The sequence below is a fragment of the Elaeis guineensis genome, chromosome 12 (genome assembly GCF_000442705.2).
Source record: "Elaeis guineensis isolate ETL-2024a chromosome 12, EG11, whole genome shotgun sequence".
Taxonomy (NCBI): Eukaryota; Viridiplantae; Streptophyta; class Magnoliopsida; order Arecales; family Arecaceae; genus Elaeis; species Elaeis guineensis.
Genome location: NC_026004.2, coordinates 90009953 through 90154131, shown reverse-complemented (window position 1 = coordinate 90154131; position 144179 = coordinate 90009953). Strand labels below are relative to the sequence as shown.

General features: G+C 39.2%; 2 protein-coding genes across 17 annotated transcripts; one reads left to right on the top strand and one right to left on the bottom strand.

The window, feature by feature from the left end:
* The first annotated feature begins 25749 nt into the window (after nucleotides 1–25749).
* Nucleotides 25750–69785, top strand: LOC105061326 (protein DESIGUAL 2). Of its 3 annotated transcripts, none has more exons than XM_010945334.4 (3): nucleotides 25750–25959; nucleotides 57054–57256; nucleotides 68966–69785. In XM_010945334.4, exons 1-3 carry the CDS (start codon nucleotides 25864–25866, stop codon nucleotides 69282–69284), a joined length of 618 nt encoding a protein of 205 aa, XP_010943636.1. In that variant the 5' UTR covers nucleotides 25750–25863; the 3' UTR covers nucleotides 69285–69785. The 3 variants fall into 3 exon arrangements, with proteins under 3 accessions (XP_010943636.1, XP_073102791.1, XP_073102792.1); XM_073246690.1 differs by lacking the exon at nucleotides 25750–25959 and adding an exon at nucleotides 38762–38785; XM_073246691.1 differs by lacking the exon at nucleotides 25750–25959 and adding an exon at nucleotides 54134–54529.
* Nucleotides 37743–94489, bottom strand: LOC105061328 (cell division cycle 20.2, cofactor of APC complex). 14 transcript variants are annotated; one of them, XM_073246681.1, is made up of 10 exons: nucleotides 93901–94489; nucleotides 93547–93810; nucleotides 93187–93456; nucleotides 92298–92879; nucleotides 91958–92172; nucleotides 91481–91775; nucleotides 91293–91380; nucleotides 89665–89835; nucleotides 81656–83124; nucleotides 37743–38637 (listed from the first exon to the last, which is right to left on the bottom strand). In XM_073246681.1, exons 1-5 carry the CDS (start codon nucleotides 94027–94029, stop codon nucleotides 92059–92061), a joined length of 1359 nt encoding a protein of 452 aa, XP_073102782.1. In that variant the 5' UTR covers nucleotides 94030–94489; the 3' UTR covers nucleotides 37743–38637; nucleotides 81656–83124; nucleotides 89665–89835; nucleotides 91293–91380; nucleotides 91481–91775; nucleotides 91958–92058. The 14 variants fall into 14 exon arrangements, with proteins under 14 accessions (XP_073102782.1, XP_073102785.1, XP_073102779.1 ...); XM_073246678.1 differs by lacking the exon at nucleotides 37743–38637 and adding an exon at nucleotides 69934–70643; XM_073246680.1 differs by lacking the exon at nucleotides 37743–38637 and adding an exon at nucleotides 69934–70590.
* Between the last annotated feature and the right edge of the window lie 49690 nt (nucleotides 94490–144179).

Here is a 144179-nt window from a genome sequence, read left to right as displayed (position 1 = left end):
GATTGCTTCATCTGATTTTGCATCAAATTTACCAAGTTTTTCTTTGCCATTATTTAATACAAAACATCGGCAACCAAAAACATGAAAATATGCAATATTTGGTTTTCTTCCTTTCCAAAGTTCATAGGGGGTTTTCTTTAAAAATTGTCTAATTAAAGCACGATTTAAAATATAACATGCTGTGTTAATAGCTTCTGCCCAAAAATATCTTGGAAGGTTGCTTTCACAAAGCATGGTATGGGCCATTTCTTCTAATGTTCTATTTTTCCTTTCTACTACCCCATTCTGTTGGGGTGTCCTAGGAGCAGAGAAGTTATGGCCAATTCCATTTTCATCACAAAAATTTTCAAAGTCATGATTTTCAAATTCAGTTCCATGATCACTTCTAATATTTTGAATTGAAAACCCTTTTTCATTAGTGACTTTTCGATAAAATTTAGTGAAAATATGAAAAGTTTCATTTTTGTGAGCTAAAAAGAAAACCCAAGTAAAACGAGAGTAATCATCTATTATTACAAAGCCATATCGTTTTCCTCCTAGACTAGTGGTTCTTGTTGGTCCAAATAAGTCCATATGTAAGAGCTCTAAAGGTCTAGAAGTTGAAACAGTGTTTTTGGAATTAAATGATACTCTAGTTTGTTTACCTAATTGGCATGCATCACAAATTCTATCCTTTTCAAAATTCAGTTTTGGCAAACCAAGAACTAAATCTTTCTTAAATAATTTTGAAAGAGAATGCATGCTAATGTGTGCAAGTCTACGATGCCACAGCCAACTAGTCTCATTTATTTTAGCACTTAAGGAAACTAGGCATTGCATGTCTAATTTAGTTAAATCATTCAAGTCTACCATATAAACATTGCCATGCCTATGTCCTATAAATTTAATGCCATCGTTAATAGGACTCGTCACAATGCAAACAGATGATTCAAAACTTACTTTATATCCTTTATCACAGAATTGACTAATGCTAAGTAAGTTATGCTTTAAACCTTTAACTAATAAAACATTCTCAATGTATTTGGAGGGAGTGATACCAATGTTACCTATCCCGATGATCTTTCCTTTGCCATTATCTCCAAAGGTGACCATCCCTCCATCCTTAGCATCAAGCATGATGAATTGTGATTCATCACCAGTCATGTGTCTCGAGCATCCGCTGTCAAGATACCATTTCCTGTTTCCTTCTTGGGATGCTAGACACACCTGCAAGCAAAGGTCACGTTTCTGTCTTAGGTACCCAAGCTTTCTTGGGTCCTTTCAGGTTAGTCAGAATGGTTCCTTTTGGAACCCATATTTTTTTTGTGTTTGCATATTTGTTAATAAGACATGTGTATGATTTATGTCCTATTTTTCCACATTTAAAATAAGTAATATTTATAGACTTGTTACTTGAATAATTTACATAAATATCCTTCAGAAATTTTTGTTTCTTCAGGGGTTTATAACCAAGTCCAGCCTTATCATATATAGCTTTCTGATTTTCAAGGATCATATTTAGTTTGTTTGAACTTAAGGTGAACTTATATACTATAGATTTCAGCTTGTTCATTTCATCCTTTAAGTTTTGATTTTCTTGAATCAAGGTGAATTTTTCAATTGAAAGATTTTCAGCTTGTTTCACTAAGGACTGATTTTCCAATTTCAGCTCTTTGTTTTTCTTCCCTAGTTTCTTTAATTCATCAATTGAATCATAGAATGCTTCATGCAATTCTTCAAAAGTAAATTCACTAGTGGATTTAGAAGTTACCTCATTTTCATGTGCCATCAGGCATAGGTTGGCTTGTTCTGTTGAGGTTTCCTCGTCGGAGCTTGAGTCATCACTCGCACTCCAGGTCGCCATCATTGCCTTCTTTTTGAACTTCTTTGGACCTTTCTTCAATTGTGGACATTCGGATCTGAAATGTCTTGGCTTCTTGCACTCGTAGCATATAGGGGGTTGATCTTTCTCCTTTTCTTTGCTTTGATCCCCTTTTGTGAATTTCTTTCTCATCCCCTGTTTCCTTTTTCTTAGAAACTTCTTAAATTTTCGGGTGATGAGAGCCATCTCTTCATCCTGATCTTCATCCTGATCTTCATCTTCAGAGTCATCCGTTTCATAATCAGGCGAAGTTGTGGATTTGAGGGCAATGGTTCTTTTCTTTTTGACTTCATCCTCTTGATGTTGCTTCATGCTAAGTTCATGAGTCATCAAGGATCCAAGAAGCTCTTCTAGAGGTAGAGTGTTCAAGTCCTTTGCTTCTTGGATGGCAGTCACCTTGGCTTCCCAAGTTCTTGGCAGTGACCTGAGAATCTTCCTTACAAGTTCACTGTTAGTATAAGATTTGCCAAGACTCTTTAAACCATTGATTATATCAGTAAAACGAGTAAACATAGTAGTTATGGACTCATCATGCTCTATTTTGAACAATTCATATTTATGTACAAGCATGTTTATTTTAGACTCTTTTACTTGATTTGTTCCCTCATGGGTGACTTCTAACCTATTCCATATTTCTTTAGCAGATGCACAAGTAGAAATGCGATTAAATTCACTTGCATCTAGTGCACAATAAAGAACATTCATGGCTTTGGCATTTAATTGTGCCAATTTCTTGTCAACCTCATCCCATTCTTTCTCGGGTTTGGTTGACTCCTCACCATCTATAATCTTGGTGGGTGTGTGAGGACCATTCACTATGATACTCCACATATCATAGTCGAGTGCTTGTATGAAAATCTTCATCCGAGCTTTCCAATAGGTGTAATTAGACCCATTGAAAAATGGAGGTCGGTTTGTTGATTGCCCCTCGGCTAGAGAAGTTCCAACATGGGTTGCCATAGATCTTTGGCTCTTTGATTGTTAGATCAAAGAAGGGCTAGAGCACCGGCTCTGATACCACTTGTTGCCCAGCTATGCAACCCAAGAGGGGGGGTGAATTGGGTTTCTAAAAAATTTTAAGCCCAACAGATTACTTATGAAGAACAAAACAAAGACTTTAATTCAATGTTAATTTTTTAAGGCAGGAATGCAAGAATATAGTAAAGAAATAAAGTGAAGAGATAAAGCACACCACAAACACAAAGATTTATAGTGGTTCGGTGCTAACCTTGCACCTACATCCACTCCCCAAGATTCTACTTGGGAATTTCAATCCACTATCCTTTGTATTCAACCCGAATACAAAACGTCGGAAACTCCGACACTAGCTATCCCAAGCTAGATCACTTGTTTTCCGGGTACAAGTAAACCCAAAACACTCCGATTTCAGGTTCGGATCAACCTTTCCTTATTTTGGAAATCCTCCAAAAATAAGAACAAAAACTCACAAAGAGTTAGAAAATTTAGAGCACAAATTAATACAATAACAGCTCCTTTAAATGAGCGAATATAACAATAAAAGCTTTACTCAAATGAAGAATCCCTTTTTGGATTTTCTCAAAGTGGATGAACGCTTGAATGCTTGAGAAGAGGTTGATTGTTGATTGAAGATCTCTTGAAAGCTTTGAACGATCTCTAGATCAAGGTTGAAACAATAGGCGTGAAGAATTCTCTCCTTGAAAGATCTTGCTTTTCTCTTTCACAATCTCTCTGGTATATTGTGGATCCTCTCTCTTTTTTTTTTTGAATTTTTCGTTGATCTCAGGCTTTTTCTTGCAAATTTTGGATCCTTTCTTCTATTCTTCTCATCTTTTGATTTCACGTTTGATCCGCTATTTAATCTGCAATTTCTTTCACCATTTAAAGCATTTTGTAGCATTAGAAGCAAGAGAAAACAATTTAGGTAGATAAAGAGCCGTTAGAGGATTTTTAGGAAGCATAAATGGCAATTAAAATGGGCAAAAAAATAGCCGTTGCTGACATTTCCCATCGCAGGGGTCGACTCATGAGTCGACTCATGCTTCAGGGGTCGACTCATGAGTCGACCTCTGTTGCAAAAACCAGAGAATGCGTTTCTGAAAATTCTTGGCTTAAATTAGCAGGGGTCGACTCATGAGTCGACTCATGCCTTGTGGGTCGACTCATGAGTCGACTCACAGGTCGTGCCAAGCCAGAAAACTAGCGTGCCAAGGAGAATTTTTGCGTGCCAATCAGCTCACAGTGCCATGAGTTGACTCATGAGTCGACTCATGCACTTCAAACCTTCATAACTTCAAAAATATTAGTCCAAACACAATGAAATTTTCACCAATAGATTTCAAATCATTTGTTCTACCAAATGATACTATCAAATCAGGATTTTAGTGAAATTATGATTTTGCCCTTGAAGAGCATAAGGACTTTTTCATTTTACAATTATTTGTATCCCTTCAATCTGTTTTGTAATCATCAAAATCAATCTAGGAGCAACAAAATTGAAAATTATAATTTTTGTTTTTGAATTAGAATTACAATTCCTATTTTTTTTCAATTCTATTCTTTTCCTTTTTTTCTTTTTTATGATATTTTTTATTTTTTTATAATATTTTTTTTTCTTTTCTTCAGATATTTTTTTAAAAAAATAATTTGAAATGGAGAAAGTAATTTGAAATGATATTTTTTATTTGAATTAAAGTTAAAATTCATATTTTTTAAAATTTTAAATTTATAAATTTCTTTTTTTCACATTTTTTCCTCTTTTTTTCACTTTTTTATGGCATTTATTTTTCTTTTATCAAAATTGAATTCAAATTAAAAATTTATATTTTTTTAATTGAAAATTATAATTATATAATTTTTCTATTTTTTTCATTTTTTTTTATTGGTTTGAAATATTTTTTAAATAAATTAATTTGAAATGGGGAAAGTAATTTGAAATGATATTTTTTATTTTAATTAAATTTAAAAATTTTATTTCTTTTAAATTTCAAATTATAATTCTTATTTTTTTCAATCATTTTAAATTTTTGACTTTTTAATGCCATTTTTTGTTTTTTTAATTTTAATTTTTTTGAATATTTTTTTTAAAATTAATTTGAAATAGGGAAAGAATTTGAAATGATGTTTTTGAATTAAATTTAAAATTTTTATTTTTTTTAAATTCAAAATTATAATTTTTATTTTTTTCATATTTCTTTCTCATTTTTTCTTTTTCTATGATATTTTAAATTTTTAAATTTTTTAAGATTTTTGTTTAGATATTTTTTTTAAAAAAATTAATTTGAAAAGAAAAAATAATTTAAAATTATCTTTTTTATTTGAATTAAAAATTCAAATTTTTATATTTTAAATTTTATTCTAAATTAAAATTTTTATTTATTTATAAATTTAAATTTATAAATTTTATAATTTTTTTATTTTCTTCTATTTTTTTTTCTTTTTTTGGAAGGAAAAATTAGAAAATACCATTTTGAATGGCGTTTTTAAAAACGCCGTTCAAAATGGCATTTTTTATTTATTTATTTATTTTTGGACGATGCCTACGTGAAAAATATAGGTGACGTGGTTTAGAGAAAACATCATTCAAAATGACGTTTTATCTCTTTTGTATTAATTTTATAAATAAATTAAAATTTATTTTATTTATGTAAATAATTTTTTTTGTGTATTATTTAGGAAAAGGACTCTTGGTTTGTCTAAGAACGCGGTTTATTTTACATAGACCTGCAAATGCCTTACAAAAATGAAATAGAGAGTACCCGACAACACTATCTCTTGCTGGTCCATCATCCCTGTCCACCAGATCGGCCACAAGATCAAGTATTTGGTAGGAAATTGCTGCCGACTGCTTCCTGAAGGGTGACAAACAGGCATCGTTCACTGATCTGATCGTGATCACAAGGTAGTACAATCACGGACGGTCTTTGATCGTTCAATGGTTTATTCCATAATTTTAATAACAAGTGAGGGTGCTTTGGAGAAGACCTGACATTTAGCCGGAGAATTTTGCGTGGATGATTTGGCCAGGGACAACAAACCACCCGTCCCTTTCTTTTCTCGTCTGCTTGACTTTTGGTTGGAAGAAATTAGCGGCACAGAGGAGTCCAATAACGCGGCGCTTGCAAAACGAACAACTCCATGCTTAATATTTACAAGCAACCCCATAAATTTCTCTTGTTGCAACTGATTCTTTGACACGTTCTTAGTATTGACATGGCTTACCCTTCTAGCCAGTGGAGACCAACCACATGTGACCTCAGGGCTCTACATCTCCATGCGAATGAAGTTGTTTTTTTTTTTTTTTTTTTTTTTTGGTAAGAATGCGAATGAAGTAGGTTGAACTAGAAATCACTGCAATATCCGACACAAAAGGTGATTAGATGATCATTTCATCATGTTCCTTGGGTTGATCATTCATTGGTTGCCTACTCTTAAGTTTTCATTTTTCTTTCTTTTCTATCTTTTTTATTTTTCTGGGTGTAAAATTATGTTCTAGTATGATTCTTTGGCCAATATATTAATACTAAAGTAATTCCATAGACCAGCAACACCATTCTTCATTTTCATCTAAATTGTATATAGTCTTCCAACCTTCATTTCCATCAAAATATAGTCTTTTGATATTTTTGACTATTTATGTATTAGGGTATTTTGTTCTCATATATAATGCAGTTGGTAAATTTCTTGGCGATTTATAGTAGGGTCAACCGGAAACACAGGATATTCAAGGACGCCACACTTAGTGAAGTGAGATATATACATTATACAGAAGTGTTTACAAGAGATTAGTTACACAGTTATAGGTCAATTACAGAATATGATAAAGATATATAATAATTATAGAAATTAGTCAACTAAGAACATCATAAAGATTTATTTTTTTATATACCATGATCTGTTTTCTTGTATACCATTACTTATTTCCTTGAAATATATACTATGATTTGTTCTTTGTATGCCATTATTTGTTTTCTTCATCATAAGGAGATACATGCCTTGATTCGTTGGGAGATATATGCAATAATTATTTCTTTGTATGTTATTATTTACGTCCTTTGTCATAAGGAAATAAATGCTATAATTTATTTCCTTTAAAATAGGAGTAAATCTTAATGGGACCAGCACATTTGTTGACGAAATAGATTTGGTTGTGTTAGCGAGTGATGTATTATCATGCCCCCTTCAAGTGAAATAGCACTTGAGATGTTGACTTGGATCGAAGCTCAGTGAACCATGGTAAAATTATTGACGAATATATCAATCAATTGATCAACCGTACCAACAAAACAAACTTGAATATCACCATATAAAACTCGCTCACGAATAAAGTAATAGTCCACTTCAACGTAATTAATTCAAGCATAATAAACTTGATTAAAAGCAAGAGATATAGCACTAATATTGTCACAATAAAGAGTTGGTGGTGAAGAAAGGAAGACATTAAGATATTTCAATAACATACAAATTCATTACAATTTAGTTGTGATGTGAGCCAAGGAGCACTATTCTATTTTAGAACTAAATTATGCAAGAGTAGCCTATTTCTTGGCACTCTAGGAGATTAAGTTGGAACTAAAGGATATATAATAACCACTAGTGGATCGATGATTATTTGGATCATCAGCCCAATCAATATCCAAATAAGCTCTTAATTAAGTGAAATGACCAGAAAAGTATAACTATATTGTTGATCCTATAATTAATTTTGATGATTTCAAAATTTTGAGTGATTATGTTACTAATCATATGTTTATGAGTAAATGTAGAATTTTTCAAGTGCTGAAAATGAAGAAGTTATCCATAGAAATAAATCTCCTCAAAAGAAACTAAGTCATGAAAAAGAATAATTTTAAATAGTTAAATAAATCTCAAGCAAGAAGTTTTTGGAAGTCTTCGTGATGGAGAAGATCATAAAAATTAAAATGGAAGAAGCTCTCAAAAGTTAAAATCAAAAAGTCATTCATGCAGAAATTTATTCAGCATGTTTCAATTGGTTGTCATCCGAGTCAACTCTAATTTTATTCGAATCAACTCAAGCTAAAAAATAGAAGAAAAGAGAATTTTGGCATGCTAGAATTTCAGCCGGTATACACTCAAGTCGACTCAAATATCATCCGAGTCAACTTAAAAAAAAAAAGATAGAAAATCTGAGTAGACTCATAGAAATTCGAGTGGACTCACAAAAATTCAAGTGAATCTTCGAATCAACTTGAATATCCGAGCTGAAGTTCTCAGAAAAAGATAAAAAGTTAGATTTTTAGGAAAAAAATTCGAGTAGACTTGCAGACAGCTCGAGTCGACTCGAATCCTATTCGAGTCGACTCGAATCCTATTCGAGTCGACTCGAATCCTATTCGAGTCGACTCGAAGTCTAACGATTAGTTCTGTAGAATTTTCAGAAGTATGCAGAATTATTTCTAACAGCTAGTTTTTCATTCCAACAACTATTCTAAGCTTTCCAACTCCCCAAACTTATTCTCCAGCCACTTCCAAGCTTATTAAGAGCTAGAAAATCATTTGGGAAGATGTGGAAGTAGATTAGAAAGAAAAAATTTTCAAATTTTGTGAGGGCTCCACTGCACATCATTAGAAAAGAGAAAAAGAGAGGAATCAAGCATTGAATTCGGAAGGCATTCAAAAGCTATCTTCCACAATATCTCCTTCATCCTCTCAAGCATCAACTGAAGAGGAGTGAAGCTTCAAAAGAGCAATTCTAAAGTTACTTATTCCTGCATTAAAGAGTTTATATTTTTTTTTATTGTGCTGAAAATCATATCTTATATTTTATTTTCTTTATAAGTTTCTTTGAGAAAAAGAAACATGGGGATTAGGCTCGTCCAAGCCCAAAATTGGATTTGTTAGTTTTTGGTTGATGAGCCCATAAAACTAACTAGATTGATTATGAGCCTGAAAAATAATTGATGTAAGATTTTTGTTGGTGATCTTGAAAAATCAACTAAATTTATTTATGAGTCCGAATAAAAACAAACACGCTATAATCAAGAGAATTATAGTGAAATTTTTAATAAGCTCTTAGAGAGTAGAAGTAGGTGCGGGATTACACTGAATCACTATAAATTACTGTGTGTTTGAGTTGTGTCCTTTCATATCTGCCTTACTTATTTTTAATTCTTGCTTTACATTCTTATTTGCTTTTATTATTTTAATTTCACTGCAATACAATTGCATATACTCCACAATCACTTAAGATAGCTTAAATTGAAGTACATCATTATTTAGATTGTTGATTTAGTTAAAATTTTTAAAGAATCCAATTCAACCCCCCCCCCCACCCCTCTCTTAAGTTGCTACCTTTCTGGGCAACACATGTGTAATGGAGCTCTTGAGACAGCACAAAATGCACTTTAATTATATCTCCCTAATGAGCTACATGCAGAGCATGCATATATTAACTACCTTGGTTGACTACAAATATGATGCCAGATCTTATGAAGGTTAAGTATCTAAGAGCCCTAACAGTACATCTATATTCAGTAGGATTACGTATGGGGATCATCTTCATAAAATAAAGAGTTTAGAGCCTGAAGTTATTGGAGAACTCAGTGGTTTAGCTCCAACCACTTTTGAAAAAAGGTTAATAACATATTTGGATTGGCTCAAATAAAAGACTATAGAAGTTTGGACAACTTCAATGCCAAGAAAATAATATCATCAACGTAAAACAGAAAAATGAGAGTATAACTATTTATGCAAAGAATAAACAATGAATTATCTATAAATGAGGACATGAAACCTAAATTATGAAGATGAGATGTGAGCCAAATAAACTATAGGCCCAATAAATTTGTTTGAGGCCATAGATGGCCTTGTGAAATTTGCAAACATGATTATAGGAGGGATCTACAAAGTTTGATGGTTGGGTCACGTTGATTTCTTCATCGAGGATTCCATGTAAGAATACATTGTTAACATCCATTTGATGAATGGGCTAACTGTTAGAGATGGCAAGTGCAATAACCAATGAATGGTATTAGGTTTGATAATTAGGTTGAATCTACAAATGCTGAAGTAAACCTTTGGCCATCAAACAAACCTTATAGCATTCAATTATAATATTTGTTTATTATTTAATTTGATACACTGAGCAACACCCTACAACATTCTGATTAGATTATGGGAGAACCAATGTCTATTTATCCCTTTTTTGCAAAGCATCAAACTCCAATATCATAGCTTCTCTCCACTCAAGCTAATGAGCTACTTGAGTGTAACAAGTGGGTTTAGTTATATAGAGGAAAGGCACAACTACCGTTGGAAGAGAATATTTGGTGCTAGTGAAGATCTTTGGCTTAAAAATACCCAAATTAGAATAGAATGGATGTTTTTGGGCAGTGGTGAGCTTAAATGTAATAGATGTGGAGAGAACTAGAGGAGCATTTAGATGAGTGATTTGCAGTTTCATGTGGGGTAGAAAGTGGTTAGATGTTATATTATTAGGCTCAGAAATAGATTATTAGCAATAGTAATAAGGGAGGGAGAATGTGATGGAGTCTGATGGGATTTTGATATATCATGTTGGATTTCAATGGGGAGGGGAGGACAAAGGGACCAAGAGGAATGTGCAATTGACAATCAATGGGTTAGCTTGCATTTCAGTAAATAAAAATTTGCTCTCATCAAACACCACATGTCTAGATAGACAAACTTAGCCAGTACTTGGATCAAGACACCTACAACCTTAATAATTTAAATTATAGTTTAGATAGGTAAGCAAAGTTGTGCAAAAAGAGAGTTTGTAAGAAGCATAAGAACAAAGATATGGATAACTTGCACATCCAAAACTGTGAAGGACACTATAGTTAGGCTTATAGAAAAATATTTTATATATGATAACACATTACCCAGTATTCGAGTTGGCATTCTATTTATGAGGAAAATAGCTATAGCCAGGGCATCAATCCAGAATTATTGGGTACATGAGAGTGAGCTAAAAGGGAGGCCCATGTAAACAATGTGCCAATGTTTACACTCAGCCAAGGTGTTTGTTCTGGTATATATGGTAGAAAATTCTGTGAAAAATGCCATTAAGAGAAAGATTGTTAGAGAATTTAGTTTTATTATGCTCAATCATCATCCGTTTGAATTTATTTAATTTTTCTATCAAACATAGTTTCAACCAAAGCTTTATATTAGCAGAAAATTTCAAATATTTCAAACTTGAGAGGAAAATTCAAGTAATAGCTCCTATAATCATTTAGGAGGAGCTGGCTCCTGAATGTCACTATAAATGAATTCCAATGGAAACCTAGTTGTAGAGTCCGCATGAGAAAATGGCAATCTAGTACTCCTGCCTATTTGACAAGGAGAATATACATTCATAAATTTATTGGAATCAAATATTGGATTTAAAGGTAAAATGGATTAAAAGGTTGATGACTTAGATGTCCTAAGTGATGATGCTAAGTATTGTGAGAGACACACTAAGTGATAAAGCAAAAAAGAGCCATCAGGTTCCTACTGATGTTCTAATGGAAGCTGAAGAGAGTACAGACCGTTAGTGCTTGTCCCATGGAAGAGGATCCTGGCAATCACAAAAAAAATCAGCATCACTAAAGATGAAGAAACAATTATTTCCTTTTGGACGAGCAAACAATTTTTTTGTTATTTGTCGAACATGAAGAACATCTTTTAGAATAAGCTAATTTATATAAATAAAAGATGTCGAACCAATGTGATGTATTGGAAAGGTATTACCATTGTCAATAGTAACTATATTGGGACCTAAATATTCTAAATAAAGAAACATGAGGTTGGTAACAATGTGGCCGGAGGCATCGGTGTTGGAGTTCCAAGTATCGTCATGTCCTTTGGCAGCAACTATAACTTGGAGTTTTCGAGAGGATTCTTTTCTCTGATACAACAAATACAATTGGTGAAAAAATCAATAGTAATGTGATTTGTCTTGCTGCAAATCTGGCAGACAAGCACATCTTGACAAGAAAATTAAGAATCTAAAACATCATAATTTGATGTAATTTGCCGACTGTTATTAAATGATTGGAGCTAATTGTCTTGATAATTCTTTGGAGAACAATGCTGACATGGTTTGCCATCCTGATCAATATCATATTCTATCGAGCATACCATACCATATTGATACCAAATTAGTATGCAATTTTGTATCATACTAATATTCAATAGTCTTACTGTCTTATGCCATACCACGTACCAATACTATAATAAGATGGTACTTGTATGTGATTCGGTTTCCAGATGGCTAAGCTTGAATGCTAAGTTTGATTAGAACTTCCATAGATATTGCTGTAATTTGAGGAAAACCAAGAAGGATTGCGTCATGCAATAAAGGTTATAGAGCGATGTTGTTGATTGTAGGTTTTAGTATGAGATTGTAACCCAAGTTCAAAAGAAAGAAGCTACCTAAAAATTTCATCAAAAGTGATGGGTGAATCTCTATTAGTGATGGAAGTGACAATAGGATCATACTCCTATCCTAAGACTCCAAGATTAAGTGAGCATAAATCAATCTCTAAAACGGAATGATTGATAGCTTCAAGTGCATTAGTTGTAACCTTCATCTTGTCTAAGTAGTTGGTCTGCTTAAGTTGTAATAATCCAAGACCTCACCTAAAAAGATGAGTCAAAAGGTATTATTCAAATTTCTTAGCCCTGTATAAGTATCTAAGATCTTTTCAATGAATAACTAAAGTAAAACTAAATATATACTAGTGCAAGTCCTTACATACTCTCCTTATTTGAGTCCTCATGTCCCTACTAAGCTAAGGGTTCAATTGATACAAATCTATTCATAATCACTATGATTAGCCCGTAGTCAACCCCAATGAACTAATGCTATAGTGTCTTCTAGTCTGTATATACTATCGGTCGGGTCGATTCGAATATTATTTGTTACAATTTAGAATCTCATCCAAAAAGTATAGTATGAAGCTTAAGAGCAAAGTTATATGGCATGAACCCTTTCAAGGCATTACCATACTTGAAGTTGTTGCTCCAAGAACAGGGTGTAAGCATAGCCTTGACGAAGTAGTGTAGATCTAGCTTAAGAGATGAGAGTCCTATGTCATCTAAATTGTGTATTCTAGATTGATTGTGGTAGTTGGGTACTTCTCTGCATACAAAGTAAATTTGGCTAGAAAAGTGAATGAACCATCAATATAACTTAAGTTGTTGCCATATAAAATAGAAAAATATTGACTTCCTCTGAGTAATTAGTTGTGAAGCGAAAATTTAGTGCAGGGGCAAAATGATAATTTTAAATCTCTTTCAAAATTACTATTTTACAGCGGAATTATTAATTAATCTTATTAATTAATATTAATTAACCCTACACTAGGATCTAAATATGATACAACAGCATGCATTTAAATTTGAAATTCAAATTTGAATCAGTAAACCTTTTACAGTACTGTGTTCAGAATACATCACCTTTTGCAGGTAGTCGATCACCACAATTTGATCACCGTCGGAGGGCTTTGATCGTCACGTCGCAGCCACACAAATGTCTGACCTCTGCGGATCGTCCACACGAAGCTCCCATCTGATCAGCTCCTCACGAATGCTAGTTCGTGATTTCACCCTTTTGATGGCAGATGTTGATCGAACTCCTTCGATCGATGTGTGCCGACTTCTCGGATGCTCCGAATCATCTGCACAGTTGCTTGAGAGGCTGATGGATCTCTTCCTGAAATTTGGTGGACTCACGACACTCGTGGCACACCAATCTCACTTCCCAAACCCTAGGTAGAAACCCTAGGGTACACACTAGAAACCCTGCGCCCAATTTTCTCTCTTTTCTTTCTTTTTCTTTCGGAAGGTTTTGGACCTTCACCTCGCACACAAGCCTTCCTCACGCCCCACTTTCTTTCTCTTAATTTTTTTTGCACACGCCCCACCTTTCTGCCATTTTTAAAACAACGTCGAACGTGTCTTATCCGCGTGAGAGGATAAAGACAAGTGATTACACATTTGAATTCAAATCAAATTTGAATTCAAACGAAAACCAACTTATTCCTATCCTTTTGGGCGTGAGAAGAGAAGGGGCGTGGCTCTTTGTGCATGGAAAATTGAGTCCAAATCCGATGGGCAATCAGGCAGCAGAGACCATCGATATGAAACTCTGATCAAAGAATTCAAATTTCAAATTCAAAATTTGAAATTCAAAATTTTGACCTCGGTACCCAAAATGTGTGGAACTCATGATCAGAGAATCTTAATTCTCAATCATAGAGTTCCAGACAGATAAGACTCATAATCAGCCATCAGATCAGAAAGGAATCTCTAATGTGTGTGACTCCGCAGGTTCGAACCTAAGCCGGTAGCACAGGAACCAATTCCTGTACTAATCGAAGTGACCATCTAGCAATGGTACCCGACGACCGGATAGGTCGAATAATCGCAATCACAATATTCAGAACCTACGTGAATATGGTTACCGTATAATTCATCCCTTTTGACCCCTGTGTTTAGGATGACTCAGGGTTAAACTGTCAACCCTGATGAGATCATCCGAATCGTGCTCAACTCAATTAGTCCTGTGACTCCTCACTAGGACTACCCTGGCCAAGGTTTTGCTAAATTGAAATACGACTGTACACAGCTCCTAAACTGGAGTGATCAATCTCATCTTGACACACGCACCGATAAGTCAAGTACTTGACTACACCCAGCAGCCTTGAAATTCAGGTAGTCCAGTGCCTAAGTGCAGTGAGTTGCTTGCAAGTCACCGTGGCGGTCTCAGGTCGGAGGGACATTTATACCCATATCCCATCGGAGCAAATCTTGACAGCAAAAATAGCTCCGGAGTTGGTCACGTTCAGTGCAGATGTACCATTACATCTCACCTGTATGCCATAGGAGTGTCTCCACACTCTTTGGTTATGAGGACAACTAACCCATATGGCACACAACGACCTATGCTCGATAAACGTTGTCGTCTTTGGTAACAACGTATCATTTGGTCGCGAACATGTTTAAGGACTAAGCGACAAATCTCCTTTGTCGAGTCTAAATAGTCCTAAGGACTTCACCACAACACAGGAGTTCATTAGAAGATGAAACATTTGTGATGAAAAAATACCAAAATAACTTTTATTTATTTATAATTTATGTACTAATACAAAAGGAGCACAACCGTCAACAGGCTGACGATTGGCTTTGGGACACTATTCCCAACAATCTCCCACTTGGCTTAAAGCCTATCGGTGCAGTATCTAATACCCATCTTCGACTTGTAGTCATTGAACTCCTTCACCGTAATGGCTTTAGTGAATGGGTCGGCCAGGTTCTCCTTCCCGTCGATCTTTTGAAGGTCGACGTCACCTCGATCCACGATCTCCCGGATGAGATGGTAGCGGCGCAGAATATGCTTCGTCCACTGGTGTGCCTTTGGTTCCTTCGCCTGAGCAATGGCTCCAGAGCTGTCGTAGTAGAGCAGAACTGGACCAACAAGGGAGGGTGCTACTCCGAGCTCGGTGATGAATTTTCTCAGCCACACCGCTTCTTTGGCAGCATCTGATGCAGCAATATACTCTGCCTCGCATACTGAATCAGCCACAGTGTGCTGCTTGGAACTCTTCCAGCAGACAGCCCCACCATTAAGGGTAAAAATAAATCCTGACACACTCTTGCTATCATCGCGATCAGACTGGAAACTATAGTCTGTAAACCCTATAAGTCTCAAGTCCGATTCACCATATATAAGCCACTGGTCCTTAGTATTTCTTAAATACTTCAGGATGGTTTTAACAACCTTCCAGTGATTCTCTCCTGGATCAGATTGGTATCTACTCACTACCCCTAGTGAGTATGCCACATCTGGTCGTGTACATGTCATGGCGTACATGATAGATCCCACTACCGAAGCATATAGAATCCTACCCATACGCTCTCTCTCTTGAGGTGTTGTCGGACAATCCCTTTTCGAGAGAGAAATTCTATGGCCTATCGGTAGATAGCCTTTCTTGAAATTTTCCATGCTGAACCTTTTCAGCATAGTATCAATGTACATGGACTGGGATAAGCCAAGCAACTTTTTGGATCTATCCCTATAGATCCTCATCCCTAGGATGTAGGAAGCTTCTCCCAGATCCTTCATGGAGAACTGTGATGATAGCCAAATCTTTATTCCCTGTAATGCAGGGATATCATTCCCGATTAAGAGAATGTCATCCACATACAATACAAGAAATACTACTACTGGACCATTAGCCCACTTATAAATGCAGGGCTCTTCTCCGTTCTTAACGAAGCCATACGTTTTGATCGTCCTATCAAAACGTATGTTCCAACTCCAAGATGCCTGCTTAAGTCCATAAATGGACCTCTGTAGCTTGCACACCTTAGACTCATCTGTGGATGTGAATCCTTCATGTTGTATCATATACACCTCTTCGTCCAGCTCTCCGTTTAGGAAAGCTGTCTTCACATCCATCTGCCAGATTTCATAGTCCAGATGGGCAGCTATCGCAAGCATAATCCGAATGGATTTGAGCATTGCCACAGGAGAAAATGTCTCGTCATAGTCTATACCATAACGTTGACGATATCCCTTGACAACCAGACGAGCTTTATAGGTCTCCACCTTTCCGTCTGTGCCCCTCTTCCTTTTGAAGACCTACTTACACCCTATGGGTTTTACTCCTTCGGGTGGGTCAACCAATGTCTACACATCGTTGACCTTCATGGACTCTATTTCGGATTTCATGGCCTCTAGTCATTTCTCAGAGTCAGGTCTCTGCATTGCATCCATGTAGGTGATCGGATCCTCATCATTTTTATCAAGTTCGACAGGATCACCATCCCGGACCAAGAAACCATAGTATCTGTCCAGTTGATGTGGTACTCTACCAGACCGCCTTAAGGGTGCATAATCAATGGGCTCCGGATCTGATCTAATCAAATCCGGTTCAGGTTCAGTAACATGTGTCGGTTTTTTCACCTGTCGAACTTCGTCAAGTTCGACCTTAGAGGCAACATTTTTTTCACTAAGGAACTCCTTTTCTAAAAAAATTGCCTTAAGGCTGACAAACACCTTTTGCTCATCAGCAAGGTAGAAATAATATCCTTTGGTCTCTTTTGGGTACCCTATAAAATTACACTTGTCAGACCTAGGTCCAAGCTTGTCTGTAATTAAACGTTTAACATAAGCCGGACACCCCCAAACCCTAAGGTGCGAGAGTACTGGCTTACGTCCTATCCATATCTCATATGGCGTTTTGGCTACAGACTTACTCGAAACTCTATTTAAAAGGTAACAAGCCGATTCGAGCGCATATCCCCAGAGGAAGATCGACAGACCAGCAAACCCCATCATGGATCGAACCATGTCAACAGGGTCCGATTCCTCCTTTCAGACACACCATTATGCTGTGGTATTCCAGGAGGAGTCCACTGAGAGAGAATCCCATTCTCCCCTAGATACGTCAGAAACTCATTGGAAAGGTATTCACCTCCTCGATCAGATCGAAGAGTTTTAATACACTTCCCAGTTTGTTTTTCTACCTTATTTCGGAATAGTTTGAACATTTCAAATGATTCCGACTTATGCTTCATTAAATAGACATACCCATACCTAGATAGGTCGTCTGTGAAGGTTATGAAGTAGAAAAATCCACCTCTTGCACTTGAGCTCATGGGTCCACATGCATCAGAATGTACCAGACCTAAGAGTTCACTGGCTCGCTCACCTTTTCCAGTAAAAGGTGACTTGGTCATCTTCCCAAGAAGACAGGACTCACAGGTTGGAAGTGATTCAGAATCACTAACTTCAAGAATTCCTTCTTGAGCCAACCTGTTTATCATGTTCTTATTGATATGACCTAGCCTACAGTGCCAAAGGTAGACTTCTGACACATTATCTATTCTAGAGCGTTTACCGAAGTTTTGAACTACATTAACAGGCTGTGATAGTAAGTAAATTTTATTATTTAATTATCCAACAAATATTGTAACACCATTCAAAATGATATTGCAAATATTTTTTTTTATTAAAAAATCATAACCGTACATGGCCAAAAGGCCTACAGAAATAATGTTTAATAAAAAAATTGGATAATAGTGATATTCACTCAGAATTACATTACGAGAATTGATTACAAGACTCATGATTCCTAAAGCTAGAACTGAAACTTTGCTTCCATCTCCAACGTTCAAGAACCTCTCGCCTTCATCAAATCTCCTACTGACCTGCAGACCCTGCATCAAATTACAAATATGATAAGGGCTTCCGATATCCAATACCCAGGCAGTAGTATCACAAATCGAAAAGTTGCAAGGAGTTATCATATAATTACCTTGCTTCTTCTTTGGCCTGTTCGGGTCCAGGGAGGCAATGTATTGAGGACAGTTCCTCTTCCAATGCCCCTGCTTCTTGCAAAAGAAGCACTCCGCCTGGCTCTGGTCGTGCTTGCGCTTCTTGGTCTGACCCTGTGCTACTGTCCCAGCATGAGATTGCACCTTCTTATTTTTCTTCTTCTTGTTCTTCTTCCCCTTCCCAAAGGGTTGACGACGAGAAGAAGACCCTTCCACTACATTCACCGACTCCTTATAGAATTGGTGATCCTTCTCAAAGTTCTACAGCAACCCCAACAATCCGTGGTAGTTTACTGCAGGCTTTGTCATTCGAAAATAAGTAAGGAATGGGAGGAAGGACTTGGGCAAGGAATTAAGGATCGCATCCTTACCGAGCTGCTCATGCAGAGGAAAGCCCAATTTGCTTAGGCGCTTAATCATCTCGATCATGTACAGTACATGATCAGTGACTGAGGCTCCATCCCTCATCCGAGCATTGAAAATGGCACAACTAGTTTTGTGCCTTTCAACATCGTCAGGCATGCCAAAAGAGTCGTTCAACATTTGAAGCATCTCCTATGGCTGGGCGTTCTCAAACCTTCAGCTGAACTCGTCATTCATTGCTGCCAGCATAATACATCGAACGGTGGTGCGGTCATTAAGCCACTTCAAGTAAGTATCTCGGATCGCCTTACTAGCATTCGGAGCTGGCTCCTCAGGTGGTGGATCCGTTACTACATAAAGGATCCGCTCATGCTCAAGGATGATTTTCAATTTTCGATACCAGCTATCGAAATTGGATCCCATGAGCTTGTCATTATCTAATAATGACCGGAGCGACAGGGTAGTGGCCATAGCTACTTAAAGAAAAACGAGACCTCTATTAGTACATAAATTAATACTAAAGACTTGGACTTTAGTCTAAAATTTTTCCTAATATTTTTACGAACTGGTAGCCTCATCCTCCAATTCGAGGAATTACTTTAATTCCTTAATGGGTACTAGAATCCACACAGACTACACACGAGCCCAACTTTGGTTGGTCAACCCATGTGCATCTATGGGTAGGTTCTTAACCAGTTGTTTCTCTAAACAACTTCTAGTAATTAATTTTGCCCCAGAACCTAATCAGTAGGCTTTGGCCTCCACTGAAAAGATCTGGTTAGGTCCAACCATTAACATGACTTAATTTAGTGAATCGGACCAATAAATGATCAGGCCTGACTTTGGCCGGTCAACCTAACCACCATCAGAAAGACTCAATCAAATTATCATATTATGAATAATAATTTCATTAACCAATGAGCACCAGGCCTTTGGGCCTCCAATGATCATTGAACTAATGGACTCATTATCATTCACTTAATGGGAGGCTATGACTTAGTTATCATTATAACTTAATCATTTTAGGGACCTAATAATTTTGAGGATTTTATTAAAGAATAGTAGAGAAGAAATCATCCAGCCAATTTCAATCCTCCCACTGACTTCACCAAGTCAGATTAAAAAAGGATTTAATTAAAGCTGGCATTAGGAGCACCTAAATCAGTCACACTGATTTATCTAATGACATGGGTGAGCTCTAATCACCAAGTGATCTAATCAAAATCTAACTTACCAGATTGGCCAGGTAAGTGAGATCAGTGGTGGGGATTTGCCATTAACTCGTCAATGATCGAATCAATGCGAGTAGCTTCCGCTTAAGAACCACTGATCAAAACTGCCGAACTTATCTTAGACACCAACCGGCTTATTAGTTTTAATTTTGATCAACTTAGTAAATAGGGCTCCACCGCATAGCCATGAATTAAGTCCATCTTGGTCTAGTTAAAGACATAGACCCATTCAACTACAACTATTGAAGTTGAGTCTAGAGTATTCTTGACCTAATCTAATTCAACTTTTGATTAGATTTGACCAATTACTACATTTAGTCCATTTTTTAAGCTAACCTTAGGTCTAACCCAATTATGGACCTAATTCATCTAACCCATTGATCCACAAGTTTATGCAATTGTCTTAGGTCTTAATTCATAATTCTAGACCTACTAGACAACACTTAATTCTTTTAATTAAGTACTTGGGCTGATGGGTCAGGGTTTGGCATTTCGAAAATAATTTTCAAATTTTGAAAGATTTTATTTTCTGTTCACCAAATGTGTTGACTCATTTCACAAACAGATCAGCACATTTCATAAACAACAATCTCATTGCTCACTTCATAACAGAAAATAACTCAAAATAAATCATAAATTTTCTTTTAGATCTAATCTAACACATTCATGATAAATTTTATAATTAAGTCCTTTCGCTGCTTCATCGGCATGGGATATAATTGCATCGGCACCCCTATCGCCATAGGAGACCCCATCGAATGGGAAGAGAGGGCCTTTAAACCCTATTTTTCTCCTATGATCGGACGGCCATGGCAACCAACCCAATTAGATTACTTGCTACTTGGATCAAGTATATCTAAATATATCAATTTCAAAATTTAAATTTTGAATTTCAAATTTTAAATTTCAAATTTTAAATTTCAAATTTGAGATTTCAATCAAATTTTGAATTTTGAATTTTCAATCTTTGAATTTTAAATTTTAAATTTTGAATTTCAAATTTTAAATTTCGAATTTCAAATTTCAAATTTCAAATTTGATATTTCAACCAAATTTCAAATTTCAAAATTTGAATTTCAAATTTGAAACTTCTAACAAATTTCAAATTTCAAATTTTAAATTTCAAATTTTTTTGAATTTTGAATTTCAAATTTAAACTTATAGATTACACCTTAATCTACGCATGCATATGTATATCATATTCTAGAACCATGCTCTGATACCATTTGAAGCGAAAATTTAGTGCAGGGGCAAAATGGTAATTTTAAATCTCTTTCAAAATTACTATTTTACAGTAGAATTATTAATTAATCTCATTAATTAATATTAATTAACCCTACACTAGAATCTAAATATGATACAACAGCATGCATTTAAATTTGAAATTCAAATTTGAATCAGTAAACTTTTTACAGTACTGTGTTCAGAACACATCACCTTTTGCGGGTAGTCGATCACCGCAATCTGATCACCGTCGAGAGATTTTGATCGTCATGTCGCAGCCACACAAATATCTGGCCTCTGCGGATCATCCACATGAAGCTTCCGTCTGATCAGCTCCTCACGAATGCTAGTTCGTGATTTCACCCTTTTGATGGCAGATGTTGATCGAACTCCTTTGATCGATGTGTGCCAACTTCTTGGATGCTCTGGATCATCTACACAGTTGCTTGAGAGGTTGATGGATCTCTCTCTGAAATTTGGTAGACTCACGACACTCGTGGCACACCAATCTCACTTCCCAAACCCTAGGTAGAAACCCTAAGGTACACACTAGAAACCCTGCGCCCAATTTTCTCTCTTTTCTTTCTTTTTCTTTTGGAAGGTTTTAGACCTTCACCTTGCACACAAGCCTTCCTCACGCCCCACTTTCTTTCTCTTAATTTTTTTTGCACACGCCCCACCTTTCTGCCATTTTTAAAACAATGTCGAACGTGTCTTATCCGCGTGAGAGGATAAAGACAAGTGGTTACACATTTGAATTCAAATCAAATTTGAATTCAAACGAAAATCAACTTATTCCTATCCTTTTGGGCGTGAAAAGAGAAGGGGCGTGGCTCTTTGTGCGTGAAAAATGTTTCACGAGAAACCTTTTCTCGTGTAAGTAATGTGGCACACAAAATGATAAGGATGAAGGGGCAAGTGATAAGTTATCCATTCAAATTCAAACATGCTTTGAATTTGAATGGCTAACTAATTATTTTATCCATCCATATGGCACACAAATGAGGGCGTGGGGAAGGGTTTTGCGTGAGAAAAATTTCATGAGAAGTTTCATCTCGTGAATTCAAATGGGTGCAAGAAAGTTGGGTGTCGCAGGGAATTTAAAACAAGGTGGTTTGATTCAAATTGAGCCAACCTAGTTTAAAATAGGTTAAGCACAATTAGATCAGATTAAATCCAACATAATTAAGCTTAATTAAGCTCAATAAAATCTTAATTAAATCAGAAATTAACTAAGCCTAACCCCTGATCAAATCAGGGACTAAACCACCTTAGCGATTAGGTCAACATTTAACCTAATCGGATCAATCCAAACTGAATCCAATTCAATTGGACTTGATCCAAAAATAATTACTCAATCAAATTGAGTTAATTAGTGATCAAATCACTAATTAAACCTCTCATAAATATTGAGTCCAAATCTGATGGGCAATCAGGCATCAGAGACCATCGATATGAAACCCTGATCAAAGAATTCAAATTTCAAATTCAAAATTTGAAATTCAAAATTTTGACCCCGGTACCCAAAATGTGTGGAACTCATGATCAGAGAATCCTAATTCTCAATCATAGAGTCTCAGACAGATAAGACTCATAATCAGCCATCAGATCAGAAAGGAACCTCTAATGTGTGTGACCCCGCAGGTTCGAACCTAAGCCGGTAGCACAGGAACCAATTCCTGTACTAATCGAAATGACCATCTAGCAATGGTACCCGATGATCGGATAGATCGAATAATCGCAATCGCAACATTCAGAACCTACGTGAATATGGTTACCGTATAATTCATCCCTTTTGACCCTTGTGTTTAGGACGACTCAGGGTTAAACTGTCAACCCTAATGAGATCATCCGAATCGTGCTCAACTCAATTAGTTCTGTGACTCCTCACTAGGACTACCCTGGCCAAGGTTTTGCTAAATTGAAACACGACTGTACACAGCTCCTAAACTGGAGTGGTCAATCCCATCTTGACACACGCACCGACAAGTCAAGTACTTGACTACACCCAGCAGCCTTCCGTCATTGAATTAGAAATTCAGATAGTCCAGTGCCTAAGTGAAGTGAGTTGCTTGCAAGTCACCGTGGCGGTCTCAGATCGGAGGGACATTTATACCCATATCCCATCGGAGCAAATCTTGATAGCAGAAATAGCTCCGAAGTTGGTCACGTTCAGTGTAGATATACCATTACATCTCACCTGTATGCCATAGGAGTGTCTCCACACTCTTTGGTTATGAGGACAACCAACCCATATGGCACACAACGACCTATGCTCGATAAACGTTGTCGTCCTTGGTAACAACGTATTATTTGATCGCGAACATGTTTAAGGACTAAGCGACAAATCCTCCTTTGTCGAGTCTAAATAGTCCTAAGGACTTCACCACAACACAGGAGTTCATTAGAAGATGAAACATTTGTGATGAAAAAATACCAAAATAACTTTTATTTATTTATAATTCATGTTTTAATACAAAAGGAGCACAACCGTCAACAGGCTGACGATTGGCTTTGGAACACTATTCCCAACAAGTTGGTGGGGTCAAATTTGATGGACACATAGGATGTAATATTTAGAAGAAAAAGATAAGATGATATTGATGAAGTGCTTGTCAAAACAAAGATCGATGGTGAAGCTTGAGGATGCCATTGGCTCCGATATCATGAAAACCAATAACACTAGGTTGAGAAAAATTAAGAGTACAGTAAAAAAAGGACAAAGATAATATATAATATATCAAGAGCACCACATTCGATAGGATGAGAAATGTACATTAGAAGTTTTGCAAGAGTCTGGTTACACAATTATAAGCATAATTATGGTGATATGACCAAAAAATACCATAATTACAAATATTAATGAATTATATAATATTACAAGAAAATATATGCTATGATTTTTTTTAATGCTATTGCCTATTTCCTTCGTCACAAAGAGATACATGTCATGATTTGTTTCCTTGTATGCCATTTATTTGTTTCCTTTAGAGTAGAAGTAAATTTCAGTGAGATTAGCAAGTGTGATTAGTGAAGATTTGGCGGTGTTAACGAGAGATGTGCTATCAAGGTTATAAGTGAACTATATATATTTAATTAGATAATGTTTTGTTAATTGGATGAAAATAATTATAGAAACCAATAGTGAGGAGGTCATGAAAAAATAATTGATAGTTTTTCTTATTATTCCTCTATTTGGTATGAAGGGTTGATAGAGAAAAAAGGATGTATAAGAGAGAGGATGGATGGATCTTCCATTGATTCATCTTATGTGTTTGGTAAAATATGGAAGGATGAATGAAAATAATTTTCTTCTTTATTTGTTATTGAAGAATGAAAGAAAGAATGAATGATATTTGTATAATATTTTTTACTAAACTATCTTTTGATAAAAAAATATTATAATTATTGATTTATAACACTTATTTATCTTGAAGAAGTGAGCAATATATAAACTTATAATCTTTATAATTTATAATTATATAAAAATTATATAAATTTTTAATTTTTAATTTAATTTAATAAATAATTTAATAAATTGATTATTTATCAATTAATATATATATATTAATTATATAAATAACTACTTAATTTATAATTTTATTTAAATAGTTAATTAATTTTATACAAGCAATTAACGAAAAATAATAAATATAAATAAAAAAATAGAAGACAATTCTAATTATTTAATTATAATTATGAAAATTATGTAATAAAGTTAAAATAATTAATAATAAAAATTTATAATATAGGATTAATAGTATAGATAAAAAAATCTATAAATAATGTGAATGAAAATGAAGAAGTATTATAGTTTTGTCAAAAAAAATTAATAAATAATAATTTTGTTAATGCAGAAATCCATTCTCACATGCTCCATCCATCTTTTCTTGTATCTTTCTAATTCAAAATGATGTAAATTAGTGGGTAGGGATGGATGGACAATATCCTTTTTTTTCATCTATTATTTTTAAAATTTTTTAAATCAAATAATGGATGGAGGCCATCCATCTTTTCAACCCAAAAGATCCTGTCTCTCATGAATCCAACGAAATATAGGATAAACATCATAGCGATGGGGTGAATCAAGGAGTCATCTTTTCTTCCTCTCTTAATTCTTTTAAAAAATTATCTTTTTGTAAATTTAATAAAGCTAGATTAGAATCAGATCGATCAGATTTGAACTAGATCAAGTCAGGTCAAAACTTTATAATAGGAGTTTTACATCAATGATCCAAGTCATTGAATATAATCTACTACATCAAAACTACTTGTACATAAAAAAATTTATATGATTTGGAGATTTCCAACCTATACATCAAGTAGTTAAATATTAGACAGCATAAATAAAATTAAATTAGATATATTTTTTGATCATTTAATATAGAATCTTTAAATTATTTAATTTTTAATATATAAATAATTTTAAAATAGTAGATCATATTAAATAATTTAAATTATTAATATAAATTTTTTTATTATCTAATTTTGATATAATCGAATTTAAGTTTAAATTCGATTAATGTTATCCAAGTCTGTCCCAATTTAATGTATATGACAAGGGTAAACGAAGTCTCCATTATATATACGGGTTATTATGCATATGGGTTCGGGTGGTAGCTTTCGCGTGAGAGGATGATCGATCGTTATCTCGCGTTGGATCGTGCCTCGCACAGCTTTCAAAAGCACTCCGAAGGTCTTTATTTATTTATTTATTTATGTTTGATCCATCTGCACAGATCTCCGGTGGAAAAGGGTCAATCATTCTTTGGACCCTTGCTCTGGACCCTTGCTCAAAACAAAGGAGGCACTTGACAAAGTGCCTTTCCCACCACAGCAAGACCCGTGTTGGCAGGAGCTAAAGAAAGGGGTGGTTGGGTTGAGAGGGAGAGGGCGATGGAGAGGAAAGTGGTGGTGGTTTGCGTCGCGGTGGGTCTTCTGGGGCTTCTCTCCGCTGCGCTGGGCTTTGCTGCGGAGGGGACAAGGATCAAGGTGAGCCAAATCTCTTCTTTTTAAGACCAAAAAGAGTCAGGTGATCGACGTTTGATGTTTCTTATGTAACAATAAGTTCCTTCTTGAATAGTTCATTTGGATGGTTACTTTTGGCTGCTCCAGAAGCTTAAAATTATTGGATTTCACGCTGTCTTTTTGGACTTCTAAATGGCTCTCTCTTGGAAGGTGGTTTTGTTCCTACACTCGTTTGAAAGTTGTTATTTCTGGATATGGTTTGAATCTGTGATGAGGTTTAGCTGATTGCTATGGTGTTTGAGTTGCTGATTAAGTTTAGATGGCTAGGTTTTTAACGAAAATGGATTAATTTCCTTGGGGACATCCATTTGTTCCTCGTGGGTTTTAGACTCTAGATATGGACATTCATTCGGGTTTTGATGGGCTTGGGAACCTGTTGCAGATGTTCCTTTTCATTTTTTTACCCTATCAAATCCCTCCTCTTATGTCTGATTACTACTTTACATGTCAAAGGTCAAGCTGTTCCATTCGAAGGTTGGCAAAATTTGGCTACAAATATGGGTTCTAATCACCAAGAAAAATCTCTGATGGTCATGTTAGTTTTGCTATTCAGTTAGCTCAGTTTTTAAAATTTTTGAGAAATCAAGGAATCTTTTTGGAGCATTAATCCGTTTTTCCTTCTGTTTAGCCTTCTTCAATAAGGGGTATCTAATCCTTTTATTGGTATACTTGATTCCGTGGTAATTTTTCTGCTATTATCAAAAACTTCTTTTTCTGTTCTGGTTAGCACTTTCTATGCTAAAGTCCTGGTTCTTTTTCCAGATTTTTTTTTCTTGATCATAAACATGAATTCTAGTCATGATAATAGTTAGTTCCGTTCCATAATGGTTATTCTATCTTTTTCATTCTGAAAGTTTTTTTTTTTTTTTTCCGAACATTTTTGGGCATCTTTATGGGAGATGAATTTAAATATCTTTCTTAAAAACTGATCAAGGGACTCATCTTGCCAAGATAAGAAACTGTGGTAGATATGGTTGCAAGATCTCGAAGAAACTTCTTAGTTGAATCCAGAGGTGTGTGTCATGAAAATGGATGTTCAGAGTGAGCAGAGGCTAATGCTGGCTTGAAGAGGTGCCTATGCTGGTTGATGGAAGAAAACAGAAAAAAGTTTGGGAGTGCATATTGGCTTTCATTAAGGTAGGCATTAGAAGGAACTAAGATACCCAAGGTTTTCATTCAAACAAAGAGGGAAGCATCGTGAAATAGCACAACTTTAAAATGAATAATGTTAGAAGGTCTTACCCATTGCCAAGGAGTTGTGAATTGTTGGCATGCCCCATGGTAGGTGGGGACTGGTGCAAACCATGAGATTTTTGTGATTTGCAATAGGATTTATATAAAGCAATGATTCTCTTGTACCACATTGGATGCCAATGGGGTAGAGAGATTTTTGGTAATAAGTTTGGGCCTTGTAGCATTTTGCAAATTAAAATTCTTATCAAGGTGAAGGAATTAAGGGCCTGAGAAAATAATAACGTTGTGTTTACCCTCAGAAATAACCAAAGTGCTAGCCAAAACATGTGGCAAGGAACATGGGCCATTCTTGACTGTAATGAACATGCTTATGGGATCTTTAAGCAACAATTTGAATGTCTGACACACACTCATGAGATATGGTGAAGGTGGTAACCTTTGCATGAGGAGACATGGCCACTAAATACAGGTAGCGACATGGCCACTAAATACAGGTAGTGTGGCTAGGGAAGCCATGTCGCAGTTGGTTTTGGGGCAAACCATGTTATGAAATAGAAGGCCCTAGGCCCTTGATGCCTTAGACCAAAGAATGACCAACCAAGGAATGATGGGTGGTAGTCATTTGAGTATTAGAGCAACATAGGAAATGACCTTAGGGATCAAAGAGTTTCTTTGTCTGTGAAGACATGGATATTTGGGTGCATCTCTTTAGTCTCTGGTATATCTTGACTTGATATCAAATGGGCCAACTATGGAATGATATGATGGATGCGCAATGAAGGAGAAAGATGTCAAATGAATTAAAGCCCCTATCACTAAGATCATTGTGTTTATGCAAGAGATGCCATGGTTTATCTATCAAAAGCACAAAAGACATAGTGATGCGGGATCATGTCTTTCAAAAATAGAACACTTATCAATGCTTGTTTGTTGACTTGACACCACATCATCCAGATTTATCTGAACCCCCTAAAGCGAACGTTCAACTTGCTTTTTGGTCTATGAATGGTGACCAGTTCAGCATTGTTCCTTAGGAGTGGAGATCCAACTTGCTTCCATTTGTCACCACCTCTTGTAAGCAATCCCTTGTAGTGGATGTCCAGCTTACTCCAGTGTTCATCTTTCAGTACCCTCTCTTGCTGAAAGCATTTACGGCAATGGAGGTTTACCTTTGTATCTTTTCATTTTTCCCATAACTAGAAATAATAAAAAGAAAAATATTATCTCTTTACCCTTTTTTTTTTTAAGATTTGATCTCTTTTTTTTTTTTTTTTAAGATTTGAGACCAGTTGCTTGACGAAAAATTGTGAAATTCCCTTTCAAGGAAAAATAACATGCAAAGCTTGGTCAATCAATGAACCAGTTGATGACTGATGCTGTAAGTGATTGGGGGGAGCTGACTTGACATGCCACACACTCAATCACAGCCAACATGCATGTTAAACTGTCCTCTTAATGGGAGAAACTATATGTTAAGCTTTTTGGATAAAGACGAAAAAAGGGTAAGGGAGAATACAAATGATCATTTAAGATCATTTCTTTGAATAACAAAACTTGGAAATTGCTAAAGAAGCATAGAGAATAAGTTGGCTGATAGTACCATCTTGAAGATACTAATTTGAATGAAGTGAATTAGCATGAGCTTATTTCTGCCTTCTACCTTAAATATGCTTATGAAGTTCTTAATTTGGGTTTATGTTTTGGTTTTGCCCTAGAAATGGCTGCCAGGTTTATTATATGATTTTTTTTTTCTATATATATGGCATGAACTCAGATGCCAGGGGAAATGAAAGTGTGGATACTAGGATAAAGAAATGCTAGATTGGTTAATGAAAGTCTGTTCAAGGTATGCAGGGTTGCCATTGAAAATGCACAGAAGAACAAAACAAGAGAGTTTCGTTATGGAGAAAGTAGAATATGGAAAGATCAGAAGTCAGAACCCTAACTAGCTATAGTAAAGTTGGGGGAGGGAAAGCATTGGCTTTGGAAGGACTAAATCGAACATTCAGCCTTCGCTGGATGATAAAACAAGAGAATGGTAAGGGAGATTTTTCCATACTATTAGTAGTATGAAATTATTAATAGTTAATGTTTTTAAAAATAATTTAAGTGTAGATACCCGGTAAAAAAGGAACTATAATAAATTGGTCAAAAACTACATGTCTACTGTCTTCCAAAAATTTGGCAAGTTATGGTAGATAATTATGTTCATATCTCATAAAATAAGAATTCAGAAAGAAGAACCTGCTATAATGTGGTTCAGGAAACTGCTAGGGACAGTAGAGAGGCATATGTAGATAATTTTGATTATTCTCCTGATTTGAAGAGATGCTTTAGGCCTTTCGAGGCTATCCAAGGCCCTAATGATCACAAATCTGGAGTCTGACAGAGAAAAGTTGGCATAGTCATTGATGGAGTGGTGACATGTGGGTTGATATTTGGGGATAATGGTACTAGGGCAAGGTGCAAGTTTAAGGTTTACAAAACTAGTACCGTGACCTGTACTTGTCTAGTACTGGGTTAGTATGGTACAGTAATGTGTCGATATACGGTATGCACACCAGTGTTGATCATGTGCTGCTTCACCTAATCTAGGTTATGCTCTAGATTTAGAGAGAGAGGTTGAGAAGGAGAGAGGAAGGGAGAAGGGGTCCGGCTTCGTACCAGAGGCTATTGGTCCTGAAGATGATGGTAGTGGTGGCTTTGATGGAGGAGCTTGTGGCCGCCATAGGTGTTGGTGAGGTCTTGCATGGCGGCGAGTGAGAGAGAGAGAGAGAGAGAGAGGCATGGAGATTCATAGAGTAGAGGTCATTGGCAAGGTCCACCCATGGTGGTGAGAGCGAGTGACTGAGAGAGAGAAGTTAGGAATTATGGACTAAATGGAGAATTGAAAGGGTTTTTTATAAACCCGAATTTGTTCGACCAGCCGAATGGTTGAACTTCTTGGAATCGAGTGGAATTGGCAGTTCTGCTTGATTCGAAGTGGTTCAGGCTGGTTCGCATTGAGTCTCGAATCAAACCTGCAAGCTGACTTGATTCTACACTAGTTCAGTTCCATATGCCCTAAACCAAGTGGCTTGGCTTGGTCCAGAAACATTGGCATGGTGGATTAGTTGCTAGGGTAGGAGGACAAAGAGGGAGATAAGTAGATGGGAAAGGGGAGAGGAGGCAGATGAGAAGGCAGGTTGTGGAGAGGATTGGAGGAAAGGAGAAAGAGGAGGATGAGACAAGGAGAATGGAATTCAAAAAGATGGGAACTTGGATTAACAAGAGCTTTTTCTATAATATAGCCCAGGATATATGCTTCTTTTTTAATTATTTTTAGATTATTTATCAATATTTTTTCATTGATGTACCAAGATTCATGCCATGCCACATTTTTGGATTTGTATGTCTCATGCCTTATAGAAGATACTACCTTAGAGATACTAGTCTTCATACACATTGATACAATAACTTCATTAACTGTATTACCAAATCCACCTATTATATTTTTGTCTTTTTTGTGCATAAGTTAAATTTGTAAGTGGTCATGACATAGTATATTTTGCATCATTTAAGATTCGCCATCTTAGTACCGGACTCTGTATCAGTACCATCCTATTATATTGTCGGTACATGGTTCTATGTGATATAGTGGTGTCGGTACACGGTGGTACTTTGTATCAATATGGTAAGGTATTGGGGCGGTATGGCAAACCTTGGCCTTAGCCGACATATTGAGTTGTCAGCAAGTTATGCTTGCTGGACCCATACATGAACAATGGAGCCAAAAAATCAGGTTCAGGTGGGTTGAAAGGTGGCTGGATTGAAATTTGCTGGATGTAGCACCTGGTGGGTGTGATGTCATTCTTATTTCTTAGAGAAAGGGAGGGGGTATGGAAAATTATATATAAATCCTGCTTTTTGGGGCCTGTATTTTTTCATCACCCAGGTTTAGACAAAGCATAATGGTCTTCTTAGTTACCCAAATTAGCCTTCCTAGAATAGTAGGAGTTTATTTTATTTTAATGGATTGAGGATCTGAGTGACATGTTCCTTGACCTTTCAGGTTTAATGAAATTGGCTCCAAGCCTACAACATTAAACTCTAAGTGAATTAGATTTAGTGGAGCTGGTGTCAGCTAGAAGGAAATATTGTTCTAATTACATAGACTAGAAAATGAAATTATGGCCAGAAGCTTGGATATGGAGAATGTTCGTATCCTTCATATTCTTGATAAACATAGTTAGGAGAGGTTAATATCACCAGGGAAGAATAGTCAAAAAGATGCTGGGAAAAGAATTATAGGACTGAGTAATTTGTTGGTGGTAAAATGAGGGTGCGATGATTTGTCTAATCCCAAACTCCTTTGGTGGTAGGCTTTTGTGTGTACAAGGATTATATAGAAAAATTGTTCAAACTATCACAAACAGTGCTGCGCCTATGAAAAGAAAAACCGCACAAATTTATTTGATTCATCTCCCAAATTGCTGGTTACAAATGACAAAGTAGCCTTCTTTTATAAGCCAAGTAAATGGGTTGGTAACAACTACATTAAGGGGCTGTTAATAAATTAATATTTCAAAATTCAAAAGCTAAAACTCCAATATGGTAACTTCTAACTTGTTCCAACTTTAAGAAATCTAAAGCATCTTCTCCTTTATTTCTCTAACCTCAGCTTTAAACATCATAAATACTTCATCTCCAAAGAAGATCAAACACTCATATAAAGCTCTAGGTTGGAAGATATTAATGCCAGTTAAGCTTCAGGTTTTAATCTTAACAACAACAATCTCTTCTCAAACCTGAAGCATCATCATTGCAAGTACTAAATCTCTTGAGTGTGTCAACAAGAGCACCTTGATGAATGTATCTGCTACCTGCTCCTTCGTATTTATAGTACTCCAAATGAGGAACTGGAACGTAGTGTCAATGTGCTTGCATATCCAATGCTGCAACAGTTCTTTGCAAGTTGAATTTGTGACTTGTCCACATATGTGATAGTTAATATTTCTTGTGGTGATATACCTCTTGTAGGTACAGATGGCAATGCTTCAACCGTTTAATCCATTTAACTTGATTCAACTTGCTATAGGTCAGGTTAGGAGTTACCTGTTTAATAAAATGATCAGGTTTGGGTCTGGAATTTTGATCTGTGGAATAAATAGGTTGGATTTGGGTTGATAGATCTTTGACCTGACCTATATTCGTGCCAACCTCTAGCTAGTCCAACCCGACCCAACTGCCAACTCTTCTGGCAGGAGATTCCTGAGTCATATTGCTTCCTGCTATTGCCACATGCTTTGGTTTGCTTGTAAACAAAGCCATAATACCCTGCTTTTTGGAGGTCCATTGCAAGGCTATGGATATCATATATACAATATAACTAGTGGTGCGTTCGCTTTCATCGTCTTTCATCTGGATCACCTCCCTAATCATTCCTAAGCGTAATGTTTAGATTCTTCGTTATGGTAATAAAATAGGTCAAGATAAAGATTGCTTTTATGTGCCTTAAAGATCTTCTCTACCTAGAGCAAATATGATGCTTTCATGGATTGGGGGACACACTTTAAAGTTTGGTTTTTTGCCTTGTGTAGATGCTTGGGTACTTGAACTCTTCATGATAGATGACACTCTTTGACACTTCAAATTGAAGAAAACAATGTCATCATGGATACATGTCAACTTATGGCATTTTCACCTAGTAGTTTTCAAGTGTAAGGAACATCAGGAAAACAATTTGTTGATTCTTTCAAATTACAAATCAATTGGTTCACTATACTATTAAATATTGATTATGTGCACAAATTTGCACATATTTATAGGCACATTACGTAATATAGGTGTGCCCCTATATTTGATTTTTTGAAGGTTCCCATCTCCAACTCTTCTGAACACTTCGACACTTGATGCCCTAATCATCTATTCTGGTGGCATTGCTTACAAGCCCAAAGCCATGAAGTGTATCAACCTTGTGATAGTGAAGTACCTTTAACTCCTCACTAGACTCTTAAGTAGAGTTGGATCCAAGGACGGTGGAACTATCCCGAACCATCAGATTTGGGATGTATTGAGCCATACGAGCGGCGGATTGGGATAGTTCTACGGTTCCTGCCTTCAAATGAGAAATTGATGAATGAGGGGGAGAAGGTGAAGGAAAGAGAGGAAAAGAGAGAGATGGAGGGAGAGGAAGGGAAGGTGGTAGTGGCTGCCAACTTCACTTAAAAGTTTGGGAAAAAATAAATAAATGAAATCCGTAGTGGCTGCCAATTTCACTTAAAAAAAATTCAAACAAAAAGGGGCCAAAGTCCTTGTTTCCTTTCGAAACAGTGGCTCACACCTGTTCTAACGCATGTAAGAGGGAGGGCTTTGAAAGCCCTCTCCCCTCCCTCCCCTAGCCTTGTTCTGGCAGCCCTTGCTCACCGCCGCCTCGAAGCCCTCTCTCCTCCCTCCCCTAGCCTTGCTCTGGCAGCCCTTGCTCACCACCGCCCTCGCCCTCTATCTCACTCCCTTCCTCTCTCTCTCCGTCTCCATCTCCCTCTCCCTCCTGCTCTTTCTCTCTTTTCCTCTCTTTCCTTCTCCCCCTCCCTCCACCTCTCTCTCTGCTGTCCTCTCCTACTCCCTCCCTCTCTTTTTCTCTTTTCCTCTTTCCTCTCTCTCTCCCTTCCTTGCTAGTTTTCCTATCGGTTCATGCCGGAATGGTATGGCATGGGTCATATTGTACCATACCACTAGCCTACCAGTAGGGGTGCCGGTTTTGGTGCTGTGGGCCTTGGTTGGATGATCTATAGATTTGTGGCTTTGCTTTATCTACATAGCTTTATGCTTAGTGATGAAGTTGTGCTCATTGCATTACAGTCTTGCATCCTAAACTTTTCCAAGATCTTTGTATATTTTTCGATCTATAAAACATATCTAAATATCATTTTACCTTAATGTTGAGGAAGTAGGACACCAATCCATAGTCACTCATCTTGAAATCCTTGAACAAGACTTGTTTAAATTCATCAAGCATCTTTTCGTCATGAACAATTGTCAACATAGAGACGTGGTTAATAATTCTTCATCTTGGTTCTTTATGTTGATTGCATGAACCTGTTTGCTTTGAGGTAGCTGTAGATGAATTCATATAGGGTTTGCTTGAGCCGTTACATCATGCTTCAGCCACCAGCCATTTCTCTTCATATTATTCACAACTACAAAAAATTGTGAAAAGTAATTAGAATATACTTTCTTCCTACTCCAAACTTAGGTTGTAAGGTCTACGAGGTGCTGTCTTGACATGATCCACTCCGTTGTAGATGGTGCCCAGAATTTCTCAGACTCACTAGATGTTGCTTTAGTGACCTTCTTGGATGCTGCTTTATTCAACCCTTGATGGAGTTGGTATAAGGCTTCCTATGGCACTTTGTTTCTCTGCTATGTATGCAGCCTCCTGCTTAGCAGTAGGGTCAGTGTGGCTAATACTTACAATCTCCTGAAGATCTTGACTCCCTAATAATGCTCTGATCTGGATTGCTGATTTGCTATTGTTGAGCTTTGCAACTTTGCGAGTTGGGGCTGGATAAGGTTTGAGTTTGTCTCTTCAAAATGTAGGGGTACAAGTGGATTTGGGTGATGTAGAAAAAGTAAGTAATGGCTGTATATGGAAATTTTATTTTCTCAAAATGTATCCTAATTTTTGGTCTAATTCTTCTTTTGATGATCGATTCAACCTTTGATAAAAAAGATAGACCTTGGTTCTATTTCATCTCTTCAACAAATTTAGTAATAAGCATAACGGCCCTATTGTTCCGATGTAGAGAAGAACCTATCATTAGCTTTTTTGGAAAATTTCTAAATGAACAATTTCAAAGAAATCTTTCAATTTCTTATGTTACTATATTCAACTCTATGTATTTCTCTATCCATAGAATACATTGAATATACAGAAATGGCTATAACAGAGTTCCTGTTGTTCGTATTAACAGCTGCTCTAGGAGGAATGTTTTTATGTGGTGCTAACAATTTAATAACCATCTTTGTAGCTCCATAATGTTTTAGTTTATGTTCCTACCTATTATCTAGATATACCAAGAGAGGTGTATGGTCTAATGAGGCTACTACGAAATATTTACTTATAGGTGGGGCAAGCTCTTCAATTCTGGTCCCGCCCCAATAGGGAAATCTCAATTTAGTGGGTCTTTTGATACAATCAAATAGATTGCCATAAGGGCGCCATATTCTAGGAGCCCAAACTATATGATTGAATAAATCCTCTTGAATAATTTTTCTAAATTAGAAGTTTAAATTAATTGAATAATTAAAGAAGTTCTATTTGTTCAATGAATTTCTCCTCCCCTAACCCTTTCATTTTGTTTGTCTGCTACTTCTTATGAATCTAAACAAAGGAGTTCCAATAGATCCAGAAAGCAAGGAATAGTAATCTTTGACGAACAAGAGAAAAAATCATTATTATTTCGATACAAGATGACACATGAAAAAGGCCAAAAGTAATGAGGTTTCCAATGGTCCTAAGAGTTTCAGGGCTTGCTGTCTTGATTTGGGAAACCGAGCAGTTCTGAATTGGATCCTATTTAAAGAGGAAAAAGAAAGTTTGTGCATTAGCCTAGGGTTTCTGGGAAGTTTCAAAACAATGGCAAAAAGTTTTAGGGTTTTAAGGATGTCAAATCAGGTGAACTTGCAGGAACTGATCAATTTTCAAGTTCAAGGAGATTATAAGAAGTGAAAAGAAGGTGCTTTGCATCAAATCAAGCTTTGATTACAGCAGAAATCTGATTCTACTCTGCAAAAGTCTAGCAGTCAAGTGAAAAAACAGTAGGAAAACTAAGAAATGAAACTGAGAAGGATGAGACTTTACTATATCTGATTCTAGTATTATGTGGAAATTAATCTATAGTGCATATAATTCAGTGAAGAAGAAGAAGAATAAAAGCTGAAATATATCAGGAAGGATAAAGCTAGCACAAAAAGAATAAATAAAGAGAAATAAGAGAAAAATACAAAAAACAATAAGAGAAGAGAAGGAATCGAAACCCTACCAGAACTTTTCTTATTTCTAGATCATATCTCATGTACAATGTTTGGATGCATAAAGCGGACAACAAATAAAGTGAATTACTGTCCTATTTTTAGAGTCTGACTTCTATAATCTGTGGACCCTATTGGACTTTACTAATTAGATGAAGCAAACTAATAACAAAAATTAAGTTGGTCCTACTGATGATAGAAGTTACTCTGCTAATTCATGGATAAACAACGCTGTTTCATAAATAATCACAATATAGAGGCAGAACAAGTCCAAAAGAGTGCAAACTTTAGGGTGCACAAGATCAGGTATTTTTTAGTTCAAATGGTACATTTTATCTAGTGTCTCATAGCTTAGAAAAGGAAAGGAAAACAACAATAGAATGCTCACCTCTTGCATGTGACTCAGTGATAGAGGGATTGGAAGGTGCCACGGGGTTGACTCCTCAAAACCTCACTTTTTTTGATGCTTGAAACCCGAGCTGGGGAACAATGACTTTGGAGACAGAACAACAAAAGAAGAACCTTGAAAGATCCTTAAGTCTCAAAAGTCAAACCTCTTGCCTAACCCTACCTAACACTTCATGTCTCTTTTCCAATAACCTTGCAGAACCAAACTACCATTACAAATAAGACTAGGAGATAGAAATGACACAAAATCTATACCAAAGAAGTCTTGACAAAATTGGGAGACCAAAATGACGGATACACCATGATTGAATAGACCGTTAGGACATATTCTACTTTGACTCTGACTCTCACGATAGTATTAACAACTATACATCTATTTATAATTATTATTTTGCTTCGTAAGGAGAAAAAAAGTGAGGGGCTTTAGCTGTGCATCACTATTTATGTTGCAGTGTTAACTGTGCTAAAAATATATATTTCCCTTGGGCCATTAAAAAAAGATCTTCGGAACTATCTATAAAGTCAATAAATACAGAAGACAGGATACTAGTTTAAATCTAAAGCATTGAAGCAGCTGCTAGGCTTCTAGTTGCTCCTTCAAAGCATCGATTGGATGGATGTGGTCGAGCACACCTTTATAAACCGGTGATCATATGATTTTAGCCCTCTACTTGGTTCAATGATCAAAAAATCATCTGGATTGGTTCTTCCATTCATTGCATCCCCTCCATTAGTCCATAAAAACCTCTGTTCAGCAACAATTTCAGCACTAGGCTTGGTTTTGCTGCCTACTAGATTTATTGGTGGTAGAATGATGGTGTGGTGATATGCCTCCCAAACACCTCTAATGGGGGGTTTTGATGAGTACAAGGTGGCTATTATAATAGATAAATTACAATCCTCATTTGAGAATTACATACAAAAGTAGCTCAACTAGACAAGGTTTGTTGTACCAACTCATACCATCTTATATTACCAACATGTTGTATCAATGGTGTACCAATATAATACTGAGGTTTGGTTCAATATATGAGTTTAACTAATCCATACTAGTTTGAACATTGTGGAACTACCTTGTACAACACAATTTTGGGTGGTACCATGGTTAGGAGTGAGAAAAAGGTGTTAGGAGCTTGTCTTAATATGGGTTGCATACTGTATTATACTGACTATACTGTACCAAAGTGGCAACATATTAGTACAGTTTCTGGTATTGATTTTGTGAACCTTGCAAGTCAGCCTATCACTCCAACCCACAAATATAGTACCTGAACCTGGAGTTGACCTGACACTGACCTGAACTCAACAATGAATGGGTTGGTTATGGAATCAAAATCAAACTTCTTGAAATTTTTGAGATGGGTTTGAGTTTGAGGTTTTCATACTTGATCCCAAGGATGGTCAAACCATCTCGAAGTGGTTGATTATTAGTATGAAACAGCCCTTCATTTTGGTTGAGGATGGTTTATTTATTGGTTTGATTCATCTCCCCATTGGCTCATTGTATTTCTCGCTCTCTCTTGAAGCTTCTGGCTTGACTCCATTCTCTCTCAAAGCTTTCGGCTCATCTTCTCATGCTCTCCACTCTCACCCTGTCATCCTCTCTTCTAGCACCTCGGGATTGGGCCTCATTAATGGTGATGTTCCTTCCTTCTAGGGTTTGCTTGATTATCCTCTTAATGGCATCCATTGTCGGCTGCTTATTCCTGAAGGTCAGGGATGTGAAGCCCCTTGTCCTCTCCATCTCCCGATTGAAGATGATCTGCACCAAACAAACCACAATGCATTAGATCTGAGATTAGGAACATTGGATTCGAGGATCTTTTGGGCTGGATCAAGGGATCATGGCCTCGGGTTCGAGGTAGGCATTGTTTATAGCTAGGTGAGCTGATCTCTTTCTATCCTCTCTTCTTTCTTGCCCTCTTCCTCTCCCTCTTGTTTCTGATAAGTGCTCTTCATCGACTGCTTGTTCTTGAAGGTCACGTATTCGAAGCCCCTCAACTTTTCCTGTCCCTTGATGATGATGATCTGCACTAAAAAATAACCAAGTCAAATATGAGATCAAGACACACAAAAAGCATGGCTTCAAGGATCTTTCTGGGTTGGATCAAGGGACCAGGACCTTGGGTTCGAGAGTCTCACGACCCTCTTGAGGGAGAAAGCATCCATGGCCCAAGTGAGCTAATCTCTCTCTCTCTACCCTTTCCTTCCTCTCCCCCTCTCCCTCTCCCTCTTTCTCCCCTATGCATTAGGTTAGTTTCGTAAGTGCTAGTATATCAAATCAGTCATTGGTCAATATGGTCTCTGGCACCCGTTGTGTATCTTGATTGACCTAACTGGAATCAACCGAAACCTGTAAAAATTACCCAATTTATTACATATGTTAAAACATACATACATATGCATGTACATACATTGTACATACTTGCATACACATGTATACTCACATAAATATATTCATACATATATAATATTAGTTTTATTTATGTTTTAAATAAGAAGTAAAAAGCAACGATATTTTAGAACTTGTTTGGGAATTTACACTTGATGTCAAGTAAAGTGTATCTTTTCAATTGTTAGCCCATTATTGTAAATAGTTAACCATTAGGTGCTTGTTGATCATGATTTAACTTTTGTGGTATGTATTGGATGTTTATGAACTTCTCAAAGTATAGATTATTTAGCTTGATTAACTCTTCAAGATATAATACTTGATACCTGATATGTGCCTAGACCCGGCTTCCATCTAACTAAACTTGATGCACATTTATTACTCGAACCCGAACTGATCTTTCAATGGATTGGGCATTGAACAAAACTTAGGCCCAAATCTCGATGCGTATGTGTCTAGGTTTGGTAAAACTTGGACCCAACCCGACCTGATAACACCTCTAAGATCAACCAAACACAAAAAAGGCTGGTCCCTTTAAAGAGAAAAAATCATCCAAGCCTTCTATATTTCTCTTAGAATTCACTCTGCAGATGGTGAAGTACCTCTCCTTTTATATAGGCCAAGGAAATTAGTTATTCATATCTATATTGAGGGGATATTACTAAAGTATTTTATGTTTGATGAGCTAAAACTCAGATGCAGTAACCTCTAACTTGTTTTGGCTGTGTGAAAGCTTAGATTGCATGGGTTCAGATAGGGTGTCGGGCGTGGAGATCTGTCTAAGAGTGTCATGAAGTGTCCCCTAGGACCCCTATCCATATTCCTAACAAATCAAAAGATCCAAAAATTGGAGTATAAATTTAGCTCTTCATATCCGTATTCAAAGAAGGTCAAGTGCCCTTGCTACCATATATATTCAGGTTTCAAGCTATTAACTCCATTGAAGCTTAGGTTTGAAGCTTTGGCCCCTGCATGATTAACATAAAGGCAAGCAACAACAATAAAAAAAGGCCACAAAAGAGGGACAATGTGGGAGGATTATATTTTTAGGTGGAAAATATATTCTTCATGCTCTTAATCAATCGGTGATATAAACACCAAGGAAGTAGAGGTTGAGATTAGGATTTTCTAGAGAGGAATATTCATTAGAGATACTAAGCATGAAGCATGGAAGTGGAGTAATTAACTTGGAGACAAGTTCCCAAGAAAATGTTTTAACTTAAAATTTTAGTAGGAAAGTTGAAAGAAGGAAAACTTGGAGAAAAATAGTTCTATAGAAGTATGATAAAAGAATTTCCTTAATTTCTTTTAGTAGATTGTAGAACTCGAGATTGAATCCGAAAGGTATTTCAAGTTGATTTTATTTGGTGACGAGTTAAGAAGTTGGACAAGATCTAACTCTTTACCATTTGCAAGGTAAATGATGAGATGTCTTCGAGGTCAATTCTTGTACCTTTTTTTTTTGAATGTAGATGTAATAAGGATTTTAGTGATGCTTTTTCACAACCAAGTGACATGACATTTCTAATGGTGGTATACAATATACTTCATTGATGTTTTTGAATCGAAAATGCATGTCCCTCAACAATGCTTAACTAATAAAGTTTTGTAAATCTCGGTATCCAGTTTCATATAACTGTGGTGTTTTCTTCTTGGGAGATCTATTATGGATGATTTGTTAAATGACATGCTAATAATTGTCTCCTTATGAGAAAACATGAAGATGACTTCAAGGCGATGAGATTTTTTGATAAATTGACCTTATGGATGATCGCTTACAATCATTACATATGGCTAGATTTGTGAATGTTGTGAATAATTGTCTTCTTATATTCCTTTTCCTTGAAATACCCAGGTATCAAGGCTGTGAAAAAAAGGTCTTGTTGAGAAGAAAGAAAAATAGAGAAAATAATTTCAATTACAGAAGTTTTTCTTCCAATGTATGGGTCAAAATTTAAATACAATGAGCTACAAAAAAAGATAAGTATGGATATACAAAAGTAGTAAACAACTATACAATAAAAGATGAAAAATCATAGAAAAAATATTCAAAGATAGTACTGCTGATTGTGATAAATTTTTTTAATAGATTTTCTTATTTAGATTTTTTTATTTGCTGATATCATAGTTGACATTTGATTGTCGAGATCTTGACTTGATTCTATTCTTCTTTGGCTTGATTCTATGAGATCATTATGATTTTTGTCTTATTCTGTCAGATTTGCTTGATATTCGTGGGATTCTAACAATTTTCCAACACTTCCCCTCAAGTTGGTGCGTGGATGTCAAGTAAGCTCAACTTGCTAATAAGAAAATTGAAAAAACGAGAGGATAGTCCTTTGGTAAGTAAGTCGGCCGTTTGTTGCGAAGTGCAGATAAACGGCATGCAAATAACTCCAGTTTCAAGCTTCTCCTTGATAAAGTATCAATCAACCTCCACACGTTTGGTGTGGTCATGCTGAACTGGATTATGGGCAATACTTATTGCAGCCTTATTATCGCAGTACAGCTTCATAGGCAGATTTACAGGAAGATGTAATTCACCTAGAATTTACTACAACCAAAGTAGCTCACAAACACTTTGCCATGGTTCTGTATTCGGCTTCAGCACTGCTCCTAGATACAATATTTTGCTTTTTGCTCCTCCAAGTAATCAGATTCCCTCAAACATAAGTACAATAGCTAGTGGTGAATTTTCGATCAGTAGAAAAACCTGCCCAATCAGCATCCGTAAAAGCCTTTATATTCCTCTGAGAATGTTTTTGAAAAAACAAACCCTTCCCAAGGAAACTTTTCAAGTATCGCCAGATCTTATAAACTGCATCAAGATGTGCTTTCTAAGGAGAATGCATAAACTGACTTACTCTATTCACAGCAAATGCAATGTTAGGTCTTGTGTGAGATAAGTAAATCAGCTTCCCCACTAGTCTTTGATATCTGAAAGTGTCAACCGCCTCGTCTTTTTCACTGTCCCCCAATTTGAAATTAGAATCAATGGGAGTATCTGCAGGTCTACACCCACTCATTTCAGTTTTTTTGAGGAGATCAAGAATGTACTTCCTCTGATTCACAATTAACTCCTTTTGAGAGCGAGCAACTTCCATTCCAAAAAAATATTTGATCGGTCTCAAGTTTTTGATTTCAAACTCCTTAGCCAAGCTACTCTTCGATCATTCTATCTCAGCAACATCATCACCGGTTAGGATGATATCATGCACATACACAATGAGAACAGTAATTTTTTTGCTCTCTCCATGCTTATAGAGCATAGTATGGTCTGATTGTGCTTGGCAATATCCTTGATTTTTCACCGATCTAGTGAATTTGTCGAACCAGGCCTGTGGAGATTGTTTAAAGCCATATAAAAACTTCTTGAGTGTACAAACTCGAGACCCAAACTCTGTAGCAAAGTCAGGAGGTGCAGCCATATAAACTTTCTCATCCAAATCTCCATTCAAGAATACATTTTTAATGTCCAACTGCTGTAATGGCCTATCGAGGTTAATGGCTAATGAGGACAACACCCTAACAGTGTTTAGTTTGGCCACAAGTGCAAAGGTCTCTATGTAGTCAGTACCATAGGTTTGTGTAAACCCCTTTGCCACTAATCTCACTTTATATCTTTTAAGAGAGCCATCAGATTTTTATTTAATAGTGAACACCCACTTATAACCTATTGTCTTCTTTTCTCTAGGAAGATCTACTACTTCCCAAGTCCTATTCTTCTCAAGTGCCGGTATCTCTTTTAACATGGCTTTCCTCCACTCTGAAACTCGTACAGCATTCTGCACAGTTGTTGGAATCTCCACAAGAGAAAGGTGAGAGAAAAAAGCTGAAAAAGATGGTGATAGATTAGTATAGGACACATATTTGGATATTGAGTAGTTAGTACATGTTCTAATACCCTTACGAACAGCAATGGGAAGATTTAATTCATTGGGTATAATTGGAGAATTGGTATTGGAATCAGAATTAGAATTAGAATTACCTAAAGAATCTCGGTCTAGCTTTGGTTTAGACTCATGACTATGAAGAGAAGCCTCGGACTCCTTTCTTTGAAGACATCCTTTCTAGAGTGAACTTTTCCAAAGCGCCTATCTATGTTTACTTCTCTTTCATTCTGATCATGAACATGTGTTGGGACTACAAGTGAACCTTCAAGTTCTTCATTATTTAAAACATTTGAAGGGTTTTTATCAATGTGTTGTAGAATTTTCACTTTTAGCTTCATTTTGCTGATTTGGATTTTTGTTTTCAACAATAATTTCATTCTCGGATGTAAGTGTAGGGACATCCATACGATGGAGAACAAAGAAAAAAATGAATTCATTTTCAAATATATTAGAATTTCTCACATGTTCTTTCTCTCTTCTGCTGAAGATGAGAATTAAAATATGGAGTTTGTTCAAAAAAGAAGACATCCATTGTTACAAAATTTTTTTTTGAAATGGGGTCATGGCACTTATACCCTTTTTGGTTAGGTGCATATCCCACAAATACACACTTAATGACCCTCGGATCAAGTTTTCCATGATTTTGATCATGATTATGGATATAAACCGTGTAACCGATCAGTTGAATAGGCAGACCAGAGGGTATTCGAGAGGTAGAAAATTTTTTTGTGAAAACATACAAGGGAGTTTTAAAATTCAGAATCTTTAAGGGCATGTGATTAATAAGATGTGTGGCTGTAAGAATTGCTTCACCCCAAAGAAGTTAGGAACATCAGTTGCAAAAAGAAGGGCTCTAGCAATTTTTAAAAGGTGTCTATTTTTTCTTTCCACAATCTCATTTTGTTGTGGGGTATTAGTACAAGAACTTTGGTGAACAATATCCTTTTCCAAGAAAAACTATCCTAAAGTTGAATTAAAAAATTTTCTACCATTGTCACTTAGAAAAATCTGAATTTTTTTGTTAAATTGAGTATGAATCATAGAGAAAATTTTTAAAAATTTTAGCAACTTCAGATTTTTTTTTTTTAATAAGTATACCCAACTAATTCTAGTATGGTTATCAATGAAAGATCCAAATCATTTTTTTCTGAAACTATAGGAATCCTTGAGGGTCCCCACACGTCATTGTGAATAATGAAAAAAGTTGTGTTGGCCTACATGGTTGGGGGAAAAATAGCCCTATATAATTTTGCCAAAATGCAAATTTCACATTTAAATGAAGATGGATTTTTATTCAAAAATAAATTTGGATACAAATATTTTAAATGGTGAAAACTCGGGTGGCCTAATTTATAGTGCCACAACATTATTTCATGATCAGTAGAAAAAACAACACTCTAAACAGGTACCCTGAACAAGTTTATCAGATCGTGATCCATCTTCAAGGAAATAAAGTTCTTTTTCTCTAGCAATACCAATCGTCCTCTCTGTTGTCAGATCTTGAAATTCACAGTGAGAATGATGAAAATTAGCACGACAATTCAGATCATAGGTAAGTTTACTGATGGACAATAAATTACAGGATAATTTGAGAACATGAAGGACATTATGGAGGGTCAGTGTAGGTGAGATCATGACCGAAATCTTCCAGGCAATTGTCAAAAAAGATCCATCAACAACCTTGATTTTTTGATTGCCTGCATAGGGACTATAAGATGAAAACAATTGAGAGCAACTAGTCATATGATCTGTTGTCCAAGATCAATAATTCAAGGACTCTGAAAATCAAGAGAGGTATTGAATGACATAATTGAGTTACCTTGGCGGGCTAGAGAATAAGGAGTGGTGGAGAATTGTGAAGATTTAAACAACCGATATAGTTGCTCCAGTTGTTCTTTCGTGAAGTTGGCCGAGTCAGATTCGATCGATTGCTCTCGAATATTATCAGTGGTGGTTTGAAGAGCTCTCCCATTGGGCTTCTTCTGGTTAGGAGGCTTGCCGTGAAGGTGCCTGCAAGTCTCCCGAGTATGCCCTAGCTTCCTGCAATGGTCACACCATGGCCGTTTTTTTTCTCCTTCTGCCTTTGGGTTTCGGATTGCAAGGGCTGAACTTTCAGCTCCAGGAGTAACACGAGTTGAGGATGAATGAAGCATAATCTTCCTTCGGCTCTCTTCTACTCGGATCTCAGAGAACACTTTCCTAATAGAGGGCAGTGGCTCTCGACTGAAGATTCTCTCCTTTGACTCATCAAATTTCTCATTCACACCAAGTCAAGAACATATACATCCTATCAGCATCTTCACCCTTTTTGTATCTTGCACATTCTTCGGGATCCTTTAACTCAACTGTGCGATATAGATCCAACTCCTGCCACAGTGTTACCATTTCATTGTAGTAGGTGGTAACATCTCGATCTCCTTGTATCGATCACCATAGTTTGAACTTCAACTCGAAGATTTGGAAATAATTTTTTCGATCAGAATATCTCCTTAACAGTATCCAGATTTCTTTCGTTGTTGAGAGAAATAGATAGGTCTTTGCAATGGTCGGCTCCATGGAATTGAGAAGCCATGTCATAACCATTGCATTCTCCATCGTCCAAGTCTGAAAATTGAGATCAGTTTCAGTGGGCTCTTTGACACTATCTGTCAGATATCCAAACTTGGCCCGATCTTTTGACGGCCAACTTGACCGATTGCGATCATTCCAAGTAATTTGTACCATTTAGTTTTGTGTGAATGGTAAGTGGAAGAGTAGATCCAACAGAATAATCTACCTTGGAAGGTGTGCCGGTGATAGTATTACTCTCTGTTGTGGCTCCGAATGTGGAGTCTCCTTTTTCTCCGATTGATCCCATCATCGCTATTTTCACCATCTTAGATCAAGAAATATTGCTGAACCAAGATCTGATTGCAATAGAGAAAATAGATCGGAGATGATCAGTAGCAGATCAGAAATTGACAAAGGCTGGACAATGGCTGGCCTGCGGCAAGGGAGCCCCTTTCAGGGCTTGTCAGTAGTGGTAGGATGTTTTTGAGAGTGGTTGGCAGCTATGGTGTACGGCTAGGGTTGGTCGGCTCTGATACCGTGTAAAAAAAAGGTCTTGTTGAGAAGAAAAAAAAATGGAGGAAATAATTTAAATTACAGAAGTTATTTTTCTTCCAATGTATGGGTCAAAATTTAAATACAATGAGCCATAAAAAAAAGATAAGTATGGATATATAAAAAATAGTAAATAACTATACAATAAAAGGTGAGAAATCATAGAAAAAATATTTAAATATAGTACTGCTGATTGTGATAAATTTTTTTGATAGATTTTCTTGTTTAGATTTTTTTATTTGCTGAGATCATAGTTGATCTTTGATTGTCGAGATCTTGGCTTGATTCTCTCCTTTTTTGGCTTGATTCTTGAGATCATTATGATTTGTCTTATTCTGTCAGATTTGCTTGATATTTGTGGGATTCTAACAATCTTCCAACAAAGGCAATCGATCCTCTTTCTCCATGGTTATATACATTTATTATTGGAGATCTGTTTGAATTGATAAATCAAATTAAATGTCTTGTTATTAGCAATGATCTTTAGTATTTTTATAAAAAAATTTACTTAGAATTTCTCTACACGTATAAAACCAAAGTGTTACTTATTAATATGGCTCTAGTATTTTGTATAGAAGGTAGTTGAAGGATTGTAAAATCCTTTATATAAAGGGATGTACTTGAGTCATTTTGGATCAAGAGGATTGAAGGAATTTGAAACAAAATTAAAGTTCTCTTCTTCTAATAGGTCTACTCTCTTTATATCTTGAGAGAAATACTACAAATTCTCCTCTTTATCCACGTTGACAAAGTGGTATCAGAGCCCTTTTGAGAGAGATGGCAAGTAGGTTGCAACTTCAAGTACCTCACCTCATCAATGACAAAATATGAGAATTGGAGCCTTCAGATGAAGGCGCTGTTCAGCTTCCATGACATTCGAGAAGTGGTGGAGAGAGGTTATGAGGAGCCTTAAGATGAAACAAATGCCACCGCAGACCAAGCTTTCAGGAAGTTGAGGAAGGATAAGAAGGTGCTCTTCTTCATATATTAAGCCTTAGATGAAGCAAACTTCAAGAAGATTGCAGGCGCCACTACCTCCAAACAAGCTTGGGAGATCCTTGAGAGTGCCTATAAAGGCATAGAAAAAGTGAAGAAGGTTCGGTTCAAAACACTGAGCCAAATTTGAAGCCTTGCAGATAAAAAAGTCTGAAACCATTGTGGACTATTTCACCTGAGTTCTTTCTGTGGTGAACCAATTAAGGAGGAATGGCGAGAAATTGGAGGATGTTCGTGTAGTCAAAAAAATTCTATGCTCGATGAATGACAAGTTCGAGCATGTTGTTGTGGCCATCGAAGAATCAAAAGACCCAGAATCTATGTCTATAATTGAGCTTATGGGCTCATTGACAGTATATGAGCAATGGAAAAATAAGAAGCAAGATACTATTGATCAAGTCCTCCGGTCAAAATTGTTTTTGAATAACAGAAAAGAAGCTTCTAAAAGCGATGAGAGTCCAAGTGACCGAGGTCGAGGTTGTGGATGTGGCCGTGGCTGTGGAGGATGAAGAAGATATGAAAGAAAGAAGTCAAAGCCCAAATGGTGGACAAGGGAGAGGAGAAACAACAGGCTGAAGGTACAATAAATTTAAAGTTCATTGTTATGTTTGCAAAAAATATGGCCATTATGCTTTTGAATGTTATTATAACAAAGATAATCAAATAAAGAGAAAGCCAACTTTGTTGAAAAGAAAGAAGAACAAGATTTTCTCTTGTTGATAGCTTACACAGAAGATAAAGCCAGCAAGTATGATAGTTGGTACTTGGACACGGGAGCAAATAACCATATGTGCGGCCATAAAAGCATATTTGTGGAGCTAGACGAGTCGATTGAAACTCAAATCTATTTTGGTGACTCTTCAAAATTTCTGATGAAAGGCAAAGGTAAAATCCTTATTCGTCTTAAAGATGGAAGCCACCAATTTATTATTGATATTTATTGTGTCGGACATGAAAATAAATATATTAAGCCTGGGTCAATTATTAGAGAAAGGTCAATCTGTCTCGAGGTCAGACTTAGCTGGAGTTGGGCGGTGACTGCAAGTCGAGGACGACCAAGTGACGGCAGCAGGACCTGCAAAAAAGTTTTCGAGCGGAAGTGATTCTGGTGGGGATCCTCCGACGCTCAAGTTAAAATCCTGATAACAGAGAGAGGGCGATTGGGTATTATTAGTGTTTTCGTATCTCCGGAGGTCTTCTGTTTTTCGCCTTTTACTGTCGATGGCCATAACTGTTTGGGGGTGATAATTGGGGTTAATTCTGATTGGTTCGGCTGCATCATGGCGAGATTTGGGACTGAGAATGTCGGGGCGTGGTGGATACTCCTTATCTATTTCATGGCTAGTCAGTGAAGGTGATGCAAATTTGCTATTTGTCGTTCGTCTTCTTTATAAGGACCACATTCGCAATCTAGTCCAGGTATGACACTTTTCGGATGAAGCCGGCCTTGAGTAGTTTGTCTACTTCTGCAATTGCCTTTTGGCCTTCAGGGGCGAAGCTCCTTTTCTGCTTGACTGGTTGACACGTCGGCTTAGCATTCAGTTGATGTATCATCACCTCCGGATCGATTCCTGGCATGTCGGTCAGGGTCCAAGCAAACATGTCCACGTTCGCCTACAAGAAAGAGATTAGACTTTTCCTCGTTACTTGGTCTAGGTTTGAGCCGATCTGCATCGTATGTTTCTCATTCCCATCATTTAATGGGATCATCATGAGTTCTTCCACCGGCTCCCTGCATTCTTCGATCAATTCGTCATGGGTATCGAGCCCGTCGAGTGGTAACTTTCTGAAGCGCCTGCTCCATGGAGGGCAATGTTATAGCATTGCTGTGCCAAACCCTGGTCACCTTGGACTTCACCTACCCCATTCTCCATGGGAAATTTCATCTTTAAGTAATAGGTTGAAACTACAGCTCGTAGGGAGTTAAGGCTCGGTCACCCCAAAATGGCGTTATAAGCCGATGGAACTCGAACAACAAGAAAATCAACTAGGGCTGACGATCTCCTTGGGGCTTGTCCCACTATCAACTTTTGGATAATCACTCCCTCCAATGGCACAGTAGTCTCGATAAAACCCCCCGAGGGTGCATCTAATTTTTCGAGGTGATTTGGATCAATTCCCATTTGGAAAAAGGTATCGTAAAATAAAATATCAACCGAGCTTCCATTATCAATTAGTATGCGGCGTACATCATAATTTGCGATATTAACAGATACAACTACTGCGTCACTATGTGGGAATTGGAGCCCCTTGGCATCTTCTTCAGTGAAGGTAATTGGCTCTTCAACTCTCCGCTTGGATGATTCAGCCACTTCAGTTCCCTCTCCATTATGGTATCCCCTAGTTATAGCGTTGATGATGCCCGCCACCGGTGGATTTTTATTTTTCGTAGGCTGATCTTGTCGAGGTCTTTCTTTATGACGAGGTGGCTTAGGTGGGTTCGGAAGACCGTCCCTGATTCTGCGGATGAATCAATCCAGCCTTCTCCTTTGAACAAGTTCTTCAATCTCATCTTGGAGCTGGATGCAGTCTTCGGTATCATGACCGTGATCGCGATGGTAGAGGCAATATTTGCACCGATCATGATTTTTAGACTTCATCATCGGTGGTTTGGGCAGATGTTCCCAGATCTCCATTAAAACTTGAGTCTTTGAGGTGTTTAGAGGAGTATAGTTTGCGAATCTCTTCGGTGGGGACCGAGGTCGTGGTGGAGAGCGGTGCTGCCGAGGTGGGCTCCCAGGCCTTTGGTTTCGGGGTGGGGTTCGAGAGCGGCAACGGGGAGGAGTCCTCGACTTCCGGAGACCTCTCTGATGTCCTGGGATAGGTAGTGGGGTAGTGCTCATGTTATCTCCAATTGGAGGTCCGAACGAGCCCCTATGCTTCTCAAAAGCTTCGTCTGCATTGGCATACTTTGCCCGCTCCAGCATCTCTGCGAAGTCATGCGGATACCTCTTTTCTAAGGAGTAGAGGAGGGAGTTTTTTTGGAGCCCTCCCTGAAAAGCTATCATCATGATGGATTGATCCAAGTTGTGAACTTCAAGAACAGCTGCATTGAAGCAAGCTGTATACTCTCGGATCGACTCATTCTCCCTCTGTTTGATATAGACCAAAGAGGAGGACAGCCGACATTGCCTCTTGCTTGTGACGAAATGGGTGACAAATGATTGACTCATCTGGTTGAAGGAATGGATGGAACTGGGCTTCAAACTGGAGTATCAATCTTTAGCCGCCTTCTTTAGAGTGGGAGGGAATGCCCGACATAGGATGGCATCATTAGCGCCCCTGTAGCAACATGAGAGCTTTAAAACCCTCCAGATGATCAATTGGGTCCGATGACCCGTCGTAAGCCTCTACCTGAGGTATTTTGAAACCCGCAGGTAAGGGTTCCCGCAAGATTTCCATGGTGAAGGGCGGATCAACATGGAGACCGGAGTTGTCGGCTTGCTCGATGGTCTGATGCTGCAGGCCTTCAATCCTGCGGTTCATCTCCTGAAACCTGCGGTCCACATCATCATTGAGAACTGTAGGTGCCTCTACACGGCGGATTGGTGATCTTTTCAATGTCGAATCTCTCTCGAAGTGGGGGGTAGGTGAATGCCTCCTGTGCTCTGGGCTCTGAGGTCGACTTAATTGAGTTTGCCTCCCCGGATCTGGGCTCCATGGTGAAGATTCGGGGGAATGTTGTAAAGATGCGGGTTGTGCTGGTCCCTGTTGTCGTATAGCATCGACCGCTGCTGTCAACACCCAAACTTGGTTGACCAATAAAGCAAACTGGTCCTGGGTAACCGCTTGGGTTGGTTGAAAAGGTGGCAGTGGGATCGGCGACTGCGACGTCGGTGCATGATTTTCTCCGACATCCCCCACCGCTTGAGAAGCGGCGGCAGTAGATCGTGCCAATTGTCTGGAAGTGGTTCTCTTTGGTGGCATAGTGTGAAAAAATATTCTCTCAAAAATGGGCAGGGCTCTTCCTCTAGCGCTAATCTGTTGACACGTAAATCTATCTTGAGGTTAGACTTAGTTGGAGTTGGGTGGTGACTGCAAGTCGAGGACGACCAAGCGATGGCAGCAGCACCTACAAGAAAAGTCTTCGATCGGAAGTGATTCTGATGGGGATCCTCCGATGCTCAAGTTAAAAATCCAGCAAGAGAGAGCGATTGGATATTAGTGTTTTCATACCTCCAAGGGTCTTCTGTTTTTCGCCTTTTATAGCTGGTGGCCATAATTGTTTGGAGGCAATAATTGGGGTTAATTCCGATTGGTTCGGTTGCATCGTGGTGAGATTTGGGGTCGAGATTGTTGGGTCGTGGCGGTTACTCCTTATCTATTTCATGGCCAGCTCACTTATGTCTTACTGGAAAAAGAGCAAGATTCCAAGAATGAATTCGCTTTGAAGTCCCTTTTCATACATTCGGTCGAAGGCTAGAGCAATGAGGATGATCCAAGTCGGGAACTGAAGTTGAGGTCGGATGGAATGGAGGTCGGTGACTTATACTTGATCTTCATGCTCGACGTTAGATTCGGAAGTTATTGCAGGGTATAGAGACTGAAGCAGGGTTTGATGGGTATCTTTGTTCACATGCCCGCTCAGGTGACCTCGGTGGGACTTAAGGTCATGCAGAAGTGTTCTTTGGTGATAGGGGACCTTGGGAGGTTTCCCTATAAGTCCATTTCTTCGCGGGAAGCGGTCCCTAACTGAGCTTGTTCCCACACCGTCTGAGGGTTGCGAAGTCGGATGATTTGCAATCATGTGATCTACGCTTAAACGTTGCCGAGGTTGCCATGTGTCCTACTATTGAAAATTACCATTTTTTTTCCCAACAGTTATGATATTTATATGAAGGACTAGAAGCTTTGCATTAAAAATGGCTCAAATATTGTGATTGCCCTAGTAGAAATGTCAAAAAATAGATTGTTCATTCTAAATATCAAAACTGATATGGCAAAATGCTTGAAAAGTTGTATCAAAGACTCCCTTCTGGCTATGGCATTTGAGGTTTGGAGATCTCAACTTTGATGATCTTAACCTCTTGTCAAGTAAAAAGCGGGTGCACGGCTCGCCGCATGTAGACCATCTCGAGCAACTTTGTGAAGGGTATGTGCTAGGCAAACAACTAAGAAGTTTTCCCCAAGAGGCACAATTTACAGTAAGATGGCCGCTCCAACTTGTTCATATGGATGTTTGTGGACCCATTGCCCTAGTATCTTTTGGTAAATACCAATATTTTCTCATTTTCATTGATGATTATACACGAAAGACAGGTGTATTTTTTGAAAGAAAAGTCAGAACTTTTTAGCATGTTCCAAAAGTTCAAGGCGATAGTGGAGAATGAAAGTGGCTACTCCATCAAAGCTATCCGATCAGATCGGGGTGCGAGTTCACCTCGAAAGTATTTGAAGAATTTTGTAAAGAACGTAGTATTCAGCATCAACTAACGGCACCTTGTTTCCTCCAACAAAGTGGTGTGACTGGGAGGAAAGACCGCACTATTCTCAACATGGTGAGAAGTATGCTCAAAAGTAAGAATTTACCGAAGGAGTTTTGGGCCGAGGTGATGGTTTGTGCAGTCTACATTCTGAATAGGTGCCCTACATCAAGTTTGGGGAAGAAGATGCCACAAGAAGCATGATCCGAGAGGAAGCCGAATATCTTTCACTTGAAAGTTTTTGGATGCATCACCTATGCACATGTTCCCATACAAAGGAGGTCCAAGTTGGATGACAAAAGCTTTAAATTCATCTTCATTGGATATAATTCTAAATCTAAAGCCTACAAATTATTTGACCCTTACAATTCTAAAGTTGTGGTAAGTAGAGATGTGGAGTTTAATGAAGGAGCAGGGGATTGGCACAACAAGGTTGGAGAAATTCAAGAAGAAGAACATGTGTACATGGAGCTTTAAGAGCCGTTGCTACCATCTTCACCAACACCTTCTGTTTCGTCATCATCATCAGAATAGTTCTAGGCCGAATCAAAAGACAAGAAGCTTAAGAGAACCCTGCGAGGTTACAGATGAACTCCACCTTATTTGCCTCTTTGCAGATTGTGAGGTTTAAAGTTTGAAGATGCCATACAAGATAAAAGGTGGAAAGATGCTGTGGATGAAGAAATCAAAGCAATAGAGAAGAACCACACATGAGAGTTGATTTCTTTCCCTCAAGGACAAAAGGCCATTGAAGTTAAGTGGGTGTACAAGGCAAAGAAGAATGCACAAGGCCAAGTTGAAAGGTACAAAGCAGGTGGCAAAAGGGTATAAGTAAAAGGCCGACATCGACTATGATGTGGTATTCACCCCTGTTATTCAATGGAAACAATTCGATTAATTATTTTAATTGCCGCACAAAATGGTTGGTCTATTTTTTAAATAGATGTTAAGTCTGTTTTTTTGAATGGCTGCATTGAAGAAGAGGTGTATGTAGAACAAACCTAGGGGTATATTAAAAAGGGGTAAGCATTAAAAGTTTATAAGTTTAAAAAAGGCTTTGTATGGCCTAAAACAAGCACCGAGGATATGGAATGCAAGAATTGATGCTTTCTTTAAGCAAAATGGCTATATCCAATGTCCATATGAAAGTGCCCTCTACATGAAGTTAAATGAGAATCATGATATCTTCCTTGCTTGTATGTGATCTTATCTTTATAGGCAATAATCCACACATTTGAAGAATTCAAGAAAATCATAGTTCATGAATTTGAGATGATGGACGTTGGGCTTATGTCATTCTTTCGTGGTATTGAAGTGAAGCAAAGAGCGTATCTTCATCTCACAGGAAGCACATGCAAAAGTACTCAAAAGATTTAAAATGGAAGATTGTAAATCAATTGGTACCCCGGTGGAATGCGACATTAAACTCTCGAAGCAAGATGACAACAAGGTGGTCGATCCTACTTCAAAAGTTAAGTCGGAAGCCTAAGATATTTGACATGTATAAGGCCAAACATTTTATATGGTGTTGGGTTAGTGAGTCGATATATGGAGGAGCTCATATCAATGCATTTCAAAGCCGCCAAAAGAATGCTTCACTACATCAAAGGTGCACTAAGTTATGGTCTCTTATACTCTTTCTCTAATGAATTTCAACTTGTTGGTTGTTCAGATAGCGATTGGGGTGGAGATCTTGATGATCGAAAAAGCACAATAGATTTTTTGTTCTGCATGGGTAATACAGCTTTCACTTGGTTTTTAAAGAAGCAACCTATAGTTGCTCTTTCTACATGTGAAGCAGAATATGTAGCTGCATCTTCATGTGTGTGCCATGCGGTGTGGCTAAGAAAGTTGTTGAAGGAGATCCGACATCCTCAAAATGAAGCTACAAAGGACTATGTGGACTACAAGTCAGCAATTGCATTGGCAAAGAACCTTGTTCATCATGAACGAAGCAAGCACATTGACGTACGCTTCCATTTTATTAGAGATCAAGCAAAAGAAAAGAAGGTTCAATTGGAGTACATCAAGTCTGGAGATCAAGTCGCTGACATTTTCACCAAGCCCTTTAATTAAGAATTATTTCATGAAATGAAGACATGGAATGGTAGATGGTAAGAAATTTGGTTTAAGAGGGGTGTTGGAATTTGTAAACCAAATTAAATATATGTATTGTTATTAGCAATGACCTTTAGTATTTTCATAAAAAATTCACTTAGAATTCCTCTACATGTATAAAACCAAAGTGTCACTTATTAATATGTCTCTTAGTATTTTGTGTAGAAGGTAGTTGAAGGATTGTAAGATCCTCTATATAAAGGGATGCACTTGGCCCATTTTGGATCAAGAGGGTTGAAGAAATTTCAAATAAAGTTAAAATTCTCTTCTTCTAATAGGTCTGCTCTTCATATCTTGAGAGAAATACAACAAATTCTCCTCTCCTCTATCCATCTTAACAAGATCTTCATCTAAATGTGCCATCAGGCTTCAACAAGTGTTCAGACTTGGGAGCTTAAAATCGATGCCCATAGTGGTGTTTCTCTGAAGTTTTTAGAAGGGATAAATTTAGAAAAGAAGGGTGTTTGCTTGTCCTGGTAGGTGGTGGGAAGTCTTGCGCAAGTGACATCATTATAAGTTGGTGGGTGGTGGAGAATATTGGCCTAGGAGAGACTTCGATGGTTGGAGTGGTATTTAATGAGGAGATTCAAAATTAAAATTTGGTTGCTTCAATGGTGTAAAACGGAGGGCAGTGGCTGATGGAGATGTGTGACTTGCACATGTTCAAGCATCAAACATGGCAATAGTGCCCCTGCAAAATTAGCCTTGCTAGATGGTGTAGTGATATAAAGAAAAACAAGATAGCAAGTGACTAGTGACAAAAAATAGTTCCAACGATACACTAAAAAAATTAATTGTTTTGTTTTTCACTCACTTTTATGTTCAGTTTTGTCATGCATACAGTGAAAAGATATTTCTTTAGTCATGTATTACAAGAGTGTTAAATTCCTAGTTACTATGTTCTAGATTTAGTGGCCTCTTGATCCAGTTAAGAAAACGTCGTAAATTGATCAAACTTTCTCAATCATAAGTCTCCGCTGCTTTTTTTTTTTTTTTGTTTTCTTTTGCTGCTAAGTTAATCATACTTTTTAAATAATGTATTATTGTATCTATATTTACTTTTCTGAGGCATTGATCATACAATCATTTACCATCAAGATTTAATTGAACCGAGTTCTAGTATTGATTGTTGGAATAGCACAACAAACATGCTGTCCTCCATGCAATGTTTTCCAATTTCTGGTGTATGCTTTTGAGTCAGCAGCATGTTTATGAGCTTGAGAATAATGTGTATCAAAATAAAAGAAATTTCATTAGATTTTTTTTTTGTAATCATTTTTCTTTTTATGGAGTTTTAGTTGGATAATATGTTAATATATAGTCATAGAAAAGCACATCAAATATGTTACTGAATTTCAAATTGTTGATTGCATATCCTGTGTCCTTGCATTCTAAGTGTTCATTGTGTCTCATGATTTATGGCCAGAGATCAAAGGGAATTTGTAAAACTGCATCCTCATCCCTCTATTTGTGGACTCTTTTGAAATCTAGAACCAGGGAGGGTTGATTTGTAGTTGCATGAATCTAAAATATATAACCAATTAGAGGAAGGTTTCTTTACCTACCAATTGGCTTTCTAGCTTTCATGGTAGAGCTATCAATTTGGGTTGGGCCTGTCGGATTGGCCCGCCCCGCCATGTAAATAGGACGGGTTGGGTTCATATTTTAGCAACCCATTTAAAAATGGGTCAAATGACCCACCCCATTTGGGTTGGCGGGTCGGGTTGGGCTGGTCCGCCTATTTTATTTAGTAAAAAAAAATATTATCAAATCCCCTGGAGGTCTTGACCCTTGTCTAGTTATCCGCCTATGTTGTTTAGTAAAAAATTACTAGCCCTTTAGAAATCGTGGAGGGGATGTGGAGAGGAGAGGGAAGGGTTAACAATTTTTTTTTTTCTTTTTGAGGGGGGGGGAGGGGGAATTTTGGTGGGTTGGCCTGTTTAACCTGCAACCCATGACGGGTCGGGTCTGGTTGGAGTTTTTCCAACCTGCCAGTTAAACGGGTCAGCCCGCCCCGCCCCGTTTAGAGGTGGGTCGGCCCATCTTGACAGCTCTATTTCACGGTAGGCCTCCTTTCCAAAATTTCCTTGATCAAGAGTTCAACGCTAATTTAGATTTTTGTATCAAGCTTAGAGCTGGTGGCAGTTCATCTTAGACCTTGAAGAGTGATACCATGATTCATAAAGCCTCCACTAAGTGGATGGAGGCAGCTTGCTAGCTAAATCTAAGGTGAGATGTTATATTCTAGAGTGAAAGTGACTAGTGGAAATATCACTTAGTACCTCAGAATGTTTATTAAGTACTTTATTGATTTGATATGTTGGCTTTTCTGAGTAAATAAATTGTTCCAGAATCTTTTCTCCTTCCACTTATTGATTGACTTGTGTACAACAGTATAGCTGCTTGAATATAACAGTTGTCGAAAGGTCCTGCTAAATTGGTTTAGACTTCATGTGCCATTAAATTGGTATCCTTTTGCCAGTTTTGGATTTCTTTGTTTAATTTTCCAGAACCTTGCAGGCTTCTGATGTGCAAATGACAACACAAGGGGAATGCATATATCCGAGGAGCCCAGCATTAGCTCTAGGCCTAACAGCAACTGTAGCTCTCGTGATGGCTCAAGCAATCATAAACACTGTGGCTGGGTGCATATGTTGCAAGAAGCATCGGCATCCATCGGACACCAACTGGACTGTAGCATTGATCTCCTTCATCATTTCTTGGTAATCTTCTGAACTAGAAGTTGATATTAACTTGGTTATTGTGTGACTGTGGCCTACAGCTGTTGGTTCAGTTGGTTGGCACATCCTACCTGAGGGCTTGCCCTTGGGGTAGATCTAGTGTTCAAACTCTGATGGCAACACGTTACCATTGTATTGCTAAAAAATGGTTTCTCTCAAAAGTTACTGCATGACTACTCCATACCTTTTTTATTCAATATAAACTTAGATATTTTTTTCATACTTTTTATGGTGCATTTCTCCTCTAATATAGTAGTCATTGGGAGGATTGTTTGGCTTTGTGTTACGTTCAACCAATATATGTACCCTGTCAGACCACATTCTGGAGGCGATTGATTAAATTTTCATCTTCTAAACAGCTTTTTTCCAACATTGTTCATTGGTACTTTTGCATGTTCTGTGGCACTGTTACATCTGTATGCCGTAATTTAAATTCCTTAAAATGGTTTTTAATTATATAACTCCTACTATTTTTTCTGCATGCTCTTGCACTACAGATTCTAAGAATTTAAACTGGGAGAACTACATTGAAACTGACTCGGTCTAACTCTGACGTGTGATCTTTAACTTCAGGTTTGGAAAATGCTTATGAAATCTCTTCTTAAACGTCATGTTAAAATGATCAGTCAGTCAATATGGCTCTTAAATACACATACAATTCTTTACGCTCATATTAGGAAGTCAGATAATACAACAATGAGATGGGGGTGGATTTAGTGAGATGCATGATTAGTTCTTTGGTTTTGGTATATACATACACATGCACATATATACACACAGGCTGATAGTGTTGTTGGATTCTTCATAATAGAATATGATAATCATGTGATTTAGAAAGGAAAAAGAATATTAAAAATTTGGATGATTTAATATAGATTACCATATACATGCATTCTTATGGAGGGTGGAAGGAAGCATCTGGCCTTCTACTCTGTTACCGCCTTTGCCTTTTTGGCTTTGAAGATTTAGTTGTCAACTACACTGTATGCGGATATGCCAGTGTATCATATGTTCAAATCAAATCTCCACATTGAATTTAGCTGGATAATGGTCAAAAAAAAAGTCTACTTAGGGTGGGGTTCCTGCTTTGGAAAGCTGGCCCTGCATTCACTTTCTAAGGCATTTCCTTGTTCCTTTTTTGTCTGCAATCAAATCCACTCTGTACCTACTTTCGCTTCTAGCAACTAAGGATTGAGGTGCCAGTTCAGTAGGTATTTGGATCACACATGAGAAACAGAGGGCATGGATGACACAAGGTGTCAATTGTGGAGCAAGGAACAAGGAGATGGTGTTAGACTTTTTTTATTGTGGAGAAAGGGTGTTAGACTTTATTATGGAGGAGAGGGTTGATTCTCCATCATGCTTTATTTAATATCACTCCTGAAAAAAAAAAAAAAGTCGAGAAAAAGGATTTGTCACGATCTCCTAATAGACTAACATAAACCAACAACATCAATTTAATCCATTTGCTAGAACATAGCATCTAAAATGTCTGAGAACATAAATGGCTAGAACTTAGAAGAACTACTCTAAAAGAAGTAACTAATATCATCATGGATCGATGAAAGTTATATGAACATGTACATGTAATAAAAATTCTAATAATTTATTTTTTCTGAAAAATTATAAGACTTTATTCAACATTAAGCAAATACTTCCGCATTATATAACACATTTCATGATTATAAAAAGATAATAAATAATTAAGGAAAAGTTCTAGATGATAACATGAAAATGAAACTACTCTCTATCCATCCATCTATCCATCTATCTCACACCTAAAACGGGGCTAGGATGTTGTCCTGTGTCCTATTCTAAAATCAACATTGGAAAGTATCATGAGCCTCTAATAAAAAAGTAGGATAAGAAGCTGTCATGCGTACGTCAATCTGGGAACTAATACTAAAGATCCTAATTCCATGATTTTTGGGATTATCGACAGGTTGGCATAGCATTTATATTTCAAGATCTAATGAGATGCATCACATGGGACTAGAAAAGTGGAAATGATTATGCTCAAGGTCTACGGTTGTACTAATCATAACATCTTGTATCAACCATAATGTACCATACCAGTGCATTATGAGTTGAGCCTGTCTGTACTATTCCAAGTTGAGTGGAATATGACCTAGTTTTGGATGATACTATGGCTGGAAGTGAAAGGAGTGTTGGAAGCCTGTCTCGGTATGGGGTGCATACCATACCGATGGTATTGTATCAAACTAGAAATATATCAGTATGATTCTCATTATCGGTTTTGCAAACCTTGATTCATGCTTGTTGGGTTGTTTAAGATAGGATTTTTTTGCATACATAGCCTCTTAAATATTATAATTTGTATGAATACCCTTCCGAAACTGATATTTGCATGTATACCCTTGTAAACCACTTATTTTGTGTGTATAACGTTCTTTTTTTCTTTTGCACATGTACCCACACCATCTAATACCGTTAAGAAATTAACGGTTTCTAATTTAAATGATTGAAATACCCTTAATGGGTAGGTATACAAAAATATAAGGGTATACATGCAAGCAACAGCTTTTCAAGTGTATTCATGCAATTTTACATATTTAGAAGGATTTATATGCAAAAAAATTTAAATTTAATTTTATTTATTTCAACTTCTTTAAATATCTATATTTTCTCATACTTGCTGCTTAATATTTTTTGTGAAAGCATTGCTTAGGAAAAAAGATAGATTCGGTGATTAGATATCAAAGAGTTTTGAAAGTTCTTTCACCAATTATGAGATTATTCTACTTTATTCTTTTTATTTATAATAATCATTATATCTTATTTCATCGAAAATGGGTATATATTTATTATTATAGATGCATATAAGAGGGTGTATATTAGGATATAAAATGGGAATAGAATCTCTTAAAAGCACATGATAGATTGTAATGATCAAGCTTCTTTACTATTATTATGCTTATGGATGGAAGAACAACATCAATCACCCTCGAGCAAAGTCATTGAAGGACTTCAGAATCCTTTAGACCGACTAACATCATTTGTGGCTGTGGTAGAAGGTCATGCCTTATGTTGGATACCTTAAGCCAATTTTCTTTGGTGTTTCAATTTTGCTGAAACTAATAATAAATTCATTTTTCAATTCAGCAGTCAAAGCTAAGTTGTTAGGAAGATAAGAAGATTGCCAATATAGAAATGTGAGCCCAAAAAAAAAATCTGGATCTTTCCTGACTAGCCAATATAGAAGTTTGTGGCTGGGTTTGGATGAAGACTCTTAGCAAATCTTTTTATCTGAGTCTAATCATAGCTGATCATTCATCATTCACCAGGTCATTTGATTTTTCTAACTCAAAAGTATAAACAAATTCATGATCAATTTGTTCAAATGAGCAAGGTGTTTGTTTGAGCTTGACTAAATGCTTAGCCTAGTTCTAGTGTGGTCAAGCAAGCTATGAAATGAGCTAAAGTCTCTTGAATCTAGTTTCTATTTTTTTATACCTTGAGCTAGCTAACATGTGAAATCTTGACATGTGTGGGAATGAACTTAGACAATGAAGCTTGAATTGGGCCCATGAATAATTTTATTTATTTTTTCAGGGAGAATGAGAGGGTATACTATCCTTTTTTCCGAGTAATGTTTTCACAATAAATATTAAGGAGCGAGTATGAGATAATCTAAGTATTAAAACAAGTTGAAATAGATAAAAGTAAAATTTAAATTTTTTGCATGTAAACCCTCCTAAATATGTGAAGTTGCATGAACACCTTCGCAAAGTTGCTATTTGCATGTATACCTTTATAAATGTTTCTTTTTGCATGCCACCTATTGGGGGTGATTTTATACTAGCCGAAGTCAGGAAGCATATAAAGGAAGGACTGACCCTCCCAGTCTGAAATTCCATGCCTCATTCAAAATTCAAATGATCTTGATCTGACAGCTGCCCATAGAGCAGATAAAAATAACAAATAAAATCTCTCCAGATAAGGAAAGGATAACGACCATATCTCTCCAGAAAAATTAAGGGTAACCGTCTGATTCTCTTTCCTCTCATAGCTCTTCAACCTCCACTTATAAATAAAGGCCTATAGGGGACCTCCAAGGTATGAAATTTTTTCTCTCCCAAAATGCTCGCTCCTTTCCTCTGTTGATTGGATTTCTAACTTGAGCGTCGGAGGATCCTTGTCGGAGCCATCTCCGATTGGAGATTTTTTTTGCAGGTCCTGCCGTCATCGCCGATCTGCCGTTGTCGTCCAATTCCAGCTGATTCGATCTCAAGACGAAATTCTGCATCAATAGATTGACGTTAAAGGAAGGGGCCAGACTCATTTGTAGGAAGGAGCAAATACTCAATGAGAGGAGCTTCATCGCACTGCCGACCTCCAAATCGGTCAAATGGTCCAACCATCCACAGACTGGCTGACGTCGATTAGATCTGATCATCTCCGTATCGGCCAACGTCCTTTGAACTATCCTAATCGGGTTCAGAACTAAGGGGCTCAAACAAGAAAGGAGATTGTGATATCCAAATAAGGAAGGAGATTATGGAAATATCTTGATCCTCGAATTATTCTTGCTTTCTTATCTATATTCAAATATATTCAAAATTTAAATTTGAATTCGTGGCAACATTCAGATGAGGAAGGAGGGAGATCTTCCTTTGCAAGCTCATCAGCAATGCCTTCGATGTGCTGGACAAGATCCAACGGGAAAGCTTTATGAACAAGAGCCAACTTGACAACAAGCTGAGGCTCTTCATCCACACCGTTCTGGATAGGGTCACCGACAACCTCTCCATCATTGACATCGGTGCCAGTATGATCAAGTTTGATCTGTTTAACAATTTGCTAAATCTGGATCCCAGGAGTTTACGGAAGCACCTGCGGCCAAAGTCGATGTAGCTGATAAAGTGGTGAGGACGACAAAGCACAATGATGAGCAGCATTGTAACAAAGAATGCTTCAGGGAAGGACCTGGGACATGGCACCAAGATCACTTTCTTCCTCAGAGAATCAATTGGAATACCTCACAGTAAAAGGCTCCCAGTCTCCCATTGATTATTTTATTTGCTTTCCTTCTGCAGGTCCAGCATCCAAGGCAAAAAAAAGGAGAAAAAGCTTCCAATCCACTTGTGAGCTGGGAAGCCCATCGAGGAGAACCTCTCGAGGTAGAAGCCGAAAGTGCCCTTTTCGGCGTAGGCGGCGGCGACCGGTAGCATCTCCTTCTCCGACATGGGTGGAGGTGGCCAGATCACAACCATAAGGATGCTAAGGCCGCCCACAACGACTTCAAAGCCGCTCGCGGTGACCTAGAAGCAGCTCTGAAGCGTCGGAGCCATCCGTAGAAAGCTTCGAAGTCCCTGCACGCCCAGCCTCTGACGGCTCTGAAATCACCCATATGAGGCTCTGAAGTCACCGCGGCCTCCACCGATGTCGATCTCGCCCAGGTTCTGAGCCTTTGAAGCTATCGCGCCCACCGACATCGCCGATCAAGCTGCCTGCTGGGGTCTTTAAAGTCATCGTGCCCTCCGATGACGTTGGTCCTGCTCGGATTTGGGCCTCCGAAGTCACCCTGCTCGCGCTTTTCCTCCAATAGCACCGTGGCCACCCTCCGAATGACTCTGAAGTCTCCCTCGTGCACGCATTGCATCCTCTACTGTGAGCGGCTGCGAAGTCCACATAGCTCCATGCACTTGCCAAGGCCGGCCTCGCCCCTTCGCGGACTTGTCACCGATGACCTCATCTCGCAAACCCACCACAGCTGGACTCGGTAGCGATGGCACACAAACTAGTGCCGGAGGAGAAAACGGCATTGTCCCCAGAGAGAAGATCGACTGTGGCCAGAGAAGCCCAAACAACTATAGTCAACGGACCCTCCACAACAACTTTAAGGACTTCGTTTCATCCTCGCTGGCCTGATGTACGATTAGATGGTGATCCAGGAGGCGGCCACTGTCAAGCTCCGAAGCATGGAGCATCTCATCTTCCAGATCTCCCACCATAAGTCCTAGCAGCTCGACTATCGTGAGGTCACTGATCTCACCGTCTCCCAATTCAAGGTCTTCTCCAATCGTGTCGGCCGTCTCGTCGAACTTCACCAAGCTGAATTTGGGCCTAAGCTTCAGCATCTCAACCCCAATGCCTTAGACGAACTTATCGTTCCTGTCATATTGGCGACAGCTGAAGTATAACCCGGTGGGATCGATGGGGGTGAGGCTCGTGTTGCCCGAGTACACTCATTGATGGGCCCATTGGAGCTAAGGGACAGACGTAAGATGGGTGCTTCGACAGGCAATAGTGGAAGTACAGTCGATGCTACTAATTCAAACATTCTATTGGATGGATCATATCACATGATTAATTGGGACTCGGTTAGAACAAATGCAGCCTGATTAGTTCGTGGCCTTTTGAGCATCCGATTCGAAGTCCAGAACAAGACCGACCAGAGCTCAGATCCAGGCCGACCAAAGTTTCGATCCAGGCCAACCAGTGCTCAGATCTAGATCGATCCGAACCTAGATCCAGGCCGACCAGAGCTCAGATCTAGGCCGACTAAAGTTTAGATCTAGGTCGATCCAAGTCCATATCTAGGTCGAGCAGTGCTCAGATCCAGGCCAATCCGAAGCCCAGAGCAATGTCAATCCGAAGTCAGATCAAGATCGAAGCGAAGTTAAAATCAGGCCAATCCAAAAATAAAACTCATAACTTTCATGGTAATAGGCTCTCAAACCCCATCCACTATTCTATTCCTTTCCTGTAGAACAATAGATTCTTGAGCATATAAGCAGAGGCAAAAATTAAACAAGACTATGGTGGATATCGAACTTAAAAATAAAATGAAGATCAAGTTGAGGTAAAGACAACTCAAAGCATGGGCCATCAAAACAGTCAGCCTCCAAGGGTCAATATCACTAGAAGGCCAAAAGAGCATCAGAGGACCAACTTGAGCAAACTAAGGTCAGGCTATCAAGCAAAAGGCCAATAGTTGAAAGGAAGGATTGAAGCCAAAGTAAAGCCCAATGAAGCCCAAAGTTGATCTGAACAAGACAAGAAGCAAGCTGGCTAAAATAGGATAATACCAGTCTAATCATCTGTTATTTTACTTCAAAGTTTGGTTTAACTAAAAAATCGAAAGGCCCAACAAGAGTCGGTCTAGTGAGTTCTCTCATCTTTTGTGTGCAAATTCGTAACTCAAGACCTCAGCTACTAAGAAGTGGAGGCTAACCTACAAAGACTTTCGAAGGTCATACTCGCTCTTCAACAAGTCAACGCCCGTGAAGATCTTAGTTGTGCGAAAAAAGGGAGCTAATCTATAAGGATCCCCAAAGGTGGTGCTTGCTTTTCAGCAAAGCCAACGCCCATGAAAGAGCCTTTGATCGACTTTAAAATGAGACGGTCTTTGATCGGTCCGATTGAAAGAGCTTTTGATCAATTTTAAAATGAGATGGCCTTTGATTGGCCCAACTGAAGGAGCTTTTGATCGACTTTAAAACGAGATGATCTTTGATTAGCTCGACTGAAGGAGTCTTTGATCGATTTTAAAATGAGATGATCTCTGATCGGCCTAACAGACAAGGATCCCCAATGCTCGTCGATCCAACCTATATGGGTGGAGACCTCGTTAGTTTGGGAAGTAGGGGGTAACCTATAAGGACCCTCGATGGCCGTGCTTACTTTTCAGTGAAACCAACACCCATGAAAACCCCGGTTGGTCAATAAGCGAGGGGTAACCTACAAGGATCCTTAGCCCGTGAACTCTGACAACAAACAAGGAGTAACCTACGGGACCTTCGAAGGCCTTTCGCTCTTTAGCGAGCAGAGCCGATAAAAATCTCGATGACTAAAAGGTTATGAACATCGAGGTGATGGACCCCTCACCTCATTGATAGCTATAGACATAGCACATCTTCGGCAAAACGGAAGTACTCCCTTCGTCCGACCAATTCTAACTCGGACTCAAGAGTAAAGGGGCTAATGTTGGGGGTGATTTTGTATTGGCCAAAGTCGTGAAGCATATAAAGGAAGGATTGACCCTCCCAGATTCTCAAATCTCGTGCCTCATTCAAAATTCAAATGATCCTAATATGACAGCTGCTCACAGAGCAGATAAGAAAGAATAACAAATAAAATTTCTCCAGATAAGGGAAGGATAACAGCCATCTCTCCAGAAAAGTTGAGGCTAACCGCCTGATTCTTTTTTTTCTCATGGCTCTTCAGCCTCCATCTATAAATAAAGGCCTACAGGAGATCCCTAAGGTATGAAATTTCTTCTCCTAAAACACACTCCTTTCCTTTATTGTCCGGATTTCTAATTTGAGCATCGGAGGGTCCCCGTCAGAGCCACCTCCAGTCGGATACTTTTCTTGCAGGTCCCGCCATCATCGTCGACCTGCCGTTGTCGTCCAACTTCTGCTGATCCGACCTCGAGGTGAAATTTTGCGTCAACACCACCCATTATGGATATTTCAATTATTTAAATTAGAAACTGTTAATTTTTTAATGGCGTTAGATGATATGGATACATATGCAAGAAAAAAGAAAAAAGAAGGGTATACATGCAAAATAATTGTTTTATAAAGGTATACATGCAAATATCAGTTTTCGGAGGGTATTCTTGCAAATTACAATATTTAGGAGGGTATGTATGCAAAAAACTCTTTAAAATAAGATAGGTTCAAGCTAGGGTATGTAATATAGGTTCAAGAAAGGGTATAATCAACACTTAATGAAAGATTTGCTTCTTTCTATAAAACCCTAGAAATTAAATTTGAGGACTTAATCAAATATGTGTTTCTATTTGTAAAAATCTTTAAACTAAATTTGAGATGTTTATGGAGTCTAAATGAGATGATGTAGAAATATTTAGCAAATGTTGGGTTTTTTGTTTTTATTGTTATTTTTATTTTTATTTGGGGGCTGTGGGGGAGAGGAGGGAATGATATCGCAAGGGATTTTCCAGATCCTTGGGGGGACTGTGGTGCCTCCCCAGCCACCGCTTGGGCATGTCTCTGGGCATGTACTTTGGTCAACACAAATGCCATCATCACGGTTCTGACCTAGGACTTCTCCCAGCAGAAGAGAGGAGCCAGCCAGTTGATGAAGTTCAGCTGGCACGTACAATAGACATATGGTATGCAATATTTTTGTCTCCATTCTCATGAATGTACCAGGTTAATTGTTGGCTGATAATAAATGACTAACCACCCATGTGAGCTCTCCTTGTTTTGAAAGTGTTCCATTGATTGCTGAGGCTTCTATAATGTGGTGATACCTGCTAATTTCTTAGGAAGGCAACCTTATCATAATATAAAACGTAGAGGCACTGTTTTAGGGACTTTTCCTCAAATGGGTTCTTTGTGCTTTTATTTCCGTAGGTAAATAGCTTCAGTTGTTTGGTTAATTTCATTTAAAAGAAGTTTTAATAAAGCACTAAGGGAATTGTTATTGGCTTACTTTTCAAAGGGTTACATCCTTCCAAATTATTTTTGTACCCTTTTGTACAAACACAAGTAAAACCATCAACGATATTTTTCCTATCACAAGCATCGTCTCCAACGATATATATATTTACTTTATTAGAAATGTGTTTTACTCCACTAACTCTATACTCCTGCACAATGGCATATGATTATTATTTCTTTGTATAACAGTTTGAGCTATCGATAGTCTTATTCTTCAACCAAATTAATTCACTTGCTCTAGCACATCCATCCTCTGAATGCAGTCCTAGTATGGAATAGAGAAGTCCTGCAATTAACTGCTGCTCTTTTATGACTATTGTGAGACATGAAAAAGAACAAGTTTGACATTTATGCAATGTTGTTATCTTGCCTCCATTCTTTTCATCATATCAACTCTCTTGTTTGTGGGATTCCTCCTCATGCTTAGTTAAACTTATCCTCAATAGAGTAGATTCTTTGTAGCCATACAGGTTGAAAGTATGCACAATCTCCTTGCCGGAAGCAATCCATGTTCTGCACTTAGGAATGGCAGCGGTTCGGGTAGGCCATCACTCATACCTGACCTGTACTTTATATGAGTGGGGAGGGTAGAGTTAGACAAGGCAGGTTAGATGGATTGGGTTGGGTGAAGCTGCAAAAATCTTTTTTTTTGTATACAAATGAAACAAATAAAAAAGAATATAAAAATAAATTTTAGTACTTCATATAACATTATACAAAATAAAAGTCGAAGATAGAGAACATAACTAAATTCTTAACAATAATAGAAACGTAATAAACAGAAATATTGTTCTTTGAAAAGTCAAATTTCACTTAAATTAAGAAAAGCAATCAACTAAAAACTTGAACCAAGCAACATGACATGTAACCTTTCACATGTTCAATCATTTTCGCAAGTAGAGTGACTGAGCAACGGGTGGGAGGAGATTTGTAAAGAGTCATGTATCTCCAGGTCTGATATAGAGCTGGGTTTTACCACTACCGCACCCGCCTTCGTTTGAATGCGAGTCAGATTTGGTACATATTTAGTTGGCTGGCCTAATGAATTTTCTTTTAATATATGAAGAAAATATTTTAAACATAATATTTTCTCAGAGATGTCAAGTAGCTAAGAACACCTATTTGAGCAGTCCTGGTTAGCCAATCTTTTGTTTGTATTTACAGTGTTGTTTCTATATTACATTGTTGATCGGTGAAATAATCTCAAAAGATGATATGCTTGGAGGGTTTAACAACTGCTAGTCTTTTCAATTGTCCAAACAAATTCAGGACTGATGGGTTCAGTCAGAAGGCCTCAATTACGGGCATGGAAAGAAAGGTGTGGGGTAAGTGGGAAAACTGAATGGATCTTTAGAGCCAAAATGTTGATTGCCCTAAGATAGGTTAGGACTTTTTAGAGTTTAATTTGCCTAGAAAAGAAAGAAGAGTGTGAATCATTTCTATAGCTATGAAATAGTAGTGTACACCTTGACAATGGGTTAAAGTGACGAGAAACCTCAGAACAACAGCATAGTAGTAAAATCTGTAGTTTTCTTCATATACAGAATGCTAAATTACTGTCAGAGAAATGACAAAACCCTCATCAGAAGTTCCCATTGATTTTATTATACAATTTGGGAAAGGTAATTTCATAAAACTTACAGGCCTTCATGACCCTATCTTCAAATACTAGTTTCAATTGGGTGCTGATATGATTAGTTTGTAGTATTTGCAGCCATGTCTGACAGGTCCAACTCATTATATTGTCCTTATTATCTGCGTGCATGTTGAGTTAAATAAGTTTGGCACTATAGTAACTGAACTGGAGCTTTTTCTTTCAATAAAATCTTGTCATACTTGTGGGAGTGTCAACCTTTTGTTGTCTTCGGTCACATGGGATATTGATATCTCTAGTTTTTTTCATGTAGACTATGATCTGTTACCATGCATCTATTAATTGTTTCACATTGCACTATCGTTTGAGGAATTTTTTAAGGGCCACATCAAGATGTTCTGCTTGGATCAATCAGACTTGCCTACTGGTGAGAAAGGCTGTCATTTTTCCTTCTATCCACTGCTGTCACTTGTCATTTATTTCGGTGCACGCTAACTTAGAAGAATTGGTAATGTGATAACTAGTCATAGTGGTTGTGTTTAATCTTGGTTCTGTAGTTGTACCTCCTGAACTTCCTAGGTTCCCAATACTGGAATGACTTTAAATAAAAAAAAAAAAAGAACTATTAATACTGATTGAGCTGAGCATTTTGTCATCATGCAGGGTTACTTTCATAATAGCATTCCTTCTGTTATTAACTGGTGCTGCATTCAACGATCAGCATGGTGTACAAGGGATGTACTTGGGTGACTACTGCTTTGTCGTCAAGGCTGGAGTTTTCTCTGGAGGGGCTTTGATGTCCCTCACAAGTGTAGCTCTTGGGATTGTTTACTATGTTGCCTTATCATCATCAAAGAATGTGCAGCCTTGGGATCCCCAGCAAAACCAGGGCATTGCAATGGGACAGCCGCAGATCCCACCTCGGAGCACCGAACCGGTTTTTGTGCATGAGGATACATATAACAGGCAGCAAGTTCCCTGAATACATCGCTGCTACTGAAAATCTTGCCTAATGCTTTCATGGTTCATTCTGTTCCTGCAGTTTGCCATGGGGACCTGTATAGAGACAAAAATCCTTGAAATGGCTTTTTAGATCTCATACTGCCCTCACCCAGCACTGTATTCTGGTACCACATGATGCCTGGATATATGCCTGCAGAGTTCTTGGTATGACGCAAGATACTCATCATGTTCACCACGAAAAAAAGTGCTGCATTTCATAATTGCGTATATTTGTCTAGGTGAAAAGGAAAGATGCTCTGTTGGTTGTGGGGTTCGAACTGCAATGTGTTAAGACACAGTAAGAAGACTAAATTGCAATGTGTGGACGATATATTGGTTAGTGGTGGGCAGAATTTGACTGCCATGAATGGATTATATAAAGACATACGGGGAAGACTTTTTCGAATGTGTAGTTGGATTGCTATTTGTTCCTCAAATATCCATATATACAGAATAAATATTCATGCAGTGTCTTGGATAACAGCTGTGGTCTTCCTGCCTCCAGCATGTCTTTTAAAGTTTAAACTGCAGCAAATGTACCAGCATCCCTTGAATGGTTCCTGCATTCATGACAGCTTTTACAGTGACAGCGTTTGATTGGTCGCACCAGGAAATTCGGAATTAAAAGTTAGGATAGGCTGTTACATATAAGCCGTAAATTTTTTTTAAAAAAAATCTTCTTCAGTTTTATATCTCCTAGTATCTCAGTTTCTAACGTTGAGCTTCTTTCCAACAGTAGCATGATACTGAATAAGATACCAAGTATTTGAGTGATGAAAATTTTCCCTTAGCTGATTTCCATCGATGCTGGAGACATCAAATGGCCCGGTCACTGTGATTGTACTTGTCCCCGCTCCAATAATATCCATAATATCACTACTGCCCTGTGGTGCCAGTTTAACTCGCCGCCATGCCACAAAGATGCTACCTTGTTCTGCTAAATTCCGCTAGGGAGAAGCTGCGGTCCATCATCACATTGCGCGGTAAACTTCAGATTGATTATAACACGTAACTTGGCCTGCGAGCTTATGTTCCCGTACAAGCGATGCTGATAAAGGTGAGTAATGTCCGTAGCCAAACATTAAAAGACGCGGCTAAGGTGCAAGGGTGTAAATTTGGGGCGTTAACTTAGGGCCAACATGCCAACCCCTGGCGGTTTCTAAAAGACCGTGCCTCATGGACGTTTCAGTGAACCTGTTGCTTTGTCGATCGTCAACAACGCATGCAGCTCCTGCCAGTCTATCCGGACGGCTTGGCAATACAATAGAAACAATATTTGAACAGATCTAAACACAGATGAGAGTTCAATGACATTACTCTACATCTCACCAACTTCCACCTTCCAAAAATATTTTAAAACTCTTGTTAACGATAGATATCCAGAGACAACATTGTTCAACAGAATTCAATTTGATAATCATCTAGTTACAAAATGCAAAGGATATATTTTGTTGAAGGGAGATGGACTCTGAAATAGGAATAGACATAAGCTGACTCCCGTTCCATAAGGCTAGAACACATGGCACTCGTATGCACCCTCCAAAAGTACTGAAAAAAAAAAAAAAAACCACCATGTGCACCTGCATTGACATGTCCCAAATATGTAAGTTTCCACTCTAACATCCACTCTCCCAAGTATCAAAGCCTTGGCTCATCTCGATTGTCTGGAATTAGAGTGGTGAGATACTGGGTGTTGGGACATGTCTATGACGCTAACAAATGAAAAACTTGGTTCTCCCGGTTGGTACTAGCAGACATGAATTGATACCCATCATCTTGTAATCAATCCACTAGGACATGAATTTTTCTAATCTGTTCTGTCTTCTTTTTTTTTATTATTTTGATGGTTTTTTTGGACTTTGAAGACTTCATGGTTTGTTTATATGACATGATCTAGGGATTAGGGGATATTTTTAAGGGTCCAAGTTTCGGCCTCAGTCCTTACGTCAAAAGCCAAAGAAGAGGCCCCGCATACATCCTCCGAATACAAGACCTGACAGAGCGTGGAAGAAGGGAAGAGAGCTCAGATCACAGGTGAGGTGCCATAAACCCAATATTAAACTGGTGCACGAACCGGTACAAACATTGTAAACTCAATATCATACGCTCCAAAACCACCAATCCTAAGTCACGACAAATGAACCCTAAAAGCACAATAAACACTCACTAAAAACAACAAAGAATAGCGAAACAAAGAAAAACTAAATGAAATAGACATCTTAGGGAACCACTGAGGCACCAACCTATTCCCAGTGTTGATAACACTGGGACGATTTGATCCTTGACCAATAGACTTGGACGTAAAATCATGGTTTGCCAAACCATCCCAAATCGGATGGTTTGGAGTGTTCCAAGCCGTATTGGCCGCAAATCGAAATGGTTCGGCTCTCCGAATCAGAACATTAGATGAGAAAGATGAAAAGAGAGGAAGAGAGAGAGAGGAGAGAAGAGAGAGGGGACGTGGCTGACGGTGGCCCATCAAGTCCGTCAAAGGGCAGCAGAGTCGTGTCATCCAATACCGCGATACAGCATTTAATCGAAAGAGGGAGAGCGAGGGTACTGAAAGAGGCACAATTGACGGAGAGGCCATTGGAGGGCATAGGGTGGCCGCCATGGCCATTGGACAGTGGAAAAAGGTGCAAACGGAGCTGCGGCCGTGGAACAAAGGTGACCGCCCCTATTTATCATATTTTTTTAAAGCGATGAATATTGAAGCCGGCAATGGGTGAAGGCTTCACTTAATTGAAGTGTTCACCCATTGTTGGCTTCACTATAGTTGGAATTTTTTAAAAAACTTTTGTGAAACAAGGACGATCGCCCCATTTTACGTCCGTGGAGCCGTATGTCGAGATTTCACCATTCGATGGCCATAGCAGCCAATCGAAAGCCTTCCGATGGCCTCTCCACCGGCTTCCCCTCCCTCGTCTTTCCCTCCCTCCTCTCCATATCTCTCTCTCAGCCGTGAATGAAGCAGAGGTCTTGGCGACCCTCCAAGCATGCCCACGGCCCGACTATGGCCACTACCGACATCTCCTCTAGCCACCCTTCTCTCCTCTTTCTCTCTTTTCCTCCTCCCCAGTTCCTTTCTTTGCTCGTGTCGGTTCGTGCTGCTCTGGTCTAGTATGGATCCGTACCAACTCATATCACTGATCGGCCAGCATGGATTCTGGTATCGGTTCTGCGGATATTGCATAAAACCTTGTTCTCTCCTATTCAATAAAAACAAACTAGAAGAGTTTCTCTTAACAATCTAGGCCCCGCGTTAAGCAAAAATCCATGCTATGCATGGTAACCGTACAGGTGTTTGTCATTTGGTCACTATACCTAGAGCTATCAGACCCCCTATCTTCTAATGAATAATCATATTGCCATCATCCCATCTTTCATGTTCTACTATATTATCATGGCATAATTCTATACACTATAACTTTCGATCTCCATATTATCATGGATATGTTCTCCCCATTTCTCCCTTAACCTAAGTTCCCTTCATATCCTCAATCCTAGTTATCTATTCCTCAGTAAACATGAGAAATGTATCCTCCCTAAATCTTAAACAAGGTTGGCTATTTCGTCCCGAATTGGTTGGTCATTGGAACGAAATAGGTATGCTCCGAAACAATCACTTATTGGGACAAAACAGACACCTTAAGGGGAAATCATACCAATTTTTTGGGCATAATTTCTTGATATGCTATAGATCTAAGGATGATCTACTCATTGAAAAAGAAATCATGGTTTCCAATCATGATTTTTAGGTTAAAAATAATAACAAAAAAAATATTGTTCAACAATTATCTAAAAAATTGGTAGCATCCTTGGAGTTATGTATGATTGTTTCTGTCTTATTTTAATAGTAATTAATTAAAGCTTGGGCATGGTTATGTTTTCCTAAACCTAAGCCTTGATTCAACAAATTTTAAACATAAGTGGTGATCCATGTATACCCATTGTAGGATTCTACATTTATCTGAATTAAAAGTATTTTTTCATACTATACGATTGATTATTAATTTATTATAATGAATTATTTTTCATACTATAGTATATAAATTATCATATATTTTGAGTTAAATTAAATTATAAAAGTCACTATTTTTCTAAAAAATAAAATTTTTGTTTATTCTTCAAAAAAAAAGTAATTAGGTTTACATAATTTATCATAATGAATGAGGTGGCTTATAATGTGTATTCTTGAACTTGTAGAAATGGATCTAAGAAGGAAGAGAGAGATTGATGTAGGTTGAGACCACAATATAATGATCCCAGGCTAGTATCCTTGGAGGTGCAAATGGTACGATATAGAGTTGCTGGAGAAGTGATGACAAGATCAACATAATATTGAACCAGTAGTTATTTTAACATGGCTGCTTGTAAATATCTATCAAAGGTCCAATAGCTCACAAAGAAGCATTTTGCCGATTTTAGAGAGAGCAAGAGAAAAGAGTCGAGAAACTAGTAGTGATTGAGCATTAGGCAGCTGAGTCACCTTTATCTTGCTTGAGAGATCCAACAAACTATAAAATGTTGGATCTAGTTGTCATGGAGGCTTAGATTTATGCTGCTATATAGGGTAGTTTGAATGACCAGTGGCAAAGGATGTTACTAGGCACAAGCTTGGTTTAGGCCCTCACAATATGAGGTAGGTTCTAGTTCCAAGTCAGGCAGGATGAGTCCATGCTATGATAGGAGCTCGTCAATCTGAGATGTGTAAAGTTAGCAGCTAGAAAGCTTTTATGTTTAGGGCCTTTACCCATAATAAGAGAAAGCAACATAGATATATATCATTATGGGCCACCTATGAGCTAGATTAGATCCAAGTGGCTTTCCAATAGAGATTCAAAACAAAAAGGATTGATACTGTGCTTATGAAGCATAAGAAAAATGACATATAGAGAACTATTGCTTCTTAGTTTTACTTTAGCCACATTTCAATAAATGCTGCAGATAGCACCTACTATCGATCTACTATTAGCTTCATAAAGATAGCCATTTAGGGTGTAGATCCTTTTGAGCTGAAGTTAAATGGGGCACCATAGAAGAAGAATCATCAATTTCTAGACATATTATGATAAGAAAATATTCTTCCATAAGTCGGTTGATGCTTCAGCTTAGGTACACAATGTCTAGTACATCCTCAGCTTGATGGAGCAAGTAATTGATCAGATTGTGGAGCAACATGTCATATAGATGGTTATGGATAATAGGCTATACTATAAGATCACCGAGGATATTCTGATGATTAGGAGGCCATATATTCTCTAGACCTCATGTGCTGCCTATTGCATAGATCTGATGCTGAGTATTGGCTAAATCCATAGGGTGAAGTAGGTAATAGACTTATTCATGAATAACCACACATGAATCTTATCTTTGATGATGAATGAGGGGTGAGCTACCGAGGCTAGCAATTTCATGCTTTGCCACACACTATTTTTATACTCAATAGCCTTATTACAAAGCATGCATGAATTAGATGTTTGTGAATTATAAGTGGTAGGGGTAGAGATGTCTATGGTGGTACAAAAGGTGGCCATATGAAGGGCTTAGTGACAAGCTAGCAGTTCTAAAAGTGATTGGGATAATTATTAAGGTACACTATATTGAATGCTCATGGCTATGGACAGTGAGAGATTCCTTCAGATGGCTTTCTTATATCATATGATGATGGTTGCCAATGTCGAGATCAAGCAGGCAGATGTGAAGCATATTGATAGGTACATTGATATCATTAAACAAAAGATAGGATGACTAGACAGATGGGGAGTCGCATCTAACAGGTAATCTTACTGCAATCATCATACTTGTTTATTCTTACAAAGTAAATTCTAAATTGTTGCCCAGCTATGCAACCCAACAAGGAGGATGAATTGGGTTCTTAAAAAATTGAAATGAAGATTGTGTCACAAAATGTGCCTTAGATGAAATATGTGATATGCAGTGGCAATAATAAACAATATACTGAATATTAGAACAAATAAATAAAAAATTAATACAAAGAAGCAAAAAGAGAATCAAGACACCACTATAGTGGTTCGGTGCCAACTTTGCACCTACATCTATTCCCCAAAGTCCTACTTGAAAATTCCAATCCACTAATCATATTCAATGATTACAATGTTAGATGCCCCCGATCCTAGCTATCCTCAGGCAAGATACTTGTTTCATGGGTACAATCCAACCCTACACACTTTAATTCAAGGTTTGGATCAATCTTTCCCCAAATTTTGGAACACTCAAAATTTATACACGCAAGAGCAAATAAGATGAAAAAGTTTTACAATGACAATCAAGCTTAGCTCCTTAATAAGCATGATAAAATGATAAATGCACTTTGCACAAAGTTAAAGAAGCCTTTAGAAACATCCTCAATTGGAATGGAGTTGAAAGTATTTTGGAGAGGTGGTTGAACTTGAATTAAATGCTTCTTTATCTTAGAGCTTTAGCCTCTTTTGAATGGATTTTTTTTTTGAGTTTTTCCTCCATTTGAATATCGTTATAGCTTTAATCAATGCTAGAGAATGTCTAATAGCCATTTAGAACCGTTGAAGAATGATTGGGGAGCATTAAATGAGCCAAAAATGGGCTAGAAAATTAGCCATTATGGTGTCAGGCCTGTAGGGGGCAACCCATGGGTTGTCTCTTGGCAAAAGGGTTGTCTCATGGGTCGCCTCTTTTCAAGCAACAAAACACAAGCTCTTTGTTTGGGCTTGTGGAATAGCAAGGTTCATCCCATAGGTCATCCTATGGCACAGGAGTCGCCCTATGGGTCGTCCCATTTTGTGTGCCAATCCAAAACTTAGCATGCTAGCATCTCTTTTTCAAAAGGGATGACCTAGGGGTCATCCCCTTTTGTCCGGAATAGATTTTCTTCAATTTTTGATTTTTGAAACTTCCGAAATTGCCTCCAAATGATCCGAAGTCATTTTGAATGTTCTTGAGGCTTCCAAAAAATATTGTTCCCATATCCAACTCGATGAATTTGCAACTTTAGCCTTCTCCAAACATCTTTATCAATTCAAAATTCTTGAATTTTCTAAATACACACTTAACCTTTTCCAAAGACAAAAATTATTAATACTCCTCTCAAATATTTTGTAGTCATCAAAATCAATTCTTGGGATAACAATCTCTCTTATTTTGATGATGACAAAATATTTGAGTATAAGCAAAATAAGCCATATAAAACATTTAGAGTCAAATAGTGCTATTAAAAATGTATGAGCTTAAGATCAAGGTATATACAAATGTATTTAATTTATGTATCTTTTCAAGGTATGAGCTCCAAACTAATATATCAAGGCCAAAAGATAGACGACATGATGTATCATTAGAGTAAAAGATAGAGAATGCAAATATAATATAAACCCCACTTTCCACTTAGATGATTTAACTCTTTTTAAATGAGTGATCGGGGCTACGATCCTAACATATGGTAGTATAAAATTTAGCAATTTGGCCAAACAAGCATATATTTCAATATTTCAAAAAAAAATATCATTCAAGCATACATTTTTGCTTATACTATATATTACCACTCCCCCTTTTTGACATCATCAATTTAAGATATGAAATGCTCCCCCTTTTTTTGAGCAAATAGAAGGAATTTGCTGATTTAAAGATTCATAATCGAGGTTCTTGTAGTATGAGAAGCAATATTTCATTACAAAAATTGTATTTCATGACAATGTTCATAACAGAATATATAAGAGACCATGTCAATAAAAGTCACATTTCATATTGACCACATAATGTAAGATATTACATTAAATTCATATTAGCGAAAAGGACATAATTTCAACCAAAATGCAGTAAGATATGACATTGAGTTCACATAACTCATATGTACATAAAGTCAGCCAAATACATCAATACATATAAAAGTAGTCAACATCCATAGTTCATCCACAAAATAACATAACACAAGGACTAATCATCAGAATCAAAGGAAAAAATCTCATGATGAACAAAAGGACGAGATGAGGCAGGACCATGCCGGCCTCGACTCCTACAAGAAGATCTAGCATGGATGGAGGAAGAAGATAGTCTGGAAGGCTAGAAAAAAGTAGGGGCTCTAGCCCATAACAAAATCCTAATAGAGTCAAGTTGACTTCCTACTCTCGACATAGACTGCAAAAGGGAGCCAATCCTAATAGAAGTATTATCGTCGGGATCTCTAATCTCTTGCCTTAATGTCTCTATCGCTGATCTAATCAAACCACGTAGCCTGCCTGCCTTAACTAATAAATCTGATAAATTAGTGTTGTCGTTCGGTCTGGCAAGAAGAGCCAGTCGCTTCAACTCTCTCTCCAAATCTAAGACTCTACTACTGAGCCTGAGAATAGAGTCCTCAAGGAGCTCAAGTCTGGTCTGATCTAATGAAGACGTCCTATAGTAGCTTTTCCCCTTGAGAAGTACCTTAGGCTACAAAAAGGATACCAACGACCTGCTCTAAAATAGTCTGTAGCTGATCATCCTCTAATTTGATAGATGAACATTGGGAACTGTGCATAGATTGGGGCTCAGAAAAATCTCTCCCAACTACCTCTAAAGGACTTGCCTCGGGCTCAAAAATAAAATGAATGTCAGGGCTATGCTTACCATGTGATGAAGATGGTCCCTCCCCCTCAGCTCTGTCCTCCTCTTCCTCATCATCATCACCAACACCTCTATACTTCACCCAACGACCATCAACTTCGGAAAAACCCATCCGATGTAGCGCATAGTTGTTATAGGTATCTATGTGGCACAAGCGGCTAGTGGCCTCCCCCTCAAAACTAATACCAAAACTCCTGCTCAAAACTAACACCAAAACTCCTGAAAACCAGCATAAGTGCCACTCCATAAGGTAAAGGGGCTTTTGATCTATTGAGGGCCTCATGCATTGCTTCAATCATAAGTGTAGGAAGATTTAAGGGGATTTCACAGATAATGTGGTGCATCGTATAAATGTCTCTTCCGGAAAGAAAATCATGTCTTGTCCCTCTAGGGAAGAAAATCATCATCATGATGTGGTGTAGTCATTTCATCTCAACTCCCCTCACATCCTTTCTTCCCAAAATAGACTTCAAACCATCTTCTTTATTAATCAAATCATCTGAAATACTCTCCTCATAGGGTAGATGGAGGATGTAACCAAGATGATGGGCATCAAAATGAATTTCCACACCCTTGACTAGTGATCTAATTTTCCCATCAGTATGAAGAAAATTTTGATAAAACTCTCTAACTAGATCAATGTAGGTTGTTTCCTTAAGCATGCAATAAGAACTCCAACCTAGAGCCTTGATCTTTTCCCCAAAAGAAAACCTTCTTTCTCCAAAAATCTGAAATCAATGTTTCTGCCCATAAAAATTTTTCTAGCTGAGAGAGGTAACTTGCTTGGAGTTATAGGTGGGGAAGAAGGAAAGAGAGTTAGAGCAGCCTTCTTTCTCCTTTGCTCCTCTCCAAGAACCCAGGTGGACTTTCTCCCTTGAGGGAGTCTCATTTTTGATGCCATGGGAGGTGATAAAGAACTTGACTTGGTCAAGGAAGCTTGGAGAAGTTAGGTTCTTGAGAGAAAAGAGAGATTTGATGATGGAATCAGAGGTATTCTACAATTGATTGAGGTTTAGGATGGAAACCGCTCAAAATAGGGATTTTAAGGTCAAAGAGAGGTGTTGGGTGAAGAATCTAATGGTTCTATGGTGGGATTTGGGAGATTTGGAAGGAAATGGGAGCGAGATCCATGCATCCTTAGTTTGGAGAGAGGGTTTGGCATTAATGGCGGAGAGGGAGTTTGATGTGGAGGAGAGGAAGGAGAGGGAATGGGACGGTCCACGAGATTTGGGAGAAGGGGTTTCTAAGTCAAAAACAAGGCATCCCGTGAATCCCTAAAGAATTGACCAAAAAACCCCTATGGGGCATCCTTTGTGTCGTCCCTTTTTCATGGGGCGACTTAGGGGGTGTCCCTTTTAGACTAAAGTGCAAATCCTCCAAAAAAAAAAGAGAAGAAAATTTTAAAAAAATGGAGGAAAAGTTGTGAGATTGAAGTTGGTCATGAATATCAAGGAATTTGAGCTTAAAAAGATGAAATCAAGGCTTAAAAGGATTGAGCCAAAGAGATTGAAGAAAATGTCTAGTTGATATCAAAGAGAATCTCCTATGCATTAGGATCTAAAATTTCTAATTCTCTTCTAATTTCATAAAATTTATCTTCCCTTGATGCCTTTATAAATATGTCAACTAATTATTTTTCAAATCAAATAAAATCAATCATCACATCATTATTTTATATATGTTCTCTTATGAAATGGTATCTTATTTCCATATGCTTGAATCTAGAGCATTGGATTAGATTTTTGGTTCAGTTAATTGCACTAATATTATCACATCTTATGAAAATATTATTAAGTTTGATGCCAAAATCCTCAAGCTGTTGCTTAATCCATAAGATTTGTGCATAGCAACTTTTGACTGCAATGTATTCGACTTTAGCCGTAGACAATGCCACCGAATTTTGCTTTTTATCAAATCATGAGATTAAATTTACTTCAAAAAATTGATAAGTTCTACTAGTATTTTTTCTATCTAACTTACATCCATCAAAATTTACATTTAAATAGCCTATTAAGTCTATTGAAGATTGTTTAGAGAACCATAAACCTAATCTTTGAGTTCCTTTTAAATATGTTAAGATTCTTTTAACAGCAATTAAGTGTGATTCCTTAGAATCAGATTGAAATCTAGTACACATGCATATATCAAACTTGATATCAAGTCTGCTAATAGTAAGATATAACAAAGAATTTATTATTCCTCTATAAAGCTTTAAATCAATACTTTTATCATTTTCATCCTTGTCAAGCTTGCATGAAAGGCTCGTAGGGATGCCGATGGTCTTGGCATTCTTCATCCCAAATCTCTTTAGTAGCTTTCTTATGTATTTATTTTGGCTGATAGAGATTTTCTCTTTTATTTGTCTAATTTAGAGTCCTAGGAAAAATGTAAGATCTCTTGTCATGCTCATCTCAAACTCCCCCTGCATGAGCTTGACAAAATCTTGACATAAAGCTTCATTAATAGATCCAAATATGATATCATGAATATATATTTGAATTACTAGAATATCATCAGATTTTTTTATGAAAAGAGTAGTATTTACTTTTTCGCTTGAAAAATTATTTTCTAGCAAAAATTACTAAGTCTTTCATACCATGCTCTAGATACTTGTTTAAAACCGTATAATACTTTGTTTAACTTGAAAATATGGTCTGAAAAAAAATATGATTTTCAAAACTAGAAGGTTGCTACATAGACTTCTTCAGTAATATAACCTTTAGGAAAGTACTTTTAACTAGAGCTGTCAACGGATCGGATCCAGACCCGAGACCCGCAGGTATTTACCCGACGGATCCGGGTCTGGTATTAGTATTGGACCCATTTACTCGGACCCGGATCCGGATTCGGATCTGATAAACCATCATGTAAACGGATAGGATCTGGATATTTAATACTCAGATCCGATAGACCCGAAATCCGAATAATATATATATATATATTATAATTGTATGTTGTTATGTTTTTGTATGCTTTAATTGAAATTTTACTCGTTGAATTTGAACAACTTTTATACTTTTATTTGTATGATCATATGATTGTATAATTTTTAGATGTTTTCCTAGGTTATTGTATAATTTTTAGATTTTTTTTTGAGACTTTAAATATAAGTTTCGGATCCCGAAACCGGGTCAGGATACCCGAGACCCATTAGGGTCCGGATCTGGTACTTCAAGGCTAGACCCGTTGGGTATTCGAGTCCGGATCCGGGTCCGGTAACTAAGATCGGGTCCGGATCTGGATATCCAAGTTCCGACCCGAACCCGATCCGTTGACAGGTCTATTTTTAACATCCATTTGAAATAATTAAAATTAATATAACAAGTATAAGCAAGCAAGAGTCTAATAGCCTCTAATCTGGCTATCAATGCAAAAATATCATCAAAATCAATTTTCTCTTATAGGTTATATCCTTTAGCTACTAATCTGATTTTATTTGTAATTACATTTTCATTTTCATCCAACTTATTCCTAAAAATTCATTTTGTTCCAATTATAGGATGATTTTTAGATCTTTTAACTAGGGTCCATACATTATTTCCTTCAAATTGATTAAGCTCTTCTTGCATGGCATTAATCCAATTTTGATCTTTTACAGCTTTATCTATAAGTTTTAGTTCAAAATGAGAGACAAAAGCAAAATGATTGCATGCATCTCTAAGTACAAAATGAGTTCTTATCTCGGATCACCAATAATAAGTTTCTTAGGATAGTTATGAATATACGTCCATTTTCTTGGAAGATTATTTGTACCTTGAGGTTGCTTTTGTTGATCTTGTTGTTCTTCACTCTCGTCTTTATGCTTGTTTTCATGTTCTTTCTCATTATTCATCATTGAGTCTTTTAGGATGAGTTTCTTCATTCCTTCCACAATCGGATCTGCATCATCAACAACCTCTCTCTTCCTTGATGGAAGATCATTAGTCTCATTAAAAACTACATATATTGATTTTTCTATAACTAAGGTCCATTTGTTAAAAATTTTATATGCTTTACTAGAAGTGGAGTAACCAAGAAAAATAGCTTCATCTGATTTTGTATTAAACTTTTTTAATTTTTCTTAACTATTGTTCAAAACAAAACATCGGCAATCAAAATATGAAAATACCCAATATTTGATTTTCTATCTTTTCAAAGTTCATAAGATATTTTTTTCAAGATTGATCTAATTAAGGCACGGTTTAGAATGTAGCATACCGTGTTAATTGTTTCCGGTCAAAAATATTTGGAAAAATTACTTTCACATAGCATAGTACGAGCCATTTTTTCTAGTGTCCTATTTTTTCTCTTTACTATCTCATTTTGCTGGGGTGTCCTAGGTGCAGAAAAAATATGTTCAATCTATTTTTCATCACAAAATTTTTTAAAATCTTAATTTTCAAACTCGATTCCATGATCACTACGAATATTAAGAATTGAAAAATCTTTTTTATTTGAAACCTTCCAATAAAATTTAGAAAAAGCTGAAAATGCCTCATCTTTATATGCTAAGGATAAGAACCAAGTAAAATGTGAAAAATCATTGATAATCACAAAACCATATCTTTTACCTCCTAAGCTAGTAGTTCTAGTGGATCTAAATAAAATCATATACAATAACTCTAGGGACCTAGAAGTTGAAATAATATTTTTTTATTTGAATGAAACTCTAGTTTGCTTACTTAGTTGGCATACATCACAAATTTTATCTTTTTCAAAATTTAATTTTGACAAACCAATTACTAAATCCTTTTTGATGAGTTTTGAGAGTGAATTCATACTTATATATGCAAGTTTACGATGACAAAGCCAACTAGTCTCATTAATTTTCGCAGTCATTGCAACTAGGCATTGCATATTTTGCATGGATAAATCATCCAAATTTATCATGTAAACATTACCATGTCTATGTCTAATGAATCTTATACCATCATTCTTGGGTCTAATTACAATACACATAGAAGATTCAAAAATAACTTTCAAACTCTTATCATAAAATTGGCTAATGCTAAGTAGATTATGCTTAAGACTATCAACCAATAAAATATTTTCAATGAATTATGAGGGAGTGAATCAATGTTACCTATACTAATGATCCATCCTTTGCCATTATATCTAAAGATAACCATCCCTCCATCTTTTGCCTCAAAAGTGATGAATTGGGATTCATCACCCATCATGTGTCTTGAACACCTACTATTCAGATATCATTTTCTTTTTGATCCTTGGGATGTAAGATACACCTACACAAAAATTTAAGTTTTAACTTTAGGTACCCAAGCTTTCTTGAATCCTTTTTGATTAGTCATTATGATTTCTTTTAGAATCTATACTATCTTTATATTTGAACTATCAAATTTATTAAAAAAACAAGCATATGATTTATATCCTACTTTACCATAGCTGAAACATGAAACATTTGATAATTTATCAAGAGAGGAGTTTACAAAAATATTTTTCAAAAATTTCTATTTCTTCAACGGATTATAACCAAGTCCGACTTTGTTATACACCATCCTTTGATTATCAAGAAGCATTTAAAATTTATCTGAACTTAATGTAAACTTTTCTACTATTAGTTTTAGTTTAGCTACTTCCATCTTTAAGTTTTGATTTTCTAGAGTTAAAATCTTGTTTTCATTTGAAATAGATTCCTTTTCCTTTAACAAAGATTGAATTTTCATTTTCAACTTTTTATTCTTTAGTCCTAGCTTTTTTAAATCATCTAATAAATCATAAAATATCTCTAGAAGTTTATCAAAAATAAATCCACTTGAAGATTTAGAAGTTACCTCATTGTCATATGCCATAAGTACAAGTTGGCTTCTTTATAGATATCTTCATTGAAGTTTGAATCGTCACTATCACTTCATGTAGCCATCATTGCCCTCTTCTTGGGCTTTTTAGGGGCCTTCTTGAATTGTGGACAATCAGCTTTGAAGTGATCCGATCTCTTACATTTATAGCATATGAGAGGTTGCTCGTTGTCTCTTTCTTTACTAGGCTCCCCTTTTGTTAGTGTTCTTCTTCTTATCCTTTGTCTTCTTAAGTGTTCTGAATTTTCGAGTGATAAGTGTCAATTTTCATCCTCATCATTATTTTCAGTTTGATTGGATTCCTCCTCTTTTTGTGTGGTGGATTTGAGAGCAATTATTTTCTTCTTCTTGATCTCTTCTTTATTGTGCTGTCTCTTGATCAATTCATGTCATAAGCAATCCGAGAAGCTCCTCCAAAGGTAGAGTATTAAGATCATTCGCCTCTTGAATCGCAGTAACCTTTGCTTCCCATATTTTTGGTAGAGACTTAAAAACCTTTCGTACAAGATCTCTGTTAGAGTAGGACTTGCCAAAACTTTTAAGACCATTAATAATATCAGTAAAGTGAGTAAATATTTGAGTAAAAGACTCATTAGATTCCATTTTATAGAATTCATATTTATGTACTAGAATACTAATTTTTGACTCTTTAACCTAATTTGTACCTTCATGAGTTACCTCTAACTTATCCCAAATTTCTTTATCTAAATTACAAGTTGAAATACGATTGAATTCATTTGCATCTAATGCACAATACAATACATTTATGGTTTTGGCGTTGAGCTGAGCTTTTTTCTTATCAACCTCGTTCCACTCATTTTCGAGCTTGGTAATGTACTTATCATCAATCAATTTAGTGGCTGAGTGAGGTCCATTGGCTATGATACTCCATATATCATGATCCAGTGCTTGGATAAAAATTTTCATCCGAACTTTTCAATAGATGTAGTTTGACGTATTGAAAAGTAGAGGTCGGTTTGTGGATTGTCCCTCGATAAGTATCAACTTGGATTGCCATAGATCTTAAGCTCTTGATGGTGAAATCAAGAAAGGGCTTGAGTACTAGGCTTTGATATCATTTGTTGCCCAGTTATGCAACCTAAAAGGGAGGTGAATTGGGTTCTTAAAAAATTGAAGTGAAGAATATATCACAAAATATGCTTTAAATGAGATATGTGATATGCAGTAGCAATAATAAACAATGTGCTAGATATTGAAATAAGTAAGAAATTAACACAAGAAAATAAGAAGAAGAATTAAGACACCACAAACAAAGAGGATTTATAGTGGTTCGATGCCAACTTTGTACTTACATTCACTCTCCAAGCTCCTACTTAAGAATTTCAATCCACTAATCGTACTCAACGATTACAACATCGAATTCCACCGATCCTAGCTATTCTCAAGCTAGATACTTGTTACATGGGTACAAACCAACCCTACATACTCCGATTCATGGTTCGAATCAATCTTTCTCTAAATTTTGGAACATCCAAAACTTGTACACACAAGAGAAAATAAAATGAAGAAGTTTTACAATGACAATTAAGCTTAGCCCCATAATTAGAATAATAAAATAATAAATATACTTTATACAAAATTGAAAAAGCCTTTAAGAATACTCTCAGTTAGAATGGAGAGTTGAAGGCACTTTGGAGAGATGGTTAAGCTTGAATTGAATACTTCTATCTTAGAGCTTTAGTCTCTTCTGAATGAATTTTTTCTTGATTTTTTTTGAGTTTTTCCTCCATTTGAATGTCTTTATAACTTCAATCAATACTGAAGAATATCTAGTAGCCGTTTAGAGCTATTAGAAAGTGATTAGGAAGCATTAAATATGTCCAAAATGGGTTACAAACTAGCCGTTACGGTGTTAGGCCCACAAGGGGCGACCCATGGGCCGTCCCCAGGTATAGGGTCGTTCCACTGGTCGCTCTTTTTTAGATAGCAAAATATAAGCTTTGTGTTTGGGCCTGTGGAATAGCAGGGGTCACCCAATGGGTCATCCCCCTGGCATAGGGGTCGCCTCATGAGTTGCCCCTTTTTGTGTACGAACTCAAAACTCAGCATGCCAGCATCCCTTTTTCAAAAGAAATGATCTAGAGGCTGTCTTCTTTTGTCTGGAATGGATTTTCTTCAATTTTTGATTTCCAAAACTCCCGACATTGCCCCCAAATGCTCCAAAATCATTTTGAATGTTCTTAAGGCTTTTGAAAAATATTGTTCTCATCTCTAATTTGATAAATTTGCAACTTTGACCTTCTCCAAATATGTTTATCAATTCAAAATTTTTGAATTTTCTGAAATACATACTTAAACTTTTCCAAAGATAAAAATCATCAATACTCTTCTCAAATATTTTGGAGTCGTCAAAATCAATTCTTGAGGCAACACAAATATAATCTTTTTTGTATTAATTAAATAAACATGTCTTAGCAGCCTAAAAACTTAGCTAAAGTTCTAATACAGTATCTTAGGAATGGACATGGATGAGGAACTACTGATTACTCTATGCAACATCATATATAAGATAAAACCTGATCATTATTAACTACATCTTTGGTGAGAAGGTAGAAGTGGCAAGCAAAGATAACATGAATCTAGGTATTTTTGGACATTCACTACAGACGATCTTATGTTTTATGACAAAGAGTACCTGATATGCAATCTACTTGATTGCTTTTCTTACTAAATGATGGTTCTACTTTGAGCTTTCATCGAAAAACCTAAGAAGGTTAGCAATTTAGATCTTCTTGTAGATGGTGTCCTCTAGTGGCTATGAGCACAACTAATCAACCTTTGCTTTAATTCGTAGCAAATAGAGGAATTGCATGATAAAGTAGTTGAATGTCTTGAGATATGTTCACTATAAACCAAGGCTCATATTGAACTACATCTAAGAGGAGTTGGAGCTGAAGTATGATGGTCCACTTTACAATGATTTAGCATATGATGAGGACCTGATGATTGATTAGCTTGAAGGCCAGCAACAGCTAGAGCTTAGTAAGCCGGGAACACTTTCTCAACTAGCTAGTTTTATAGCAAGGCTAGGATAAATGCTAAGTAATAGGCAAAGCGACATATGCCATGCTCACAACTAGCTGAGCAACCATAGAGTTTAGGGAGAGCCGATCATCATCACAAGGCTCTATGTCCAAGCCATCCTCCAAGAGATATGATAGGGAGATACTAAGAAGAGGTCATATGGTACATGATCCGATCAGAGAGGTAGGATTAGTCGAGCCACCCAGCAGAGCCTGCAGTTATGCCATTTAAGGGAGTGAATAAGGAGCCTGTTCACTTAGATTTTAAGAATAGTGAGCCTTGAAATGATTAATTACCAAGGTCATCTCGTAATATGGCAGATGATTATAATGACAATTCAAGCAATGATGCATTTGGTGGCTATAGAGGTAGTAGTGGATGTGAAGGGAGAGCACATGATTTACAACCCTATGGTTTACTAAACTCACTAGTAGTTGCAATTTACTCATGCCAATGCAAGATATGGACTTTGTGACATGACTTGGAGTCTAAGCTGATACGATAGCATAAAGGAGACGGCCCTTCGAGGTGGTCTAGGACAAGATATTGCTACAAATGATCTGGCATGTGATGTAGGGACCTTGGATGTATTTGGATCCAAATCATATATTGGATCCTATTCCACACAATCAGGATATGATTTGTATGGATATCCTACTTAGAGACATCATTTTCGAGCCACTACTGCCCTGCAATGTTAACCAGATTATAAATCAGATTTTGCTGCCTCGATTTCCCCTCAAATGGGATGGCCAACATGGCATCAAACGTCGGATCAATATCAAGATAGCTATCCACGAGGTTCCGATGATAGGATGTAGGGATGGGCATCATATTTGGTTTGGAGCTAGATCCCATGCCCTGACTATGATCAGGATTATAATAACTATGAACAGCATAAACCACAAGGAATTAGATATGGTACATATTTTGAAGTTGAAATCAATTTGATATATGTATTTTCAAGATCAAAAATATACATTGACTATGTCAATTATAGTCAATTGCATTCATTAATTAATCATACAATCTATCAAGACCAATACATCATAAAATAACATCAAATTAGCATTAAAATCATAAATCAAACAAACACAAATATTAAAAATAATCCTTCAAAACAAAAAAAAAAAGGAAAAAAAAAACATAAAAAGAGAACAGGGGCGTGCTACTACCAAACCAGTATACCAAAGCATATAAAGTATTGATGCAGTACAAACTGATATCATACCATACTAGCCAGGTACTAGTTAATACCATAAAATCCAACATGGCAAATAAATCAGTTATCTACATGGCCTAATTAATAGTTCCAGCCACACACTCCATAACAAATCTTCTCTTAGGAAAATTTACTTCAACTATTCATATCAATTAATTCTCCACAAATTGAGGAGAAGGTGGCTCGATGAGAAGAGAGTTGTGCCATGATGGATTGGTGTAATTCCTCTAAGGACTCTAGAACATCGACCTATGAATGAAGAAAGGTATGAAAAAATAACAAACCTTGATCTCACATTTCATTATCCCCAATCTTCTAATGCTTTAGCCCTAATTTGAGATTATCCCACAACAAGAAAGTGCCTTATAGGAATGCTTTGTGCATGTTTTACATATTCATGGTTTAATTTTAAAATCACATGATTTGAGCTTTATAATGTGTTTTATGAACTCATAGCATACTATCAATTATATAAATTGCTACTCAATCAAACAAATCAATTGATTGAATACTATGATTATTATGCTTACCATAATGGAGGATATAAGAAGAGGACAACACCAACCTGCTGGCAAATTTTGTTAAGTTTAGGTCATGATCATGCCTATTGGCAATGATTCAAATGTCTTTGTGTTATTTTTGGATTCTCCATAGCCCAGCCTATCATGAATTAGTTTTATGGCTTCGATGGAATAAGGTTAATTTAGGAATTAATCATAATTCTCTAGTATAATGTATTTGTATCACAAGTCCCTTCATATATTGTAATATATTCCATACTTTGTTTTTAGTTTAAACCAATAAAATTCATACATGTGTATTCAAATGAAGGTGATAGTTGAATGCTCGAGAAAAGAAGGGCGCCAACTAAACATAGAATTAAAATACATATTTGATATACTACATCTTGAATGGCATGCTGTTTGGACAGGTTGAAGGGCTTCATCAATTGACAGGCCTCATGAAGTTGATGGTCAGACCCAATATTGGAAAGGAAGAATGTTCAACAAACATGAGAAGCAGTTCTAAAATGGAGATATACTTGAAGAAATCAAATAAGAATATACAATATAAGTCTTTCATAAGAACATAAAATGATCTGAACTAACAACGTGCATGTATTGATCAAAGTATGCCATCCTTACTTAAGGGAGCTTAGCCTTAAAATAACAATTTAATGCTAATAAAATATCGACCGCATTACTTTACAATTACAAAAGATGCTCTCCCAAATTGGAAATATTGTCAATACATATAAACATCAGAAACAAGTCTTCATTAGAGTAACCAATGGATCCTTAAAAATTCTAAGAGTTTTCTAGAGTGGATTTATCATTTGGCATTTTAATATTAAAAAACTACAAAGAAAAATACTGATATAATAAAAAAAAATTATATTTGCATCTTTGTTTCCATTTCTCCTAATTAGAGTTTGAAATGCAGAATCTTTGTCACATATATGGTCTCAAAATAACTTGATGAGAATGAGAAATTTGGTGAGACTTCTAAACACTAAATCTGAACATTAAATTTTGGATAATATTCTACAATGTTCCGTAGAATATGAATTTTGAAAGGAAAAAAGCATGCTGCCTACTTTTCACAACATTAGCAATACTACATTAAACTATTCATAGTACGTAAAATATAGGCATTAGAGTTCCTAATACTTAGTCTACTTTAGTACTAAAGATACTTACCAAGACTATAATTTTATTTTCCCCTCTTGAAAAAATTTAGGGATGAAAGTCCTTGTTGTGATTGAGAATGTAACAGTCGTGATTGAGAATGTAACTGCCATGATTACTTGCATCAGCAAAGAGTCATTGACTTTGTTGGAAACACCATAGCTACTTGAGTTCCTAGCAAAACTACATGGTAACTATGATTACCAAGTGAGATAATTTCCACTATAAGGAATCATGCAGTCCTTCTCTACAATCTTATAGAAGTTTCTGCAACAAGATAATTATTCTAATTTGCGGCAGAACATTGGAAACTCTGCTTCATGATTCTGACAATGATCTACACATTAAGAACAACATCAAAGCACACATGACTGACCATAGCAAAACCAATTTTATTTCATAACCAAATGCCACCTTAAAAAATAATGCTATTTGGCAAATCAGCAGAGTAACCTAGCTGGAACATGAGATTATCTCACAACAAAAAAGAGCCTTATAGGAATACTATGTCCATGTTTTGCATATTCATGGTATAATCTTAAAATCACATGATTTGAGCTCTTTGATGTTTTTTATGAACTCATAGGACGTTATCAGTTATATCAAATGTTACTCAATTGAATGGATCAATTGAATGAATACTATGATTATTATGCTTACCATAATGGAGGGTATAGGAAGGACAACACCAACCAGTTGGCAAGTTTGGGTAAGTTCAGGTCATTATCATGCCTGCTGACAATGATGCAAATGAGTTGTATTACTTTTGGGTTCTCCATAAGCCAACCATAACATGAGTTAGTTTTATGGCTTCAGTGGAAGAAGTTTATTTTAGGACTTAATTATAGTTCTTTTGCATCATGCATTTGTATCACAAGTCCCTTCATATATTGTGATATGTATTTGACATAGTATGTATTGAATGACGTGTTCAATTGGCAGCCCTCGTGAAGTTGATTGTCAGACCCAATACAAAAAAGGAAGAACATTCAACCAGCATGAGAAACAGTCTTAAATTGGAGATATACTTGGAAAAATCAATAAAAATATATGATAAAAGTCTTTCTTAAGAACTCAGAGTATGGCATCTTGACTTATGGGAGCTCAGACTTAAAATAACAATTTAACCCGTATAATGTTGACTGCATTACTTTACAATTCCAAAAGATGCTCTCTCAAATTTTGAGATATTGTCAATACATATGAAGATAAGAAACATGTCTACATTAAAGAAGCCATTGAATCCTTAAAAATGCTAAAAGTTTTTTTGAGTGAATCTATGACTTGGCATGCCAACCTTCAAAAACCACAAAAAACAAATGTTGATATAATAAAAACATGTTTGTCATCTTTGCATCATTATTCCAACATCTCTTGATTGGAGTTTGAAAGTAGAATCTTTATCACCAAATGTGGCCTCAAAATAACTTTATGAGAATGAGAAATTTAGTGAGACTTTTAAACATGAACTTCAAACATCTTATTTTGGATAATAACTCCAAAGCATGTGAAATTGTGAACTTTTGAATGCTGCCTAGTTTTGACGGCATAAATAATACTACATCAACCTATTCATATACATAAAATACAGCCATTGGGGTTCCCAATACTTAGTCTATTTGTGTACTAAAGGTACTTACCAAGACTATGGTTTTAGTTCCCCTCTTGAAAAAATTCAGGGATGCAACAAGTCCTTGTTGTAATTGAGAATGTAACTGCCATGATTACCTGCATCAGCAAGAGTCAACAACAATATTGGATTTGTTGGAAATAGCATAGCTACTTGAGTTCCTAGCATAGCCATGTAGTACATTGTAAAGATGATTACCAAGGGAGATAATTTCCTCTATAAGGAATCATGCAGTCCTTGTCTATAATCTTAGAGAAGTTTCTGCTACAAGTTAATCACTCTATTTTGAAGCAGAACATTGGAAATGCTGCTTCATGCTCCTGACAATGATCTGCACATCAAAAACAACATCAAAGCAGACATGACCACAGCCCAAACATTTTTAAGTATAGACATAGCTGATGCTATTGCTTCATGTCTTGCAGCCTCAATGGTTGATGAGATTGAGAATATCTCTTTTGACTCCTTGCTTAGTGAAAGAAAACGTTCACTGCTGAAATTTGAAGATCTGCATTAGTACTTGGCTACATGTCTTCATGCTGATCTACAGGAAGAATCAATTTAGAGACAATACTAGATAGGATTTTTCCGACAAAATGACTAAGTATTAGAGCATACACAACCAGCATCCAAACATTTGAACAAACAAATGATAAGTCTTGCTTAAGCTAGTACCTTTCTCCATCTCCCCACCACAGCCACTGATGAGATTGATGATCACTCTTTGTTCTTCACACTTCACACTCTTTTTCTAAACCTCCGACCCATTCAATCATTCATCTAATGTAATTAAAATTAGCAAAAGGACCTGTATTTGCATTTCCAAAGACATTCCAAAATCTAACTGTCTCATCCCCTGCAGCAGATGCTACCGTGCGGCCATCTGGACTCTGAAACAGATAAGATAAGAATAAGATATCAGCAACCTTAAAAAATATATAAAAGAATTATTAAAAGAAAAATCTACACAATCCCTATTTCAAGCCTCTCAATATATTTAAAGATTCATTGATACCTGGGCCGTGAATAGAACCTGAGAAGTATGTGCTGTTATCTCTGCAATCTTAACCATTGAAGGATACTTCCATAGGATCAGTTGGTTCTGATGAGAGCTCAGCAATTCCCGTTCATGCTTGTTCCATAGCAAGGAGCAAACTTGAGAACCAGTATCCACCGAACCCAGGCAAGCACCTATTTGTGTGTTCCAGAACTTAATGCACTGGTCATCCATATCTCCACCAGACGCAAGAAGGTTACTTTGGAAAGGACTCCATGCAAGTGCTCTCACAGCATCGACATGGTCTTGAAATCTATACAGCCATTCATTTCCGCTTAGGGGAGGGTTTGAAGAGGCCGCCGGCAGGTCCCATATATAAACAAGGTTATCAGCTCCGCCACTTGCTAGTTGCCTGCCTGAGTCTGACCACTTCAGCCCACAAACATCCAGCTGGTGCCCTCTGAAAGTATGTACAATGTGAGACCTTATTCTCACATCATTATTCACTATATTGCCGTCCATCCCTCCAGTTGTTAGAATATTTTTGTTCCAAGCAAGTGATCCGACCCGATACCGATGCATCCCCCTCAATGTTCTCAGCTGTGTCCAAAACAATAAGGAAGAAGAAACGACCAATTAGTAAACTAACTTGCCGAAGTCCATTAATTTTAAATTACTGTACATTGACGGAATGATTACTAAATTACATGTAGCAAAAATCAGATAAAAATCCAACTTTTTTTTTGGTCAAACCAATTAACAATTGAGAAATGGTAAAGCAAGAATGGAAGGACCAAGAAACTATAATCTACAGAATTTAAAAAGAAAAAGATTGATTGTCATCTGAGAATATTTTGGAAAAATTAAACTAGTGTGAAGAGTGAACACCAAGAGAGAACACACTGACCAGGCGACCGCAGGTAGAATCCCACAATTGGACATCAGAAGAATGTAAGCCAATTGCGATATGCTGCCCATCCGGTGCCCAATTGACACTGGCAATAGGACCATGGTCTTCATCCACATGCATCATCTCTGAAGCGGACTTCTTGTTAGCGTCCCACAGGTAGACCGTGTTCCCCAGAGCGACTGCCAAGACATTACTGCTTCCCCAGTCCAACAGGTTCAAATAATAGTTGTCGAAGAGCTCCGGCGCATATAATGTTCTCACAGGTGACTGTTAATATGAGATCAAAACCAAGAAAATTAATAAGAAATAAACATCAACACCTAAAAGACGATGAGAAATAATTCAAGAACAGCATACCTGGGGAATAAACCGCTTCTGCCTCGCTCGATGCGAGACGATACCATCGGAGAGGAGTTCTTGCAAGGCCCCTCCGGCTATCTCTAGCGGCCTTCTCTTGAAAGAAAGTATCCGGGTTCGGTTCATGGAGAAGGTCTCTGCAAGAATCTTTTGATAGGACTCGCTGGCAGGGGCCAAGTTGTCCGTCTGCTTCCAAGATCCGGTCAGCAGGCAGCGGGCCAAGTCGAAGTCCATGGAGGACCTCATCGGAATGAATCTGTCGCCCTGCATTCACCCACAAAGAAGAGTTAGAAATCCAGAGAAAGAAGATGCCCCAAAAGATCATCTCGTGGCCAAAAAAAAGGGAGTGCTTACGTATTCATGAGGGTTCTTGGAAAAGGGGGAGCGGAGAGAAGGGACGAAGGATCTCGAGCGGAGATCTCTCGGCGGGAGCCGAGAGGATCGAGAGCAGGAGATCGAAGGAGAGAACCCAGCGTCATCCATGGCCAAAAATCAAATCTTTTCGAGAGAGAGAAAGAAATTTTCAGCTGCAGATCGTTAGAGCTTCCAATTGAAACAAGAGAGAGCTTCTGAACGGGAGAGAGAAAAGAGTGGGCCAAAAATCCAATCTTTTCGAGAGATAAAGAAATCTTCGGCCGCAGATTGAAACGGGAGAGAGCTTCTGAACGCGAGAGAGAAGAGAGTGGGCCAAAAATCAAATCTTTTCGAGAGAAAATAAAGAAATTTTCGGCTGCAGATCGTTAGAGCTTCTGAACGCGAGCGAGAAGAGAGAGCGTTGCTGAATTCTGATTGTTAGAGCTTCCGATTGGAACGCGAGAGAGCTTTTGAACGCAAGAACGAGCTTTTGAACGCGAGAGAGGAGAGAGAGCTTCTGAATTCTGATTCTAGTTCCCGGGGATTGGGGGAGAGCGTTAGAATAGGGTTCCCCGGTCCTATTGGTCGCATCGGCGATGGCCGCTTGAAACGTTTGGGACCAACCGCGCGTGGGAATGGGACCGACCGCGCGTGGGAAATTAACCCGGCGGTCGCATTGGCAAAGCCCGCTTGAAACATTTGGGACTGACCGCGCGTGGGAAATTATCCTAACGGTTTGAGTCTGGGCTATGGTGTGTCTATAACGGGTCAAAAATGGAGCCAGGTCCGGTAAGGGATGCTCAAATTGTGGTTGCAAGTTGGTCGGGAAAGCTTGGATTTGATTCAATGTGAACGTGATCCAAGTTCGGATCACCTATCTAGAAGTACTATCAAATTGGATGGGTCCGAGGTATTGCTTAACTCAGGTATCACTTTATATAACTACTAGAGAGGTCCAGGTCTACATTTGAAACCCCGCCCTCAACATCAAGAATTGGGTCAGCCTAGGTTCATGCATGATGGTCAAAAAAGAAGCTAAAGTACTTTCGTACCCTCAAAATTATGCACCGGTGACATATAATCTCGATATAATTAATGATTTGTAATAGAAATAAAAAATAATGTTCGGAATACAAAACAAAAATATAGGCTATTGAACAAGCTACGAGGTACAAGTTGGATTCAGCTTCAGATGTGGTAGAAATCAGATTTGTTGCCATCAAAATCCAACCCAACGATGAAATACTTTGAGATTGGTGCTGATGAGGTTGGCTAATGCTAGTGAAGTCGGCGAGGTCGGTCTGAGCTAAAAAGATCGGTTGGCGAGACAGTTGTAGCCATGCTCGGAAGAAAAAGATGATTTGGCACTGACTATCTGACCTAAAAATTGAAAAAGGAGTCCTACTTGCTAGAGTTTATTTGCTCCAAGATCCTTCAATATCTAAGCCAGATAGAGATCTTAGAAACAACAAAGACTTAAGAGAGAGAGTGGCAGCAAATATGGAGTATTGGGATAATTCAGTCTACTTTTTCAATTTACGATCGGCCAATCAGATATCTGCCGATTATGAACGATGAACTATCAAAGCTACATCACAGAATGAGTTTCACCTCAATTACAATATCATCCAACTTTCAATCGGCTTGATAGGCACAGACCACTGATTATCAATCGGTAGGCCGACTAACAGTTAGCTATTTTTAACTTCTCTGACAAATACAATTCAATCGTGGTAACTTAACTGACTTCATGACCAATGACCGTCAACATATGAGAGTTACCGATCGATGGTCATTCGAGCCTCTATAATTGTCGACATAAAGTCGACACACTCAGTCTACCAACATAGAGTCGGTATACTAGAAACCGTCAGTGTAAAAAATGCATAATGGCCACATAACATGATCAGTAGTGGATATAACCGTCCATCCCACAATCATATGGTGCCGAAACAAGCAGGATCCATATGTCTAACTGTTGGGTATAAAATACCCTCAGCCGAAGTTCTCAACGGGATTAACCCTCGCGAGTCTCCCTCGACTCCGGCTGCAGACAGACCTCGTCCGGACTCCTACGGGAGCCGGACTCCGCCCACAACTCCGACCGCAAGCAGACTCCGCCCGGACTCCTACGGGAGCCGGGCTCCGTCACCAACTTCAACTGCTGGTAAGTCCGGACTCCTACGGGAGCCGGACTTCGCCCCTGACTTTAATTGCAGGAAGACTCCGCCCGGACCCCTACGGGAGCCGGGCCTCGTCCCCGACTCCGGCTGCAAACAGACCTCGTCCGGACTCCTACGGGAGCCAGACTCCGCCCACAACTCTGACCACAAGCAGACTCCGCCCGGACTCCTACGGGAGCCGGGCTCCGTCACCAACTTCAACCGCTGGTAAGCTTCGTCCGGACTCCTACGGGAGCCGGACTTCGCCCCTGACTTTAATTGCAGGAAGACTCCATCCGGACCCCTACGGGAGCCGGGCCTCGTCCCCGACTCCGACTGCAGACAGACCTCATCCGGACTTCTACGGGAGCCGGACTCCGCCCACAACTCCGACCACAAGCAGACTCCGCCCGGACTCCTACGGGAGCCGGGCTCCGTCACCAACTTCAACTGCTGGTAAGCTTCGTCCGGACTTCTACGGGAGCCGGACTTCGCCCCTGACTTTAATTGCAGGAAGACTCCGCCCGGACCCCTACGGGAGCCAGGCCTCGTCCCCGACTCCGGCTGCAGACAGACCTCGTCCGGACTCCTAAGGGAGTCAGACTCCGCCCACAACTCCGACCGCAAGCAGACTCCGCTCGGACTCCTACGGGAGCCGGGCTCCGTCACCAACTTCAACTGCTGGTAAGCTTCGTCCGGACTCTTACGGGAGCCGGACTTCGCCCCTGACTTTAATTGCAGGAAGACTCCGGTCGGACCCCTAGGGAGTCGGGCCTCATCCCCGACTTCGACTGAAGGAAGACTTCGTCCAGACTCTTACGGGAGCCGGACTCCGGGCTTCTCTTAAATGGATAGCTAACCACCCCTCTCCGTCAGACACTCCAGCCAAACTTCAGCCGACAGGTCTGCACTCCCTGGCGTGACGCAGCAACGGCTACGATCCTGCTCCACTTCCTGTGACGGATTCCACATGGCTCCATTACCCCCTGACAGACCGCTATGATGCCCACGATCCTGCTCCACTTCCTACGACGGATACCGCACGATTCTTCCATCCTCTGGCAAGTCGCGATAATGGACGCCGCTCCACTCCCTACGGCAAACTCCACATGGCGCGCTTCGGTGATAGCCACGGGTCTACTCCACTACTCTTCGCAACAAACTCTACCTGACCCTGGGCAGCCCACGACCAGACGGTTACAGATGTCGCTATCAACTTACAGCCCCCTACGCCTATAAAAGGGGACCCCAGATACGTTATTCTATAAGCTCTCGTTTTTTACCTAGAAACTCTGCTAAAATTTTCGTTCGAGCACTCCATTCTTGTTGAGGCAGAGAACTGACTTGAATGTCGGAGGATCTTGTCGGAGCAACCCCACCTCCGGTTTAGACTTCTTTTGCAGATCCCAGCGGCGATCGTGACTCCCTCAACTCCAGCATCTCCGGCGCAAGCGGATTTCTGCACCAACAGGATTGGCGCTAGAGGAAGGAGCCTGTGTCTTCACAGTATCCTTGTTCTTAAAGGAGCGCTCAACGGGACCGCCCCCGGGCATCTTTTCCGATGTCCTCTCCTCCTTCCTCCTCTTGGTCTTTGCTCGATGCCTCCCCGCAAGGCGTCCACGCGACGATCCACGGCCTCCGCGGTCAGATCTCAGGCTTCGACCTCACCTCCAGTTTCCCAGCCTCCTCCTCCGACGACGGCGGTCAGCGCGGAGCAATTTGACCTGCTGGCGCAGTAGGTCAGAGGCCTCACTGAGGCTGTGCAGGCCATGCAACAGCAGCAGCAGCCGCAGGCATCGGTGCGGTCGGAAAGAGCGTCGCCGGAACTCCAAAACCCGACGGCGGGGTGCGCCACTTGGGCCAGCCGCCCAGTCTTTCCCGGAAAGACGAATCCAAGGGTGGAAAGCCCCCAGTCCGACCATGACTCCACCCCTGGAAGATCTCTACCCCCATTCTGCCAGAGGACCCTCAAGATCCGGAGTCGAGAGGATTTTCTGGACCGGAGACTCCAGGAGATGAACCGACGGATCGAAGAACTCCGCCACGCTCCCCCCGCTTACGGTGAGGATATTTGCACTGACCTCCCCTTTTCTCAAATGATCATGTAGGAACCGATCCCGTTAAACTTCAAACTCTCCCAGTTCGAAAGCTACGACGGGACTTCAGACCCAGTTGATCATCTGGAAGCTTCCGGATGATGATGCTGCTTCATGGCGCACCTGACGCCATCCTGTGCCGAGCCTTCCCCTCCACCTTGAAGGGAGCGACGAGAAATTGGTACTCGGCACTGAAGCCGGGTACCATCTTTTTCTTCGATCAGATGAGCCATCAATTTGTGGCCCATTTTGTCAGCAGCCGACGCCCTTGGAAGGGCTCGGAGTCCCTCATTAATATCAGGCAGAGGGAGGGGGAGTCCATTCGGACCTACATCAACCGTTTCAATGTCACAGCGCTGGAGGTCCGAAATTTGGACCAATCAGTCGCCATGGCCGCTCTGAAAGGCAGCCTTCAGAAGAATGACCTTTTGTTCTCCCTGGAGAAGAAGTACCCCAAGGATTTTGCTGATTTGTTGGCTAGAGCTGAAAGGTATGCCCGAGCAGAAGAAGCCTTCAAAATGAAGGATGAGGAGACCGTGAGAGAGCGACAGGTGGGAGACTCGAGTAAGCCCGCAGTCGAAAGAAGGTCGAGAGAAGCTCGGTCGCGTTCTCGATCTCCTCCTAGGCACAAGCGTGCCCATACTCCTCCCTGGGTACGTAGGCAGAGAAGTCCGGATCGTGGGGTTCGGCGGAGTTCTCTGTCGGAAAGATTCGCAACTACACCCCCCTCAATGCCTCAAAGACCCAGGTACTGATGGAAGTCAGGGAGCAGCTCCCTAGGTCAGAGAGGATGCACACACACCCCGGGAAGCGCAACCCCAACAAGTTCTATCTCTACCACCGTGACCACGGCCACGACATGGAGGAATGCATCCAACTCCGAGATGAGATCGAGGAGCTCATCCAGCGAGGTCAGCTCGACAGGTTCATCCGACGCCGGCCTGAGGGTAGAGAAGATCGACCAAGGGCCCTGCCGCAACCTGAACCGCCAAGGAGGGAGGAGCAGCCCGGGGATCGGCCTCCAATCGAAACCATTGACTCCATCACCGGAGGGCCTCAAGGAGGAGCAGACCTTCCACGACCATGGAACTCGGAAAATCTGTAAATGTATCACTTACGACTTTATCCTGAATCTAAATTCCTTTCGACTTTGCATGTTCTTCCCATTTGGCATGGATTCGTTACGACTGGGGATAACCCCTTCAAACAGTTAAAATAAGATTATGTTAGGAACAGGAGGAGAACCTCATCCTAACATAAATAAAATGAAAGTTCGATTATCTTGAGATCGGATTGGGAGAGAGGCCCATATAACGGCCCTTAGGCGTCCCCATGGCCGTGTTAGGAACAGGAGGAGAACCTCGTCCTAACATGAGCGAAGTCAAAGGTCCAGTTCTTTTAGATCGGATGGGGGGAGAGGCCTTACAACGCCCGAATGCGCCCCCACAGCCATGTCAGGAACAGGAGGAGAACCTCGTCCTGGCATGAGCAAAGTCAAAGGCCCGGTTCTTTTAGACCGAATGGGGGGAGAGGCCTTACAACGCCCGAATGCGCCCCCACAGCCATGTCAGGAACAGGAGGAGAACCTCGTCCTGGCATGAGCAAAGTCAAAGGCCCGGTTCTTTTAGACCGGATGGGGGGAGAGGCCTTACAACACCCTAATGCGCCCTCACAGCCATGTCAGGAACAGGAGGAGAACCTCGTCCTGACATGAGCAAAGTCGAAGGCCCGATTCTTTTAGACCGGATGGAGGGAGAGGCCCTTACGATGGCCCTTATGTGCCCCCGCGGTCCTGTTGGGAACAGGAGGAGAACCTCATCCTAACCTGAGCTGAGATCGACTACGTCAGGAACAGAAGGAGAACCTCATCCTGACGGTGATGAAATCCGACCACCCAACAAGATCGGATGAAGGGGAAAGGCCCCTCAGCGGCACCTCCACACTTCTACGCAACCCCGCGAAAGGCAGGGGGAGGACCCTCACTCTGAAAGGAGGAGGGAAATTAAAAAGGAAAGCGATGAACTACATCAGAAATAGATGAAGGACAAACTACGTCAAAGACGTAAGGAACCACGTCTCAACAAAGATGAGAAGTTTCTACCAGGCGCCCCCGGCCTCTAAAAGGGCCCTCAACACAGGTCAAGAAAACAGCGACACCTTCGGGGTAATGCGGAGATCGGACCACCAAGCTCGAGCCTACGGCCATGGACGACGAGGAAAGTAAATCAGCGTATCGACGACTGGGCACCTCCAAACGACATCAACATCGGACAAGTCGAACGACAAGAGAAGTTCGACGGACGACAATTTAATATAATACGCGAACGAGGTAACACAAAATTCTCTTTTCATTCCATTTGCGAAATATACACCACGAAGCCTGGAAGGCCAAGGGAGGAAAAGCAAAATGACAAAAGTGAGACAAAACAACAAAAGGGAAAATGTATACATGAAAAGACAGAAGGCCAAAAAGAGCCCTAGGGAAGCTCTGCTCCTTCCGACCTAGAATTATCTGCTCCACCCCTTATCTAGGACTGCCTCAGATTCTCAACTTCTTCTTCTAGCTCTCTCTTTTTCAGCAGCGCATCCTGGAGAGCCCGACGAAGTCACTGGCTTTCGGTCTCCACCTCTCGATGCCTCTTTCTCAGGACCTCAGATTCCGCCTCCGCGTCCGTGACGACCTGCTGCTCGTATGCCAGCTGGATCTTCAATTGCTGCAGCTCAGCCGTCCTTTCCTCGAGGGCGACAGAAAGCCCTTCGACGGTTTCTCTTAGGGACTGGAGTTCATTAGAATCTCGAGCAGAAGTAAGCTGAGCCCTGTCAGCCAGCTGTCTCTGAAGATGGGTGACTTTGTCAGCCGCCACCCTGAGTCTCCCTTTATATTCATCCACCTGTCTGCGCCAACCGGCCTGATGCACATCGTAGCTCACCTCGACGTCCTGAAGCTGCTGCTGAAGGTCGGAGACCTTCTTCGACCACTCCCGATCGCCGTCGGCCCGAGCCAAGAGCCAGGACGAACTTCCTTCCAGCTGGTCGATCCTCTCCTTCGCAGCCGACAGTTCCGCCCTGAGAGCACTAATCTTAGCAACTTGAGCCCAAATTCGATCGCTGGCACTCTTCTTGTATTCCTCGAGCTCTTTCGTGAAGTACGCCTTCCTCCGACTATACTCCATGATCCCCTTCACGTGGAGATTCCGAAAGCGGGTGGCCTCCGCGGTGGCTTCAGAATGATCCTCTCTCAGCCTGCAAAGCTCGCCTTCCATCTTCTTCACCCCTTTTATCAAGTGAAGAACTTCCTTCCTCAATCGCCGGATCGTGGACTTCAGCGGGATCCCCAGGGGTAGGGGAAGTGCTTCGGCAGGGCACTGTCATCGGGAGGCAAAAGTGTCAAGACGCGTCTCACCACAGAAAGAAAAGCAGAGAGAAGAAAGGAAGGAAGGAGAAGCCATCCACAACAAGAAATTCAACTTTATTGATTGAATGATTCTTGAAGACAAAAAGAAAAAGAAAAACAGCAGTAAAAGAAAGATACAAGGTCGGAGGTCTCAGACCTCAGAAGCAGGAGTTGGAGAGCTCGGTGTTCCTAGAGGGGGGGCTGCGGCAGCAGTAGCGGCAGGAGAAGGACCGACCTCATCCTCAGACTCCTCGCCCAAGAAGCCGAGGTCGAGCTCGGGAAATTTTCTGGCCACCTTCTCCTGGCAGAGCTCGAACCCCTTGATGAATGCTTCTTAGCCGAACCTGACGTTCAGGTCCCTCATCTCTGCGGAGGCCTTGAACTCCTCCACTGCAAGAACCCTGGCCTCCGAGATCAGGATCGAAATCTGCTCCGTCAAGTTGGCGACCTCGGCCTCCGCCTTCCTCACCGTCTCCTCCGAGGTCTGCCTCTCTTCCTCCCGGGCCTGCTTTTCTCTCTCCAGGGCCTCCTGGAGGGCAACTACTTCGGCTGCCTTTTCTTTGAGGCGAGCGACCTCGGCCCGGCGACGCTCCTCCACCTGGATGGCATCTCTCCTCGCCCGGTTCGTCGCCTCGATATTGGCGAGGAGCTGGTACCCAATCTGCAAGGGCGGCTAGGGGATCAGAACAAGGGTCGAATAGCCGGTTAAGTGAAGATTTGTTTACCTCGAGGAAGGATCCTAGGGAGTAGGGATGGCAATGGGTAGGGTTTGGGTCGGGTAGTATACTACCCATCCCCAAACTCGAACTTAATACCCTATACCCAAACCCTATCTGATATCCAATCGAGTAAGAAAAGAGATACCCATCTCCATACCCAACGGGTTCGGGGATACCCGTGGGTAATCCATTTCCCCATACCCAATCCATACCTGCCCCATACCCAACCCATACCCGTCCATTCTATACCCAAAAAAAAAGTAAAATAATTTTATGTATATTATCAATCAAAAATAGAATTACCAATTATATATATATACATACATACGTACATACGCACATACACACTTCTAACACACACACACATACATACATGCATACATATATGCATGCATACATATACATACATACATATATATAATTATATATATATATATAGAGAGAGAGAGAGAAAGAGAGAGAGATCATATATATGTGTGTGTATACGTGTGTGTATATGTATATGTATGTATATATATATATGTATGTATATGTATATGTATATATATATATATTCGGATATGTATGTATATATATATATATATATATATATATATATATATATATATATATATATATATATATATATATATATATATATATATATATATATATTTGGATATGGGTTCGGGTATTACCCATATCCTAGGTTCGGGTCGGGTAGAAAATAGCACTACCCATACCCTACCCATACCCATACTATAGTTTTCGGGTTTTACCCAAACCCGAACCCAAACCCAGTCAAACCCTATTTTTCGGGTTTGACCGGGTTCGGGTAGGGTGTATACCCATCGGGTCGGATTAATTTTGCCATCCCTACTAGGGAGTCCCAAACCAGCTGCTCAGGATCGGCACGGTCGATCCTCTCGACGACTTCAGGCAGAATGCACCCGTCGATCAACCACTTGATCAGGTCCCTGTCATTGAAGGGATTCTCCAGCTCCTCTTCGGAACCGAGGGACTCGTCAGCAGTGGCCGGTGGCTACCCACCTTGCGGGTCACCGACTTTCTTCTCCCCCCCTCTCGACTACGGGCGCCTCCGTGGAGCAGACCCCCGAAATGGGTGCCCCAGTCGGCGGACTCCTTGAAGAGGCCCGGGGGGTCGTTGGTTCGGCATCCGAAGGAACGTCGATCGTGGGGGCCGTCTGGACAGACGCGGCCAGGCTCGTCTCCTCCACCCTGGCCTTCTTTGCTGATCCAGAGACCGCGGCACCTTTTCTTTTGTGGGCCTTGAGGCCCCTGGCGAGCATCAGTGCTGCTTCGGCATCCATTCCTAAAAAAAAAAAAGGGGGAGAGATCAGAAATCAATAATGGGATGAAAAAGGAAGGAGTGGCATAAAAAAAAAAAAGAGAAGAGAAGAGAAGAAAGAAGAGAGAAGAAAAAGAAAGAAAAAGAAGAAGGACAGAAGAAAAGAAGAGAAAGGAAAAGATGGAGTACTCGCAGGATCCTGGGGGCTCAGGCCGATGTTGAACAAAAATTGCTCCCTCAGAAGGTTGGAAAGGGAAGGAGCGGAATAGTCAAGAAGCTTTCGAACGGCCTGGAGGTCGTCCTCCCCCAGGCTGGGAGCCCGACGGACAGAGTCCCTCAGAGAGCCCCAAGGGGACAGCCCCAGTCTCAAGATCGGGCAGTGGATGAAGAGGTATTTCCCTTTCAGTTGTGGATTGAAGAGGGGGCACCTTTCAGCAACCCCTTCTTGCCAAACTGAGGGGAGAAGTACCACCAGTCCTTCGCTGAGGGTGATGCTTGAAGGTATAGAAATGCCTAAACAGAGAGAGGGACGGCTGGACCTCGACTACGTGGCAAAGGGAGAGAAATCCTATCAAAAACCTAAAAGAATTCGGAGCAACTGAAGCCAAAGAGATATCTAAGAACCAGAAGAGGGCGACGACAAAGGATGGAAGCGGAAGTCGGAGTCCGACACGGAACGCCTCCTGATACAGGCAAAAACAACCGGGTGGGAGAGCGCTAGCCCGGTCGGAGGGGCCAGGCAGCTCCAGGTCGTACTCCAGAGGAACTCCATACTGAACCCTTATCAGAAGGAGTTCATCCGGAGACAGGGAGCAGGAAATGGCACCCGGCGTAAAAATCGGGCGAGACCCCACCCCAGGTGCAGGTTCATCTACAGAATGGGGGACCTGGGGGGTTGAGGCGGAAGAACTCCCGGAACCGCTGGAAGCGGAAGTACCGGAAGACATTTCGAATACCTTCAAATGAAGACCCTAATGATCCCGAAGAAAACGGACGGGACAAAGGACGAGAGGTCACAGGAGACTAACTCAGGAGAATACGACAGAAGAAAATGGCAAAGAAAAGGCCCCTAAGTGGCGGGAAGAAAAATGAAGGTTCTGGGACTAACCTAGATCGCTCTGAGGGATGCAGAGGGGCGAGGACAGGGACGACTCGAAGGACGCCTATGGCCCAAGAAGACGCCAAGAGAATCAGGGCTCTCGAAGAAAGGGCAGATACCGATAGAACTCTCAGGTGGAATAGGGCCTCTAAAGGCGGAAGGACGGGTTTAAATAGACCCTGAGATCCGGCGCCATAATGATCGCGAATCCCCCCAGGCCGGCCCGCGCTCGACACGTGTCCCACTCACCACGGCAGGTGGCTAAAAGCGGCTGACGGCTGACAGAGCCATTACTGCACCGTACCTGGGCCAGCGTACCAGCGAAAATTTTGAAGGGTCCCTTCGTATCACCCCGATTCGAAAAGACTCCATCACGCGCACATTTAATGTCAAAATATCTGAGGGCGGCCGTGCACAAGATTCAAGGGGGCAACTTCGGCTGTGCAAACCTCTCTGTACTTCCTTCATTCGAAATTCAAACTCGAAAGTAGGGGGACTGGTATTGGGTATAAAATACCCTCAGTCGAAGTTCTCAACGGGATTAACCCTCACGAGTCTCCCCCGACTCCAGCTGCAGACAGACCTCGTTCGGACTCTTACGGGAGCCGGACTCCGCCCACAACTCCGACCGCTAGTAGACTCCACCCGGACTCCTATGGGAGTCGGGCTCCGTCACCAACTTCAACTGCTGGTAAGCTTCATCCGGACTCCTATGGGAGCCAGACTTCGCCCCTGACTTTAATTGCAAGAAGACTCCATCCGGACTCCTACGGGAGCCGGGCCTCGTCCTTGACTCTGGCTGCAGACAGACCTCGTCCGGACTCCTACGGGAGCCGAACTCCGCCCACAACTCCGATCACAAGCAGACTCTGCCCGGACTTCTACGGGAGCCGGACTCCGTCACCAACTTCAACCGCTGGTAAGCTTCGTCCGGACTCCTACGGGAGCCGGACTTCGCCCCTGACTTTAATTGCAGGAAGACTCCGCCCGGACCCCTATGGGAGCCGGGCCTCATCCCCGACTCCGGCTGCAGACAGACCTCGTCCGAACTCCTATGGGAGCCGGACTTCGCCCACAACTCCGACCGCAAGCAGACTCCGCTCGGACTCCTACGGGAGCCGGGCTCCGTCACCAACTTCAACTGCTGGTAAGCTTCGTCCGGACTCCTACGGGAGCCGGACTTCGCCCCTGACTTTAATTGCAGGAAGACTCCGCCCGGACCCCTATGGGAGCCGGGCCTCATCCCCGACTCCGACTGCAGATAGACCTCGTCCGGACTCCTACGGGAGCCGGACTCTGCCCATAACTCCGACCGCAAGCAGACTCCGCCCGGACTCCTACGGGAGCCGGGCTCCGTCACCAACTTTAACTGCTGGTAAGCTTCGTCCGGACTCCTACGGGAGCCGGACTTCGCCCCTGACTTTAATTGTAGGAAGACTCCGCCCGGACCCCTACGGAAGCCAGGCCTCGTCCCCGACTCCGGCTGCAGACAGACCTCGTCCGGACTCCTACGGGAGCCGGACTCCGCCCACAACTCTGACCGCAAGCAGACTCCGCCCGGACTCCTACGGGAGCCGGGCTCCGTCACCAACTTCAACTGCTGGTAAGCTTCGTCCGGACTCCTACGGGAGCCGGACTTCGCCCCTGACTTTAATTGCAGGAATACTCCGCCCGGATCCCTACGGGAGTCGGACCTCGTCTCCGACTTCGACTGAAGGAAGACTTCGTCCAGACTCTTACGGGAGCCGGACTCCGGGCTCCTCTTAAATGGATAGCTAACCACCCCTCTCCGCCAGACACTCCAGCCGAACTTCAGCCGACAAGTCTGCACTCCCTGGTGTGACGCAGCAACGGCTACGATCCTGCTCCACTTCCTGCGACGGATTCCACGCGGCTCCATTACTCCCTGGCAGACCACTATGATGCCCACAATCCTGCTCCACTTCCTGCGATGGATACCGCGCTATTCTTCCATCCTCTGGCAAGTCGCGACAACGGACGTCACTCCACTCCCTGCGGCAGACTCCACGTGGCGCGCTTCGGTGATAGGCACGGGTCTACTCCACTACTCTTCGCAACAAACTCCGTCTGACCCTGGGCAGCCCACGACCAGACGGTTACAGATGTCGCTATCAGCTTACAGCCCCCTACGCCTATAAAAGGGGACCCCAGATACGTTATTCTATAAGCTCTCATTTTTTACCTAGAAACTCTGCTAAAATTTCCGTTCGAGCACTCCATTCTTGTTGAGGCAGAGAACTGACTTGAGCGTCGGAGGGTCTTGCCGGAGCAACTCCACCTCCGATTTAGACTTCTTTTACAGGTCCCAGCGGCGATCGTGACTCCCTCGACTCCAGCATCTCCGGCGCAAGCGGATTTCTGCACCAACATATGAGAGTTACCGACCAATGACCAATGACCGTCAACATATGACCAATAACCGTCAACATATGAGAGTTACTGATTGATGGTCATTCGAGCCTCTATAATTGTCGACATAAAGTCGACACACTCAGTCTACCAACATAGAATCGGTATACTAGAAACCGTCAGTGCAAAAAGTACATAATGGCCACATAACATGATCAGTAGTGGATATAACCGTCCATCCCACAATCATATGGTGCCGAAACAAGCAGGATCCATATATCTAACCATTACAAACGGTTACCAACAACTCGTCTATAAAAGGAGATAAATGAACAGCATTGATAAGAGACTTCTAGGCTAAAACTCTACCTTTTTGAAAATTATATCTGCTATCCATCACTCTCCACTGACTTAAGCATTGGAGGGTCTCAGCCGGACATAATTTCGATCAGTGCAGATTTCTTTTGCAGGTGTTCTTCTCCAGCAATGGGCGTGACAGAAGATTGGCCGTAACAGATTAGTATGCCAGATAGGGAGGAATAACAAGAAATTATGGCAAAAATCATAGTTCAAAACAACTCCACAAGATTCGTAAGATAATCTTCTTGTCGGAAAGATCCCCCTCCTCCACCTTCAATAGCAGAGCCTAGTTCTTCACATCCTATAGTCACTACGGACGTGTAAATTGCTGCTTTAATATAGCAAATGAAAGTATTGATAGAGGCGGTACATAACTTTCAACAACAGCAAACACAACAGTAACAGCAACTACTGACAGAGAAATTGGTGGTGCATTCAGTGTCATCCAAGCACAGTCACTGTCGTCCATGATGATCACTTTCTCCATCTCCAGAATGACGACCGTCTCGATATTCTCATCATATCGAGCCACCACTTTCTCGACATTCTCACCATGCCGCTCACCATTTGCGGTAATCTCCTTCTCCTTCATGTGTACATAGCATTAAGAAAGGGAAGAGGCCACGTGCACCTTCTACTTTTTAATCCTCCAGTTCTTCAGGAGACTCTACCTTTAGATTTTTCTAGCAACGATGGATCGACAACTATGAGTGTAAGTTCAAAAAGATCAACTGCCAACTTGTCTGACTCCAAGTGGAAGGCTGGAAGTCCTCCAACGATTTCGGCTTCTATATTGCTCAACCTCTCTCTCAGTGAATCTTGGATGAGCCGATTCCGTCTTGATTCAAGATACCGCATATGGAGCCATATGACGGCTCTACTGATTCAATTGATCATCTAGAGGATTATGAGGCTCTAATGATGATCCAGGGGGTAACTGATGTCCTCCTATACATTGGCTTTCCAGCTATCATTCGAAAGACTGCGTGAGCCTGGTATTCTGTGCTCCAACTGAGAAGTATTAATTCTTTTGAGCAGTTGGAGCATTCGTTCGTGGTCTATTTCAACACAAGCTGAAAAATACCGTGAACATCAGATAGTCTCTTCTCCATCAAGCAAAGTAGGACAGAGATATTGAGAGATTTCGTGGCTCGCTTTAACGCGACCACATTTGAGATCAAAGATCTCAATGAAGATATGGTCATCTCGATCATGAAAAGAGGTCTGAAGGGATCCAGATTCACCTATTCTCTGGATAAAACTCTCCTTCGAATCTATGCCGAACTTTTAGAGTGTGCATACAAGTATATTCATACAGATGAAGGTGCTTTTGACCGATGTCAGATAGAAAAAAAAGGTCAGAAAAAAAAAAGCAAAAGAAAGACAGAATTCTGATCGAACCAAGTCGGCCAACAATCAATAAAAGAGCTTCACCCCGTCGACAGAGTCCAAGGCTGAACAACTACGGCAGCATGTATGATTCCTATACTTCTCTTTCTGCTCTCCGTGTGTAGATCCTAATGAAGATCGATAGAGAGGCGTATCTTTGTCATCCCCCATCGATGAAAGCACTATCGAGGAGCCGCGATAAGAAGAAGTATTATCGATTTTATCATGATCATGATTATGATACTGAACAATACATTCAGCTCAGGAATGAAATAGAGACCCTGATTCGATGTGGCTACCTCAGGAGATTTCGATGAGACCATCCGACTCAACCTTCCACCAACCGACAATCTCAACTACAGCCTGAGGAAATGATCAACAATCAGCCAACTGTGAGAGTTATCAACATGATCTCTAGACGATCGAAGGATTGGAGGATAACTTCTGAAGAAGAGTCGACAAAGAAGCGATGACTTGATAATATAATCTCTTTTTCAAAAGATGATATTTGGAGAATACAGATTCTCTATGATGATGCTGTCATCATCTCAACGACAATAGCAAATTATGATGTAAAAAAAATCCTAATTGATAATGAAAGTTTCACTGATATTTTTTTTTACTCGACTTTCTCATAAATGTAACTACTGACTGATCGACTTAGAAGAATGTCAATATCATTGTCGGTTTCATTGGAGATACAGTTACCGTAAAAAAAAAATTACTCTCCCACTAATTGTCAGAATAGATCCACAATAAAGTACCGTTCTTTTAATATTCATGATCGTTCGAGTTTTTTCGGCTTATAATGCCATACTTGGACAATCAGGACTCAATGCCTTAAGAGTGGTAGTATCAATATACCACTTATTAGTCTGATTTTCGGTAAAAAATAGAGTTGGCAAAATTCATGGAGATCAACAACTTGCTCGATGTTATTTTATGATCTCTGTAAAGAACAATCAACCTGAAGACTCTTTGTCGGTTGATAAACTGCATCAGAGAGAAAATAAAAAAAGAGATGAACTAGCCAAACAACTGGTTTCCATCCTACTAAAAAAAGATGATCCTGAAAAGACAGTCCAAATTGGATCGCTACTATCTGATCTGGAGCAAAAACAACTAGTGAATCTGTTAAGAGCAAATGCTGATATTTTTGTTTGGTCGACAATCAATATGCCAGAGATTTCTCCGAAAGTAGTAACTCATCGATTGAACATTGATCTCAAAGTTAGACTGGTGAGGCAGAAGAAAAGGCCTTTTGCTCCTGAAAGACAGAAAGTCATCGATGAAAAAATTGATAAGCTCCTCGCAACTGACTTCGTAAGAGAAGCTAATTATCCAGATTGGCTCGCTAATGTAGTGATGATGAAAAAAACCAATAAAAAATGAAGAATCTGCATCGACTACACCAATTTAAATTAAGCTTATCCGAAAGATAGCTTTTCTTTATCAAAGTTCGACCAATTAGTTGATGCGACTTCGAAACATCGACTTTTGAGTTTTATGGATACCTTTGCGGGCTACAACCAAATTCGAATAGCATCCGAAGATGAGGAGCATACTATATTTATAACCGATAAAAGTATCTACTGCTACAAAATGATGCCATTCGATTTAAAGAATACCGAAGCAACTTACAAATGGCTAGTTAACAAACTGTTCAAGACATAAATTGGACGCAACATAAAAGTCTGCGTTGATGATATGCTTGTGAAAAATTTTAAAACTCGTAATCATATTCGAGACTTAGAAGAAGTTTTTGACACACTTCGATGATACAAGATAAAATTAAATCCGACTAAGTGTGCATTCAGAGTGATTGCTGAATTTTTTTTGGATTTCTTGTATCGCAATAAGGAATTGAAGCTAATCTCGAGAAAATAAAGGCTATCATTAATATGAAGCATCCGAACTCCAAAAAAGAGATACAACAACTCAATGGAAGGATCGCCACACTCAGTCGATTTATTTCAATATCGACAGAAAGGTGTCTACCTTTCTTCAAGACCTTGCTACAAGCGAAAGACTTTTTATGGTCAGATGAATACCGACAATCCTTCGAAGATTTAAAAAAAAAATTGACATCCCCACCATTACTCACAAAATTGAAGGTGGGAGAAACATTATATCTCTCTATCTGATGACTTCAGTAGAGATGGTCAGTTCGGTACTTATCCAGAAGGATGAAAATCGAATTCAATGATCGATCTATTATACCAACAAAGTACTCCACAATACCAAAATATGATACTCAAGAGTGAAAAAAATGATCTACGCTTTGATCATATTGGCACAACGACTTTGATCAACTGCTGAAGATAATTCTGTACCGACCTGATACTTCTGATGAATGGTGAAGTGGATGATAAAACTCAATAAGTTTGATATTCAATATCATCTACGACAGTCAATGAAAGCATAAATTTTGATCGATTTGATCGTCGAGTGCATCATGTCCGATGATAATCCTGAGGATGAACTCAATGGCAAGTTAAAATAAATTAAAATTTTTGAGGCCAACTTAGCATCAGTATGGGTGCTACATGTTAATGGAGCATCCAACGCATAAGGTAGTAGAGCTGGCCTCATCCTTACCAATTTCAAAGGGATCATGACTGAGTATACCTTTTGATTTAATTTTAAAGCCTCAAATAATCAAGCCGAGTATGAAGCTCTTTTAACCGGCCTAAATATTATTAAAAAACTTGACATAGACAACTTGAAGGTCTTCACCGACTCATAACTGATCATCGGACAGGTCAAAGATAAGTTTGAAATCCGAGACCCTATTATGATGAAGTACCTTCAGAAAATAAAAGATCTAATATCAATCTTGAAATATTTCAAGATCTCTCATATCCCAAGAGCAAAGAATGCTCGGGCTAATGTATTTTATCGACTCGCAACTACTTCATTTAGCTTGCTCGATCAAACATTCATTGAATATCTTGAACAATCGAGTATTAACAAAATCGACAAAGTGCTACAAATCAATGATGAACCAAGTTGGATAGACTCGATCATCCAATACTTGACTGATGGCATTTAACTGAAGATCCTTCAAAGGCCAAACGACTAAGGTGGATGGCCTCACAATATGTTCTGATGAATGGACAACTCTATAACAGGTCATTCTCTCTTCCCTTACTGAAGTGTTTGAAACCTACAGACACCAACTATGCACTCCGAGAAGTTCACAAAGAGATTTATGAAAATCACTTGGGGGGTAAATCATTGGCTTATAAAATCTTACGACAAGGATATTATTGGCCCATCATGAAAAAAAATGCAGCTGAACATGTTCAAAGATGTAAATCATGTCAGAAGTATGCCAACATACAACATCAGCTGGCCAGCCAGCTAACATCAATCATTGCACCATGGCCTTTCATGCAATGAGAAATCGACATACTCAGTCCTTTTTCTCTGATGTTTGGTTAGAGAAAATTTATAGTGGTTGCCATTGATTATTTCACCAAATGGATGGAAGATTTGATTTGATACAAATCACTAAAAGTATGATAGAAGACTTTATTCAAAAATCAATCATATATAGATTCGATTTATTACACACCATTGTCATCGATAACGGATGATAATTTGACAATCAAAATTTTAAAAAAATTTATGTAAAATTTTATATTACGCACAAACTCACTTCAGTCGGCCATCCACAATCTAACGATAAAGTGAAAGTGACAAATCGAACAATTCTACATGCTCTCAAGATCAGATTGAATGAAGCTAAAGATATCTAGATAGAAGAATTATATTCGATCTTGTGGGTATATCGGACAACTCCTTGCATACCAATAGGAGAATCATCATTCAACTTGATCTATGAAATAGAGGCAGTAATCCCACTCAAGATCGGATTGCCATCAGTGAGAGTCAAACAATATAATGAGCCGAGTAATTTTGATTGTCAGAGAGCTGATCTAGACTTATTCTCAAAAATTTGACAGCAAGCTTAAGTTCGAATGATAGCATATCGACAGAGAGTAGTCTGGTACTACAATGCAAAGGTCAAATCGAAGATCTTCTATCCAGGAGATCTAGTCTTAAGGAAGGTAGAAGTTTCAAAACCTCTAAACTAGAAAAAATTATCTTCAAACTTAGAAGGGCCTTACAAGGTGACCGAAACACTTCATCTGAGTGCATATCGACTAGAAACTCTCGATAGAGCAACTATTTCTCGAACTTAGAATATCGATAATCTGAAGATTTACTATTAATAAAGTTGTTCACATGTACAACACATTTGGAATAAAATATCAAGATTCTGGATCTACTTGAAATATTTAGTTATCTACAACAATGACATCAAATCGATAAATAATCGATCAACTTATACTGACTACATCTCAGTCGACCACTGTAGAAACTGACTCAAGTCGAATGACTACTCATGCTGACTTGGCTTTGGCTAAGTTGAATATTATATCGACTCGACTTCGGTCGAGCAGGAACTATACTGACTTGACTCTGATCAGTCGAAGGATATTCGGCTTACCACCATCTATCAAATACTTAAAAAAAATTATCTAAAAGTTAAGTTGACTGATACTCGGCTAGCAGATAAATTCTACTATGACTACTGATCGACATTCAACACACCGACTGATAATTGATAATTTGACTGATATCCTGATATCAACAATACATCAAGATTAAAAAGAGATTTTATACTTGGAAAAAATTTCTTTTCATTTATTGAAAAAAAGATTACAAAATGGGACCCAAGGTCTGATTACAAAAATTGGACTATTGTCCGATTATAAAAAAAAGAGATATTACATCGATCACCAGTCAACTTCTTCTTCAGCGGTGTTGGTAGCCACTGTGGCTTCAGTTTCATGGTCCTTGGCAACAGCTGACTCCGGTATAGCTTCAACAATGGCTGGAGTAGATTCTGATGCAGTCGGTGCAGCTCCTTCGATCGGTGCAATCTCCTCGACAATCTCTTTGGCAGCCTCTTCTCCTGAACTAGAGGCAACGATGCTGCTCAGATCTAAGTCTAGATACAGTCTTTGACTACATCCCTGCCGTCTTGATATTCGACATACTAAGAGACGTATCTGCCCTTAAGGACTTCATTTTTGAAGTCTTGTGATTCTCTAAAATTCTCAATGGCTCAACTCAAAGCATCTTTTGCTGACTGAGCTTCCTCCTTTACGGAAGCAGACTTTGCATTAGCCGGTGCCAACTTCTCCTCAATGGCTCAATGCCATCCCCGTTCCTTCTCCAGCTCTTCAATGTAGCTATCACATTCCCTCCAAAGTCGGTTGATCATGTATTTTTTGCTCTTAATTTTGGACTCTAAGGACTTGACATTCTGCTGAGCTGACTCTAATTTGGCTCTGGCTGACTCTAAATCGACCTTTGCATGAGAGATCTCCTCCTGAAGCTCCTTCTCCCACTCCACTGCCGCCCTCTCTCATGCAGTTGTCGCCTGGAGCTGTTCGACGGCTGCAGCTTTATCCATCCACGCCCGATGAAAGTTGACAATCTTTCGATAACCAATCTCCAGCACTGACATGTTATGCGCCAGTTGAAAAAAAAGAGAGTTAGGAATTTAAGTTAAAAGATAGTTGAAAAGTAAAATACCGACTTACACTGAGGATCATCGGATAGAAGGATGAGAACATTTCAGACACTCTTTCTGCTCTCCCTATCGGTCGGGAGAAGTGTAGCCTCAATTAGCCGCTTGGCCAGCTTCAAATTCGCCAAAGCCGACTCACTGGTCGAAATCCTAATGTCGAATAGCTCTGTGAAGCCCGTTGATGACCCATCATCGATCGAGATAGCTAGCGATTTTTCTCATTCTCTAGTAGGCGGTTGATTGCTTGATCCCACCATTCATTCAGCTGTATAGGGCACTTGAGACAGTGTCGGTCCCATCTCGATCAGTCCTAGATCAGGTGCAAAAATTCTTTGAGACTCCATCGGCTCTTCATTGGTCGGGGTAGTTTTGGTTGCTAGTTCTTCGACGACTACAGCTTCGCCACGGTCGCCCGACTCCCTAGATGTTGAAGGCATTTAAACTGGCGGAAGCACCATTGGGGCTGACAGTGCAATAATCGGCTTAGCCCGAACCTTTTCGATAATTATTGATGGAATGTCAGTCTGGTTTGTCGGTACTAAAAGATTATCTGTCCGACTCTTCTTCGGAGCCTGAGAAGGACCAGCACTTGCAGTATGCTTTTTGGTGACGAATTGTCGGACTTCATCTACCAACAGTCACGATGTACATCACATAGCTGCAAATAAAAAATAACTTGGTTATAAATCTGATGCCAAATAAAAAGTAAAGATGAAAATAAAAAATTAACTATATTATACCTATGACGAGCACCGAACTAAGTCCGACGTCGTAGAGAGATTGCTCTGTCAACAACTCCCACTGCGAGAAGACTTCCATATCTTTCAGTCGCAGGAAGTCTTTCTGGTTGACCTCATCAACCTGACTGTTTTCATTCGGGCTTGTCCTCGAGTTCCCCCAAATGAAAGAAAAACTCCAAGGTGAAGAAGAGAAAACAAAGAAAAACTGTATCTTTCAATTGTGGATGGAGTATGGAAGACCGATAATGAAGGACAGATCCTTCCTTGGGCTGAAGAACCACCAGCCCTCAGCCTTCAGATAAGGACGAAGAATAAAAAAGGCATGAAAGAGGAAAGGTCTGAAGGAACCAGATCTAGGATTTCAGGGTTAGATCTTGAAACTTTTCAAGATCAAGCAGCGAAAGATTAAAATAAATCAAAAATTTATTTTCTAAAATCAGAGAATCTCTAGATCTAAGATTCTATTACATGATTATTACATAGCATTAAATCAGAAATTAAAATATATAGAGCATGAACTACATGTTGATCATATCAATATGTTTCTATACTACATCTAATGTATGTATTAAATAATAGATCAGATCTATTATCTTGCAAATTAGACATTCTAATCTTGCTGATCTGGGTTTGAGGATGATGTTACAAACCGCATATGCATCCGGTCTCTAGGAGTCATCCACACGAGTCCACGAATCTCGACCAGAAGTCCTGCTTCAGAAAATCAGTACAGTATGCTAGTACTGCGCTGATCCTTCTTCAATGGTTGATCAGATACCTCCTTCTTCTTGATTTGGGATCTTCTAAAGATGAAAAGTAGGAGGAAGAGTTTTAGATTTGAGACACTCTCAAAAAACTCAAGATGAAGGAAGGAAAGAGATGAAACTAACAACCCTAGAAGAAGACCCTCTTCTTCTTCTCTTTACTCTCTCCTAGACACCCTATCTTGTGTCTATTATATCTCCATGACCTAAAGATCTTTCTCTCTAATTTTTGGATACCCCAAAGGTCTCTCAAATATCTATGTTCTTCAAAAATTTCATGAAGAAACTCATTTTATAGAGAGAGATATGATAGAGTCCTTGTTTAGGTCAAATACCTGGTCAAGGATTATCCAAACATGGCAAGATAAGAGGCGCCCAACTCTTGGGCACTTTCTCCTTATTTTCATGCATGGACTACTAGCAAAGGGTGCACAATGTGTGCCCTAATAACCATAAAAATTTTTAAAAAAATCTGAATAAATTCGATGCAAAATGGAAAGAATTTTGGATTTCTAAAGCTCTATCTCATAGAATTTGAAATCCAAACTTATTCCTACTTTGATTTGATCTACAACCACTTTTCATGTATGAAAGAAGAGAAAAAGCCTTTTGGATGTGAGAAAGACTTGGGAGAGGGCTTTTATCACACAAAATAAGAGGGGATTGGCGTGGAATAAGAGAGAGGGCGTGGAAAAAGCTTATGTGGCGCAAGGTGGAATCCTAGTCTTACTAGGATTCTATCTTATGACTTATTTTAATTTGGTTTCTCAAACCAAATCAAACCAAAATTAGATCAATCTAATTAAAATAGATCTTAACCTAATTAAGAATCTAATTTAATCAGATTAAATTAGATTTAAATCTAATTTAATTTTTTAATCAAATTAGAAATTAGGTTGACCCAAGTCCTAATTGAAATAGGATTAGTTTTTTCCTTGCACTTAGCTTATTCAATAAACCAATTGGACTTGATCCAATCAAGCCCAAACTAAATCTAATTAAATCATATTCAATTAAACTTAATCTCAACCCATTGGCTTAATCAAATTAAACCAATTAGCAATCGAATTGCTAATCGATCCTCCTGCAACACTTGCACTAGGTTAAATATCAATCGTATTGATCATTTAACCCTAGAATGATTCTTAATCATTGATCAACCATCCGATCGGATCATGAACTCTAATGTGTGTGATCTTATAGGTTCGAACCTAAGTTGGTAGTACAAAAATAAATTTTTGTACCAATCGAAGTAACCATCTAGCAATGGTATCCGACGATCGAATAGGTCGAATGTATAGAACAACATCCTTAAAACCCATGTGGATATAGTTTTCATATAATTCATCTCCTTGACCAAAATGATCATAGGATACCTCCGAGTTCAACTGTCAACTCTGATCAGGTTGTCCATATTGTATTTCAAAATATCAAATCCATCTGATAGATTATCCTGGCCAAGATTTTGCTAAATTGAAATACAGTGACTCATTCTTCTCCAACTCTTGGAGTGGTCAATCCCATCTCGTTCACACTCTGACTTCGCATGTACTTGACTATGCCCAGAAGCCTTTCGTCACTAAATTAGAAATTTAATTAGTCCAGTACCAAAGCACAGTGAGTTGCTTGTAAGTTACTGAGGTGATCTCAGGTCTAAGAGACACTTATACCTATATCCCATTAGAGACATTTTCGATAATAGAATGCTCTGAAGTTGGTCACGTTCAATGACGATGTACCCTTATATCTCATCTGTATGCCATACCAGTGTCTCCACACTCTTTGGTTAAGAGGATAACCAACCCATATGGCCTACAGCGACCTATGCTCGATAGAAGCTGTCGTCCTTATTAATAGCCTATCATTTGGTCGTGAACAGTTTTAAGGACTAATCGATAAATTCTCTCTTTATCGAATCTAAATAGTCCTAAGGACTTCGTCATAACAATGGAGTTCATTAGAAGATGAATGCTTATGATGAAAATATCAAATATATTTTATTTATTAATAAATCAATTACCATACAAGATTGCTCAACCGTTAACAGACTGATGATTGATTTTTGGGACACATTTACCAACAACTCTCACTTATCCTAAAGGCACTTGGCACAGTATCTAATACCCATCTTCAACTTGTGGTTGTCGAACTCCTTTATCGCCAAGGTTTTAGTGAAGGGGTCGGCCAGGTTCTCCTTTTCGTCGATCTTTTGAAGGTCGATGTCACTTCGATCCATGATCTCCCGAATCAGGTGGAAGGGGCACAAAATGTGCTTCATCCGCTGGTGTGCTTTGGGTTCCTTCGCCTGAGCTATGGTACTAGTGCTATCGTAGTAGAGCAGGACCGAACCATCGAGGGAGAATGCTACTCCGAGCTCGGTGATGAATTTTTTCGGTCACACAGCTTCTTTTGCGACATTCAATGCTGCAATATACTCTGCCTCACAAACAGAGTCTGCCACAATATGCTGCTTGAAACTCTTCCAGTAGATAGCTCCACCATTCAGAGTAAAGATATAATCCAACATGCTTCTGCTGTCATCATGGTCAGATTGAAAGCTAGAGTCTGTGAACCCCACAAATTTCAAATCTGACTCGCCATAAACCAACCATTGGTCCTTAATATTTCTCAAATACTTAAGAATGGCTTTAACCACTTTTCAGTGATTTTCTTTAGGATCAGATTGATATCTACTCACTACTCCTAGTGAGTATGCCACATCTGGTCTTGTACATGTCATGGCGTACATGATAGATCCTACGATTGAAGCATATGGGACTCTACTCATACGCTCTCTCTCTTCAGGAGTTATCGGACAATCCTTCTTAGAGAGAAAAATTTCATGGCCTATCGGTAGATAGCCCTTCAGCACAGTATCTATGTACGTGGACTGAGATAATCTAAGCATCTTTTTAGATCTATCCCTATAGATCTTTATCCCTAAGATGTAGGATGCTTCACCTAAGCCCTTCATGGAGAATTGCGATGACAACCAAACTTTTATTTCCTGTGGTGTGGGAATGTCATTTTCGATTAAGAGAATGTCATCCACGTACAAGATAAAAAATATCATAACTGGACCATTTGCCCATTTATAGATGCAGGGCTCTTCTCCATTCTTAACAAAGCCATACATTTTGATCACCTTATCAAAATACATGTTCCAACTCTGAGAAGCTTGCTTCAATCCATAAATAGATCTCTGAAGCTTGCACACATTGGACTCATCTGTGGATGTAAACCCCTCAGGTTGTATCGTATACATCTCCTCGATCAGCTCTCCATTCAAGAAAGCTGTCTTTATATCCATTTACCAAATCTCATAATCCAGATGGGCAGCTATTGCAAGCATTATCCGAATGAATTTGAGTATTGTCACAGGAAAAAAATATCTCATCATAGTCAATACCATAATGTTGACGATACTCTTTGGCAACCAGACGGGCTTTATAGGTCTCCACCTTTCTCTCTGCATCCCTTTTCCTTTTGAACACCCATTTACACCCAATGGATTTAACCCCTTCAAGTGGGTCAACCAATGTCCATATATCGTTGATCTTCATGGACTCCATTTCAGATTTCATGGCTTTAAGCCATTTTTCAGAATCAGATCTCTACTTTGCATCCATATAGGTGATCGGATCCTCATCGTTCTCATCGAGTTCGATGGGATCACCATCCCAGATCAAGAAACCATAGTATCTGTCTGACTAACGTGGTACTCTACCAGATCATCTTAATGGTGCAGGTACATTGGGCTCCAGATCTGATCTAATCAAATCCAACTCAGGTTCAGCTATTGGTGTCGGTCCTTTTACCTGTTGAACTTCATCAAGTTCAACCTTAGAGGCAACGGTTCCTTCACCAAAGAACTCCTTTTCTAAAAAGATTACCTTAAGGCTGATGAATACCTTTTGTTCATCAGCATGGTAGAAAAAATATCTTTTGATCTCTTTGGGATACCCGATGAATGTGGATTTATCAGACCTAGATCCAAGTTTGTCTGTGACTAATCATTTGACATAGGTCGGACACCCCCAAACCCTAAGGTGTGAAAGTGCTGGCTTATGTCCTGTCCATATCTCATATGGAATCTTAATTACAGACTTACTTGAAATCCTATTTAACAGATAACAGGCCGATTCGAGTGCATATTCCCAGAAGGATATCGACAAGCTGGCAAAATCCATCATGGATCAGATCATGTCTAACAGAGTTTGATTTCTCCTTTCAGACATACCATTATACTGTGGTGTTCCTGAAGGAGTCCATTGGGAGAGATTCCCATTCTCTCCTAGATATGTGAGAAAGTCACTAGAAAGATATTCTTCTTCTCGGTCAGATCGAAGAGTTTTAATACTCTTCCCAGTTTATTTTTCTACTTCACTTCAGAATCATTTGAACATTTCAAATGAATCCGACTTATATTTTATCAGATAGACATATCCATATCCGGATAGATCATCTGTGAAAGTTATGAAGTAGAAATATCTATCTCTAGCACTTATGCTTATGGGCCCGCATACATCAGTATGTACTAGGCCTAAGAGCTCAGTAGCTCTCTCACCTTTTTCAATAAAAGGTGACTTGATCATTTTACCAAGAAGATAGGACTCACAGGTTGGAAGTGATTCATAATCACTGACTTCGAGGATTCCCTTTTGAGTCAACCTATTTATTCTATTCTTGTTTATATGACCTAGCCTACAGTGCCATAAGTAGATATCTGACACACTATCTAATCTAGGGTACTTGCCAGTTGAATAGACTATATTAACAGGTTGTGATAACATATACACACCATTGTTCAAATGTCCATAAAAAATAGTAACATCATTCATAATGATATTACAAACTTGTTTCTTTATTGAAATTTCATAATCATTTTTGGCCAGAAGGCCTACAGAAATGACATTTAAAAAAAAATTGGGACAGAAATGACAATCATTAAGAACAACAATATGGGATTCAAATACAAGTTTCAAGATTCTTAATGTTAGAACTGGAACTAGTCTTCCATCTCCAACGTTCAGGAACCTCTCGCCTTGCTCGAATCTCTTATTGACCTGCAACCCCTGCAACGAATTGCAAATATAGTAAGGGCTACCGGTATCCAATACCTAGTCAGTTATATCACAAATAGAGAAATTATAAAGAGTTATCATATAAATATCTTGCCCAGTAACAACTTGCTGCTTTCTCTGCCTGTTCGGATCGAGAGAGGCAATGTACTGGGGACAGTTCCTCTTCCAGTGCCTCCACTTCTTGCAAAAGAAGCATTCAGCTTGACTCTTATCGGACTTGATCTTTTTGGTCTGGCCCTGCACTGATGTCCCAGCCTGAACTTGCACCTTTTTCACTTTCTTCTTGTTCTTCTTCCCTTTTTTAAAGGATCGAAAATTAGAAGATGAACCTCCCACTAAGTTTACCGACTCCTTGTGGAGTTGGTGATCCTTTTCAAAGTTCTGAAGTAACCCCAGTAACCCGTGGTAGTTCACTTCAGGCTTTGTCATTCTATAATGGTGAGGAATGAGAGATAAAACTTGGGCAGCGAGTTTAGTATTGCATCTTTCCCAAGCTGCTCATGCAAGGGAAAGCCGAGCTTGCTCAATTGTTCCATCAGCTCGATCATGTACAATACATGATCAGTGACAGAGGCACCATCCTGTATTTTGACGTTGAAGATGGCACAACTAGTCTTGTGCCTCTTCACATCATCGGGTGTGCCAAAGGCATCCTCCAACACTTGAAGCATGTTCTTTGGCTGAGCTGTCTCGAATCTGCGACTGAACTCGTCGCTCATGGCAGCCAGCATGATACAGCACACCGTGATCCAGTCACTGAGCCACTTCTGGTAAGTATCTCTGACTATTCTACGTGCATTGACAGCTGGCTCCTCAGGTGTAGGATCCATTATCACGTATAGGATCCATTCATGCTCTAGGACTATCTTCAACTTTCGGTACCAGCTACCGAAGTTGGATCCCACCAACTTATCATTGTCCAACAATGATCGGAGCGATAGGGAAGTGGCCATATCTGCACAAAAGAAAATAATAACCTAATTAGTAATTGATTCATTAAACCTAAAGATTTAAACTTTAATCAAAAGATTTTTTCTATTATTTTATTCGAATTGGTAGCCTCTACCTCCAATTCAAGAAATTATCCTAATTCCTTAGCGGGTACTAGAATCCACTTAGACTGCATACAAGCCCAACTTTGGTTGGCCAACCTATGTACATCTAAGGATAGGTTCATAACCAATTATTTCTCTAAATAATTTCTAAAAATTTTAATTTTGCCCCAGAAATCTAATCAGTAGGCTTTGGCCTCCACTGTAAGGATCCGGTTAGGTCCAACCGTTAACATGACCATACTTGGTGCATCTAACCAACGAATGATTAAGCTCAACTTTGATTGGCTCACCTAACCACCATTAGAGAGATACTTTCAAGTCATCATATGATGAGTGATAATTTCATTAGTCAACAAGCACCAGGCTTTTGGGTCTGCAATGATTATTGAGTTAATGGACTCATTATCAAACACCTTAATGGGAGGCTATAACTCAGTTATCTTCATAATTTTATCATTTTAAGGACCTAATAATTTTAAAAAATTTAAATAATTTAGAGGATGAGGTCAAATGAACCAGCTTATCATGATCCTCCCACTGGCTTCACCAAGTCAGCTTAAGGGAGACCATTAAAAGGGCTGGTCTAGGAGCACCTAAATCAGTCACACTGATTTACCTAGCTGACAAGGGTCAGCTCAAATAGTCAAATGATCTGATCAAAATATAATTTCACCAAGAGGCCAGGTAAGTTCGATCAGTGGGAGGGTCTATTGGAAAATTTAGTGCAGAGGCAAAATGGTAATTTTAAAACTTTTTCAAAATTACTATTTTACAACAGAATTATTAATTAATCTCATTAATTAATACTAATTAACTCTACACTAGGATCTAAATATGATACAACAGCATGCATTTAAATTTGAAATTCAAATTTGAATCAGTAAACCTTTTACAGTACTGTATTCAGAATACATCACCTTTTGCGGGTAGTCGATCACCGCAATCTGATCACCGTCGGAGGGCTCTGATCATCACATCACAGCCACACAAATATCTGGCCTCTGTGGATCGTCCACACGAAGCTCCCGTCTGATCAGCTCCTCACGAATGTTAGTTCGTGATTTCACCCTTTTGATGGCAGATGTTGATCAAACTCCTTCGATCAATATGTGCCGACTCCTCGGATGCTCTGGATCATTTGCATGATTTCTTGAGAGGCTGATAAATCTCTCCCTGAAATTTGGTGGACTCACGACACTCGTGGCACACCAATCTCACTTCCCAAACCCTAGGTAGAAACCCTAGGGTACACACTAGAAACCCTGCGCTCAATTTTCTTTCTTTTTTTTCTTTTTCTCTCGGAAGGTTTTGGACCTTCACCTTGTGCACAAACTTTCCTCACGCCCCAAAGTTTCTCTCCTAAAATTTCTACACACATCCAACCTTTCTCTTCTTTTTAAAACAACATCGAACGTGTCTTATCTGCGTGAGAGGATAAAGATAAGTGGTTGCACATTTGAATTCAAATCAAATTTGAATTCAAATGCAAAACCAACTCATCCCTATCCACTTGTGCGTGAGAAGAGAAGGGGCGTGAGTTGATTTGTGCATGGAGAGTTTGTAGGAGAAATATTTTCTCATGTAAAATATGGGGCGCACAAGATAAGACCATGGCGCATGGATTAGTTGGTTGCTCATTCAAATTCAAACTTTCTTTTGAATTTGAATGGCCAACCAACTTATTTTTATCTAGATATTTGGCGCACAAGGGTGGGCATGGGATGGCTTCTGCGTGGAGAAAATTCACAAGAAGTTGCTTCTCATGAATTTAAATATGCACAGAAGAAGTGAGGTGGCGCAGGGAGAAAAGTCAAGGTGGTTTGAACCTAATTGAGCCAACCTAATCTAAATAGGTTAAGCACAATTAGAATAAATTAAATCCAACTTAATTAGGCTTAATTAGGCTTAATAAAATCCTAATCAAATCAAGAATTAACTAAACCTAATCCCTGATCAAATCAGGGACTAAACCACCTTCGCAATTAGGTCAACATTTAACCTAATCGGGTCAATCCAAACTGAATCCAATTCAATTGGACTTGATCCAAAAATAATTACTCAATCAAATTGAGTTAATTAGCAATCAAATCACTAATTAAACCTCTCATAAATATTGAGTCCAAATCCGATGGGCAATCAGGCATCAGAGACCATCGATATGAAACCCTGATCAAAGAGTTCAAATTTCAAATTCAAAATTTAAAATTCAAAATTTTGACCTCGGTACCCAAAATGTGTGGAACTCATGATCAAATAATTCTAATTCTCAATCATAGAGTCTCAGACATATAAGACTCATAATCAGCCATCTGATCAGAAAGGAACCACTAATGTGTGTGACCCCGCAGGTTCGAACCTAAGCTGGTAGCACAGGAACCAATTCCTGTACTAATCGAAGTGACCATCTAGCAATGGTACCCGACGATCGGATAGGTCGAATAATCACAATCGTAACATTCAGAACCTACGTGAATATGGTTACCATATAATTCATCCCTTTTGACCCCTGTGTTTAGGACGACTCAGGGTTAAACTGTCAACCCTGATGATATCATCCGAATCGTGCTCAACTCAATTAGTCCTGTGACTCCTCACTAGGACTACCCTGGCCAAGGTTTTGCTAAATTGAAACACGACTGTACACAGCTCCTAAACTGGAGTGGTCAATCCCATCTTGACACACGCACCGACAAGTCAAGTACTTGACTACACCCAGCAGCCTTCCGTCATTGAATTAGAAATTCAGGTAGTCCAGTGCCTAAGTGCAGTTAGTTGCTTGCAAGTCACAGTGACGGTCTCAGGTCGGAGGGACATTTATACCCATATCCCATCAGAGTAAATCTTGACAGCAGAAATAGCTCCAGAGTTGGTCACGTTCAGTGCAGATGTACCATTACATCTCACCTGTATGCCATACCAGTGTCTCCACACTCTTTGGTTATGAGGACAACCAACCCATATGGCACACAACGACCTATGCTCGATAAACGTTGTCGTCCTTGGTAACAACGTATCATTTGGTCGCGAACATGTTTAAGGACTAAGCGACAAATCCTCCTTTGTCGAGTCTAAATAGTCCTAAGGACTTCACCACAACACAGGAGTTCATTAGAAGATGAAACATTTATGATGAAAAAATATCAAAATAACTTTTATTTATTTATAATTCATATACTAATACAAAAGGAGCACAACCGTCAACAGGCTGACGATTGGCTTTGGGACACTATTCCCAACAGGGTCGGCCAAAGCTTGCCTTAGACACCATAAAAAATGATCAGGTAAGTGGGCTCCCAATTAAAAACCACCAGTCTGGTTTACCTTAGACACCAACTGATTTAATTAGTTTCAATTAGATCAACCTAACAGTTCGTGCTAGACCGCTTAGCCAAGAATCAAGTCCATTTGGTTCTCGTTAAAGATATGGACTTGACCAACTACAACTATTGTAATTGATCTAGAGAAATCCTTGACCTAATCTAAGACAACAATTGATTTGATTTAGTCAATTCTCTAATTAAGTCCATCTTTAATCTAACCATAGGTCTAACCCAATTAATGGACCTAATTCTCACTAACCCATTAACTCAATGTGTTATGGTTTGTGTCTTAGGTTCTTAATTCACAATCCTAGAACCTAATCAAACAACTTCTTAATTCTTAATTAAGTTTTGGGCTGAGGGTTGGGTTTGACTTTTCAAAAATAATTTTTATATTTGTAAAATAATTTTATAATATAGTTCTACTAACTATATTGCATATTTGATTCATAATCAAGATGCAAATGAAATAAACATGAAACTACTTTAAATCTAATCTAAACAGGTTCATGTAATTGAAACAATTTCAATTTTAGATAATTTCTTTGCACAAAAATTATTAACAAAGAGATTTTATTTCAAATTTAAAGATTTTTTAAATCTAATAAATCATAAATTTAATCTAGATTATATCTAATAAATTTATGATTAAAGATAGATCTGCACAAACTAGGACAACCTTTGCACTGTAAGGGGTAAACCTTACAACAGGACAACCTTGCAGTTCGTGATTGATCTAAAATTTTAAATTTAGATTTAATAAGTAGATTATAAATTAAATTTAATTTAAAAAATAATCTAAACATATATAAATAATCATGTAACAAATAATTTGACTCTGATACCAATTGAAGGAACCAGATCTAGGGTTTTAGGATTAGATCTTGAAACTTTTTCAAGATCAGGCAGCGGAAGACTAAAATAAATCAAAAATTTATTTTTTAAAATTAAAAAATTTTTAGATCTAAGATTCTATTACATGATTATTATATAGCATTAAATCAAAAATTAAAATATATAGAGCATGAACTACATGTTGATCATATCAACATGTTTCTATACTACATCTAATGTATGTATTAAACAATAGATCAGATCTATTATCCTGCAAATTAAATATTCTAACCTTACTGATCTAGGCTTGAGGATGATGTTGCAAACCACACACACGTTCGATCTCTAGGAGTCGTCCACACGAACCCACGAATCTCGATCAGAAGTCTTGCTTCAGAAAATCAGCACAGTATGCTAGTACTGCGTTGATCCTTCTTCGATGGTTGATCAGGTACCTCCTTCTTCTTGATTTGGACTCTTCTAAAGATGAAAAGTAGGAAGAGGAGTTTTAGATCTGAGATGCTCTCAGAAAACTCAAGATGGAGGAAGGAAAGAGATGAAACTAACAACCCTAGAAGAAGACCCTCTTCTTCTTCTCTTTACTCTCTCCTAGACACCCTATCTTGTGTCTATTATATCTCCACGACCCAGAGGTCTTTCTCTCTAATTTTTGAAGGCCCCAAAGGTATCTAAAATATCTATGTTCTCCAAAAATTTTATAAAGAAACTCATTTTATAGAGAGAGATATGATAGAGTCCTTGTCTAGGTCAAATACCTAGTCAAGGCTTATCCAAACATGGCAAGATAAGGGGTGCCCAACTCTTGAGCGTCTCTTCTTTATTTTCATGCATGGACCACCAGAAAAGGATGCACAATGTGTACCCTAATAACCATAAAAATCTCAAAAAAAATATGTATAAATTCGGTGCAAAATGGAAAGAGTTTTTGGATTTCTAAAACTCTATCTCATAGAATTTGAAATCCAAACTTATTCCTACTTTGATTTGATCCACAATCACTTTCCATTTATGAAAGAAGAGAGGAAGCTTTTTGGACATGGAAAAGACCTGGGAGAGGGCTTTTGTCACACAAAATAAGAGGGGATTGGCGTGGAATAAGAGAGAGGGCATGGGGGGGCTTATGTGGCGCAAGGTGGAATCCTAGTCTTACTAGGATTCTATCTTATGACTTATTTTAATGTAGTTTCTCAAATCAAATCAAACCAAAATTAGATCAAATTAATTAAAATAGATCTTAACCCAATTAAGAACCTAATTTAATCAGATTAAATTATATTTAAATCTGATTTAATTTTTTAATCAAATTAAAAATTAGGTTGACCCAAGTCCTAATTGAACTAGGATTAATTTTTTTCTTGCACTTGACTTATTCAATAAACTAATTGGACTTGATCCAATCAAGTCCAAACTAAATCTAATTAAATCATATTCAATTAGATTTAATCTCAACCCATTGACTTAATCAAATTAAGCCAATTAATAATCGAATTGCTCATCGATCCTCCTGCAACACTTGCACTAGGTTAAATGTCAATCGTATTGATCATTTAATCCTAGAACGATTCTTAATCGTTGATCAACCATCCAATCGGATCATGAACTCTAATGTATGTGACCTCATAGGTCCGAACCTAAGCTGATAGCACAGGAATAAATTTTTATACCAATCAAAATGACCATCTAGCAATGGTATCCGACGACTGGATAGGTCGATTGTGTAGAACAACATCCTTAGAATTCATGCGGATATAGTTTTCATATAATTCATCTCCTTGACCAAAATGATCATAGGATACCTCAGAGTTCAATTGTCAACTTTGATCTGGTTGTCCACATTGTATTTCAAAATATCAAATCCATCTAATGGATTATCCTGGCCAAGGTTTTGCTAAATTGAAATACAGTGACTCATTCTTCTCCAACTCTTGGAGTGGTCAATCCCATCTCGATCACACTCTGACTTCGCAAGTATTTGACTATGCCTAGAAGTCTTCCGTCACTAAATTAAAAATTCAGTTAGTCCAGTACCAAAGCACAGTGAGTTGCTTGCAAGTCACTAAGGTGATCTCAGGTCTAAGGGATACTTATACCTATATCCCATCAGAGACATTCTCGATAACAGAATGCTCTAGAGTTGGTCATGTTCAATGATGATGTACCCTTACATCTCACCTGTATGCCATACCTGTGTCTCCACACTCTTTGGTTAAGAGGACAACCAACCCATATGACCTACAGCAACCTATACTCGATAGAAGCTGTCATCCTTATTAACAGTCTATCTTTTGATCGTGAACAGTTTTAAGGACTAATCGATAAATCCTCTCCTTATCGAATCTAAATAGTCCTAAGGACTTCATCATAATAACAGATTTCATTAGAAGATGAATGTTTATGATGAAAATGCCAAATATATTTTATTTATTAACAAATCAATTACCATACAAGATTGCTCAACCATCAATAGGCTGACGATTGATTTTTGGGACACATTTCCCAACAAGGTCTAGGTTTAGTCAAAATCATACGATACAATAAAGCGAAAGTGATAAGAAGCCGAATAGAATTCGACGCAAGTTGGGCTGGATAGAGTCGGTAAAAATCAAAATATTTTGAAAAAATTTTGGAATTAGGAATCAGAGCCCAGATCGAAAGTTCTGAACATAAAAAGCGACCATCTGGAGGAGGAGAGATCATTCGACTATCCAGACCCGACACAAATAGCTGAAACTATTGCTCCTAGAGACGAGCAACTATGGGCTCGGTCAGAGAGGAATCTCTGCCGTCGGGCTCGAAAGAGAATCGCCAACCGAACCAGTTGGTCGTTGACTCTGAGAAGATTGAGGGATAGGTACTCTACTTGAAGGTCTATTATCCTCTACCCTAACTTTTTCCTTTTTCTTCCTACTGCTATTAACCATCAAAAATGGTAGAAAAATCCAAAAAAGAAGAGGAATGAAGAAGTGATCTAACCTAGAGACTAGAGAAAGAGACACCTGAAAACCTTGGCTCTCGACTTGGAACTCAACAAGAATCTTCGGACTCTTAGAATATAGTAGAAAGTCTAAATAAAAGCGACATTATATATGTAGAACCCGTCAACGGTCGGGATGAAATTATTCAAATCAATATTGCTCCAGATTTTGACATGTGGCTACAGCAGAGCCGATCATCGATCGGGCGGTTCGACACATTTACCACTAGATCATGCCACCTCACCTCTATCCACATAAACGGCTCAGAGCCAAATGAGACCCAGACACATGATTGAAATCGACTAGTCAGAATCAAATCGACAGGATTCGTCGGATGTCGGACTATCTTCTCAAATCGATATCCCAATGATGATCTCACGGTTATCAAAGTGACAAAACAACTAGAGACTCTTCATTTTTCAAAGAAATCATTAATGTCTGTAGTTGAATCGAGACTTAAGATAGCACGTGACAACTCTCTTCGTCCAATGTGTCAAGCCACATGCTAATCCACATGTCAGGCCATCTTAGACTTGGAAGTGAGGGACAACTGTTGAGATAATTTAGTCTACTTCTCCGATTCACAGTCGATCAATTGGATATCTACCGGGTATGGATGACGAACTATCGAAGCTACATCACAGAATGAGTTTCACCTCAATTACAATATCATCTGACTTTCAATCGATCTGATAGGTACAGACCATCGACTATCAATCGATAGGTCAACCAATAGTTGATTATTTTCAACTTCTCTGACAAATATAATTTAACCGTGGTAACTTAATCGACCTCATGACCAATGACCATTGGCATATCAGAGTCACTGATTGATGGTCATTTGAGCCTCTATGATTGCCGACAGACAGTCGATAAATTCAGACTACTGATGTAGAGTCGGTATACTAGAAACTGTCAGTGTAGAAAGTGTATAATGACCACATAACATGATTAGTAATGGATATAACCATCCACCCCACGATCACATAGTATCGAAATAAGCGGGATCCATATATCTAATCGTTACAAATGGTTGCCAACAATTCATCTATGAAAGGAGGTAAACAAACAGCATCGGTAAGAGACTTCTAGGCTAAAACTCTATCTTTTTAAAAACTTTATCTGTTGTTCATCATTCTTCACTGACTTAAGCATCGAAGGATCTCCATCGAACATAATTTCGATCAGTATGAACTTCTTTTGTAAGTGTTCTTCTTCGATAACGTGAAAGAAATATGCCATACAAGCCAATCAAAATTTATATTTTGATGAGTTTTTCTTGTAATCTTTCAGACTCATGTAATTAATATTTTATAAATAAAAAATATTTTTCATCATATACTGTATCTTACTTTAGTAATCATTATGATGAACTCTATAAATCAAGATAATGATTTTAGGATTATGATGAGATCATACCTATGAGATCTAAAATCTTAAAAACTTTAATTTAGAATACTCCTAATTATAGGAGCATTGAGTAGGGGATCAATATTTCGGATAGACTAGCACTTCTTATTTATGCTAGATAGAGAGGGTGGCTGATCTCATAAGCCACTTGTGTGAGACACTAATACAAGAAAGTGGGTGCTCATTAGAGAATGAGTTCACTGAACTGATCTGATTTAAGAAACATCTTATGAAATCTATTTATCCATCAAAAGATATTTTCTTATAGTGAAAGTTGTGCATATAATCTTTTGACCTGAGACTACCATAGAACCTTGTATATATGAATCCATATTTTGGTTCATACTCATTCATGACTTAATCATATATGGAGTATTCTGGATATGGTAAAATATGTATGAAGGTTGTGAGTAGGTCAATATGGAATCGATCACTCATGGTATGAGGAGATAGCATCCTACTTGCTCTGATCGATTGACGATTCAGGAAGCCTTTGATCAAAGTAGAATAAAAATTATTTTTTTTTAATATTTTATTAATTGAATCATCATTTAAGATTAAGAAAAATATGAGTATGATATTGACTTTGATATCATTATATATCCAGAGTCATATTCGGGGTGCAGAGAGATCAAAGGATCGAATTGCATAGTAATTTTTCATTGAAAGATATTTTTGGTATTTCTATCAAAATTTTATATCTTTTAGGTATATATGATACATTACTAGACGTTAATTTTATCTTGTAGATTTGATCAAATTAAAGAGTTTAAATCGATCGTCAATTAGAAAGAGTTTTAATTGCTGAAATCAGGTTAGCTCGATTGATTCTAGATTGGTTAGATTAAATTCTAATCAAATCAGATCGACTTGCACTTGGATCCACTGCTAGTTAGATGTGAAACCCAATGGGTCATACACAAAGTAAATTGATCAGAGGTCTAATTAGATTAGATCATGTTTGCAAAGTAGACATGCTAGCACATATTGCAAATCCTACCTCCCTGTTTCGAATCGACTTTGAAATTGATTCCAGATTGGGATAATTAAAGTTAAATTAATTCAAACTAATTTTGGATTTGAGTTGGGTCAGCCCTTGGTTGTATGTATCAAAAATTTAGAGCCAAGAAACCTAGTGCTCATGCATCAAAAATTTTTCTTGCGTGTGGGATGCAGTCTTTGTGCGCAGAAACAGGTTTCGCATCCCATGAGATAGGATGCCCCTTCCTTAGGTTTATCCAATGTTTTATGATGAGAAAAAATTCTTGATAATTTTTGACTTAATTTTAAGCACTGAAAAATCCTTCTTTGGATTAATCAACTTCTAGTTTAATCATGAAAATTGGTTGAAGTTTAAAATTCTACCAATCTGATCCATGCGCCTAACCAAGAGTCCAACTTGTGAAGGACTCTAATCTATGTGTCACGCCTCATCTTATTTTCAGATTTTTTTCATGCCATCAACAAGTTAGTATCTCAATTTTGGGCCATTGGATGGACAAAAGTCACTGATGGATAGTGGAGAAAAATTATACCATTGAAAGCTGCGCGACGCATCGAAGAATCATCGAGAAAAATATTTCGAAGAGTCCTTCTACTCGAAGCTTCTCTTGGATTTTTTTCTTGATGATTTTCATATGTTAAAATCTTTTAGATGGGCATAAAAATTCATAAGGAAGTGTGTGATTTTTTGATGGATGCAATATGGCGCATGGAGAGGGTGCGAATCAAATCCGAGAGCACCCTGTCGCTAATTATTTAAAGGGGGATGCGTTGGAGATTTCATTCATTCAGATTTCTAATTTTTCCTTTCTTTCTAACATCCTCTCCCTATTATTCAATTAGTCTCTTCCTTATCTTGTTAGGATAAATTCAAAAATAGTAAGAACAAGTTTGATTTTAGGATAACAGCCTAGAAATAGAATTAAGAAAGACAAGGAGAGAAAAAAGGTAGGGATTGGAAGGCTAGGAGGAGAGGAAGAGGGTCTTGAGGTCCTGGTGCCCAAAAAAATTTTTAGAATGAAAATTTTGAAGAAAAAATCATCTCAAAGAGTTAGTGTCTTGATCATAGCCCTGTGTGGATCACCGTTGGAGGACGAACACTTGGGTGCCTGATAGAGATTCTATAAGAATTTGGATTAAGCACTGCAGGTATTCTTCTATAGCTTAAATTTTATTATGTATATATATTATATGATTGTTAATCATTAAGAAGATGCTGATTTAAAGATTTAAATATTTAAAATTTTTTAATTTAAATTTTTAAAATCCATTATGCTTTCATTGTGTATGTCTATCTTGAAACCCTACAGTGGTATCAGAGCCGACCTTGTTTGATTTAATCATATATACATAATATTTATGTGATGCATAGTATGATTCATGCTATAAAATGATTTATGTCATCTATTATACTTTCATATGATGATATGAAATGATGCATATATGATCCACCACTTTATCCTCCTGATATAAGGTTGTCTTAGTATAACGGACTTATGCTGCAAGGTTATCCTAGGATGATGAAAGTTCATATGCTACACTTGCACATATAAAATATTTTAATACTAATACATAAATTCATATTATATAGTTAGAATGTGCATGAGACTAAATAAAAGCCCTCATTAAAAATTACATTAAATTGTAGTGATATGCAACTAGGGGTTAATCAATTCTTGATCAATTGATCAATTGGTATCTAGAAAAGTACTACAGATGGTTCTTTAATTGGTTTCATTGTTTGACCTGATCAATTTATTGCTGTCTAAGAAAAATAATAAGGGGACCCCTACCTTACTTACCTGGCCAATTTGATTAAGCGATCTTGATATTGAAAAACTCTAATGTTGAAAATACTACTAGGGGCCTTCCTTCATGCTAGGTTAATATTACATCATGAACTATGGCTAGTTTGTTGTGTTAATACAAGGTTTGTTATAAGGATTGATATAACATAATCCTGATGTATAGAAGATGCTTACAGCAATTTTGGATGTACTACTTTGTTGTGTTAATACAAGGACAGTTATATTCGAATTTGACTGTATTAAAATGAAGGGTCTTACTTAACTAAAATATTATAGCTTGTTGTGTTAACACATGGCTAATAATATTTTAGAGGCCAAGATATGATATTGAAAATTACATGAGATGCAATTGGATAGAGTTTTCTACTTATGAACTCATAAGGGTTTGTTGTGTTAACACAAGATCATTATGAGGGATTAGGGTCTTAATCTCACTAAAATAAATATATAATATATCTTGTTCATCATAGTAGAGAGTTATGATATTCGATAAAATAGTGGGAGGCACAATTAAATCTAAAGATCTTATTTAATTATGTGAGTCAACATGAGTTGTTTGCTTATGTAATGTTCTTTATTTATTGTAGATTAAATTCTACAAATGGCATCTTCACTATCATGCAAGAAATTTTAGATTTCAGCAAGTCGATTGGTCTCAATTATGTGGATTGATTGAAGAATTTAAAAATTATACTCACTCAAGAGAAGCTCTCTTATATTTTTGATGTCTCCAAATCACAAGAGGTTGGGATGATGCCACAGGGTAGGAGGTATCCACATATAGGATGTGAAAAAATGATAGTTTGACTGTCAAGTGCATCATATTGGTCTCTATGAGTAATGAATTATAAAGACAGCATGAGGACATGGATACTCAATCCATACTCCTCAATCTTAAAGAGTTGTATGGAGAACAGAGTAGGACTGCTAGATATAAGATATCTAAGCAGTTATTCCATACTAGAATGACTGAGGGGTCATCCATATAAGATCATGTCCTGAAAGTCATTGACCTAATCACCAGATTGGGTCAATTGGATTTTGTGATGAATGGAGAATTAAGTCAGGATTTGATCCTGCAATCTCTCCCCGAGTCGTTCGCTCAGTTTATCGTGAACTATCACATGAACAAACTGAATACTTTCTTACCTGAGCTGTTGAATATGCTCAAGACAGCTGAGAGCCACATTAAGAAAGAAAAAGCTCCACTTCTTCTTGTGGGTAAAATCTCTAAGAAGAAGTCAGGTTTTAAGGGTTTAAAGAAAGTACTGAATCTTAAGGGTGGCAAGATGAAGAAGAAGGGAAAGAAAATCTCCAGATAAGGTATCAGCTTTCACTACAGCAAGACAGGACACTGAAAAAGGAATTGCAAGTTATATCTTGCAACTGTAAAGGCTGGTGCAAGCGATGCACCAAAAGATATGTATGAGATACATATGATTTTGTCATTAAGTTCTTTCAGTTTAGATTCTTAGGTATTGGATACCATCTGCGATTCTCATATCTGTAAGTTATTGTAGGAGCTGTAGAATATTAAAGTGTTGAAGAAGGATGATTTCAAGCTCTACGGTGCTAGAGGAGAGTCCATTCGAGCAGAGGCTGTAGGGACATATATGTTGAAGTTACGTTCTAAAAAAATCTTAGAGCTAGAATACTATTATTATATGCCTAAGATCATTAAAAATATTATTTCTGTACCATTGCTATTGCAATGAGGTTAAGAAATAAATGGAAAGAGCAATAGTTGCTCAATTTTTTTTCTAATAAAATTCTTTGTCATGACATTATTAATAATGATCTTCTGATTCTATCTAATGACAATATTTTTCATATTTGATGAAAGCAAAAAGTGAAAGAGAGAAGAGATGAACAATACTTTACTTTGGCATTATCGACTTGGTCATATAAGTGAAACAAGGATTAACAAGTTATACAAAGAAGAGTTCTTTGATCCTTATGATTATGAATCATTAGATACTTGTGAATCTTGTCTTATGAAAAAAATGACTAAGACTCCATTTAGTGGATATGGAGAAAGGACAAGTGAGTTATTAAGACTTGTATATACTGATGTATGTGGTCCTATGACAACAAAAGCTAGAGGAGGATACTCTTATTTTATAACATTCACTGATGATTTATTTAGGTTTGGATATATGTATCTTATAAGACACAAATCTGAGGTCTTTGATAAATTTAAAGAGTATCAAAATATGGTCAAGAAACAAACTGAAAAAAAATATTAAAATTTTTTGATCTGATCGAGGAGGAGAATACTTATCTAATGAGTTTTTAGATCATCTTAAAGAAAATAGAATTCTCTCAGAGTGGATCCCTCCCTATATACCATAACTAAATGGTGTAGCAGAAAAGAGAAATCGCACTTTATTAGATATGACACGATCCATGATGTGCCTTACAGACTTGTCTATTTTCTTTTGGGGATATGTCTTAGAAACTATTGTCTATATCCTGAATAGAGTACCTTCAAAATCTGTGTCAACCACTTCATATGAGATATGGAGAGAAAAGAAACCTAATCTTAAGTATCTTAAGATATGGGGCTGTCCAGCTTATGTTAAAAAAAATTTTGAACATAAGCTGAGTACTAGAACAGATAAATGCTCATTTATAGATTATCCTAAAGAGAGTATAGGATACCTCTTTTACTATCTTACTGAATAAAATATGTTTGTCAGTAAATATGCCATTTTTATAGAAAAAAATTTATTCGAGAAAGAGATAGTGAAAAAAAAATTAAACTTGAAGAAGTTCAAGACCTACAAAAGCAAGCACAAGATGATCTTCAATCAAAAATATCTATTAATAAAGTACAACCATAAAATATACCTCCTCTTCCAAGGTCGGATAGAGTACGGAATGCACCTATAAGGTATGGATTCGTTATTGAGAATAATGAAGCCCACATCATTGAGAATGATGAATCTTTGACCTATACGGAAGCCATCATAAGTAGAAACTCAGACAAATGGCTAGAGGCTATGAAATTCAAAATAGACTCTATGTACTCCAACCAAGTATGGACTTTGATTGATGCACCAGAGAATGTGACCCCTATTGGGTGCAAATGGGTCTATAAGAAAAAGATTGAAGCAGATGGCCAAGTTGAAACCTATAAAGTCAAATTGGTAGCTAAAGGTTTTAGACAAAAATAGGGTATATATTATGATGAAATATTTTCACCTGTTGTCATGCTCAAATCTATACAGATTATGCTTGCAATAGCAGCATACCATGATTATGAAATTTGGAAAATAGATGTGAAGACCGCATTCCTTAATGGTTATCTTGTGGAAGAGGTTTACATGTCTCAGCCAGAAGGATTTATCTCAAAAGAGAGAGCAAATCAGGTATGCAAGCTTAAGAAATCCATTTATGGATTAAAGCAGGCCTCAAAGAGTTGGAACATCTGCTTTGATGTTACAGTCAAAGAGTTTGGCTTTATAAAAAATATGGATGAACTTTGTGTATACAAGAAGACTAGTGGGAGTACCATTGTCTTCTTAGTTTCATATATGGATGGCATACTTCTCATTGAAAATGATGTCTCAATGTTACAATCGATGAAGACATGGCTATCAAGTAAGTTTTTCATGAAGAATTTGGACGAAGCATCCTATATACTAGGCATAAAAAATTTATAGAGATAGATCTAAGAGGATGTTAAGCTTATCCCAATCCAGGTACATAAATTTAGTGCTAAAAAGATTTAGCATAGATGGAAGTAAAAGTGGTTACTTACCCATGAGTCAAGACATACATCTCTCTAAAAGGATGTCTTCTAAAACATCAAAAGAGAGAAATAGAATGACTTCTATTCCCTATGCTTTGGCAGTAGGGTCGATCATGTATGCTATGCTATGTACCAAACCTGATGTTGCCTATGCATTAGGCATAGTTAGTAGATTTCAGGCTGATCCAAGAGAGAATCATTGGAAAGCAGTGAAAAATATTTTTAAGTATTTGAGAAGGACTAAAGATATTTTATTGATATATGGAGTATCTGATATAAAACTAGAAGGTTATTCTGACTCTAGTTTTCAATCAGATCCTGATGATAGCAAATCCACTTCAGGGTATGTCTTTACTCTTAATGATGGAGCTGCTAGTTGAAAAAGTTCTAAGCAGTAGACTGTAACTGACTCAACCACTGAGGCAGAGTACATAGCTGCAAGTGAAGCCGTCAAGAAAGCTGTCTGGATGAAGAAGTTTATCACTGAATTGGATGTCGTTTTTGAGATTGAGAATCTAGTACCACTTTACTATGATAATACTGAAGCAGTTGCTTAAGCAAAGGAACCAAGGTCTCAACATAAATCCAAGCACATTCTAAGATGCTTCCATCTCATTCATGAAATAATCGAAAGATAAGATGTTGTCATTGAACAAGTAGAAACAAAGAACAACATAGCAGATCCATTCACTAAGTCTCTACCACAGCAGCAGTTCGATCACTACCTCGATTGTATGGAGATAAAATATAAGGACGATTGGCTTTAGTGTAAGTGAGAGATTGAAAGGAATATGCCCTACAAGCCAATCAAAATTTGTATTTTGATGGATTTTTCTTGTAATCTTTCAGACTCATGTAATTGATATTTTATAAATAAAAGATATTTTTCATCATATGCTGCACTTACTTTAGTAATGATTATGATGAACTCCATAAATCAGGATAATAATTTTAAGATTATGATGAGATCATACCTATGAGACTTAAAATTTTAAAAACTCTGATTTAGAATATTTCTAGTCATAGGAGCATTGAGGAGGGGATTAATATTCTGGATAGACTAGCACTTCCTATGTATGCTCGATGGAGAGGGTGGCTGATCTCATAAGCTACTTGTATAAGACACTAATACAAAGAAGTGGATGCTCATTAGAGAATGAGTTTACTGAATTGATCTGACTTAAGAAATATCTTATGGATTCTACTTATCCGTCAAAAGATATTTTCTTATAGTAAGAGTTATACATATAATCCTTTGACCTGAGACTACCATAGAACTTTGTATACATGAATCTATATTTTGGTTCATACTCATTCATGATTTAGTCATGTATGGGATATTCTGAATATGATGAAATATATATGGAGGTTGTGAGTAAGTCAATATGAAATCGATCACTTTTGATAAGAGGAGATCGCATCCTACTTGCTCCGATCGATTGATGATTCAGGAAGCCTTTGATCAAAGCAGAATAAAAATTAATTTTTTTTAATATTTTATTAATTAAATCATTATTTAAGATTGAGAGAAATATGAGTATGATATTAGATTTGACATCATTTCATATCTAGAGTCATATTCGGAGTGCAGGAAGATCGAAGGATCAAATTGCATGGTAACTTTCTACTGAAGGATATTTTTGATATTTTTATCAAAATTTTATATCTTCTAGATAGACATGATACGTTGCTAGACATCAATCTTATCTTGTGGGTTTGATCAAATTAAAGAGTTTAATACGATCGCCAAGTAGGAGGAGTTTTAATTGCTAAAATCATGTTAGCTCGATTGATCTTAGATCGGTTAGATTAAATTCTAATCAAATTAGATCGACTTACACTCGGATCCACTATTGGTTAGATGTGAAATCCAATGGATTACATATAAAGAGAATTGATCAGGGGTTTAATTGGATTAGATCATATTTACAAAGTAGACATACTAGCATATGTTGCAAATCCTAGCTCTCTGTTTCAAATTGGATTCAAAATTGATTCCAGATTGGGCTAATTAAAGCTAAATTAATTCAAACTAATTTTGAATTTGAGTTGGGTCAGCCCTTGGCTGTATGTATCAGAAATTTGGAGTCAGAAAACTTGGTGTACACACATCAAGAATTTTTCTTGCGCGTGGGATGCAGTCTTTGTGCGCAAAAATAGGTTTCACGTCCCATGAGATGGGATGCCCCTTCCTTAGTGTTGGTGCAAAAATCTGCTTGCGCCGGAGAAGCTGGAGTCGGAGAAGCTGTGGTCGCCATCGGGACCTGCAAAGGAAGTCTAAACCGGAGGTGGGGTTGCTCCGGTAAGACCCTCCGACGCTCAAGTCAGTTCTCTGCCTCAACAAGAATGGAGTGCTCGAACGGAGAATTTAGCAGAGTTTTGAGATAAGAAATGAGCTTATAGAATAACGTATCTGGGTCCCCCCTTTTATAGGCGGAGGAAGCAATGGATTGATGGCGACGTTTGTAACCGTCAGGCAGTGGACTGCCCAGGGTCAGGCGGAGTTTGCTGCGAAGCGTAGTGGAATAGACCCGTGGCTATCGCTGGGGCGTGCCACGTGGAGTCTGCCGCACGAAGTGGGGCGGCGTTTGTCGTCGTGACTTGCCAGTGGATGGGAGAATCGTGCAGTATCCATTGCAGGAGGTGGAGCAGGATCGTGGCCATTTATCGTGGCTGGTCAGGTAGTAATGGAGCCGCACGGGATCCGTCATAGGGAGTGGAGCAGTGCTGCGATCGTTACTGCGGCCTGTCAGGGAGTGGTGGGGCTGTGCGAAATCCGCCGCAGGAAATGTAGCAGAATCGTGGCCGCAATTGTGGCCTGGGAGTGCTGATCTGTCGGCTGATGTTCGGCAGTGGTCAGAGTCCGGCCACCGTAGAGGTCCGGACGAAGACCGTCTGCAGCCGTTGGAATCGAGGACGGAGCCCGGCTCCCGTAGGAGTCCGGGCGAAGTTTTCCTGCAGTCAAGGTTAAAGGCGAAGTCCGGCTCCCGTAGGAGTCTGGGCGGGGCTTACCAGCAGTTGACGTTGAGGACGGAGCTCGGCTCCCGTGGGAGTCCGGGCGGAGTCTGCTCGCTGTTGAAGTTATCGGCGGAGTCCGGCTCCCGTAAGAGTCCGTACGGCTCCCGTAGGAGTCCGGTCGCAGTCTGCCTTGCAGCTGTTGGAGTTGAGGATGAAGCTCGGCTCCTGTAGGAGTCCGGGCGAAGTTTTCCTGCAGTCAAGGTTAAAGGCGAAGTCCGGCTCCCGTAGGAGTCCGGGCGGGGCTTACCAGTAGTTGACGTTGAGGACGGAGCCCGGCTCCCGTGGGAGTCCGGGCGGAGTCTGCTCGCTGCTGAAGTTATCGGCGGCAGAGCCCGGCTCCCGTAGGAGTCCGGGCGGAGTCTGCTTGTGGCTGAAGTTGTTGGCATCGAGGATGAAGCCCGGCTCCCATAAGAGTCCGGGCTAAGTCTCCCTGCAATTAAAGTCAGAGGGGAGGTCCGGCTCCCGTAGGAGTCCGGACGAGGCCTACCAGCGGTTGATGCTGAGGACGGAGCCCGGCTCCCGTAGGAGTTCGGGCGGAGCTGTCCTGTAGTTGATGTCGGTGGTCGAGCCCGGCTCCCGTAGGAGTCCGGGCGGAGTTGTCCTGTAGTCGATGTCGGTGGCGGAGCCCGGCTCCCGTAGGAGTCCGGGCGGAGTTGTTCTGTAGTCGATGTCGGCGGCGGAGCCCGGCTCCCGCAGGAGTCCGGGCGGAGCTGTCCTGTAGTCGATGTCGGCGGCAGAGCCCGGCTCCCGTAGGAGTCCGGGCGGAGTTGTCCTGTAGTCGATATCGGCGGCGGAGCCCGGCTCCCGTAGGAGTCCGGGCGGAGTCTGCTTGCGGCTGAAGTTGTTGGAGTTCTCAGTGAAGGAGCCCGGCTCCCATAGGAGCCCGGGCGAAGTTATCATGTAGTCGATTCTACTGAGGACTTCGGCTGTGGGTATTTTATACCCAACACCAGTCCCCCTACTTTCGAGTTTGAATTTCAAACGAAGGAAGTACACAGAGAGAGAGATGGGCACATCCGAAACCGTCCCTTCGAATCCTCCGCACTGCCGCCTCTGGATATTTTGGCATTAAATGTGCGCGTGCCGGAGTCTTTTCGAATTGGGGCGGTACGAGGGGATGCTTCAAAATTCCCGCAGGTACACTGGCCTAGGTACGGCGCAATTATGATCCTGCCAACCGTCAGCCGCTTTTAGCCGTCTGCCAGGGGGAGTGGGACACGTGTCGGATGCGGACTGGCCCGGGGGATTCGCGATCATTATGGCATCGGATCCCAGGGTCTATTTAAACCCGTCCTCCCTCCTTTAGGCATCCTACTCCATTCCTGAGTTTTCGCTGGTGTCTGTCTTCTCTTCGAGAGCCCTGCTTTAGTGAGCGTCTTCTCGAGCCGTAGGCGCCTCCCATTTTTCATCCCTCAGGTCCCTCAGAGCAATATAGGTTAGTGCCAACCTTCCTCTCACCGCCTAGGGGCTTCTTTTCTCATCATTACTTTTGTGCATCCCTCTGAGTTAGTCTTCGGCCTTTCGTTCCCCTTTCGGTCCGTCTTTTTAGGGTCCTTTAGATCCTCCCTTCGAAACTACTCAAAATGTCCTCTGGCTCTTCTGCTCCCAGCAGTTCTGAGAGTTCTTCTGCTTCAAACCCCCAGGTCCCTGTCTTTGTGGACGAACCCGCGTCCGGGGCTGGGCCTCGCCCTGTTTTCGCACCGGGCGTTATTCCATGTTCCTCGACTTCAGAGGAACTCCTTCTGATAAGGGTTCAGTATGGGGTTCCTCTGGAGTACGACCTGGAGCTACCTGGCCCCTTCGACCGGGCCAACACTCCTCCTCCCGGTCGCTTTTGTTTGTATCAGGAAGCGTTCCGTGCCAGACTCCGGCTTCCGCTTCCTGCCTTTGTCGCTGCCTTCTTCTGCTTCTTGGACATCTCTCTCGCTTCCGTGGCCCCGAATTCCTTTAGGTTTTTGATAGGATTTCTCTCCCTCTGCCACATAGTCGAGGTTCAGCCGTCTCTCTCCTTGTTTAGGCATTTTTATACCTTTAAACGCCATCCTTCGGCGAAGGACTGGTGGTACTTCTCCCCCCAGTTTGGTAAGAAGGAGTTGCTGAAAGGCGCCCCTTCTTCGATTCACAATTGGAAGGGGAAATACCTCTTTGTCCACTGCCCGACCCTGGAACTGGGCCTGCCCCCTTGGGGTTCTCTGAGGGATTCCGTCCGTCAGGCTCCCAGCCTGGGGGAGGATGACCTCCAGGCCGCCCAGAAGCTTTTAACTTATCCCGCTCCTTCCCTTCCTAATCTTCTGAGGGAGCAGCTTCTTTTCAACATCGGCCTGAGCCCCCAGGATCCAACGAGTATTCATCTTATCTTTTCTTTTCTTGCCTTCCTCTTCTTCTCTTTACTTCTTTTTCCTTCCCACTCTTTTCTTTTTCTTTCTCTTCTCTTTTTTTTTTTTTTTTTTTTTTTGACTCTTGATTGATCGGTGTTGCTTCTTTTTCTCCTTTTTCTTCTTTCTTCTCTTTCTTTTCTTTCTTTTTTTTTTTTTTTTTTTTTTAGCAATGGACGCCGAAGCAACGCGGATGCTCACCAGGGGCATGAGAGCTCAAAAGAGAAAGGGCGCGGTGGCCTCTGGATCGATGAAGAGGGCCAGGGCGGAGGAGACGAGCTTGGCTGCGCCCGTCCAGGCGGCCCCTGCCATCGACATTCCTTCAGATGCCGAGCCAGTGGCTCCCCGGGCCTCCTCGAGGAGCCCGCCGACTGGGGCCCCCGCTCCGGGGGTTCGCTCCACGGAGGTGCCCGCCGCGGGGAGGAGGAGAAAATCGGTGGCTCGCAGGGCGAGTAGCCATCGAGCTGCTGTAGACGAGTCCGTCTGCTCCGGGAAGGGATCGGAGAATCCCTTCAACGATAGGGACTTGATCAGGCGGTTGATCGACGGCTGCATCCTGTCCGACGTCGTGGGGAGGATCGACCGCGCCGATCCTGAGCAGCGAGCTTGGGACTCTTTGGGGTCCTTCCTCGAGGTAAATGGATCTTTATTTAAACGGTCACTCGGCCTCTATCGTAATTCTCTATCCGTCCTCGCAGATTGGGCACCAGCTCTTCGCCTATATCGAGGTGGTGAACCGCATGAGGAGGGACATCCTCCATGCGGAGGAACACTGCCAAGCCGAGGTTGCCCGCCTCCAAGCGAAGTCGGCTGAAGTAGCCGCCCTCCAGGAGGCCCTGGAAAGAGAGAAGCAGGCCCGGGAGGAGGAGAGGCGGATCTTGGAGGAGTCGGCGAGGAAGGCGGAGGCCGAGGTCGCCCATTTGGTCGAGCAAACTCCAGTCCTGGTCTCGGAGGCCAGGGCCCTTGCGGTGGAGGAATTCAAGGCCTTCACGGAGATGAGGGACCTGAATGTCCAGTTCGGCCAGGAGGCGTTCACCAAGGGGTTCGAGCTCTGCCAAGAGAAGGTGGCCAGCAAATTCTTCGAGCTCGACCTCGGCTTCCTTGGGGAGTCTGAAGACGAGGCCGGCCCCTCGTCCGCTGCCACTGCGGTCGCAGCCCCCGCACTGAGTTCTCCACCTCCCGCCCCTGAGGTTTGAGACCTCAGATCTTGTGCCCTTATTTTGTCGCAATATTTTCTTTCTGTTTGTCTTCAAAATTATTCAATCAATAAAGTCGAATTTCTTGTTGTGGATGGCTTCTCCCTCCCCTTCCTCCTTCTTTCTGCTTTTCTCCTTGCAATGAGTCGTTCTTTGACGCTTTTACCTTCTGATGGCAGTGTCCTGCAGAAGCACTCCCCTTGCCCCTGGGGGTCCCGCTGAAATCGACGATCCAGCGGTTAAAAAAGGAGGTCCTTCACCTGACGAAGAAGTTGAAGAAGTCGGAAGGTGAGCTCCGCAAATCGAGAGAAGGCCATTCTGAAGCCACCGCTGAGGCCGCCCACTTTCAGAGTCTCCATGTGAAGGCAATCATGGATTACAGCCGGAGGAAAGCGAACTTCGCAAAGGAACTCGAGGAATGCAAGAAAAGCACCAGCGACC

What these genes read in the sequence shown, in the direction of transcription:
- LOC105061326 (XM_010945334.4), top strand. Translation starts at nt 25,864, where the DNA reads ATGGAGAGGAAAGTGGTGGTGGTTTGCGTCGCGGTGGGTCTTCTGGGG. An exon ending in CGGAGGGGACAAGGATCAAG is followed by an intron (nt 25,960 to 57,053) that starts GTGAGCCAAATC and finishes AGAACCTTGCAG; the next exon opens with GCTTCTGATGTGCAAATGAC. An exon ending in ATCTCCTTCATCATTTCTTG is followed by an intron (nt 57,257 to 68,965) that starts GTAATCTTCTGA and finishes GTCATCATGCAG; the next exon opens with GGTTACTTTCATAATAGCAT.
- LOC105061328 (XM_073246681.1), bottom strand. Translation starts at nt 94,029, where the DNA reads ATGGATGACGCTGGGTTCTCTCCTTCGATCTCCTGCTCTCGATCCTCT. An exon ending in CCAAGAACCCTCATGAATAC is followed by an intron (nt 93,811 to 93,900) that starts GTAAGCACTCCC and finishes GGGTGAATGCAG; the next exon opens with GGCGACAGATTCATTCCGAT. An exon ending in AGAAGCGGTTTATTCCCCAG is followed by an intron (nt 93,457 to 93,546) that starts GTATGCTGTTCT and finishes TCATATTAACAG; the next exon opens with TCACCTGTGAGAACATTATA.